The sequence below is a fragment of the Vicugna pacos genome, chromosome X, assembly GCF_048564905.1.
Source record: "Vicugna pacos chromosome X, VicPac4, whole genome shotgun sequence".
Classification (NCBI taxonomy): domain Eukaryota; kingdom Metazoa; phylum Chordata; class Mammalia; order Artiodactyla; family Camelidae; genus Vicugna; species Vicugna pacos.
The window spans coordinates 92132368-92276546 of record NC_133023.1 but is presented as its reverse complement, the minus strand read 5'-3'; the positions used below and the strand labels follow the sequence as shown (position 1 = coordinate 92276546).

Sequence of the window (144179 nt, the reverse complement as noted above, 5' to 3'; positions counted from 1 at the left end):
TATTTCTTGATTTCAAATGATATTATTACAAAGCTATAGTAATCAAAAGAGCGTGCAAAAACAGACAAATTGACCAATAGAACACAATCATGAACACAGAAATAACCCCTTGCCTATACAGTCAACTAATATTAGACAAGGGAGTCAAGAATACTCGATGGAGAAAGAATAGTATCTTCAATAAATGGTGTTGGAAAAATTGGGTAATCACATACAGAAGAATAAAATGAACCCCTATCTTACACTATTCACAAAAGTTAAGTCAAAATTGATTTAAAGAACTAAACATAAGACCTAAAGCTGTAAAACTTTTAGAGGAAAACATAGGGGAAAATCTCCTTGACAGTTGTCTTGGCAATGATTTTTGGGGATAAGACACCAAAAGCATAAGCAACCAAATCAAGAATAAATAAGTGGGACTACATCAAACTAAATATTTTCTGCACAGCAAAATAAATAACTAACAAAATGAAAAGGCAATATATGGAATGGAAGAAAATATTTACAAATCATATATCTGATAAGGGGTTAATATTCAAAATATATAAGGAACTCATATGACTCAATAGCAAAAAAAAAATCGTATTAAAAAAGGGGCAGAGGAACTGAGCAGACATATTTCTGAAGAACGGCCAACAGGCACGTGAATAGATGCCCAATATCACTAATTATCAGGGAAATGCAAATCAAAACCACAATGAGATATTACCTTACACCTGTTAGACTGGTGGTTACAAAAAAGACAAGAGATAAGTTCTGGCAGGGATGTGGACAAAGGGGAACACTGATGCACTATTGGTGGGAAAGTAAATTGGTGCAGCCACTATGGAAAACAGTGTGAAGAGTCCTCAAAAAATTAAAAATAGAACTATCATATGATCCAGCAATCCCAGTTCTGGGTATATATCCAAAACAAATGAAATCAGGATTTCAAACAGATACTGCACTCCCATGTTCATTGCAGCATTATTCACAATAACCAAGATATGGAAGCAATCTTAGCGTCAGTCTACAGATGTGACATATATACACAAGGCAATATTACTGAGCCATGAGAAAGAAGGAAATTCTGCCATTTGCAACAATATGGATGGACTTTGAGGGTATTATGCTCAGTGAAATCAGTCAGACTGAGACAGAAAAATACTGTATGATATTTATGTATAGCATCTATAAAAGCCAAACACAGATACAAAGTAGAATGTTGGTTCTAAGTGGCTAGAGGGGTGGGAGAACTGGGGAATTGTTGGTCAAAGGGTACAAACTTCCACTTATAAGATGAGTAAGTCCTGGGGAGCTGATGTACAGCGTGGTGATTATAGTCAACAATATTATGTTATATGCTTAAAAGTTGCTAAGAGACTAGATCTTAAAAGTTCTCATCACAAAAGAAGAAATAGCAATTACATGAGGTAATGGAGGTATTAACTAACCCTACTGAGTAAGTGTATCATGTAAGTGTATCAAATCATCACATTGTACACCTTAAACTTACACAATGTTATATGTCAATTATATCTCAATAAAGCTGGGAAACAATAAGGGACTTTTGACAAAGAACAGTCTTTAACCCCAAAGAAATAAGGTAGTCATGATGAAATGCCAGGAACTGGGGCCATGATTTTGGTCAGAATTCTTAACTCTTATCCCTCAAGTCAGGTCACTGATCACCCTTTGGATTCTGGAAAATAAACAGTTGTGTGGTGCTTTTTATTTTTATTTTTGGTTTAGGTTTATTTTTATTTACTTTTAAACGATAATGGTAAAAGCTACCTAGCCTACTCTTCTATTTCCATCCTAGCTCACAAACCCTGGAATCTCCTTTCGCTCCTGCTCTGGCCTCCTGCCCAGCTCGCCCTCCCCACCTCCCTCTCCGTGGAGGGACTAAGTGAAGACAGACCAGCCAGAGTAATTTTTCCATGGGTGAGCTCAACTTTGGATTTTTACTTTAAAGTAGAATATGAAAATTTCCTTTCGGACAGTTTCCTGTTTTGGATCACAGTCTATTCGTAACATTTTGCCAGTAATAACTGAAGGAAGAAAGTCTAGGTGGGAAACGGGAGAGGGAAAGAGAAGACTCATTCTTTATTTACCATCTTAAACTTCAGCAAAAAGTGACTTATTCATATTGATTTCCTTAATACTCACATATTCAGCAAACATTTATTTTGTGCCTACTGTGTGCCAGGCGCTGAAACACATGATTTCACATACCTAGATCTTTTATTTCTCATGACAACTCTATGAATTAGAATTGTCACATTTACTTTATAAATTAGGAAACTGAGGCACAGGGAGCTGAAGTGACCTGCCTCAGGTCACGTCGTTGGTAAGATTTAAAATAGATTCTTTGGTCACCAGACCTATTGCTTTTTCCACCAGCCTTGCAGCTGACTCTCCACTTGGAGTTGTTGTGGAGACTGTGCCGTGAGCTATCAAAATATTAGCAAAGGTATGCACTCTTGTCCATCAGATGATGGCATTTCATTGGTCTAATTTTACCAGCCTATTTATTTGGTGACATAGAATAAGTTGGTTCAATATAGACAAAGGGTGGTGTTTTGGGATTCTTGCCCAATCAGGTTTAAATGTACTTTTAAAAATGTCTCCTTCAAAAGTCAGATTTTTACTTAATGAGAAAACCCTGGAAGCCTTCCCACTAATGTCAGGAGAATGAAAAGGATGCCTACCATTGCCACTATTATTTAACATTTCATTGGAGGTATTAGCCAATCCAATAAACAAAAGAAAGAAACTAGCATTATAAGAATTGGAAAGGAATAGACAAAATTATCCCTATTCACAAATAATAAATAATATAATTGTTTTACACCTGAAAACCCAAGAATCAAAGGTACTACAAACATTTAAGAAAGTTCAGTTTGTTAGCAAGATAAAAAATTAATGTACAAAAATACCGTTCATATTTGCAAACAACTGCCAGTTAGAACATATAGTGGAGGAGAATATCCTCATTTTAAAAAGCAACCCAAAAGTTTAACTATCTAATGAATATATAAGAAATGCACAAAGCCTAAATGAGGACTACTTTCAAATCCTTTGATGTTCATTACTTAAACCCATTAATCAATCCTAGTATCACCAGACACAACCAAGCATATGCCTCCTGATGTGATGCAATGTAAGTACGTGGCATCACCTATGAAGTATCCTCACCAAGAAAGTTGAATGTGAACCTTAATAGGCATTTATAGCTACTGCCCATTTATAAGAAATATGAGGAGTGGAATAACCAATGAAGTGACAACACAATGAAGCAAACAGACAAATCCAGGACATGGAACGCTCCATACATAGGACAACTGACCAAGTGTCTTCAACAAATCTAAGGCATAAAAAGAAAGGAAGGCTACTGCTGTAGATTAAAAAGAATTAATAGATGTAACAACCAAAGGCAATGTGTGGAAGCTGTCTGGATCCTGATTCAAACCAACTAACAGTAAAAAAAAAAAAATTCGGAAAAATTGAGGAAATTTGAATATGGACTCGGTGTTATGTGATAACAAGACTGTGTTTTATCATTTTGTTAGTTGTGATAGTGGTCTCTGGATTGTATAACAAAATGTCCATATTCTTAAGTGGTAAATACTAAACATATTAAAGAAATAGAATGCCATGATATCTGGAGCTTGCTTTAGAATACTTCATGAAAGTTTGCACGAAACAAATGGCAAAATCTTAATACTATTTGTATTAATTTGCTAGGCTGCCATAACAAAGTACTACACACTAAGTGACATAAAAAACAACAATTTACTCCTCTCAGTTCTGGAAGCTAGAAATCCAGGATCGAGGGGTTGGGAGGTTTGGCTTTTTCTGAGGCCTCTCTCCTTGGCTTGCAGATGGCTACCCTCTCACCGTGTCTTCACCTAGCCTTTCCTTTGTGTGTCTGCATCCCCGGTCTCTCTCTTGTATGTACAAATTTCCTCTTCTTATAAGGACACCAGTCAGATTGGATTAGGGCCCATCCTAAGGGCCTTATTTGAATTTATTTATCTTTCAAGGCCCTATCTCCAAATACAGTCACATTCTGAGGTACTGGGAGTTAGGGCTTCAATATATGAATTTTGGGGGAACACAATTCATCTCATAACAGTATTTCATCTGAATGATGAGTGTATGGGAGTTTATTGTACTAAACTCTTTGGTTTTGTGTATGTTTGAAAATGTACATTAAATACACATTCTGGAAGAGAAGGACATAAAAGTGGGTCTGAACAAATTGACATATATGCTTCATGAATAAGAAGACTCACCATCAGAAAGATATCACTTTTTCATAAATAAATTTACAATTTTTTAACATTTTTTACTGATTTATAATCATTTTACAATGTTGTGTCAAATTCCAGTGTAGATCACAACTTTTCAATTATACATGAACATATATATATTCATTGTCACATTCCTTTCTCTGTGAGCTACCATAAGATCTTGTATATATTTCCCTGTGCTATACAGTATAATCTTGTTTATCTATTCTACAATTTTTAACACATCCCAATAAATATACCTAGATTTCCTTCTTGGAACTGAATAAGCCTATATAGAAAAATATGAAGAATAGTTGGGAAAACTGTAAATACAGAGCAATATGGTGCGGAGCAGCCTTAATGGATATTAAAACATAGTCTAGAGCCTCAAAAATTAAATAGTATGAAATTGGTACATGGAAGCAAATAAAAATCCTAAAGCAGACCCAAATGCATATGGCAATTTAATATATGAGAAAAGCATCTTCTCAAATCAATGGGGATAGAAATGAACTTTCTAGTCAATGACATCAGGACAACTGGGTAGCCAATTGGAAAAAAGATTAAATGTGATCCATACTTCACATCATGTATCAAGATGAAATCGAAATAGATTAAAGATTTAAATTTTTAAAAATGAAACCATAAAAGTACAAAACATAAACCTTGAGGTGAAGAAGGCCTTTTTAATTATGACGCATATCCAGAGGCCACTTAAGAAACAATTAACAAATATCACTTCACAAATATCACTTCACCCCTCCTATTCAACGTAGTCTTGAAAGTCCTAGCCACAGCAATCAGGCAAGAGAGAGAAATAAAAGGGATCCAAATTGGAAAAGAAGAGGTAAAAGTGTCACTATATGCCGATGACACGATACTACATATAGAAAACCCTAAAAGGTCCACACAAAAACTACTAGAGCCGACTGAAGAATTCAGCAAGGTAGCAGGTTACAAGATTAACGTTCAAAAATCATTTGCATTTCTTTACACTAAAGATGAATCAACAAAAAAAGAAAGTAAAGAAACAATCTCCTTTAAAAAATAGCACCCAAAGTAATAAAATACCTAGGAATAAATCTAACCAAGGAGGTGAAAGAATTATACACAGAAAACTATAAAACACTGATTAAGGAAATTGAAGAAGACTTGAAAAAAATGGAAAGATATCCCATGTTCCTGGATTGGAAGAATCAATATTGTTAAAATGGTCACACTGCCCAAGGCAATCTACAGATTTAATGCAATCCCTATCAAATTACCCAGGACATATTTCATAGAACTAGAACAAATCATAATACAATTTATATGGAACCACAAAAGACCTAGAATTGCCAAAAAATTACTGAAGAAAAAGAAAGAGGCTGGAGGAATAACTCTCCCAGACTTCAGACAATACTATAGAGCTACAGTCATCAAGACAGCATGATATTGGTACCAAAACAGACATATAGATCAATGGAACAGAATAGAGAGCCCAGAAGTGAACCCACAAACTTTTGGTTAACTCATCTTCAACAAAGGAGGCAAGAATATACAATGGAATAAAGACAGCCTCTTCAGCAAATGGTGTTGGGAAAACTGGACAGCAGCATGTAAAGCAATGAAGCTAGAACACTCCCTTACACCATACACAAAAATATACTCAAAATGGATCAAAGACTTAAACATAAGATAAGATACAATAAACCTCCTAGAAGAAAACATAGGCAAAACATTATCTGACATGCATCTCAAAAATGTTCTCCTAGAACAGTCTACCCAAGCAATAGAAATATAAGCAAGAATAAACAAATGGGACCTAATGAAACTTACAAGCTTCTGCACAGCAAAGGAAACCAGAAGTAAAACAAAACGACAACCTATGGAATGGGAGAAAATTTTTGCAAATGAAACCGACAAAGGCTGGATCTCCAGAATATATAAGCAGCTCATATGACTTAATAAGAAAAAAACAAACAACCCAATCCAAAAATGGGCAGAAGACCTAAACAAGCAATTCTCCAAGGAAGACATACAAATGATCAATAGGCACATGAAAAAAATGCTCAATATCACTAATTATCAGAGAAATGCAAATCAAAACTACAATGAGGTATCACAGTCAGAATGGCCATCATTCAAAAGTCCACAACTGACAAATGCTGGAGAGGCTGTGGAGAAAAAGGAACCCTCCTACACTGCTGGTGGGAATGCAGGTTGGTGCAGCCACTGTGGAAAACAGTGTGGAGATTCCTCAAAAGACTAGGAATAGACTTACCAGATGATCCAGGAATCCTGCTCCTGGGCTTATATCCAGAAGGAACCCTACTTCAAAAAGACACCTGCACCCCAATGTTTATAGCTGCACTATTTACAATAACCAACACATGGAAACAGCCTAAATGTCCATCAACAGATGACTGGATAAAGAAGTGGTGTATTTATACAATGGAATACTATTCAGCCATAAAAATGACAACACAACACCATTTACAGCAACATGGATGTTCCCGGAGAATGTCATTCTAAGTGAAGTAAGCCAGAAAGAGAAAGAAAAGTACCATATGAGATCGCTTATATGCAGAATCTTAAAAAAAATAAAAACATAAATACAAAACAGAAACAGACTCATAGTCATAGAATACAAACTTGTGGTTGCCAAGGGGGTGGGGATGGGGAGGGACAGACTGAGAATTCAAAATTGATAGATACTGACAGGCATATGCAGAACAGATAAATAAGATTATATTGTATAGCACAGGGAAATATGTACAAGATCTTGTGGTAGCTCACAGTGAAAAAAAATGTGACAATGAATATATGTATGTTCATGTATAACTGAAAAATTGTGCTGTACGCTGGAATTTGACGCAACATTGTAAAATGACTAGAACTCAATAAAAAATGTTAAAATAGGAGGGAGGAAATAGCTCAGTGGTAGAGTGCCTGCCTAGCATACACAATGTCCTGGGTTCAATCCCCAGTACATCCACTTAGAAAAATAAGTAAATAAATCTAGTAACCTCTTCCCCTAAAAAAAAATTTTTTTAATAAATAAATAAATAATTTCTCATGGCAAACAACACCACACACGTATACCGTGAGCCACGTCAAAAGACAAAGGATAAATGGGGGGAAATATTTGTATCTCATATCACAGACAATGGGCTAATTTTCCTCATTTTTAAAGAGTTCCTAGAGATTGAGGAAATGAGGCAATAACCAATATTTAAGAAAAAATGGGTGTGGAACCACATGAAGAGATACTTTATAAAAACAAAGAAAACCAAATGGCCCTTAAACATCTCAAAAGATGCTCCCATTCTCTCATAATATGCAAAATTCAAATTAAAGACTACATTGAGATTCTTTTTCTCACTTATCAATTTGGCAAAAATCAAAATGTTTGACAACACACTCTACTGGTGAGCTTGGAGAACACAGGAACTCTTATACATTGTTGGTGGGACTGCAAATTGGTACAACCTTTGTTTTAGTTTGTTTGGTCTGCCATAACAAAGAATCAGACACTGACTGGCTGATAAGAACAGAAATTTATTTGCTCACAATTCTGGAGGTTACAAGTCTGAGATCAAGGTGCTGGTGGTGTTGGTTCCTTCTGAGACCTCTCTCATTGGCTTGTAGGTGGCCATCTTCTCTTCCCTGTGTCTTCACATGGTCTTCCTTCTGTAGGTGTCTGTGTCCTAATCTCCTCTACTTACAAGGACACTTAGTCATATCGGATTAGATCCCACCCGAGTGACCTCATTTCAACTTAATTACCTCTTTATAGAGCCCATCTCCAAATACAGTCACATTCTGAGTAATTGGGGTCTTAGGACTTAAACACTTGAATTTTGGGGGCCACAAATCAAAACAACTTTTATGGAGGGAAATAGAAATAGCTATACAAATTAGCAGTACGTTACCTGTGACCAGCAATTCCCCTTCTGGAAATCTATCCTACAGCCATGCCTGCACACATATAAAATGACATACATACGAGGATATTTGTTTCAAACTTATTTATAATAGCAAAAGGTTGGGAACAACCCATGCCCACCAGTAGGGGACAATCTGAGTAAACTGTGTTTCTCCTACACAGTGCAAAATTATGCAGCTGTTAAAAAAAATTAGGAAGCACTCTATGCACAGCTAAAGAGAAATCAAAGAGAAATCAGTGATATTTGAAGTAAGAGAAGGAAGGCACAAAACAGTTTTGTAGTCTGCTACTTACATAGGAGAAGGACATTTGTATTTATTTGTACGGTATTTGCATAAAGAAATACTGAACCCTAAGTAACAGACAACTAATGAAATTGATTACTGATACGGGTGCTTTAAGGGCACAGAACAAAGGTGGCCTAATTGGAAGCGAGCTTTCCCACATATTTGTTCTTATATAGTTTTCATTTCTAAACCATGTAAATTCAAAACAATTAAAATTATTATAGGCAAAGCTTCATAGCTCAGCCATGAAAGTTCTAGTACAATATAAAATCCTTTTACTTTTGAGAATGGTTATTCTCAGTTTATCAAAGTATCATCTAGGGTTTTCAAATTGTGCTCTTGTGAAATAAAGAAAATCCCCAGGGGTTGCAAGCGCTTTCTTCCTTTCTTTTCATTTTCCTTTGAAGAAAGGAACCAAGTTTAAGAGAGCAGAGAGAGTCCAGCTGGATTTGATGTTGACCAAATAGGAGACTGCCCAGATGCTAGACATCCCTGGCACTCAGCAGCACACACGCCCTCGGGTGTGCATCACTTCAAGCAAACAGAAGTGTGCCCTGCAGAGGGTGGAGTGCCTGGGTGAGGGTGGGGGGACCCGAGCGCACTGCATCCAGCTGAGAGTGAAATTCCTTGAGAAATCCCCCTTCCTGTCACAGCACCCACAGCACTCTCAGCCTGCTGGCAGCCCATCGGCCTCTCCGAGAATGCTACATTTAAAAGTGCAGTTTTTGGATGATTCCCAGAAGATTTTTGTGGTTGATGTAAGTGGAGATCATGTTGCTATTATTCCTTTATTATTCATTCAATAATGGTCATTTGTGGACAGCCCATTAGCTGGCGATATTATGTCTTCTTTAGGACCGAATGAAGGAGGACTGTGGTTTTTAGCTCTGGAAAAAGAAATCTGAATTTAATATCACAATGTAGCTCATGCATTCCCATTAACCTTTCTTCTAGAACAGCTTCTCTTTTCTCCAGGGACAGCAAAAGCAAGTTTGAAAGCTATGCTAAATATTTGTTAAAACAAAAAAAAGCCAAAGCAGCAGTAAGTTAGTTATCCTACCCAAAAAGGTATTATCGCTCATTGAAATAATTTGTCTGTGAGTCTCACCCCATGAACAATTGTGGTGAGAAAACTGTGGTTCTAAAGAAAACCTATGAGGTTTTGGGGCGGGGGGTAGAATTATGCGATTGTAATGAGAACTTCAGGAAGTAATGACAAGCATAAAAGAGAAAAATAGGATAAGAGACTATTTAGTTTGATTTAGTACTTATAGTTCAGGGTTCTTCATATAATTCCTAGCTACAGGATGATTGCGTGCAATTATACCTCATCTGTTCGAGAAAGAACAAATGTATTAAGCACATCATTTGGTTTTCATCTTCCAGTATCTTAAGGTATGTACATTTTGATGTCAGGATTTATGTATGAGCATTTGGAAATGTTCTACAATTTTACTGAAATAAAAAAAGTGCTATTTGCTCTGATATTTACATTAGCTACTAACAAGGAACAAATAGTTCATGTTCTTTGAAATTCAGACAAAATGCTGGTTGTTTTCTTTTATACATCAACTGACAACTGCTGTTGGGTGTGTGGGTAACCCATTTTTTAAATAAGTCTCTCCTTTTTATTTGAATCGTGCGCTTTGTGGGTGATGGCTTCATGGCTTCAGCTGCTGTTTCGCTGTCTCTTCCTTTCACTTTTATTTGCAAAAGGCATTTCTAGGTCCACGGACCTGAATGATTTGTTTTTGTAGCAAATAGCTTCCATTAGAGGTATGAGGCATTTCCTATTCTTTCTTAGAACTAGATTTCAGGGGTGGAAAATGTCTTTTGAGTAGTTTATCCATTTGCAGGCTGGTGGTGTACGCTGACAGTGCTCCAGTACCTGAATTACTGAGCTGGGTATTCAAAAGACAATGCTTTAGGCTAAGTTTTCAATAGATATTTCAAGCGACTCAAAGAGAAATCTTTGACAAAAAGTGACAGAAGAGCTTTCTGAATGTGCAGTTCAGATGTAGATCCAATTAAATGGGGCGGGGGGAGGCACAGGACCATAGCTTCACCAAATTCACCTTCTGAGGAACTGATTCTAGCAACTTGAAAGCCAGCGTGATTTGGCTTCAAGTCAGATTGTCTCTTTCCAGCTGCAACACATTGTGTTCCTTGGGAAGATAATGGGAGAGATTTGATAACCAGCAATTCGGGTGTCACAGCATCAGATGCCTTTTGCTCTGTGGAGGTCTGCTCTGTAAGTAAAAATCGTGGTGTTACTGAGAGAGGCAGGAGCACCAAGTGAAATCCCAGGGGCAGCTTGGTCTTGAGCTGAAGTTAGCCTCCAGCCATCCAACAGTATCTTCTCTCCTTAACAATAGTAGACTGATAATGATGATGAGGATAACGATAATGAAAATGAGGATGATAGCAGTAGTAGTGAGTTGCCCTCAGATAACCCTTTAAAATTTAAAAAGCAATTTCACATCCATTCATTCATTTGATCTTCCATTCCACCCCGGCTGTGAAAGTAGGGGAAAGATGAATCTTTCCCAAGTTTGCGAATTAGGAGGTAGGGGCTCAGGGAGCTTACATGACTTGTGCAGGATTGCACAGCATATAAATGCAGAGCCGTGACTGCCAAGCCAGAACTCTTACCTCTACGGCTGTATCTGAAGGCTCATCTGTCGGTTGCTTTCTAATCCTATAATACTGCTGTTGCATGTTATTTTTGTATCCTCAAAGGGCATAGAATTTGGTATACAGTGAGCCTTTGATGACTGTCAGGGACCAATTCAGAGATCCTTCTTTCCTTGCCCATGGATGAGGAGCTACGTGAGAAAGGGGTTCCCAGAGCTCAGGGAGACCAGGGTGTGAAGTTTTAATTGATTCCAAAGCTTAAAAATCAACCTAAACATGTCATCTTTTATTAGTATCTTAAAGAGGATGAAGAAATACTTGGAACCATAATGAAGAGAACCATTAGCAGCTAAAGAAAGGCACTTGGAGGGGCTTTTGATACTAAAATTGACTGAAGTCTCAAGAGGCATGAATCAGTCCCAGGGAGAACTGTTCTTCAAGATAAGATTTAAGGAAATAATTGGCTGCGTGGGGAAAATAGTGGAGTCTTGGGCATTAGTGTTGCTTTGACAGAAAGTACACTGGTAGAAATAGGAAAAAGACACATGATCAGAAAAAATAAAGTCACCTGGACACAGCTCCTTGACATCCAGAACCCTTTATTCCACTCCTAGTAGCAGCATTATCTTAGTAAGTCTCCTGGTGTCTAGGATCTGGCTCAGGACCACAGACTCAGAGGGCTGATTTGTCAGCACTCCACCAGATCTGAAGTCAGAAACTGGTATTTTAAAATCAGCATGCCAGTGTTACAATTTGCAGTGAGATTGGGAACACTAGGGTCCTTTTGCCAGTTACATAAGATGCCAAAGGTCAGAAGAGTCAGATTCAAAGGAATTTAATTTATGATCCTAGTATTTGATGGCCTGGTAATACATCCTTCTCCACGAAGGCTTTGCAATTGAGACCTTTTAGTCACTTATTCATTTAGTCATTTCATTGCCCTGTTCAGGGCATAGTCAACTCTACCATATAGGTAGGTAAAGTTCTTGGGCAAGGGAACACTCTTGCCTGGGCAGTGCTGGCTGAGAGCTGCCAACATGGGCTTCAGTGATTCCTTTCCTCTCATTGCATGCTTGACAAACTCCCTCTGTGATTGACCTGTCTTTAATTTGTTGATGCCTTCAGTTAGATTACTGAGAAGAGCGACTGGCCTCAGAAATGTCCTCTTTTTAAGTTTCTTTGCATCCCTGTACTCTGAGGCACTGTGTATTGATTTTATAGATGAACTCTCCGAGAACATCAGTCAACCTTCTCCTTTCTGAATTTCCAAGAGTGTTTGGGGGATGCAGGATGGATATGGAACTTCAGAATTGCTAGAATGTGCCTACTAAAGTTTAATACAATGGAGAAAATGCATTTAGCAAAAACCACCTCTTAATTTTCAAGTCAATTTATTTAATAAAATTGATCATTGTCAAATATCAACATCATCCCTAGTGTACAACTATCATGGGCTGCATAGCCTTAGATAATCAAGGAGGACTCTCCAGAATGATGATGGGAGTAGGTGAGTAGAAGGAGAAATGGAATCAGATAATGATTTTTAAAATAATTACAGATTTTAGCATAAATTCGGTTTTGCCTCTCAACATGGGGACCAGGACTTTTCTGGATTAAAAAGGGGAGGATAAAACCAAAGCTGAGGCTTTTGAGCTCTCAGAAAGAGTAGAAAAGGCCAGGTTTTTAGCTTGACTATGAATCTTCCCAATACCCACACATACCCAGTGGGCGTAATGAGTGCCCTTGGAGGGCGACCTCCTTTTAAGCCTGAACTGTTTGCTGAACTGAGGTTTAGATGAAGAGTTTTCAAAACAATAAAACCATCACCATCCTCGACACAGTTCTGTCTGATATGCCCCCTGCCTGCTGCAGTTCTGTCTTTGTAGAAATGTAGTGAAGGGGAAGAACAGTGGTAGTTGGGTAAATTTCCAAAAGCTCATTTCATTTTGCTGGTTTCTGGAAGCCAAAGTCAAAATAAGAGGTTTGCAACATCTCAAGTCTTACATTTACGTGATTTCTAAGGGACTGTATTGGCCAGCACAGTGGGCACCTAGTGGCTTATCCAGTGAGTGAATATAGTGAGCCAGTTTACCTCATTCCCTTGGGAGCCCATCATAAAGGCCATCAGGCCTCATTTTCTAAAAGAGGCAGAGGGGAGGCACTGGCAGGACCAAGCACTAGTCAAGCTAAATAAGAAAGCAAAGAACTGCCTGGTGATTTTCGTATAGGTAGTGGTATTCACCCTTGGGCTATTTGTCCAGGAGCTGGTTTTTCAATTTATAATGATGAGAACTCTTTTGTAGTTCTGTCAAGAGTGAAATAGATATCCCTCTTCTTCATAAAGCAAAACTCTTCTAACACCAATGAGATGGAATTGCTCTGGTGTAGTGACATGTACTTGGATTTGGGGCTACAAAACCTGCACCATTTTAGGTGTGTGATCTTGGGCCACTTAACCCCTCATCTCCCTGAGTTGTTGTGAGGAGTAATATAAATGATATAATGTACATCTGGAGTCTGATAAAGCAGGATAAAAATGTGATTCTTCTACATACAAGCTGAGTGGCCTTGGGCAAGTCACTCAGCCTATCTCAGGCTTAGTTCTGTCAATACTAACAACTTGGACTTGGGGGTGTCAGGAAAAACTTGCCAAAGAATACACCATTTAAGTTGCTGAGTAGGAGCTAAGGAGGTTAAGAGTGTGAATGGGGTGAAGGCAGTTGTACGGTGGTTACACAAAGGAAAGATTGAACGCCAATCTGCAAAAGAGAACACAACCCTTTCATGGGGAAAAAGGTCCATGTGTGTGAAGAACAGAGTGTTGAAAGGAAGATGGGGAGGAGCTGGAAACCGAGGTGAAGCAGCGGTAGTCAGCAGCTAGATCATTCGGGCCACGTAGCCTATATATGAAGTTTGAGCTTTAGCCTGAAGGTGATAGAGAATCACAAAAGAGTTTCAGAAGCTCGGGGGTGGAAAGGGATAAATTTGGGAGTTTGAGATTTGCAAATGTTAACCACTATATATAAAAATGGATAGGAAACAAATTTCTTCTGTATAGCACAGTGTCTTGTGGTGACCTCTGGTGAAGGGGAAAATGAAAACAAATATGTGTATGTGTGTGCATGACTGGGACATTGTGCTGTACACCAGAAATTGACACATTGTAACTGACTACTTCAATAAAAAAGAGTTAAAAAGCTCAAAGTGGGGATACTAGCATCTGCTAACTAACTAATTTATACCTTCATTTGCTCATCCAATACTTAATGAAATATGTGTTCTAAGTGCTGGAGATGCCAGGTAGAGTCTGAATAATAGTTTCAAGTTCAGTGGCTCTAATTTTAGATAGCCAACCTATGTCCTAACACGTATGCCCACACATTGACATTCTAGCCTGATAGAAAATAGTGGAGAGAAACAGGAAGGATGGATACAAAAGATGTTAATGAGGCAGCATTTCTAGAAGTATTTGATGTCAGTCTGAATACAGGAGATGAGTTGAGGAGTCTAGATGACCTCCAAATTTCTGGTTTAGGTGATGGTTTGGGTGGTGGCCCTCATTCACCAAGACAGAGAACAGAATAAAAGGAGCAAGTCGAGGGTCAGCAATGAGTTCTGTTTTGGATTTGTTAATGGAAATGTGGAAAGAGAAATATATCTGAAGTTGGGCAGGACTGAGTTCTAGTCCTGGCTCTAACAATTTTAAGGTGTGAGGTATCAGATGAGTCACTTCACCTCTCCCAGGAAGTGCCCTTATCACTAAAATTGCAACAATCATAGCACCTACCTCATGAAGTCATCGTGAAGATAAATGAAATACCAGAGGTAAGATGCTCAAAACATGTTAATCCCCCTCTCCCTTGCTTACAGATCTCTTTATTTCTACACTTTGCAAATTAACAGAGAACAGTCTTTCACCCTCAACTGGAAGTTTCTTTTGGTAACACTTGATTATGCCTCCCACCTCCAAGCAAAACAGAGCTGTATTTCCCCTGGTCTGCTCTTCCTCTGGGGCTGCCCGGGGTTACTGCATCCTGCCTTTCTGAGCGGTTTGCTCTTTGCTTAGTCATCAGCCCCAGAGGATTTGCTCTTCCCCCTGGAGTCATTAATGCTGGGACGGTCCATAATAACTATCTAGAGTTACCTAAAATAATGGCGGGCTTCCTTTAAGGAAGCAGATGGGAATAGCCAAACCCTTTATCTTTAATGACATTTAATTACAAATTTTTTCAACTTGATACTTAACAAAAAATAAGGTACTTTTTTTTAAAAGAAATTGAAACGTAGTTGATTTACAATATTATATTACTTTCAGGTGTACAACATAAGGATTCAAAATTTTTAGAGATTATACTCCATTCATAGTTATTATAAAATATTGGCTATATTCTTCATGTTTTATAATATATCCTTGTAGCCTATTTATTTTATACATAGTAGTTTGTACCTCTTAATCCCCTACCTGTATCTTGCCCCTCTCCCCTTCCCTCTCCCCACTGGTAACCACTAGTTTGTTCTCTAAATCTGAGTCTGTTTCTGTTTTGTCATATTCACTATTTTGTTTTTCAGACTCTACATATAAGTTATGTCATATGGTATTTTTCTTTCTCTATCTGACTTATTTCACTAAGCGTAATACCCTTCAGGTCCATCCATGTTGTTGCAAATGGCAAATCTTCATTCTTTTCTATGGCTGAGTAGTATTCCATTGTATATCTATATCTATATGCCACATCTTCTTTATCCATTCATCTGTTGATGGACACTTAGGTTGCTTCCATATTCAAATTACTGTTTTTGTTTTCTTTGGCTATTTACCCAGGAGTAGAATTACTGGTTCATGTGGTACTTCTATTTCTAGCTTTTTGAAAAACCTCCATAGTGTTTTTCATAGTGGCTGCACCAATTTACATTCCCACCACCAGTGTTCAAGTGTTTCCTCTTCTCCATAACCTCTCCAACATTTGTCATTTGTAGTCTTTTTGATGATAGCCATTCTGACAGGTGTGCAGTGATAATCTCATTGTGGTGATATCAACATTTCTTTGATAATTAGTGATGTTGAGCACCTTTTCTTGTGCCTATTGGCCATCTCTATGTCTTCTTTGGAAAAATGTCTGTTTAGATCTGCTGCCCACTTTTTAATTGGGTTGTTTGTTTGATTGATATTGAGTTGTATGAGTTGTTTATATTTTGGATATTAACCCCTTATTGGTCATATGATTTTCTCCCATTCAGTAGGCTGTTTTTTTACTTTGTCCATGATTTCCTTTGCCATGCAAAAACTTGTAAGTTTAATTTGGTCCCACTTGTTTGTTTTTGCTTTTGTTTCCTTTCCCTTAGGAGACAGATCCAAAAAAAAAACATTTCTACAATTTATGTCAAAGAGTGTTCTGCCTAAGTTTTCTTCTAGGAGTTTTATGGTTTCTGGTCTTACACTTAGGTCTTTAATGCATTTTGAGTTTATTTTTGTATATGATGTTAGAGAATGTTCTAATTTCATTCTTTGACATTTATAGCTGTTCAGTTTCCCCAGCACCACTTATTAAAGAGACTGCCTTTTCTCCATTGTATATTCTTGCCTCCTTTGTTTCCTGACCTTGGAGAAGTGGCCTTTTAAGGAGACATCCTATGCATCTGAGCTGCGCACTCCCCTCTGTTCACCAGAGCTGTGCGTTCTAGGGGTGCCCCCATGTGTCTGTGTAGGTCCTTCTGCTGTGGCAGGTGACTATGGTGGGTGGCATGGAGGACATGGGTAGCCCTCAGTCTGGTTGGTTGCAAGGTCTTGCCTTGTGCAGAGGGCCGCTTGTTGGTAGGGCCGGGTCATGAGGTGGCTGGCTGCAGAATCCCCAGGGGTCCCAAGGCCAGTGCTGGCTCACTAATGGGTGGAGTCAGAGTCCAGGAGATTCCAGGGCTGATGCCTGCCCACTGCTGAGTAGAGCCGGGTCCTGGACTAGTGCCAGCCCACCAGTGTGCAGAGCTGAGCCCTGGGGTCTGTCAGCAAGACCCAGGGGGTCCCAGAGCTGGTGCCGGACTGCTGGTGAGTGGGCTGTGTCTGCAGGCAGCAGGGCTGTGGTTGTCCTGGGACTGGTGTCTGCCTGCTGGTGGGTGGAGTTGGGTCCTGGGGTCTCTGGCTGCAGGGCCCTAGGGGTCTTGAGGCTACTGCTTATGCACTGATGTGTGGAGCTGGGTCCTGGGTCCTGGGTCCTGGGTCCTCTGGTGGGTGGGGTCATGTCCTGGCACAGCTGCAGGCTCAGGGGGTCTTAAGTCAGCTGGCCTGCTGGTGGATGTGACTGTACCCCTGCCCAGCTAGTTGCTTGGCCTGAGTTGTCCCAGTACCGATGGTGACAGGCTGGTGTATGGGCCCAGGGTCTAGCCCTAATAAGCTAGAGGGAAGGTTCCAAAATGGCACTTGCTTGTGCCAGGGTCCATGTGGTGGAATGAGCTCTTAAGAATGGCTGCCACCAGTGTCTATGTCCCCAGGGTGAGCTCCAGCTGCCTCCTGCCTCTCCAGGAGGATCTCCAAGATCAGCAGGCGGGTCTGACCCAGGCTCCTTTCCAATGACTTCTTCTGCCCTGAGTCCCAGAGTGTGTGAGATTTTGTGTGTCCCTTTGAGAGTGAATCTCTATTTCCCACAGCCCTCTGAGTCTAACCAAAGTAAGCCTGCTGGCACAGGACCCCCAGGCTGGGAGCCCGATGTGGGGCTCAGACCCCTGGCTCCTTGGGGAGAAAGAACCTCTGCTGTTATTAGTCTCCTGTTTGTGGGTTGCCCACCTGGGGGTATGGGTCTTGACGATGCTGTGACTCCACCCCTCCGACCTGTTTTACTGTGGTTCCTTCTTTATATCTTTAGTTACAGAAGATCTTTTCTGGTAGGTTCCTTCTTTTTCATTGATAGTTGGTCTATAAATAGTTGTAATTTGGGTGTGCCCGTGGGAGGAGGTGAGCTCCCCGTCTTTCTACTCTGCCATCTTGGCCTAGAAGTGTTTAACGACATTTTAAATTGCTCTGTGGTAACTGCTCATAGTAACACTAACTGTTAATAATAATGACAACAGTGACACTACTGACTAATAATCATAGATAGTATTTATCAACAGCCTATGCTCTAGGTAGATTCTGCATGCACTGCCTCACGTGATGTTCACACAGATCAAATAAGCGAGCATCCCTGTCTAGGGCAGGCCCATAACCTCTGTGTGTCTTGAGTTTTCTCATCTGTAAAATGGCAACAATGTTAGTACCCACTCTATCAGATTGTTACAAAGGTTAAATGAATTAATATATGTAAAACAATTAGTGCCAGCATATTATTCTTATATTTATTTTACAAGCATGTAAACCATGTTATTTAAGGTCACATTACTATTTCAGTTAATGCGTGAGCTGAGATTCAAGCCCTAGTCTGTCTAGCTTCAAAACCCTGCCTGAACGGAAACAGACTCACAGACATAGAAAACAAACTAATGGTTACCAAAGGGGAAAGAGTGGAGGAGGGATAAACCAGGAGTTTGGGATTAAGGATGCACATTACTATATATAAAACAGATTAAAAAATGAGGACCTATTGTGTAGTGCAGGGAACACTACAATATCTTATAATAACCTATAATGGAAAAAAATCTGAAAAGGAATACACATATATATAAATCACTTTACTGTACACCAGAAACTATCACAACATTGCAAAGCAACTATACTTCAATTTTTTTAAAAAGCTAAAAAGAAGAATTGTTTGAAATTATGCATTTAAAAGCATTATATTTGTATTGTGAAATACAACAAATAATTACAAAACATACATTTATGGAGTAAATTCACACTTCAGAAAAAACAAGTGAACATACAAAATCCTGGCTGGTCATCGGTTTGGTCCGTGGCTTGTGAATCCAGTGGGATTGCTCTATGTGCTGTGATGCTTCCTGCTTTCCCAGGACATGATAACGTGTCCTCTAGTTGCAAGCAGCCTGCCCCCGTGAGCTGCTCAGTCACTGATGACAGACTGACCACATCAACTCATCCCCGTCCCTCTGCCTCTACAAAGTAGTCCAAGCAAAAGAGCTTCTAAGCCACATCAGGAAAGTCATCCTGGAATTAGAATGTCCCAGGCTAGCCAGTGAGGGCCATTTCTTTGCCAGGGACTTATTTGTCACTGCCGGGGGCCCCAGCTGCCTGATGAATGCCTTTGTTTAGACTCTCGAGTTTGCTTTGCCCCTCAGAGCCTAGGGTTTGTTGATTCAGAGAATAAATTGAACTGAAAAAGGAAGAAAGTGCTTGTGCTTTGTCTGGCCAGGGGCTAGGCTGAGCAGTGGCCCAAATGTGGTGTAGGTGCTACCTGCCCTCCCCCTCCAGAGGCCTCTTACCTTCTGCGGTCACCTGGCTGTCACACTGCCCTCGGGATGCTTGAGCTCAAAATAGAGGCCTGAACTCAAGCCTTCACACCCCCTCCCCCGCCTTGTCTCTTCCCAGCCCCATGGCTGACAGGAGCAGGGAGCCTAAAGCCAAGAACATTTGAGGTGTTGGGGGTGGGGGTTGGGGAACTGTCTTTGGAGTTGGGTGGGTGGCACTTGGGTATTGGTTCAAGTCTGCACTCGTGGGAATCTCTGGGAAGAGTTTCACTTAATTGGGGCCTTGCCTCCCCTTCAGCTTTCATCACAGTGCAGGGCCCCGCCTGCTGCCTGGGCACTGGGGAGGACCCGGGGGTGCTCCCTACCCTGTAGCTAGAACTTTCTGCAGAGCTTCTCTCTGAGTGAAACTTGCTAAAGGTCAAGATTCCTCTGAATTCTATAGGAGTTTCTCTCTTTCTATTAAATGCCATTCACCCAGTGTTTGCATCATTACTTGACCTGTCACAAATCCAAATACATTACACTAATGAGAGCTTAGCCTTAGCGTGTGCTTTAGGACAGTGAAGTTGTCAGTTGCAAATTAGAGACTGAGAAATTCTTCAAACTGACAGAGCTGAGTCGAATGTCTTAGGGTCAAAAGGATGTGGCTTGAGGGGCAGAACCACCTAGGAGGTGGCTGAACTGACCCAGCAATTTCCTAAAAGGACCTGGGGCCTGCGTCCCAGCAGCAGGGAGCAGTTCTGGCCTTTGTGATATGAGGTGCCATGCAGCGGTTGTGCACCAGACGGTTGGAACTGGAAAAACATTCGGTCAGACCAGTTCTACTGCTGAGAGATCCACCCTTAACAGATCATTGGCACCACGGGAGGTAGGGAGGAATTGGCCAATGAGGGGCCAGGACAAGACACCACAGGGAAGGTCTGCTGAAGGCCACAAAGGCTCAGGAAGAATGGAAAGTGACAGGCTCGGTGGGGGGGGCACTTCTCTGGGGGCCGTGGGAACTCTCTGATGTACAGCTTGTCTGTTCTAAACACAGCTGCTGTGCTAAAGCTACAATTACCCCCACAGAATCTTATTCTAGCCTTTTTTATTTCCTCTCTTTCTCCTTAGCTGCTTCCTCCTTCTCTTCTGGGTCCAAGGTGTGGGGCCAGAGAGGGGAGGTCTGTCTGGGTGAGCTGACCCCAGGCCCTGGAAGCACTTAAGCATGGCGCCTCACCACTAATCGTGGGCTTAGCTGTCTTAAACAAGAGGTCCTTTGTCCTCTGAGATTCCTTCTATGATGACGAAATTCACCTTTCAACAGACTTAAACAAAGACAAAGGTTCTCCAGAATTTCACACTTGGAACATTTGAAATGATTTCCCAAGATCTGTCGCAAAGTTACTGTCAATTGCCTTTAGATACCACGTTCTGACCTATGTGCCAGGAATTTCCACTTACATTATTTCATACAATCATTAGTTAATAAGTGTGTTAAATGGGTATGACTATACTGCTTCATTCATTCATCACTCACTTAACAAGTTCTTACAAGCCCTCACTGCTTCCATATCCTGTGTTGGCGAATGAGGATGCAGAGAAAAATAAGAAATAGCACCTGACCTCAAGGACCTCAGAGTCTAGTTTAGGAATCAGAATGTAAAAAGGTCTGTACGCTATAGTGCGATGTATACAAATGACAGTGGCAAAGAAAGTCTTTTTAATGTTGTAACAGAAGAGGGGCACCTAACGTAGACTGAAGTGTGTGTGTTGAGGGGATGGTCAGACAGGTTTTTCTGAGGCAGATGATGTCTGATCTGAGCCCTATGACCAGTGCTAATGATCTAAATGTGTGTTGGGGAGTTGGGGGAATAGGAGGGAGCAGAGTTGAAGGTCGGTCCAGACAAAGGGAGAATTGGAGGAAAATGCCTGTGGAGTAGCTCAGTCTGGACTCAGATTGGACCTTAATACGAGGGCAGAGAGTGTGATGAGCGTGGTAAGAGACTGAGATGAGAGATGGGAGAGACAAGCCTGGGCCAAGCTGTAAAGGGCATTCTTCATATGCAGAAATTAAGCTTCAGCCAGGTTACCGATGAACCCAAGGTCAAACAACTGCAAGCAAGTACTTGAGCCAAGAATTAAAGGTAGATGCACTGACCTCTTTCCCCTGTAGCCTGCTGCCCCCAGACTTCTGATACCCAGTAGGAAAATCCTTTCACTTCTTTACCAAGCAAGGCCAATCACCGTCATGAAATCTTTTCCAACATATTTTTTTGTACTTCAGTATTTAATTACAATTTTACACAAAAATTAGACATCTTAGTATTAACTCAAAGTCTCAAACAAAAATAAGACAAACTGGCAATACAACCTAAATAAGCTGAGGAATTCAGTTTCTGGCAAAACTTATCCTACGGAAATGATTAAGGTTACGGACAAAGATGGATGTACAACTTTGTGTGCTAAGATGTCTTAGTGTTGTTTGCAATTGTTAAAAAAAGCAATTTACATGTCCAATAAGGTAGTTTCCTATACAGTTACAGATGATAATAATAATATAATACTAACTTTTAAAAACATTGGTCACCAAAATGTATTATTACACATTGAGAATTATCTGGAAAGCTTTACCCTAAGGTCCTAATACTGTCTCTTGATGGATGGGACTACAAACACTTTCTTTCTTTTTCTCGCTTTTTTTGTTTCTTTTTTACCCTGATTTAAAAAAATTTTTTTTTCCACAATGGATTTCATTTTATTTATTTTATTTTTTGAATGGAAGCATAGTCAGTTTACAATGTTGTGTTAGTTTCTGGTGTACAGCATAGTGGTATCACTTATACGTGGAATCTAAAAAAAAGTGACACAAATGAACTTTTTTACCCTGATTTGTCAATGACAATATTTAGCTTTCTGAATGAAGAGGAAAGCTCAAAAACAAAACAATGAAAGAAACTTCACTTTAAAAACAGTTGCTGGATGGTGGGTGTAGCTCAGTGGTAGAGCATGTGCCTAGCATGCAGGAGGTCCTGGGTTCAATCCCCAGTACTTCCATTAAAAAAAATAAATAAACCTACTCTCTCCCCTACCCCCAGAAAAACCCCAACTTAAAAAAAAATGTCTTTAAAAAAGTGGTTGCTACATAAGCAGTCAAAACAGCGGCTTCTATCAAGGTGGCAGGGACAGACAGTCTAAGCTGCTCATGGCCACACCATAAGATATGTGGAGGTTCACAGGCACCTACCCATAAATATCAATCCCACTGCCCACTAGCCCACAATTACTATTCAATTCCTTTTCAACCTAAATTGCACTGATAATAGCTAATATATATTAAAAGAAAGTTTAGCATTTACTAGGCACTAGTATAAGTATTTTACATGTATGAGCTCTTTGAAATCTTCAGTGAAGTAGATGCTGTCAGTATCCCCAATTGACAGATGAGCAAACTGAGCAGAGCGGTGGAGTAACTTGCCCATAGTCACAAAATAGTAAGTGGTAGAAACAGGATTTGAACGGGGCACTCCGGGTTAAGAGACCATGTACTTGACCACTATAAGCTCTTTAAGTCTTGTTTTTCAAGAGCCACTGGGTTGGAGTTATCTTGGCATTTCACATCTTAAGCAAGTTAACTCATATGCTGTGTTGGGAGTGACGATACAGACAACAAGGTTGGCAGTTTCAGGGAAAATTGGACTTGAGATAAGGAGGACCTGCAAAAGCTGTTAAGGGGCTTTCATGGGACAGATGAATCAAAACAGTTCAGGGAAATGGACAGCATTAGAAAGATAAGTTACAGGGCATCTGGGAATTGCATGAGGCCAAAAAGGATAGGTCATTCTTTGGAGCTCAATGTGGGGTGGGTTGGGGCAGTTATGCACCAAAAGGACAGAGTAGGTTCTCTTAATTCAGCGACATCAGTGACAGTCTGTAGGATGGTCTGTCATAGGAGATGCTCAATAACTATCTGTTGAAGCAATGAAAGAATGAATTCCCTTCTTGTTCTCAGCGCCAGGCAGCTAATCCCTGCTCCAATGAGTTAGCTAATAAAATATCAGTTAGTTAATAAAACGTTCTAGGAAGCCAAGTCTTAAGTTGGCGGGGGATGTGGGACAAACAGTTCATGTATTACAGTAGCGAAATTCTCAGGATCAGCCTTAAACCCACATAAAACTGTGTGGTCACAGTAAACCCTCACAGACAGTTTGAGATGGGGTTGCCACAGATGAGAAGTGCCCTGAGCAGGCTCCCCCAAGGATCAGCAAAGGAGAGGTCGTCTCTTCCTCTAATGGTTTACAAAGGCTCTCCAGGTCTGTCTGTGGATGCTACCATGAACATGTTTGTTCCTTTCTGCGTTTGGAGCAATGTGGATTAGAGCCTCCTAAGCTGCGACAGGCAAATGTCAAATTGAACATTCAGAAGGGAGGAATATCTTTGGTTCTGATTTAGAAATAGCAGTGAGTCAGCTTAACCAGATCCTTCTGAACAAATAAATTCACCTAAGCAATGAAAGGAGAAAGGTATTGGAAAACTTGCACTGGGAATGTGCAACCCATTTTAAGACACAAAGTTTAGTATCTCTTGGGACCCTTTTCCCACTAAAGATGGCTAATAAGTAACAATGCCTGCCACTCCCCCTTTTCAGGGTCCCATAATTCTATATTTTGCAAAATAAACCATGCCTTCTCTTTCTTGTACATTCAAATCTTAGATGGGCAGTATTTTTTTTAAATATATGAATTAAAATTTTTCTGGGCTTGGTTGTCCTTGTCCCTGGGTACAGCTAGAGAATCCCTGACAACTGTTTTGATTTATGCTGCACACCCTAACAATAGATCCACCATATTGAAATAGCCCTGTGGAGGAAGGATGGCAGACTTCTGCAAACCCAGGATCAGCCCCAGACTAAGCCAGACGGAGAAGACTACGTAACCCCAGGCTTTGGGTTGTAGTGCTCAGGTCGCCCCAAGGCCCACGTGTCAGTTAGCACTCAGGACTTGCATGACTATATGCCAGGGTAGCTAGGAGAAAAGGGGTAGAAAGCTGCCAGCAGGCCCAGGAGTTAAAGTTATATTGCTAAACCACAGGTTCAGCAAATCTTCACTGAAGCACCTAACAGTGTGCACTACAGAGATAGAGATCGATCAAGGTTGGGAGCAGAGCTGAGTGGAGCCTAGCCAGCTGCCTTATAGGTCCAAGCCAGCACCAAACAGCAGGGACCCAAATAAAGAGACTAAGTGAACAAGCGTCAAGAGCTCAGGCAGATGTCTGCGTAGGGAGAGAGGAATGAAATCACAGGTCCTAAGTGACTCCTGCAAGAGTGGAGCTGGGCAAGAAGCCAAGTTCAGACTGAGGCAGGAGCCCCTTATAGGCTTCTTGGCTGCAGGGCAGAGCTGGTCTCTTAACCTAGTCCACAGGTGTCGACAAGCACGCACACCTGGCTAACGTCGGGTTGTTGAAAGGGAGGGGGAATGAGACACTTCATGACGGGGAGATTAGCCTGAGTGATGGCTTACATGACCACTCATTTTGATACTCAGAAGTCCTTCGGAGTTCATTATTTTTTTTTCCATTGTCAAATCCAGCTTTTATACATGATAGAACATAAATTCACTAGAATATTCTGGTAAGCAAAAAGAAAATAAAATGCAAGTATAATCCCATTATCCAGACTTCAACATTTTAGTGTATATTTTGTACATTAAAATGCTCCTTTCTTATGAATTCCTAAACTCCACGTGTCTCTTGATTCCGTTTAATTTGGGATAGTTTCTGAAATATATTTTTATACCTACTTTTTTAAAAAAATTGAAGTATAGTTGTTTTACAATGTGGTGTTAATTTCTGGCATACAGCATAGTGACTCATTTACATATATATTCCTTTTCATATTTGTTTTCATTATAGGCTATTACAAGGTATTGAATATAGTTCTCTGTGCTATACAGAACCTTGTTTTTTATCTATTTTATATATGGGAGCTAGTATCTACAAATCCCAAATTCCCAATTTATCCCTCCACCACCCTGAAATACATTTTTAAAAAAGATTTTCTATTCAGCCAACACAGATCTTCCACAGTAACCCTGATACATTGGGTTTCATGGCCTCTTATTAAGTAGACATTTTAAAAGGCATTATTCTTTAATGGCTTCTTTATAGAGTTTCTGTGAAATTCACAACCTGTCAGAACAGAATGGCCTCCAGCCTGCTCACAGCCCTGCTAGGCAACGTAGTGAACACTTTTATATATGGAGTAAAGCTGATTCTAGAAAGAAGAGGCAGGAATGTAGAACAATTAAGGAACAGGAGGCTAAAGGAGGAAAGAAATTGGAGTAATAAGCAGAAGAAGCGAAAAGTGAGCTAACAGTACAGTCAAAAGATGAGAAAAGATAATAAAAAAACAGTGAACAGAAAAGGAAAGAGTGAATCAAAGGAACAAGTTTTAGGTATTTCTTTCTTTCTTGCCCTTCATGCACCTAGATATTAGTTTTCCCTTTATATTTAAGGACAGCCTGGTGTAATGAAATGATCCCATTACTCGAGGCCAGGTGAGCTGGGTTCCAATCCCAGATCTGCTATTAATCTGCAGAAAGTCAATGGGCAAATCTCTTCCCTGCTCTGAATCTAAACACTTGTTAAATGAAGGGCCTGGATAACATGACATCGAATGATCTCTGCTGTGTCCCGAATGTCTCCTATTGCTAGACATGCACAGAAAGTTTTTATCAACCTGAAGTTTAAAAGAAAATCCCAGCTACCACTTGGAATCTGGTTGTGCACTATGCACAGCACATGGATTTGGTGCTAAAGCATTACGTGGAAACAAACAATTATAATTGTTTTAATTACCCAGAGTAGCTAGTAATTTCGACAGGACTTGGGAGCACTGTCTTGAGAATGCTATTATTACACTGTCACTTTTGAACAGCCTTTCCAATATAGGCACAGTAATTTCAATGTCCCAGGAGTGGAGGCAAGATTGCTATTAGGGTGGTAATCTTGTGGGTTTTTTCCTTTTTTGTTTCCTTTTCCGAGTATGAGGAGTAACTCTGAGCAATGAAGAGTCACTTAGACACCATCCAGCAAAGAGTATGAATCAGATGCCACCTGTCCAGGTCATGGTCAGGCCAACCTAAGGCCTCAGGCAGTGACACATCTTTCCCTTATAGCTTGAAAAAGGTGTCTGCTTGGAAGTATCATCCATCAGGTCCTAGATGAGCTCTGATTCCAGGGTTCCCTTCTGAACTTAATCAGTATCAACATGGCTGCCAGTGAAGAGGGCGGTGGCGCTCAGTTTGATCCTCCAGGATCCCCCCAGGACAGCCACGTGGGCCGGAAATCTTTCTGAGCAGTTAATCTCAAGCAACTTTAAGCTTTCCATCTATCACACAAGGCAGTACTTTGAACTGCTTTATGTTTTCAGAAATAAAATAAAAACCAGTTGCGATTTGGTGTGAGTTTCACACGTGCACAAGCAGCTACACGGGTTGTTCTCCCTGCTTTACTACCACCGGGAAATCTTAAGTACCAAATTTAAACTGTGCTTCCCTCCAGGGCTTATTGCTGAGTCCTAAGGGCTCTGGGGAAAGGGCCTCGGTTGACTTCCCACTTATTCTTTGTTCTTTGATGTGTCTAACTGCACCTTGCTCTCCACCAGATGCTGAAAGACTAGACTGCCTGCAGAGAGGGCTCCATTTTAGAATGAACTGCCGCTACCTGGTAATTAGCCTCTCACCACTCTCAGCAGCTCTCTTTTTACCACGAGTTCAACCCCCCAGGAGTTATAGCTTGGTCAGTAATTTCTTCTGCCCTCCCCTGAAGGAGCTCTGTTTCCTAGTTCCCCGGGTGGTTTATGCAGTGAAAACTTTGAAATTATGTTCAACTTCGTTTTTAGAAAACTGGTTGCCTCTTAATTTATTGGTAGATGTATAAGATATGTGTCTGATTTTTGTTGTTTTGTGATGTCAGGATATTTGCATTTTTAAGGAAAAATGAAACGGCTCTTTAAAAGGAACGGTCCCAGGGTTTAATCCCTAAGGGGTTCTGAGATTTCTGGGTGTAGCCTGCGGATGATAGGAAAGGAGAAAGACTTACCTTGGAGGGGTCCAAACTCTCTGTAAATGAGGTGCATGCCTATTGCTGCTTGTAAACAGAGAGTTGGATGGAGGTGAAAGAGTATAGATCAAGATGCAGAACAAGATTTCTCTCTATCGCTGAAATTAAACCAGGGTCACTGAAAACAAGTTTTGCCTGGGACTGCACCAAATGATACCAAAATGCAGAAATATCTCCAAATGTCCTGTTCTACTCAGCACAAGTCAGATCCTCTCACTGGAGGGCTCTGTTTGGTTCTGAGTTCCAAAAATGCTATTTAGGATTCAGGATATGAAGACTAAAAGAAGCAATGGAAATTAGCCGTCAGGCTGTATAGAAAGGACTAGTTCACAACCGTCTCCATGAAGATGCCGAGCGGCAATGCGCTTAGACTATCCTGGATGAACTGACTCTGGGCCATTGTCAGAGGGGGGATTGGGGTAAGTTGCCAAAAGATTAATACACAGAGAAGCTCTCAGATGTGCCATAAAAGACAGAAAGAAAATTCCAGGTAGGTGACTTTAAAAAGAATCAGTGACCATTTCAGTGTCATGCAGTGTCAAAAAGGCTTTATACGTTTTTTGTCAGCAGAAAGCTTTTGTTGTGACAAGCTGTGGTTTTCTTTCCAGACTGGCCCAAAGGGTAGGAAGTGTCCAAGGAGGGGCTCAAGCATGTCCTCATTGGTGAGGAATGTTCCCAGCATACCTCCTCTGAGAGAGGTGGGTAAGGGAAGAATTCAGTGACAAGGGTGGGGGATTGGAAGGGAGTGAGGCAAGCTGCTTGGGGAGCCCCTTGTTGTCCATATGCTTGATGGGCCAACTTGGTAAAGAAACAAATGTCAGGGATGTGCCAAGTGATGCAGAAAAGGCAGCAACACGAAGCCTAAGCTCAGCCATGGTGTCTGCAAACCCTGACTCTTGGCTGAAGGCAAAAGCGGAGTGAGCAGAAAGAATACCCAGATCCAATTGCACTTATTACCACGGACACGCGTCTCCCATCTCACCTCTTTCTCTTCTCACTACCGATGCCCTAGTCCAGGTGACCATTTTCTCTCACTGGAACTGCGGCAGTTGCCCCACCAGGTCGGCTGGGCACTGGTTTTGGCACCTCCTCCATCCACTCCTTCCTCCAAGTGTGTAGTCTGCAGCCCCGAAGCATCAGCATCGGTCTCCGCAGGGAGCCTGTGAGACATGTAGATGCTCAGCCCCAGCCCACACCTACTGAATCTGCTTAATCTGCATTTAAAGAAGATCTTCAGGTGATTCCTATGCACTTTCCAGCTCGGGAAGCTCTGCCCTAACTACTGCCAGGATGCTGTTTCTAAAACCCAACTCTGACCCTATCAATTCCCTGCTTAAAATCATTCAGCTACCCAACCTGAACCCTGCCTGCAGGGTTTGAGACAGTATCTGAATCAGTGTTTGCCAAGTGACTCCTAAGCGAGGCAGAATGAGAGCCCCGGGATCTCAGGAAGGCAGTGGGCAGAGTAATAGTTATCAGGGAAGGCTTATGGAGGAGGTGGCTTTTATGCTGGGCTTTAAAGGGATGCATAGGAATTGGATGTGTAATGATAAGCAGAGAAAACAGCAAAAAAAAAATGTGATGGTAACAGAAGGAGTCTATACCGAGGGTGCAGCTCAAGTACAGCCAAGCCTGGGGTCTGTTTAGGAGAGGTGGCAGAAAACTCAGCATCGTTTTGAAGGGCCTTGAATACCAGGGACACTACTTACATGCCCAGTCTTGTGCGTGGGGATGGGATGAGGGGATAGGGTCAGGCGGATGGAGAAAACAATATTGGAAGACTTATCCTTCTCCAGTAGCTGCCTGTTTAAGGCAGCAGTCAGGGGGGTGGGGCTCCCCAGACAGCCTCTGGTGGGGGAGCCCAACTTCATTCTAAATGGTTCAGCATTATGGATTTGGGCATTACCCTTCAGGATTTTTCTAGTCCTTGGACCTCACTTGCTCCTTTAGGAACGCCACACTGCTTATGGTTGCCTTGTTCACACCAGGTTTTCTAATCTCATCTGCCTCTGACACCTTTCTCTTGTCCTCCTCTTCACCTGGCTAACTCCAGCTCTTACCTCCTGTCTCAGATTAGGTGTCCCCTCTGTTAGAAGTCCATTGTGCTGCACCTCCACTCATCTTTCTGCGTTAGGTGCCCTTTGAGTGTGATCTCATATTACCTCCTGTATACATGCTGTTGGGCTGCACCTACAAGGCCTGTCCTTGCCCAGCTTCAAGACTGAAGACAGAGCCTGGAGTCAGTGACAGAGACATCAATGGAGTTGGGAGCTTACATGTCTGAAGCAAGTTCCTGGAGTGACACCCCACTGTGTGCGGTGAATGGCGGGAAGGACATGGCGGCAGGCTTCACTTCCGGGAAGCAGGGGGAGATTAGCAGTTACAGGGGGAATTGAAGTCAGGTTGGCTTATTTGTTATCAGGGAAACCAGCAGATGGGCACGCCCTTAACCACCCCTTGGAGAAGAGCAATCACCAGCTGGGTCCTGGAGCAAGTCTGTAGGAAGGTCAGTCAGGTGAGTTGGGTATAGGGGCAGCAGGCACTGGTAGAGCAGGGGATGTTCAGAGAGCAAGAGAACAGCCATCTTGAGTGGCCTGACCATATACCTGAATTGAAGGGGTGGTAGAAAGGGTCACAAAAAAGTCAAGGCATATACAGAAGCAAAAAAAGGCAAATGTGTCAAAAGTGAATCTGGAGTTTGGGCAGGGGAAAATTACAATGGGAAAACAAAAAGAATTGAAAAAAACAATAAAAAAACGGAGAAAAAACATGCTAAAGAGAGGCGAGGAATCGCTTTGTAAAGGGTCTATTAGGGAGAAGATTAACACTGGTGAAGCAGTTCTCTGTCCCTGGCTTTTTGTGTGGCTGTTAAGGTTGAGCCTTACCTAGAAAAATGTGGAATCAGGGTTCACGTGACTGAAAGGCACCTCATTCACTTGCTACTGGAGGAATGATCAACAGACACTGGTTTCTATGAGGGGACACTAATAGTCATGTCTGTGATTCTTAATATTCCAGATATTGAGTATTGAAATAAATGCTACCCTTGTCAAAACGGACCCCCTTGAGCGGTCCAAGTGCAAATAGCTAGGTGACCACACCTCAGAGTCTTTCTAGGGACAGTCCTGGTTTGCATCTGTTGTGACAATATAATAATTACTGGTGCTCCATCAGCCCTCAAAAGTGTCTCAATTTGGATGATACATTATGCAGTCACCCTATAAACAGTCAACATTTCTTGAGTTCTTCTTTTGGGCCAGATACTGTGTGAAGTACTTGACATGAATTAAATGCTCACTATGCTCCTTTTTTAAAATGGAGATGCAATCCACATGATGTTTACTACATTCACTGTGCTGTACAACCATCCCAACTGTCTAATTCCACAATATGTTCATGCTCCCAAGAAGAAACCTCATACTAATTAACAGTCACTCTTCATTCCCCTCTCCCCTTAGTCCCTGGCAACCACCAACCTGTTTTCTGTCTCTATGTATTTGCCTGTTCTGGACATTTCATATAAATAGAATCTTATAATATGTGGCCTTTTGTGTGTGGCTTCGGACAATCCTATTTTGCAGTTGAGGAAGGGGAGGCTTAGAGAGATTAAATAGCCTGCCCAAGATCACCCCTCTAGCAGGTAGAGGGGCCAGGCCTAGACCCAGGTGTGTCTGGCTTCAGATCCCACATCCTTAGCTACCATGATGTGCTGCCTCCTCCTATGTATTGCAGGGTGCTTGGCACATTTTTGGAACTCTTTTTTGGCCTCCTGTAACTGGGCACATTCTTTCCAAAATGACTCACAAATCTTCATTATTTGAGAGTGGATTTAATGTTTGGAAAGGGTCAAAAGTCAGAAAGAGCAATTACAGTAACTAAAGTGGGCTCCCAATTTGGGTCATTGCTATGGACTGAATTATGTCCCCCCTAAATTCATATGTTGAACTTCTAACTGCAGCAGCCCCCCTGCCCTGTGACTAATGTGACTATTTGGAGATAGAGCTTTTAGGAATTAAGGTTAAACGAGATCATAAGGGCAGGGCCCTAATTTGATAGGATTAGTGGCTTTATAAGATGAAGAAGAGACAGGTCTCTCTCACCCAGCCTTGTGAAGACACAGAGAGAAGGCAGATATCTGCAAGCCAGAAAGAGAGGTCTCACCAGAACTTGACCATGCTGGTACCCTGGTCTCAGAACTTCCAGCTCCTAGAACTGTGAGAAATAAATTCCTGTTGTCTAAGCTGCCCAGATTATGCTAGTTTGTTATGGCTGCCAGAGCTAAATAGTCATATTTTGGAATAAAAAAATGAGGCATAACCACAAAGTCAGGAGAATGAGTGATTATCATCTGTGACTCCAAGAGCAATTTCTTGAGGGGAGCCTGAGAAATATTTTGAATTTGGGAACCAGCAATGGAAACTGGAGAAGCATCTATAAGACTCGTTGTATGGCACTATGCTTTTAAATTTTATAACGTGTATTGTATTTCTCTTAAAAATATAACAAGTATAAGGAAAAATTAAAATTGCCTACTATGCTACAGTTAATAATATGCTCTATTTTGTTCCATTATCTAATGTGTCAAAGGTGTTTGTTGATCAGTTAATTGATAAAGTTTGCAGAAAGCCCTAATAAATATGCACATTTAAATGCAAACACCTCATACTTTTCATTTTGATCATAAAACATACATTTATATCCATATTCTAATCTTTTGATGCAGAGTCAAGGACTTTTTGCATAAGGACTTCTAATTGGTGTTTCTGTTTTTCTTCTCTAACTCACACCCATAATGTATCATCTATGATTTCCAGTATTTTCTCATTTTACATGGAAAACTTTGAGATTCCCCACCCCCAATATTTTCTGTCATATCCAAAACCAATCTGACAGCAGATTTGGGCGATTCTCACCTTACTGAGGTTTTGCAAAGTGATCAACTTAGTTTTCATAGAAACCACTCTTGGTTTTGGTGATGATAATTCTTTTGATATACATACAATTAAATTAAATTGTGTCATTACAGTAATAAGTAGAATTGTCAAAAATATGTTCAGGAAAATAATTACTATTAAGCATGAGACTCAGTCAATGGGTGTAGAAATGCAAAGTCATATTAGTGTAGCCTACTAGCCATGAGCTTTCATCATGGCACAGGCACCTGTCAGTGTTTTAAAGGGCGAATGGAAAGCATTCTCTGTGCGTTGTTGAGTTGAAGTTTGTTAGGATAGTTTCTACTGTCCCTGCTCATTAAAAAAAAATCCAGATATGTAGGGACTGAAAAGGTAACATTTCCTTTAATCTAATCCCCTCTCCAGGAATGATTCTTTTAGTAGTTTGGTATGTATTGTTCCAGACTCTTCTATGCGTTTATCTCTTATATGTACATTACTTAAGCTATGGGATGTGCCAGGCCCTGTACTAAGGCCTTGATGTGAATTATCTTGATTAACCCACACAACTCTATTATTATGTCCATTTTACAGATGAGTAAACCAAGGTTCCATAATTTGCCCTGGGTAACATAGTGATTAATCTGATCTTCCCTTGAGAAGACTGTCTTACTAATGCACATGGATCAAGTTGAATGTTTGGATCCATTCATCTATTTATTCAGTAAACATTTATTGAATGTCCACTCTTTGCCAGTCACTGTATATAATGCCAGGTACTCAGACACATGTTTTCTGTCTTCAAGTACCTGGAAAAGGGAGGTTAATCTGTGAGCTGAAAGATTTGCCCCAATTCATCCAGTTAGTAAGTAGGTAGAGCAGGATTACAATCCAGGCTTGTTTTAGCCAATTGTTATATGACAGCCCTATGTGCAGGGAAGCTTTTGTGGATTGTTTTTTAGAGGTGGCCAGCTTGAATATTTATTATTTCCATGAGAAGATGAATTTGGAGCTCCCCCCTCCAATCAATGCCCAATGGTTAAGACCGAGTTTGTAAACTGGAGATTATAAATACAAGTTCTGAAAAGTTTTAAATTATATAAGTGTATGTGTTTTTTTTTTAAGGCAAACACTGCTGTACTGTAATCCAAGATGAAGCTAAGACAGGGTTCAGGATTGGCTCCAATTCCTTGAGTGGGAGGACAGGTGATAAAGGATTTAGATCCACTAAGTAGTTTGATTAGAATGTTGAAAATTGTCAGCTTAAACAAGAACAAGCAATTGAAAAGAGAATCAGAAGTCCACAAAAGAGAAAATAGGACAGTTGTATGCAGAGATATTATGAGAATAATACTCACAACATAAAAATTGAGGAACGGGATCACAACTGTTGAAAAAACTGAAAGGTGGCATGTTAAGACAGAACCAAGACCTTACCTCTTGTGCAACACATTCCACAAGGCTGGCCAATTTCAACGTACACTATGGAGGATGGAAGGGAAATGCCTCTCTCAGAGATGTGGGTGGAGAGCTTGAGCCACGTGAGCTCATGACCTCCAAATGCACAAAATGCCAAAGGCTTTTTGAGCCAGTTGGCAAGAGGTACAGGGGTGGAAGAATTGGGGGATTATTCTTATGAACGTGGTGTGGGATCTTACTGAGGGGAGTGAAAAGGAAGTCTAGATTGGAAACCTTATGGGAATGGCTACATATTCTTCGTGACTGCAGAAACATTTAAATACACAATCACGTGGAATGTGGCAGCGTTGATGGGGAGGATTAAGCACCCCCATGGAAAAAGAGAATAAAAAATGAGGAAAGAGGAAAATCTTGAATTTCTTCAATCGTTTGCAGAGAAACTGGAGTCTCTGACGGAATTTAGTTCTCATGACTGAAATGTTTCTTTGGTGTTGGAAAAAGTATTGCTGTCATCTCTCTCTCTCTCTCTTTAGAAATTCTTTTTTTTTTTTCATAATGAAAATCCCGTGGCAGCTCCTTGTCTGGAGGACTTTAAAAATAGGAGCGATTTCATCTGTCTGGAATGGTCTGTGTCAGCACTTGCCCTAGGCAAGGTTGCCACATAGGCAAAACCTCCCCCTCCCTCCTCCCTCCCAGACACCCCTCCTCCACTGCCCCCCCAATGCCCTTCCAGCCCCCAACCCCCCGCTCTGTGGGCTGGCCCCCATTTCCTGGACAACCGCAGCTCCAATGTGACCTCCCCTATAAAATCCAACCGCCTTTCCCTCAGCTCTCTCTCCAGGTGCTAACAGTACAGCAGGTTTCACCCTTTGCTGCCTATTTGCATTTAAAAATAGGACCCTGGTTAACCCACATGAATCTCAAGTTGGTTGGACTTTGGACAATGTGACCAAGTGGAGAGAAGTCCAGGGGAGAGGGGAGTATTTGGGGGTTGTTGAAGGAAGGAGGTGGGGTAGGCTGCCCTCCTGGAAGCTATTAAATCCCAGATGTGGGTTCTGTTCAGTGTGGGACTGCCTTGAGGGAGAGGGTGGAGGGTGGGACAAGGGTGGCTGGACGCTCTGACCTCTCAAGGTTGGCATTAATTCTATGGGTCGGTGATTTCCAACTACATTTCCCCTGCGCCTGGTTTCCTTTGCAGCACTAGAGGCACCGCGTGACTCGGATTTAACTAGGGGTTTTCAGCTGCACGCCTTTGTGCCTAACAGCCAGGGCCCAATTTTCCCATCACAGTCCTCCCTGCAGCAGCAGCCCTTGGGTTCCGCGACGGTGGCTGAAGATCAGCTCCAGCCCCGCTCAGCTCACAGAGATTTTCACAGAGAGCTCTTCAAAGCTCCTGTTCTCAGAGAAGCATAAGAAAGGGACTGTTCTGTGCTCACAGTCTGTGTGGGCTTTAGGAAGAAAAAACAAGTGCGGCCTCAGGTGAAAGGAGGATGCTAGATGCAGCTTTGATGGGGAAAGCTGCAAAATTAAATCTACTCACAGAGGAGTAAGTTGGTCAATTTCACATCTGATCAATAAACATTCAGGAGCCTCTAGTATGTGCCAGGCTCTGGGTTAGACCTGGTAAGTAACAAGAAAAGTAAAAGGTCCCTGCTCTGAAGGAATTCAGTCTAATAGGGAAGATAGATATCCCACGTGAGAAGTGCCATGTTTGAGGTAAGCAAGTGTGTTTGGGAACCCGGAGGTATTATCTGTCCCTTGGCTTAACCTGCCGCTATCGGAATCAGAGAAAGCTCTCCCGGGAAGGTGGCATCTGAGCTGAGTAGGAGTGAACCAAAGCAAAGGAAGGTGGGAAGGGCGCACTGTGTGGAAGGAATGACGTGAGCAGAGGCAGGGAGGCATGAAACTCCTTGACGTGTGTGGGGAGCCACGAGCAGCCTGCGATTATTAGAAAGAAAAGTGGCAGAAAGGGGGAGGGGCAAGAGATGAGGCTGGAGGGGCACGCAGGTCCCCAAGAGGGAGAGAGGAGGGCTCGCCTCCCTGCTAAGGAGTAGAGACTTTATCCTGAGGGGAGCCACTGAGGGATTTTAAGCAGGTCAGATGTGCATCTTGATTAAACTATCTGTCAATTTGGGGGAAATCATTCAAACTGCCTGTGGGATGAATTGATTAAAGGATGCCATTGAAAGGATAGATTTGCAGATCTAGACATACCTAGTTAAGTGCAAGGCTCTTGTTTTCCAAGAGGGTTTGCCTTACTCTGAGGCTTTTGAAGAGGTACCCCTGAAACAATCTACAGATAGATGTGCGTATTTAGGTGGGAAACTCAAGCTCATTTGGGAGGAGACAGGGCCTGAAAACAGTGCTTAAAGGAAATTGAGAGACTCTTGTTGCTTCTACCCTCTGTATATCAGCAATATCAGCTGAGGAAAGCAAACTGTGCTATGATCTCTTTGTTTTGTTTAGCAAAAGTCATCCGGGAAGGCGCTGTTTAACCTGAGTTGCAGCCATCTAAATCTTGCTGAGAAGGAATATTTTGGATTAGAATTCTGTAGCCATTCTGGAAATAATGTAAGTTGGTTCCGTTATAGGGTTCTTTGTGCCTAGAATTGCTTCTAAATGCAGCTTGTAGTTAGGTATGTCGGGCTCAAACCCTTGATTTTAATATGAAAAACCATGGAAACCCTGGCACAGAGACTGGATTTCATAACTATTTCCCCCTCCTCGTCTATTAAGAGTCACCTCAGTTTGCAAACACAGACGGTTCTACCCCATGCTCCTCTTGGTCACTCTGTGAAGAGCTCTCTGTGCTTTATCTATTCTGACTTTCCAGGGGCTAGAACTCAACCTCCAGAATTAAGACTCCTCACCAATGAGTATCCAGGGGACTCTCCTTTCCCCTCTATTGCGTCCTAACATCCCCGATGTTCTTCCCGCTGTGTCCTGCCCTGGCTTCTCTGTTATCTGGCCCCTTCCCAGAAAGGCTCATTATGACTATTAAGCTGACATTTGGGGGCTGTAGGATTCAAACGTGGAGCCAGATGCCTTCATTAGTCTTTGTAGCAACTAATGAGCCTCGTGTGTGACACCTCTGTCATCCCACTGAGGCAGGGGAGCAGTGATTCAAATGTCAACAGCTAAGAGATTATAGATCAACAATGTGCACTGTCACTGGGAAAATACGAGGGGGCAGCTTGAGTGCCGTGGAGGTATAGCATCTCTCTGACACTGCTGTTCTAACTATCTTTAGAAGTCTAAAGAGTCTTGGTATTTGTTTCATGTTGACTTTAATCTGTTTTTTCTTAAAAAAAAAAAAGCTGCACTCAACGCCATATTCTGCCACTTGTTTCATTAATGTTACCACAGGTCTGGTTGGAACTTCTGAAGCCCATTACAAAGCAAGTAAAAAGTAAGTATGGAAAATCACTTAAGAAATTGAATCCCCAGTTACAACTTGAAAATATTTCAGCAGTACCATACTATTCCTCACCTTAATATAAGGAGAGAAAGGGGCTCTGATGTAGCATTTTAATCCTTCATACATCCAGAGAATTTAGCAACTCCAAAAGATCATTTTAATTTTGCCTGAGATGAAGAATATCAGGTTACTGGATCTTTGAGTAAATTTCAAGAACCCTGGTCATGACAGCACTCTGTGGATTGACTCTAAACCTCTCTCTCAGATCTATATCCCTGCAAATCTTTGAGCATCCTTGATGTCAATCGGCAGTGCCATTCACCTTCTTCCAGAAGATGTAGTTTTATCCTGTCACAGACATTGTCCATTCATTTCAGTTTATATTTGAGTGTCGACTATGTATGAAATAGTCCCTGCACCCCATAATTCACAATCTAGTGCAGTGGTTCTCAAATTTCAGTGTGTATTAGGATCTCTTGGGCAGGGGGAGTTCTTATTAAAATGTAGATTCCTGGGCCTCATCCCCGAGTTGGGGCCAGCAATCTGCATTTTTGACAGATACTATAGGTGTTTCTGGTGCAGGTGAATTGCAGTGCACACTTTGAGACAGGCTGTTTCAGTGTCGCGTCCTGCCTGCTCTTAATGTGCTGGTGCTTCCCACGGTTTTGTCTGTTCCCACCGCATAATGATAATCTGTCACATTATTCCAACAGCCTCCCAACTTATTCCCTCCAATCCATCATGTGCACTACTCCCAAAGGGAACTATTGAAAATGCAAAGCTGACCACACCACTCTCTTGCTTAAGATGCTTCCATGGCTCCCTGTCGCCCTTAGAATAAAGTCCAGACCCTTTAGAGTGATCTCCAAAGCACTGGACTCTGACTGCCCTCCTAGTCTTTACGTCTGCCACTGACCATTTCATCCTCCTACCTCTCCTGACTTCAACAAAACTAACCTCAGGTGTAGGTTTCTCAGTTAAAATAGAAGATACCCAACTAAATTCGAATTTGAGATAAACAGAGCCGAATTTCTTTGTGTAAGTATGTCCCATGCCATCACTGTTGATCTGAAATTCAAACTTAACTGACAGTCCTGTCTTTTTGTCTGCTAAATCTGACAGCCCTACTCGGGTGTCAGCAGCCTTCTTTAACCTCCTCCAAACTCTTTTCTCCCTCTTGTGCTTCTCCAGAGCTCAGTGGTTATAACGTTGTGTGATGCTGTCACTCTCCGCTAGATGTCTGCCTCTTCTCCTAGCCTCTGAGTGCTCAATTGTATTTTTATCCCCAGGATCTGCTAGTATAAGGCTTAGCATATAATAGGCACTCAACAAATATTTACTGAATGAAGATGTTAATGCGGCATAGATGTGTTTGCTTTTGATGCAAAAAGTTTCTTCTTTTCAAATGCAAGTAGGAGCGAAGGCAAGTAGATGTCTTTACTTAAGGCAGATTTGAAGATACTGAGAGGCCTCAGTCCAGGCTACTTCTAGTTCCCTTTATGAGATCCCTGAGCCAGGGGGTATTCACCTGCCTCTAAAGCCGGGCGCTCCTCTCAGCCAGGAACGCAGAATCCCACTTAGCAAGTCGTATATTTTTTCTAAATGGAAAACACTTCTTAAGAGAGGACATGGTAGGCTCCAAATGGGGCACATCTTTATGAAAAGAAACTCAAAGAGAGAGAGGGAGGGAGAGGGGCAGGAGAACTTTCCCAATTGCTATCCACAGAGAGGCACAATCCTGAAATAGCAGCATCTTGCAAATGTGAAAAATTGAAATTTAAATGAAAAGTCTGTGGGAGGGAATGATGGGAGAGGAGGGAAGGGTAGGGAGGTGGGGGGGGGAGTGGTGTGTGTGTGTGTGTGTGTGTGTGTGTGTAAAAGACCTGTAACTGTTGTGCTGGACATTTAAATAAAACTTATGGAAATATTGTGTTTTAAGATCCTAAGGAGATTGTTTTCAAATTTATGGTGAAATTTTTCCCAGTGGATCCTGGACATCTGCGAGAAGAGCTTACAAGGTATAGTACGCGTGTGTCTGCTGTATAATGTTACTTACTTATTATTCTCCATTTATCAGGGAATGGGCTTCCAGCTTTCTTTGGAAGGCTTGGCTCTCGGTCACTCTTTGGGAGATGGTGAGGAGGGCCTGGCTTGTCCCCAAAGGGTTAATCTTCCAAAGGGTGGGGACTTCAGGGGGAAAGGGATGGCTTTCTAAAAGTGGTAGCCAGCCTAGTGCCCATGTGGGGTTTATGCCATTAATTAACACAATAGTAAGAGTCCTTTCCTTCATCTCATCTGTGGTCCAATCAGAAGGCAGCTTGACAGCACAAGTAGGATGCTAGCTAAGTTCCATGGATATTGAAAATGGTTACATGTTGTGTATCTCACAGCTAGAAAGTGATGCTGACATATACTTATAAAACATTTTTTGAAGTAAAAAAGTAAAAAGTATACAAATAATTAAAAAATGATTTATACTGCATAATTATAAACTATTGACTCTTATAATTATTAATAATTATAAATGAATAATAATGTTATATAAGGCAAAATATTTTTATACTTCAAAAAATTTTAAAGGTAAAGAGGAAAAAGTACAAATCGTTTTTCAAGTATTTTTATATTTATGAAAATGCCCTTTAAATATTACAATGTAAACCGACTTCTTCAAAAATACCTTGTTGACATAACACTCCCACCAGCTTTACTCTGCTTTCTAGACTTTAGACTGAACTTTTACATGAAGAAGGGATATAAGAGGTAATCTAGTCCAGCCCTTTCAGTTAGTTGATGAAACATGTCCTGGGAGCTTGAGTGACTTGGCCAAGATCACAGGGTGTTGGCAGTTACTCTTCTCGAAGTCCTCCCTCCACGTGGTTCATGGCCAGTTTTTCTTCAGCCCTTTTGTACAGGGAGACTTCTTTTCTGAGGGATCTTTGTAGAAGTCACTTCACAAGTTAGTCTCTCTCTCCCAAGCCTCTGCACATTTGCGAGTCGTAGGCTGTTTTCCCAGATAACTTGATATCTGGGGATCTATATCAGTTTGCTTTTGCTAACCCATTTCAGTTGAGTCTCCAATTGTAACCAATTTTGATGGAGATAAACTTTCTCTGAAAAAAAAGGAATGAGAAAATCAATGTGATGATAAATGATTCATCAGCTGTTCAGAGCAAGGATTTGGTATTTGCAGCAGGCAGCTGCCTTCTTAGCAGCAAGGAATGTGTCAAGTGACAAGAAGTTTCCTTTCTTTTTTGTGAGGAACAAAATGAAACTCACTTCCCCTTTAGAAATTGAGGCTGGTTATTCTCATTTACGTCTATATATGAAAGCAGACAATAGCAAAGGTTAGACTTCCTTTATTTCTTCCCCATTGGTCCATCTGAGGACACTTAAGTGTAGTTGGCTTTTCAAGGATGCCTTGTTTGGGGCCAATACATGAGTGTCACAGAGTGGTGTGCAAATGTAATTTTTCTCATTGAATCATTTCTAATCCATTAGGGGAGCTCACAGTATGAAGGTTTATAATAATGAGTGCTTTTGAAAATTGAATAATCACCTACTAATTTACCTGCTTTTTTCTGATCTGGATTTTCATCTATCACCTGCAACTAATTTTGATTCACCACTTTGACATCAAGGCTTAATTTTTTTTTAAGTTCAGATAGAACGTTATTTAGAAAACTACACCTTACATAGGGAAATGCCCACAGTAGATACTCAATAAATGTTTTAATGTATAAAATAAAATATTGGAACCAACTGTGGACCAAGAAGGAACACAGTCATCAGTAGAATCTTAATTATACACATCTTTTCAAAAATTGATTGCCTTTGATAAGGGCTTAGAAGTGTGGGACAAATGCTACCTGTTTGGCAAAGCTCTGGATACTAACGTGCAACTTATGGGTCCCTGATTGTTTGTGGGGAAAAGGGAAGCTGGCTTCATTCCAGTCAGCACACAGTAATCCCATACCTGCTGGGCTCTGGTGACACAGAGAAGGTGGTCCAGGTGACAGGGCAGACTCATGGCTTCAAGTCCTTGATTTCTGAAACACAGTCTTTTGGCTACAAGGCAGCTTAAATTGAATGGCAGACCTGAGTTCTGGCCACAGTTGCATGTTCTTTGGGTGCTAGGACTCTGCCTGAATCACCTAACCTCTGTCTTTCCACCGCTGTAACATGGGGTGGTGGTGCCAACCTCCTAAGTTGTTACGATAGTGAGTACTTGGTAGCATTTTGTAAAGAGAGCTGTACTGGCCTCTGGAGCAGGCTTGTTCTTGCTGAATCTCCCCTTCTGTCTGGCTGGGGATGTGGCTTTGCTACGTGGCAGCAACCACCACAGGACGATTGGCCAACTCCCTCCAGTTGGCGGGAGGACTTGGCCGGGGTGATTCCTAATGGCTGTGAGGGCTGCCAAAGGGCTGGGTGAGCCGAGCTGTGGTCTAGTGCTGGTTAGGCGCTGAAGCAAAGCCTATGTGTTACTCATCATCTTAAAAAGGCATCTCCCTGACTGGGGGCGCCGTTTCTTTCTTTCTTGAAACATCTTGGATCTGGGAGAAGGGAAATGCTTCTTTCTTGTTCCTGTTTCTTTCTCAAGGGATTTTCCCCAACTTCTTGGCAGGTATCTTTTTACTCTTCAAATAAAGAAGGATTTGGCTCTAGGACGACTTCCATGCAGTGACAACTGTACAGCGTTGATGGTATCTCACATCTTACAATGTAAGTAGCAAATATTGGCTTTGGGGCCTATCAGCCAGGTAGACAATCAAGCAAAGGAGTAGAGCACCCCCACCATCCCCATCATTGCGTTAGGACTCCTCTGTAGAAGACAGAGCCTGGATGAGCCATATAGAAACAGCACGGTCCAGGAGAAAGAGGCTTCTTAGTGTAGCCATGGAGATTTGAATTCAAATCCTGTCTCCACTATGTTCTGACTGTTGGAGCCTTGGGTGAAGTTCCCTCACCTATCTTTGCCTGAATTCCCCAAGCTTTAAAACAGTGACAGGAATACCTTCTCCCAGAGTGGTTATGCAGATTAAAAGGAAATGCTGATTTTCTTCAATCTCTGGCTAACCTTCCCCTCCCACTGCCCTGGGCTTGCTGTCCAGGAGCTGGGCTGGGCTAATCCCAGCATGGACTTTGCTAGGCCGGCCCCCACTCCCTCTGCTTGCCCCAGGATACATTTCTGGTACGTGCTTTCTGCGGCACATTGTCACGTTTAATGTGATTTCCCTGTTGCTCTTTATCACGATTTCCAGAGAACAAAGCACAGAGGACAGCAGGTGGAGAGAGGCTAAAAGGGAAAAAGGCCCCAGGCATCTATTAGCGTTCCCCATATCCTAGCAGCCAAGTAGTTGGACTAGGGTGAGTAATGAAGGCAGGGAAAAGGAGGCCTGGGGAATAGTGGGGGCTTGCCAGGGAGGGGGTGAAGCCGGGCAGGCCAGGCTGCTCCTGCACCCCTGAGGGCAGGACTGAGGCAGCTGGAAATAGTATCTTTTCTTCTAGGGCTGGCTGGACTTTGCCTTCTACAGAGGCTGTCCAAGAATAGGCTATTCCTTACTATTCCTGCAAGATCGTAACTTCATTTTTTTTGTTTCATAAGTTCATTTTTGACCTCTATCCATTGCCTTCCTGACAGTCCAGAAATGGTAGCTTTTTTATTTCATCAGGAACTCCAGAATGAAGTGCCTGGATAGAGACAGTATCTGAATCAGTGTTTGCCAAGTGACTCCTAAGTGAGGCAGAATGAGAGCCCGGGATCTCAGGAAGGCAGTGGGCAGAGTAATAGTTATCAGGGAAGGCTTATGGAGGAGGTGGCTTTTATGCTGGGCTTTAAAGGGATGCATAGGAATTGGATGTGTAATGATAAGCAGAGAAAACAGCAAAAAAAAAAAAAGTGATGGTACCAGAAGGAGTACATACCGAGGGTGCAGCTCAAGTACAGCCAAGCCTGGGGTCTGTTTAGGAGAGGTGGCAGAAAACTCAGCATCGTTTTGAAGGGCCTTGAATACCAGGGACACTACTTACATGCCCAGTCTTGTGCGTGGGGATGGGATGAGGGGATAGGGTCAGGCGGATGGAGAAAACAATATTGGAAGACTTATCCTTCTCCAGTAGCTGCCTGTTTAAGGCAGCAGTCAGGGGGGTGGGGCTCCCCAGACAGCCTCTGGTGGGGGAACCCAACTTCATTCTAAATGGTTCAGCATTATGGATTTGGGCATTCCCTAGTGGCCATTTCAGGCATAGCACAGAACACTTTCACTTCTAGAGACTATTTTGTCTGTCTACAGAAACTCTTTCCATAGAAAAAAGCTAAAGTTTCAAGGAGTCAGCTCTTCACAATCCATCTGGGTCTGATTATTTCACTGGATGCTAACACAGTGTGCAGAGCACAACCAGGCTGCTTGTTCATTTGTACATTTATTTATTCATCTAATATTTATGTTCTAGGCGTTCAAGAATCTCCACATTTTGACCTTCTCCTCTGCTTAAATCTTTTTTACACACCCCTCTGGCTCTAGCCAGGCTCCTCCTCCCAAACACAGTTCGTACATTCCAAATGAAGCCTTCCTTTTAGGAATACCCTTTGTAACTCTCCTTTGTCATTTATTCAACAAAAATTGATCGAGTACCTACAGCATGCCAGGTACTATTACAGGGACTGGGAACATAGCAGTGAAATAAACAGACAAGAATCCTGGCTCTGAGGGAGCTTACATTTTGGCAGTGGGGGAGAATCGGATCAAAATAAGGAAATGTATAATGTATGTTCAAAGGTGATAAGTACAATGGAGAAAATAAACTATGAGAAGGAGAGAGGGAAATTCTGGGGGTGGGTACTGAAGTTTTAGATAAGGTGGTCAGGGCAGGCTTCACTGTGAACGTAACAATTGAACAAAGACTGGAAGGAGATGAAAGACCAAGCCATGTGGAAATCCGGTGGAAGGGCGTGCCAGGCAGAGCACATCCAGTGCAAAGGGCCTGGGGTGGGAGTATGCCTGGAATGTTTGAGAAACATTAAGCAGGCTTTGTGGCTGGCTGGAGCTGAGGGCTAGAGGGCAAGAGTAATCATGGAGGGTGTTAAAAGCATATTAAAGACCTAAAACATTACTCTGCATGCAATGGGAAGACATTGAAGCATTAGAAGCAGAGGAGTGAAGTGATATGAATTAGGTTTTAACTACATCATGTTGGCTGCTGTGGTGAAAACAGAAATCTGTAACGAGTAGTAAATAAGCCACAGTGATCAGATGTACAGTATAATGAATATAGACAATAACATTGTACTAGAATATACACATAATACACATTATGTAACCTAAGGATCACTACAACGGCAATCATACTGCAACCTATACGTGTATCAAAGTAATGCACTGTGCACCTTAAATTTGCACACGTTACATGTCAAATTTATTCAATTGAAAAAGAGAGAGAAAATCGACCTTATGAGGGATGGTGGAAGTGGGGAGACCAGATAACAGACTATGGCGGGAGGAAGAGATGGTGGTAGTTTGGACCAGCGTGGTAACAGTGCAGATGCTCATAACATGTGCTGCCTTCATCACTGATGATATTTGCTCATTTGTATGTCAAAGGTCTCTTCCTAGATTGTCGTAGTGCTGCATGGAGAGAAAAATAACCAGTTTTATGTGTTCCTATGTTTTCCTTAGGGTCAACATAGGATCTTATGTTTAGTAAACATAAAGATTGCTGTGTGTGTGTGTGTGTGTGTGTGTGTGATTTATTTTAAAGTATTTTTTTCCCTTGATGGAGGCACTGGGGATTGAACCTAGGACCCCGTGCACGCCGAGCGCATGCTCTACCAGTGAGCTATACCTCGCCTCTAATTTGTTGTCTAAAACAGCTCTATTATGTTATAACTTGCATACCATAAAATTCACTCGTTTTAAGTCTGTAACTCAATGATTTTTAGTAAATTTACAGAGTTGTGCAACCATTACCACAACCCAGTTTTAGAACATTTCCGTCATCCCAAAAGAGATCTCTATGCCCATTTGCAGTCACTCCCTGTATCCATGCTCAGCCCCAGAAACCACTAATTTACTTTCTGTTTCTATAGGTTTGCCTTTTCTGGATATTTCATGTAATAGTAATGCTAAAATATGTGGTCTTTTGCATCTGACTTTTTTCACTCAGCATAATATTTTTTGAAATTCACGCATGTTCTAACACGACTCATAGCAGCCTTTTCCTTTCTGTTGCTGAGTAGTATTCCAGTTTTATGACTATACACATTTTGTTTATCTATAGTCACCTGGTAATGGACTTTTGGATTGTTTCCAGCTTAGCTATTATGAATAATGTTATGAACATTCATATACAAGTCTTTGCATGGACACCTGTTTTCATTTCTCTTGAGTCGATTCCTAGGAATGTAATTGTTTCATCTTAAGGTAAATTTATGTTTAGCATTTTAAGAAATTGCCAAACTGTTCTCCAAATTGTTACGATAAAACCAGAAATGTATGAGGTTTTCAGTTTTTCCACATCTTTGCCAGCACTTGGTGTAACCCATCTTTTTGATTATGGTCATTCTAGTGCAATGAATCTCACTGCAGTTATAATTAGCATTTTTCTAATGACTAATGATGTTGAACACTTTCTCATCTGCATTAAGCATTTCTATGTTTTCTTTGGTAAAATGCCTATTCGAACCTTTTGCCCATTTTTAAATGGCTGTCTTAATTGAATTTAAGATATTTTTACATATTCTTGTTAAAACTCCTTTACGAGATACGTAATTTGCAAAATTGTCTTCCAATCTGTGGCTTGACTTTTCATTTTCTTAATGCTGTCTTTTGGAGTATGACAGTTTTTAAGTTTGATGGAATTCCACTTTCTCAATATGTTTTAGTCAAACATACTTTTGGTGATGATTCTAAGAACTTTTTGCCTAAGTAACCTAAGGTCAAAGGATTTTCTTCTAAGTTTTCTTCTAGAACATTTTTAGGTTTACCTCTTAGATTTAGGTCTATGATCCATTCTGAATTTTTTGTACATTTTTATATTGTATGGTTGCAAGGTAAGAATCCATCTTTTTGTGGGCAGGTGAATGTCTATTTTTCCTATTTTTTAATTGAAAAGACTTATTTCTCCATTGAATTGTCTTGGCACTTTTGTCAAAAACTAACTGACCATAAAAGTAAGGGCTCATTTCTAGATTCTCAATTCTGTTCCTTTTGACCTGTATGTGCTTATGCCATTACCACACTGTGCTGTTTACTGTAGCTTTGTATTCAGTTTTGAAATAGAGAAGTGTATATCCTCGAACTTTGTTCTTTTTCAGAATTGTTTTGGTTATTTTGTATCCTGGGCGTTTCCATATAAATTTTAAGATCATTTGTCAATTTCTACCCCCAAATTTGGTGGGGCTTGCATTGAACTTATAAATTAGTTTTGGCAGAATTACCATCTTTACAATAATGAGTTTTCTAATCCATGAATCTGAATTGTCTCTCCATTTATACAGATCTTTTAAAAATTTCAGCCACATTTTGTAATTCTCAGTATACAATTTTTACATATCTTTTGTTAAATGTATTGGTATTTTTTTATTCTATAGTTCTTTTTTTAACATTTTTATTGAGTTATAGTCATTTTACAATGTTGTGTCAAATTCCAGTGTAGAGCACAATTTTTCAGTTACACATGAACATACATATATTCATTGTCCACTTCTTTTTCACCGTGAGATACCACAAGATCTTATATATATTTCTCTGTGCTATGCAGTATAATCTTGTTTATCTAATCTATTCTGCATATGCCTGTCAGTATCTACAAATTTTGAATTCCCAATCTGTCTTTTCCCACCCCTCACCCGCTTGGCAAACACAAGTTTGTATTCTATGTCTATGAGTCTGTTTCTGTTTTGTATTTATGTTCTTTTTTTTAGATTCTACATATGAGCGATCTCATATGGTATTTTTCTTTCTCTTTCTGGCTTACTGCACTTAGAATGACATTCTCCAGGAGCATCCATGTGGCTGCAAATGGCGTTATGTTGTCGGGTTTTATGGCTGAGTAGTATTCCATTGTATAAATATACCACATCTTCTTTATCCAGTCATTTGTTGATGAACATTTAGGCTGTTTCCATGTCTTCACTATTGTATTTTATTATATGCTATTGTGAATGGAATTATTTTTCTAGTTTCCTTTTTGGATTGTGCATTGCTAGTGCACGCAAATCCAAAACTTTTTATATATTGATGTTCTATCTTGCTACCTTGTTGGACTCCGATATTACTTCCAGTAGCTTTTTGTGGATTCCTTAAGATTTCCTACACACAGCACCATGTTGACTACAAGTAAAGACAGTCTTACCTCTTCCTTTTCAGTGCAAATCTTTATATATCTTCTTGTTGCCTGATTGCACTGACTAGCATCACCAGTACAATTTTGGATGGAAGTGGTAAGAGCATCCCTGTCTTGTTCTTGCCACTCAGGTTTTCACCATTTAGCATGATTTTGATGTTAGCTGTAGGTTTTTCATAGATAATTTTATCAGGTTGAAGAAGTTCCCTTCTATTCTTTCTTTGTTGAATGATTTTTATTATGAATTGACATTGGATTTTGCCCAATGTTCTTTCTGTGTCCATTGAGATGCTAATGTACTTTTGATCCTTTATTAATATAGTGTATTACATTAATTAATCTTCACGTGTTGAACTGATCTTGCAGTGCTGGGATCCTATCCCACTTGGACGTGATATATAATTCTTTTTCTATGTTGCTGGATTCAGTTGACTAGTATTTTGTTGAGGGTTTTGACTATGTATTCATGACCAGTATTGATCTGTAGTTTTCTTGTGATATCTGTGTCTGGTTTGGGTATCAGAGTAATGCTAGCCTCATGAATGAGTTGGTAAGTGCTCCTTCCTCTATTTCCTGGAAAAGTTTGTGAAAAATTGGCATTTATAGCTTATTTGAATATTTGATAGAATTGACTAGTGATATCATATGGGCCTGATTAGATTTGAATGAGATTTGTATTCATTTTGGCACAAAATATAAATAAATAAGCCATTGATTTGGCCTTTTTAAGAAAAGCTTGTTATATAGAGATATTCATTCAAATGTGGTTTTTGACATATACGAATACTCCTCACCTGTTTAAAAATGAGCATGCCGTCTGTCTAAAATGCAATATAAAATGAAGACAAAAGAGAAAATAAGAACTTTCTAGCATTCAAAATCAGTGCTCACATGATCATGAATTTTACTCAATGGGAGAGCACCAACCATACAATTCCATGGAGAATCTGTTTACTCTTATAATTTGTAAAATACGAATAGGTTTGGATATCTGGATTCCCTTTTTTTCATGTTAAAATATGAATTTTAACTGTAAAAATTGTTTTGGTTTTCCATTTTATGGTAGATTAGAAGCCAGAATTTGAAACAAGTAGAGATGTCTTCAGGGGAAATCAATGACCAGGAAGTGATAGGGAGAAGGCATAAAAATTATGAAGAACACACAGCAATTCAAAAATCAAAACACTTTCAAGGCATTTACTATAAGGGTAGATAGTCCTATATACCTGAATTGCCTTTGTAGGCACAGTGCTATAATACATGTTTCTAACAACAAACTGGAGACATTTAGAAAAGAACAGATTGTGAACGGGGATGAACTGCCAGTGATTTGGAACAATCAGAATGATTTCCAGAATGATTCATCTACTGAGGATTCTGTATAGTGGGTTTTACTAGATTCCCAATGTACAGAGTGATGAGTGGCTGTGATTGGCTTGCACTGTAGTTGGCATTTATATTCTCCTTTCTTAATAATGTCTAATCAAGGTGGAGTGAGGTTAGGGGCCTGTTACTAGTTTGCTAGGACTGCCACAACAAAATATAACAGACTAGATGACTAAAATGACAGAAATTTAGTTTCTTACAGTTCTGGAGGCCAGACATCCAAGATTAAGGTGTCGGCAGGTTTGGTATCTTCCGAGGCCTCTCTCCTTGGCTTGCAGAGAGCTGCCTTTCTGATGCGTCCTCACCTGGTCTTTCCTCTGTGCACCTGATGCCTTGCTGTATGTCCAAATTTCTTCTTCGTACAAGGACACCAGTCAGATTGGATTAAGGCCCACTCTACCGCCTCATTTTAACCTCATCCCTCATTTATAGGCCCTGTCTCTAAACACAGTCACATTCTCAGGGACTGGGGGCTAGGACTTCAACATAGGAATTTGAGAGGGAGGATATAATTCAACTTATAACAGGGACTGATCAGAAGTAGAAGAGCTCATAAACAGAATGTGGGAGAAAAAAATATTCATCTGCGATCCTGGAGCCTTTAAGATCTCCACTGTCTGTGACTTACTATGCGGAGACTTCATAGCAACTCACTTCTTATTTGAAGAAGAACCAGTTAGTTCCCTCCCCCAACAACCAGCTATATCCTAAAACTTAAATATACATAAAGCATTTGGTGGGAGGTCTGGGGCTGCATTGACTGCAAAGAAAGGGCTATTTGGGGGGAGGTCAGAGGGTCTGCTGGGTGCTCTGCTGCTTAACTCCTCAATGGTGATGTGAAAAACGTCATTTGTCTGCCATGCAGCGGAACTGGGAGACTTTCATGAAGAAACAGATAGGAAACATCTGGCACAAACCCGCTACTTACCGAACCAAGATGATTTAGAGAGCAAGATTGTGCACTTCCATCAGAAGCACATGTAAGTACTTTCACTGGCACCTGCTTTCATCTGCTCTACCCACAGGAAACACTAAAGCTGGGGACAGACTCTTAAAAGCAGGCCCTTTTCGAACTCCCAATTTATCTTGTCCCACCCCCTTTCCCCCCTGGTAACCATAAGTTTGCTTGTTACCTCTAATGAAAAAGAATATGAAGAGGAATATATGTATGTATATGTATGGCTGAAACATTACGCTGTACACCAGAAATTGACACGTTGTAAACTGGCTATTCTTCAATTTTAAAAAAAGCAAGCCCTTAAGTCAGAGAAGCTTCAGGCTTGAGAAAACACAGAGCTCCTCTTGGAGCTCTCGGGGTGGAGGTGTCATTCTTGCCGCCTTTATTAGGTTCATAATAAATTCTTTCCCCTTGCAGCGGCAGGAGCCCAGCCGAATCTGACATTCTGCTACTGGACATAGCGAGGAAGCTGGATATGTATGGCATCAGGCCACACCCCGCCAGTGATGGCGAAGGGATGCAGATCCACCTGGCTGTTGCCCACATGGGAGTACTGGTATTACGGGTAATGGCTCTTGTCCTTTAAAGTCCTCACCTCTGGAGATTATCTTGGCTCAAAGTTGAGTGTCCATTCTCAAGGCAACCCCACCCTTCAGTCTTACCACTAGCTAGAAAGGGAGGTGATGCTTGGAAGAGTTTGAGGTAAGTCCCTTCCCCTCAATGTGCTTTGCTTCCGTTTCCAGTCTGTAACTGACTGTTATGATTCTCAGGAGCTCCCACACCAGATCAGAGCAGCACGGTGGAGAGATGAAGTCAAGGGACTCTTCGGGACTTTGAGACCCTAGATAAGAATACGGATTTCGGCATCTTAAAAGTTCAGGCTGTGATGTAAAGTGCATTCAGCCTGTCCAAAGCCACCAGAATTCAGACAGAATTAGGCCCAAAATGTGGTGTTCTCATTCAGTTACTGGTTTCATTGGCGATGCCCAATGCCAGCTGGTGGGAAATTAGCGCCCAACCCTGCAAGCAGTCATTGCTTTTACTGACTCATCCTTTCCACGGGACTCTGTTTTCCAGGTTAGAAACCAACTCAGGGCTCTCTGGTCCTGAATCATCATTAATCCTCACTGCAAGGAAGATGGCCAAAGGCTATTTTTCAACAGTTTTTCAGTCTTAGGACTTCTTATGTCTGTGAACATTCAGTGAATTTAGATCCAAATTAAGGTTCAAGAACACTTGTCTAACCATCAGAGTGATAGGCAGATGTATACCTAGACAGGTTTGGGAATGAATCACTTGTGAGAAAGAAAGGGATGACTTCAGACCCACTGACCCCTCAGGACTGAATTAGAGCACTGAAATAAGTCACAAAGCAGGCCAGGCACAGGCTTGACTGCAAGAATCTTGACCTTCTTATTTACTTGGTTGTAAATTTCACAGCAGGAGAGTCACACTGATGGACAAAAGACCCAGTAGAGTGAGGCATGCCTGTTCACCCAGGAGGGTATTTTCACTTGTTCACTCTAAGCCCTGATCCTTGCTATTTCCTACTGCATGAGAGAAAATGGGGAGCGTAGGGGAGCAAGCCCATCGTGTGGATTGTGATCTCTTGCAGTGTGAGTACTTCTGTGGACAGTTGGGAACAATATAGACGGTCTATTTTGTCCTGCTCCAAAGCCAGTCAAAGAACATTTTATGTTTTGAGTACGTTCTCTGTGTTCTTCATTGTATTAGTCTTTTTAAAGAAAGCTTTATTGAGATATAATTCACATAACAAAGTTCATCTGTTTTAACTGTACAATTCTGTGAGTTTAAGTGTATTTCCAGAGTTGGGCGGCAGTGATTCCTTCTGTCATTCATCCTTTTATCAGCGTGTTTATTGTGCATCTACTCTGCCTCAGGCACTAGAGCCACAGAGGTAAATAGGAATGATTCTGGCTTCACGGAACTTATATTCTTAAGGGGGAAAATAGACCACTAAACAAAAGTAATTGTAAACAAATGTGATGTGCTTTGTGCTAGAAAAAGTGAGGGATGCTAAGCTAACACATGTGCAAGGGGCTTAACATTTATGCTCTGACCTGAGAAAGTTATCCAGACCAAAAGGATAGGGTTGGTAGGTGAGGGAGGGTGTCCCAGAGAAAGGGCACACAGGCGAAGGTCCAGAGAAGGATAAAGGATGATATAATCAAGAAACTAACATTAAGCACGACACAGGGTTCCTGTCATTCAGATCATCACAATTTATTTTGAAAGACTAGAGACATAGTGATCAATATCAGACAATAAGTAATCAAAAGTTAATCTATCACATTAACTTTAGTTGCACAACAAGCAGTATACACAATGGATACATGTGGTCCTGGTAGAGAATGTTTACATGGGGACAGAGGTAGGAGTGACAGTGGTGGGAGTGACACTTCTCAAAATGTTTCTCTTTGTATCCCTTTGATTTTTGGGCCATGTGAAGAGACAACCAACCAACCAAAAGGGTTAAACTATCTGGGTAGTCCAGGAGAGCTAAAGGATTTCAGAGGATTAGAAATGGGTATAGGCTGCAGCAATTAGAATATCCTAGAGGACGTGCTGCCAGAGCTGGCAAGAAGGCTTGACTATGGGAAAGTCATTATGGGTGAGGACAATGAGAAGACCCATGGGAGGAAAGGTACAGAGTTGGATGAAAGGATGTTTTCTGGGAGCACTGGGATCAAAGTTATATTCAATATACTTGGGGCAAGAAAATCCAGCCATGTTGTTTATCTATGTTATACATACTAGTGTGTATCTGTTAATCCCAAACTCCTAATTTATCCCTCCCCAACCCTTTCCCCCTTTGGTAACCATCAACTATACTTCAATTTAAAAAAAATTTTAAAAAAAAGAAAAGAAAATCTAGCCAAACGAATTTAGAGTTGATGCAGGTGGTAAGGAGCTATTGAAGGTGTTTGAGTAAATGAGGTGGCAGGATAAATAGGACTTTTTTTAAGCAGTTGAATCTGGAAACGTGGGGAGGGGATGAGATTAGAGAAGCTATTGCAGTGCAGGTTTCCCCTGCTATTGAAAAGTATAGTATTCCTATGAAACCTTTCCTAGCAGAAGTGGCATAAAGCGAAGCAGCATTACCTGAGGACACATCTTGCTAGTGGATGCATCAAATAAATCAGGATAAGGTACTGATGTACAGTTCAAAGCTATGGAGGCTTACTGCTGAGATGCTGAGTGTAGTTCCTAGGGGAAGAGCTTAGAGGCGCCACTCTTGTGCCCGGCATGTGTGCTGCCTCTGTAATAGCTCAATGCAAAACAAATGCTGATCACTGGGTTTTTTGGGGGGGGTTGCCCTTTTTTTTTTTTGCTAAAAGCAAAAATCCTCTTTGGATTTCTTTCAGTTAGCAAAAACAGGTAATAATGTGGATCTTTTTGTAAAAGCAAAGTGATGTGATGTGAACTTTTGAAAAGTGGGGGATACCTGGGTATCTGCAAGCCTCTTCTACTGTGATCTCCCTATCTTGGTTAGAAACCTTCCCCAGGCATGCCCCTCTTCCTTGCATTTCAGAGCAGTCTGTGTCCCACCTGGAATGCCTTCTTTGGCCATAGCTTCTGCCTACTACAACAGGATCAATCTGTACAAGAGACAGAGCAAAGGTAGTCTCATTCACGAAGCACATTTTCCAACAGGTTTGCATTGTCTTACAAACCAGCTTGTGCTGACATTCATCCTGAAATCTGCCATGTGTTTCATTATAGGGAAATACAAAGATCAATACTTTCAACTGGGCTAAAATCCGCAAGTTGAGTTTTAAGAGAAAGCATTTTCTCATCAAATTGCATGCCAACATCTTGGTAAGTAACTTTTTAATAAATTCTACTTTCTGCTCACTTGGGATTTCTTGGTTGTTTCTGCAAACGGTTTGATTGTGAGTGGTGAAAGCTGGCTGGCCCTGACTAGAGATGTGCTCTCTCTTTTGCCTTAGAATTTTACTAAGGCAAAATACTAACAAATCCTATTGGCAGTTCAGAATGAATAAAGTAATAGGAAAATGTGGTGACTAGGATGAGAGACAAGTCTCCTTAGAAACCATTTTTCAGGGATTTGATAAGTCAAATGGAAGAGCCCAGATCTAAGACTATGGGCGTATTTATTCAATGTTATTTGCTCCCTGTTATAAAGTATTTCATTTTCTTTCCTTAAGCAGAAATAATTGAATACCTACTACATGCCAAATGATTGAACACCTACTCTTTCCCAAAGCAAGAGGAGGGGGGTGTGTATATGAAGTAAAAGAAGCAATTATTGGTCAAGGCTGCATTGTACAGGGTGAGACAAAGGGGATAGAAAGAATGATTTTTTTTGACTGTAAAGGAAATGAAAAATGTGTATCAACTACTTTTTTTGACCTACAGACGATTTAGTCATTTGAGCTTCATTCTCTGGATCTAAGCCTTACATAAAAGGGTTCCTCTGAGCAGTTCCAAGACTGCATCCAGTGTTAAGCCCATGGAGAGTCCCAGGGCTGCATCTAGGGACTTGGAAAGGAATGAGAGAAGGAGGGCAGCAAAGTGGGTGGGTGGGGCTGTTGGAAACAGGGCTGCACACGGGCCTGGGTAAATGGGGGTTTGTGGGGAGTCGGGGGATGGTGCAAACTTGAACTTTAGGTCTGGAAGGCCAAGCTCCACTACAACAGATTAGAATATGCTAAATGAGCAACACAGAGCATCACAGAACAAGACAGCATAGAGGAGGAGACATGTTTCTAGCTGATATGTTAAAAAGACTCATGTCTGTGTAATCATCCTATAAAGCCTGCCATCTGTAAGAAAAACCTCCTCCCTCCCCTTTCCTGTTGGTCACTTATAACTTCTTGTCACCTTGAAAGGATGCCCTTTGATGTTCATTTTAACCTAATTTACAACTTTATAAAAATGTTCCTGGCAGAGAAGTGGGGGTAAAAATGTGTGTGAGGTGACGGGGGTGTGCAAAACAAGATTTGCTTCTTAGAGAAGGCTCTGTTTTTGAGCAGTGGCCCTGTCTGTTCCTCGGAAGGTTGCCAATCGTTTGGTTTCAGTAGGTGTGAAGCTTAAGGTAGCCAAGTGGAAAATCAGAAGCTGTATGGGTCCCTGGACCAATAGTTTGGAAGGTGGTGGGATTTGAAGGTCTTTGACATTCTGGAAGGATGTTTTGCTTGATGGAAATTGGTTTATACAGGTGTTGTGCAAGGATACTTTGGAGTTCACCATGGCCAGCCGAGACGCCTGCAAGGCCTTCTGGAAGACTTGTGTGGAATACCATGCTTTCTTCAGACTTTCTGAAGAGCCCAAATCAAAACCCAAAACGCTACTCTGTAGCAAGGGTTCCAGTTTCCGCTACAGGTAATTAAATCTGGCACCTAGGCAAACTAAACACAGAACTTCTTTTCAATAACATGAAGGCATTAGGAGGAGCTTCAGTTCTAGAAACAGTCAAGAATCCATTTCAGTGGGGTAAGCTTAGGAGGGGGAGCATGTAGCTCTGGGGGTGGGGTATGTAGCTCAGTGGTGAAGTACATGCTTGGCATTTGTGAGGTACTGGGTTCAATCCTCAGTGCCTCCATTAGAAAAAAGCATTAAAAAAAGAATCCATTTCAATCACTTAAAGGATGATACCCTTTACTGCTCATTCTCTGTGTGACTCATTGAATCAATATCTCATAACTGGGAGGCAGCGGGAGGTGTGCACCCAATTTAAGGGGTTAGATCAGAATTTCTGCAAGGATACGGGGACATAGGTTGTTTGAGAGAATGTAGTCAATGAATCTATTGTTTTTCTTATATGCAACTTACATGCATGGGAAGAAAGTTCAACAACATCTTTTTGGTGGTGGTTAGGCAACACATAGGGTGAGGAAGCACTGGAGGGGCTAAGGAATTCAGGAGGTTGAGTAATATGGTAGTAGAGGCTCCTTACTACAGGTTAACTAGCACCTTGGAAGAATGCAAATGAGGTCTCAATAAGAACTTGTTTTTACTTGAACCCACCAGTGTAGGAATTCTTTGGAAGATGCTTTCAAAACTCTTGGCTAAGATAAAAAAATTCTAATCCAATGCTTCCCATAAAGGATTTTTTAAACAGTGGAAGCCTGCCCCAGTAAAAAATGAGATTTTAAAAAGACACATATTTTTATGGAATCATTCCAAATGTATTCTACAAACCCCTGCCTTCTTAAGCAGATGATACTGAGCATATTTTGCCCTTTTTAAAAAATGACCTGAGTTATTATAAACATTGCTTATTATCCTCTGCCGGCAGCTGTGGTGCAGTGATGGCCTCAGGGCGGGAGAGGCATGTCAGACCCTGTACCTCAGTGATAAATGGCCCAGACTTTGGGGGTTTTATTATTCCTGTGTGTTTCTCCTAGCAATCAGTTGGCTTTCTTTGCTAGTGTGTGTCTGTCTGGAACAACCTTCTTCTACTGTTTAGTTAGCTGTTTTTCTCCTGTCATGGATTGGGAAACTAGACAAATAGCCTCATTAGAAATCATGTGTAAATTTGGAGGAAGGGGAAAGGTCTTTAAAGGAAGGTATATTACTTTTCAAGGCCAGAATTTATAACTGTTAAATAGCCCTGTTCAGAGGCTCTTTAAAAATGTCTAGGTTCTGCGTCACTGGGGTTGCTCTATGCCTGATCCCTGAATAAGTGGGTATTATTAATGTGATGGTCAAAGATTCATGGCATATGTCATTCATCCAAACTCTTTTGATTTCAACAATAAATGAGGCTTTTGAGTTTCAGTAGCCTACTGGATAACAAAGAGCATTAATAAGATGTTTATCTCGTTTTTGTCACAGCGGAAGAACCCAAAGGCAACTTTTGGAATACGGAAAAAAAGGGAGGTTGAAGAGCTTGCCATTTGAAAGGTACATGGCTTGTTTCTTTCTGTCGTATTGATTTGAAGTTGAATTTAGAGATTTATAGCTATCCTGTATTCACATGAAGACCATTTCAATTCCTTCTCTGTTTGGGGATTTCAGGAAACATTACCCATCTCAGTACCATGAACGACAGTGCCGGTCCTCACCAGACCTCCTCTCTGATGTGTCAAAACAAGTAAGGTTTTTAAAATTCCTTCTTCTTTAGATAAGTGCAATGCATCCGCATTGCAAATGCTTCCAAGAATTGATTCTGTCAGAGTCTTCCAGTATGTAAAAAAGTTTACTCTGTTCAAGTAGGTTAGCCTCCTGGGGAGGTCTGGCAGCTCAGTATCTCCAACCAGTAGAAGACTCTTGGGTAAACTACTACTGGTGTGTACTTTATAGACTGGAAAGATCTGGCACATCTTTAAATTGCAACCTGTACCACTAACATCTTACAAAATGCAGATCCAGATGAATTTCTATGGCTTTGCATTTTAAAAACTGAAAGCTCTGCTTTTTCGCCTATGAAAATCTTAAGGCTTAGAGGAAGCTATAAGGTCTTGGGTTAGGTTTTAAAGTACTTTTGCCATGAAATTTTATAAACTTAAGAACAAAGTGCTCAAAAAGATACATGCACCCCAATGTTCATAGCAGAACTATTCACAACAGCCAAGACATGCAAACACCCTAAATGCTCATTGATAGATGAATAGATAAAGAAGATGTGGTGTTTCTATGTATATATGTGTATATGTATACACACACACACACACACAACTGTGTGCGCATGCATGCACACACACACAATGGAGTACTACTCAGCCATAAAAAATAATAAAATAATGCCCTTTGGAGCAACATGGATGGACCTGGAGATTGTCTTACTAAGTGAAGTAAGCCAGAAAGAGAAAAATTCTGTATAATAGCACTTATATGTGGAGTCTAAAAAAATGATACAAATTAACTTATTTACAAAATAGAAATAGACTCACAGGCATAGAAAACAAACTTACGGTTACCGGGGCAGGGGGTTGGAGGGATAAATTGGGAGTTCAGGATTTGCAGATACTAACTACTATATATAAAATAAACAAGGTCTTATTGTATAACACAAGAAACTATATTCAATATTTTGTGGGAACCTATAATGAAAAAGAATATGAAAAAGAATATATATATATGTATGTATATATATATGTATGTGTGTGTATGTGTACATATATACATATATATAAAAAACTGAATCACTATGGCTATACACCAGAAATTAACACAACATTGTAAACCAACTATACTTCAATTAAAAAAAAACAAATTCCTATTCTTCTGGAACTGTGAGATGATGGCTTCATTTGAGTTTTATAGTATGAACCATTGTATAGTTAATTATTTTTCTTTTGTTTCCCTAAAAGAAATTAATTATAGATCTCATAAACTCTTGTCTTCATTCAAGTCACAGGCAGTTTTATCTGAAAGGCATCACAGAGGTATAATGCTGGAAGGTACCATCTCATGTTGACCCTCTCATGCCATTCACAGCCCTCCTCCCCACCATTTTATGGAAAGTAGGGAGGAGGCTGGAACAGGGAGGTTAGGAGACTTGCCTAAGGTCACACAGCAAGTAAAGGCAGAGCCAGGACCAAAAGGCAGAACTCTTGGCTCACAGATATAACTGTTAACCATACTGCTTGAAGTACAATGCTGGCTGAAGTGTGTAGAGAAGGCGGAGGCTGGGAGTGTGATGGCACTGAGAAAAGATCAGGTCATGTCTATTTTTCAGCACAGAAATTGGGGTGTGGTACAAATTATTACCTTTTATGTATCTATTTATCAACCCTGGAATAGAACATGGATTGAAATGATTTTGTGAAAAACTACCTTTGCAAAATTCAAGGCTAATTTAGATCCCTGCCCCCACCCCAACGAAATGGCCTTTTCCTTCTTTCACCAACATGTCTTTTCTGTCAAGGTGGAAGACTTGAGACTAGCGTATGGCAGTGGGTACTACCGAAATGTGAACGGAGTGCACGCATCTGAGCCCGTGCTGGACAGCAGGAGGAGGAACTCTGCAGTAGAGGTGACATTCGCAGCCGAGCTGGAGCGGTCTAAACCAGAGGCGGATCCCACTTCGTTACATCAGTCCCAGAGCAGTTCCTCGTTCCCTTTTTTTTATACAGACCCTGTCTTTAACACTGACCCGGATCCTACCACTGATCCCAGAGACTACTTTGAGGAAAGGAGTCCTCTAAGCTCCTTCCAAACGAGCTGTAAGTTTGCTAACAATCACATGGGCACAGCTTCTGGCCTTCCAAGCAAAGTGAGTCCAGCGAGGCAGTTAACTTACACAGACGTGCCCTATATTCCTTGTACTGGTCAGCAGGTTGACATAATGCCTCCTCAAGTCTTTTTTTATGTGGACAGACCACCCCAGGTGCCCAGACGGTCTCCCATCATGGCAGAGGAAAGGGAAAGGCCAGACAGCTGTCTAGAGCCCACTGCAATGAAGCCAGCCAAAAGAAGCCCAAGGAACATCAGAGTGAAGAGCTTTCAGCAAGACTTTCCAGAGCGGCCGGAAGCTACGGCCAGGACTGCTGGTAGGAGCAACGTCAATGTAGATCTAGAAGAGGAAGATGCCAATTTAGAAGATGCATTTGCATGTAACATTCACAAGCAAACCCCTAAACGGTCCCAGAGCCAATCAGACATGAAAACTATCCGTTTTCCTTTTGGGTCAGAATTTAGACCTTTAGGGCCCTGTCCTGCTCTGAGTCGTAAAGCTGACCTGTTTACATATATGTTTGCAGAGCAGGAGTTTCCAACAGTTCTAACGGATCAGGGAGCAGCAGAAAGGTATGTAGCTAGTGAATCCAGTGATTCTGAATCAGAGATTCTTAAACCAGACTACTACTCTTTGTATGGCAAAGGAATAAGGTCCCCCGTGGCCAGAATCCGCTTGTCTTCTGGTAGTCTACAGCTAGATGAAGAAGATGAAGTTTCTTTCAATACACCAACTGCTGAAGACAGGACTTTGCTAAAACCATGTAATTACTTTTTAGCTTAAAAGTGTGAACTCTATGAACTCAGGTAAAACATAAGGAACCTTCTGCATCAACCATTTTCTTTGTCCCTATTCATTGGTATTAAGGGAATCTTCTAGGCTTGGGCACCTAGCTTATGAAAGATCCAGCTCTTCTGTTCCCTCTGAATCATTCTGGAAAGTGTCCTTTCCTCACCAGCACTGTGGCCACGTGAGGTGGGTATCTTGTCATTTCCATGATACATTTCCCCACAGAGACACTGTAAATGAAGCTCAGGGTGCTCAGCACTGAACAGTGACAGTACAGGTTGGCACATAGACTTGGCTTCTGATGTCATTTAGTGATTTAGTAGATTGTGACTGTATTGGTCATTTTGTTCTTAGTACTATGACTAAAGGTTTCAGGCCTCATTATTCAGGTGGGGCCCAGTAAAAATGGTCCTGTTTTATGTTAAAGACTTCGATTTCCATAACATATTCTAGGGGGAGCATGGCCCTCCTATACTTCAGGAATAAGACAGGGCATAATCCTTTCAACAGAACATGAGTTTATAATTAATCTAGGACTTGGCAGAATTCTAAACCTCAGAAATTCATGAATTGATCAACTTCTAAAGCCAGATATCTGCCTGATGGGGATAATATGATGTTTGACTTATTGCTTCTCTGTTCTTAACTATCTAGTGTATGTAGTGAAAGATAAAAACTTACATGTTGGTTTGCTTATCTAATCTCTCCTGCAAGAATTTATTATTTTTTTTTGCCATACCCTGTTGCATGCATGTAGGCAAGGAAATGAACAACATTTTAATAAAGAGTGATGGAAATCCATTTATTTAAAGAGTAAGTTGTAAGTATGCTCTTCCTTTTGTTTTAATCAATTTCAGAAGTGATTGGCTCTAGCCTATTACTAAGAGAAGGAACAGTTAACAAGGGAAAGGAGGGAGGCAGTTACAAATGTATAGTCAGGAATGGAGAAGGGGTAGAATTGGGGTAGCTGAAAAGAAAAAGGATAGTTCTAAATCCAGACTGAGTTAATGAACCAAATTCTATTATTGACCCCTTGGAATTTCTCTATTATTCCCCCTGGAAAGTATAGCGTTCTATTTCAGAACTTTCTTTTGCTTATTGATTTTAATATTAAGTACAACATATTTATAGATTATGTTAGGTAATGACGTCAAAGAAATGATGCAATTATATAAGCAAGCTGTTTTTATATATGATTGAATGGAGAAAAGATGGGTGGAATAGTTTTCTTAGTCTCCTTGTCCTTACATCAGAAAAATCCCTTTTAAAATACCTCACTCTACCCCTTTGCAACGTTCTAGTACTTTCCTTCCTGCTCCTGGAATCATATCCAGTAACTCACAAGTCTAGAACAGCTGATTAATAATAAGACTATTTTGACGCCCAATCACCTATATTAATCCTATAGATCCTCAAAGCTATACTAAGTTTACCTTTGACTTTTTCTCTAGGAAAAACTCCCAATTCCTCTAAGATCATATGCTATTTTTCATCTCAAGTTCTAAAAATCTTTGTGAAATTTGTTTTCCCAAGAGAAGTACAGGGTTGAAATCTGTAAAAGTTTTCCAAATAAAGCTTTCATTAGGATGACCATATAATTTACTGTCCAACCTAGGGAGGACATTTTTGAGTGAAAGAGGACTCTATTAATAATTTTGTCAGGACAGGAGGCAGAAAACAGGAAGATGTTCAATGCTTATTAGGATGTGAAGAGTATCTCCTGGTTTCCAATGGAAACATCTGTGTTAAAGTTCCAACAAATGCATTAAAGGGTAAAAGAGAAATAATTTAAAACAATTAAAATAACATACCATAGCCCCCTCAAGAAAACAAACATTGAGGACCATGACATTTAAATATTTATTTTTAACCCCCCCAAAACACTGAAGTATGCTTCACCGAGAAACAGTTTACAGGACTAATACCTATAATGAATAAGCAATACCACTGTCTATTCATGATGCAGTTGTGCTGTAAAGTTTCAAATAATCAATTTAAAAACTTGTTGCTTTTACTTTTAGAAAAATACTCATTTCATCCATGATATGAGGTGCAAAGTTATTACCAGACCTCTACAACTTACAAACTGTAATTGAGTTTCAGTTACATAGCAGGTGAAAATTTTAACTGAACTATTACTTCAAAATACAATGTGTTAAAAATAACTGTTACAGTATAGGCACCAATGAAAAAATTTTCTTGGCAGGTGACACAACAACTTATTCAAGTGTCTGTATTATTAAAATAAAAAAGAAGAGGTAATGGCCTCTTCGACTAAAAACTATTCTTGAACATCTTTCTTTTAACATTTGGCAATTATTCAGATTTATTAAAATGACGTGCAAAAACCAAACTGTGCAGATCAGAACAATCAAACATTAACTGTCAAAACTAATTAATATCACTAATTCTACAACTACTAAAATATAGCCCCACTTTAGGATTTAGGCAGGCATAATATATATACTGGGCTTAAATGGAAAAGATATTACCACCATAACAGTACCATAAATATAACTGAAAATTAACTGTACAGTCTAACTTACCTTTGTAGGGACAGAAATCATCCTGTACTATGTTTATTTTCATATGAATCAGAAAATACTTATTTAAATATCTTTTCAAAAATGAATAAATGATGCTTATGTATTGGAGTTATGAAGAAAAAAATGTATAAATAGTTTAGAGGACATTTTACTACCATGACAAAACTATGCTGGTGTGAGTTATATTCATACCTGTTGATCAGGTATTTAAAATCACAAGATGATCAGCTTCTTTCAAGGTCCCCAAATTTAAGCATATAATATGTGATTTGAGTTGATTTCAAAAATGAATCCTAACCAATTCCTCCAGTATCACCAAAAACCCACCCTTGGCCAAGTTGGTATTGCTTTAAATTTCCAACCATGTTAAATAAGGGTCAATTGCCTCTTCTAAAAGAGAAGGTAAATAGTGCACACCTAGAGGTACCTCTGTTGCTACATGTTGCCTATAAATGCTTCGAACACAGGGCTCTCAAATGTGATCATCACTGAACTGCCTGGAACATCAATACCAACTTGGTAGAAGAGTCCGTAGTTTTCCAGGTTTCACTTTTAAGAGACTAAAAACTTGTTTTAAGAATGTATGACTTGTTTCCACCTCCCCACCAATAGTCATTTTTAGAATATGACTGTGTTTGTTTTTTAAAAAGTGCGTTTTGAGGCTTGATGATTTACAAAAGTTGAATATTTAGGATGACTTTGAAAGACCTGTATGTTTCATGAGTGTACAGTTAACTAAAGATCAAAACATGGAAGGCATTCATCGTAGTAACTTAAGTAATTGACACCTAAAAGCAAAACTGTATCTCAACATTGACTAGAATACAGGTGAAACTATAGTATTAAAAGTTATTCCTTACAAAATAATCTCTTTAAAATATAAAGTGATAAACACCATCACAAAATAGTAATAGCTTCTTCCAAATCTTCAATGTTGCAAAGATCCAAAAGGCACGTGGAGCTCATGAGTTAAGCATTGTTAAGCTTGAAGTAGCTTTGGTGGGTTTCTCTAGGTCCATATGAAATAGAAGCCAATAACAGCACGTTTCTTAGGGGGATTCATCTGCTGAACACCTATAAAATTAAGGAAAACTGAAATAGATATACACCTATGCATGTACATATTTTTCATCTGTATGAACGCTGTATGGAACTGATTCAGCCAACCGAATTCTCTCTGTTGAGTCTCATGCAGATGTTCAAATATAAAGAAGTTCAAAAATCCCCTGTGCGTCTGATTTTACAACTTCCAATTGTTTGCAAATTGGAAAAGAGAAGGGGATGTTTCCATTAAAAACGAAGGGATTTTAAGAGGGGCTTTAGCTTATGAGTATAAATAGGCTTTATCAGCTAGAAGGATCTATGAGAGGATGCGTTTTACAGGCGGTACAGTTTGTTTCAACTTGATCCTAGAGGCATCACAAATACAAACAAATATAAAGATGCATGAAAAGTGATACAATGGGATTAAAGCTAAGGTCAGTATTGCTTTATAACTTGCTTGAGCTAAGGAGTTGTCTCTGTATAGGCATGCAGAAGTCTTGTTTAAGAAGAGAATTGAAATATTAAATATAAGAACTTAATTGAATGTAAACAAAGTTAAACCCACAGTTCACGAGACAGTATAGAAATTGAAGTCAAACATAAGAACCTTTTATAGTCTTCTTTGAGTTTATCTAAAATCTTTTCCTTAACTTTTCTTACGGGGGTTAAACTTCATGAACTTTAGCACTGAAACTATGTGAATAGCAGTGTGATAAGAGTAGTGGAAAGAATGAAAGCATTCTTAAATGGTATTTACAAGGGTCCAAATAAGAATATGCTCCATGACCTTTTGACTAGACTCCTACTAGCAGGAAAAGGGGGGGCGGAAAACCCAGGCCATTTCATTTAGTGGAAAACTACCTTGCAATGCCCGAAGATGGTAATTCCAAAAGCTAATCTTAAAGATGGATCACAAACAAGTTTTCAAGTATACAATTATTAAGAATTGACTTTGTAGGGGAGGGTATATCTCAGGGGTAGAGCGCATGCTTAGCATGCACGAGATCATGGGTTTGATCTCCAGTACCTCCATTAAATATAAAAAATAATAAATACATTAAATAAATAAATAAACCTAACTACCCCCCCAAAAAAAACAAAAACAAAATGAATTGACTTTGTTAGGAAAAGTTAAAATGACTGAATCAAGTAGGTAATTATATTATTGCATCATAAATCCACATCCAGCAGAAAATGTCAAAACAGGTTTATAAAAATCACATTTCAAGCTTACTTTTGAAATTTTTCAATTAACTTCTTCACCATTTTATCTGTGATGCCAGGACAGGCAGCTTCAGCCACGGCAATACTTTTCTCCAGTTCTTCAATTGCCTGATTCCTGCTAGCATTATTCTCATCCTGCTGTTTAAGCTGAGAAAGATCAATAGTTATAACATTTAAAGTGACTAACTTCTTAAAATAGATATCCAAAGCGAATGAATCTGTACTTACTTCAGCAAACGCAGGTGCGATTATCATAGACAAACAGCTCAGGGTTTGCACAAGATCTTGCTCCTTTGAACAAATATTATAGCTTATATACATGAAATTAAAGTCATCGTTTATGTGCATTAATTTGAATCCTTCCCCCGAAAGACCCAATACAAGGCAAGTTTCCATGCTTTCTTCCCATCACTAATTCCCATCCATCATCCAGGAGGCCTCTAACTTCTAGAATTACAACTGATATACATGATTCCACTGGGTTTAGATATCTCTAGGTAAAATGCATTTTAAAACATACCAATGGCCACTTAAATGAATTCTATGACCTTTTCTTAATTAGCCCAAAACTAGTGGCAAATGAAACATACTATGGACACAGTGAGGTAGACAGGCAGTTAGGGGTATTAACTTCTAACAATTTGGGGCCATAATAATCTCACTACATAGTTCAAAAAAGTCTATCAAGGGGAAGTGATCATCTCCATATACGTACTGCCCCATTCTGTAGTTTCTTTGGATCAGGCTTCTTTCGCACGGTGGTAAAACTCCACTCAGGATGAGTGTTGTTTTCCCTGCTGGTGGATTCCCTAAGGAGATTGCCAAAGAGACTTCTATAAGTTCCTAAATGATTCAGCTCGCTGAAAACACGAAATCAATGCACCAGACTCTGAAGAGAGAATTGTCCCAATGTATTAAAAAATCACTTGATCTCAGTTTCAGGTAGACACTACTTTCTACTGAAGAGTAGCAGTGTTTCTCAACTCTAAACGTGTACCAGAATCACGTGAGACCACCTCTTACTATCTTTAAAGCCCTGCCCCAACCCCTTCCCACTGACTAGATCAGGACCTCCTGCAGTGTGGCTTGTGAATTTTTTAAGGCTCCATGCTACTTTTAACCCCATTCAAAAGTTGGGCAATTTCTCATAAATGTAGGACTCAGAGAGTGTTATCTAAAGAAATTTGGTATTGCCTTTGGGTTGATTCAGCCAGTGGAATAGTAAATTCTGGTGTAGCCTACAGACTTTCTAGTCTAAATTAAGACATGGACTTAGAGGCTAAAATGTTAACATAAATGCTGCAGTTAAAAAACAGCACAACTGTTTAGGGGATACAAATCAGATACAGGTGAATATTTAAATGTACCTGTTTGGTACATGGCCAAGAGGTGGGAAAGGTTAGTTCTCCAGAGAGATTTTTTTTTCAGGTTGCCACCAAAGTATGAGAAGACATAGCTCCTGATCACTTTGGGCAAACTAATAGAACACTTTTAATTGAGTCTTGTTCCAAAATTTTGTAGTGTACTCAAGTATCCACTAGGGGTTAGACCGAGACCATTTAAAACTAGAGCAATTCACTTCTAAGAAAAACATGTTTCCAAATTCATTCTACTCGGATCGTGATTTTAAAAGATTCTCAGTCTAAAGTAAAACTTTAGAATACACTTTATATTTTATGCTAGAGAAAGCATATTGGATTGTAGTTAAAAGATACGCAACATTAAAATGGGCTAGCTACGTAAAAATTAAATAATTTGTACATACGAATCAGAACCCTCAGAATCAGATTCATCGTCACTGTGTCCCTCTGCCTTCCATCTCTTAAATCGATCGATCAGCTCAGTCAGATAAGAAGTCTTCTTTGAATTTTTCACAATGAATTTATGCTTCAGAAGTTCTTTAGCTGTAGGACGCTAAGGAACGAAATAGGCAGGATGCGTGAATATTTTTCTAGGCTCTTTGTGATTGCAAGGGGTGATAAGAAATCATTTCAAATATTAAGCTGAAAGGTGTAAAAGTATGTCTGTAGACCTGAGGACAACAAAAATGCTGTAGGACAATGGCTAATTCTATTTTTGAAGTGGTTTGAGGCAACCAAATTAAATTCACTACCTTGATACCAATTTGTTAAAGCCCAATAGGTAAAAGATGGCAGCAGAGAAACACACGGCAGGATTTTGATAATTAAGTAAAATTTTAAAAGCATTTCAGAATAATGCTTTAAATACTTTTATTATATTTACTGTAAATTGAAAAAAGGATGAAAACTGGCAAGGCTGTATCATTTTTATTATCTGCACACATATGACCCCCAGATTAATCCCTTCTCCATCACATATTAATTCATATTGCATCTAAATACAAATACCAGGTTCTGTGGGGGCTATTTTCCCCTATAGTATTTTATTAATATCAGAATATTCATTAGCAGCTTAAATGTAGTTAATCACACTTAGACAGTTCTTGTATATTTCTAGTTTCTAGAAGTCATCCGACAGCTTTATTTTAAAAACAGTAAAACAACCATAATCAAATTTTCCAGGTAGATGAATGGAGCTCATTATGCTTCAGGAAAAGTATACAATGTCAATGTTGGAATTTCTAAATGTTAAATTTAAAATAGTGAAATGTAAACATCTTTTCATGAAAAATGAAAACACAGCTGAATAAAAATCAACTGTGAACAGTTACACACATATCTTAATAATGACATTCTAGTAAATGAACTTTACTTCCTAAATTTCTTTCCCTCTGAAACAGGAAATGATCAACAAAATAAGGAAGAAGCTAGGGGCCACAAGAAAAAGATGCAGAGGAAGGAGAGAAGGAACTACAGATCTTGTGAACTGAACAGAATTAGCAACAGAGAGGGAAGAATCAGGTTCCTGGGATGGATCTTAAGACAGTTTTCACACGCAGTCTTCCTCACTGTTGAACAAAACCACGTTGGCTCTATGTAGATCTAATAATAGAAAACAGTAGAAATAGCATATATACTCACAAATGATGGATCTTTGTTCAGGCATGCATCAATAAACTCCTTAAAGGATTTACTAAAATCTCCGACAAGAGTTGGAGGATTATTTTTTGGAATAAGAAACAGAACTCTCATTGGATGCATATCGGAGTTCGGGGGTTCTCCCTTGGCGAGTTCAATAGCAGTAATTCCCAGTGACCAAATGTCAGCCTAAGGTAAGGAAGAAAAAAAATTACCTTGAAATTCCATTCCAACATATTGCCACAAAATAGCCTGTGGAACCGAATGGTCATACAATATTAAAATGTCTCAAGAAATGTGATGTTAATACATTTTTATTAATAGAATTCATTTAGTTAAAAAATTATCAAATTTCCCACTTCGTGCCAAGTACTGCATTCTAGGCACTGGGGATTCAGGTGGTGACTAAGACAAAAATCCCTGCTCTCAAGAGGCTTATGTTTTAGTAGGAGAGACAGATAAATAAATAATATGATGTCAGATGGTGCTAAGTTTTGTGAAGGAAATAATAAATCAGGATAAGAGAATATTGAATGATGGGTGAAGCGGCTGCAAGTTTACACAGCATGGCTAGGGAAGACTACTCTGTGTAGGTAATGTTTAAGCAGAGACCTGATTGGGAGGAAGGTTATTCCAGAGAGAGGGAAAGGCAAGTCCAAAGGTCCTGAGGCCAGAGGGTACTTGCTATGATTATGGGACAGCAATGAGGCCACTGTGGCTGAAGCAGATAGAAAACAGAGAAGAGTGATAAGAGATGAGGCTGGAGAGGCAGACAAGGGCCAGACTGTGGAAAGGCACATATGTAATTGTAAGAACTTTGGATTTTATTTCAAGTAGGAAGGGAAGCCATTGAAGGGAATAGGGTCCAAATATTACCAGCATCAAGGGAACTTATTTTTTAGCAGCAACCTCTAACATGACTCTAGCTTTAGAAATACTTTAAATGGAAGGAGAATTAAGGCAGTTTATTAAATCAGATAGTATGCTAATTAAACTTATTAAAAACAAAACAGTTTGTACAGGTAACACTTTACTTTTGAGTCATAAGCTGACTGTTGAATAACTTCAGGAGCCATCCAAAATGGTGTTCCCACAAAGGTGTTTCTTTTAATTTGTGTATCTGTCAGCTGGCCAGCAACTCCGAAGTCAGCAAGTTTAACATCTCCTTGTTCTGAGAGCAGGACATTGGCAGCTAGGAGGATAAAAGAAACGAAAAAAAAAAAAAAACCCTCAGCATCCTCAGAATGCATCTGTTTTTCTCAGGTTCATGTTAGACTTCTGTATACCTTTTATGTCTCGGTGAATTTTCTTTTCTGAATGCAGGTAGTCCAGACCTTTCAAAATTTCCTTTAGCATGGTAGCTATCTGGACCTCATCAAATGGACCAGCTCGCAGCTGAGGGGCAAAACACACACACACATACATGTAAAACTTTGGAACAATAAAGTTCAAACTTGATATTATCTTTGAAATAAGGGAATCACTTAGATATGTGAAGCAGTTCTGTTTTATTAAGCCAATCTTTAAACAAATGAGAAAAATTCAAAAGGTGAGGAAAGAGAGTTAAAAAGTTAAGTCAAGGGGTTGAAAGGGTTTTTAAATGATTAGAGTCAATATTGAAAGATAATACAAGCAGTGTTACCTATATGCCAGCTCCAAATCCTGAGGTTCTTAAATATTTATGTCAAAGATCTAAGAAATATGCTTAAATAATAAGAGAACTAGCTTTCTTTTTTTTCAGATAGGAAAAAAAGAAATCAGCTACTTAAATTTTGGCATTTGCTGTTTAAAGCTTATTAAATATTTACACTGAACTCATTTTTAGATCAGACACTCCATGAGATTTCTGCAGCAACTCAATTTGATCATATAGGTCAGCTGTAGCACAGTTCTTAGCACTTATGTATTAAAGCATAGAGCCTTTTTTGAGACTCTGATTTAAATTTTAACTAGGAATATAATAACTAAACTATTCAGACTTTCATTGTAAAAAAAAATTATCAAATCATGGAGGGATACGGGTTTTCAAATAAATGCAACACATTTCCCTTTCTTTCCCCATCCCTGTACTAAAGCCAGTAGTTCCAACTGAAATACAAGGAAAGCAATGATTAGGTTTCGGGAGAACTTGTAATGGAATATCTGAAAATCTCTCTTTAAAATAAATGGTTATTTTAAAATTCTGGTACCTCATAAAGCACAAACAGTGGACTGTACAATATTATTACAGGAAAGGGTGGGAATCTAAAGTCAGAGCTGAGGTAGAGTTCTGTTTGCTGGAAGGAGGGAAGAGGTGGTGAAAATCAAATATTGCCCACTCTGCCTCACACTGGGAGGGATTCACAACTCTTTGGCACCTTGTGTATTTCATCTTTCATGAATGCCATATTTATTCTGAATAAAGGGCACTTTCATGTTGAAATTTAACAGCTTAAAATAGAACCCATACTTCAGTCTCACCATTTAATATTAACTATGGTCTGGATATACAGTATACTCCAGGGATGTTCGTAGTTCAATAGGTGCCTTTCCTAGGTAACATTACCTATTTGCTTTCAAATATATCAACTTCTGCCCCCAAAGTTGCTATTCAAACAGCAATGATTAAAGTCATCTAAAAGGTGAAAATGGCTTATTTTTATTGATTGCTGGCAATGAAATTCTGAGGTATGATCAGATAATTTACAGACAAACATCATACTACTTGAGATTAGTACTTAGTATCACTGATCATAAAATGTTGACAGGGCTAGAGGAGGTATACCCTCAGTTACTTAGAAAATTGGGCAAGATACATATAAGGGTACTAGCTATCATTCTGAAGGATTTCTAAAGGTGGCCTGGATAATACAGAATTTTAATGCAGAATTTAAAAATATATATTTAGGTAAAAACAAACAAAAAGGGGTCCTAAAGACCCATTAATTTATCTGGTATACTTAGGTCTAATTTATAATTCAGTAAAAGTAAAATCTCACTTAAGTGGGCACTGGAGGAGGATGGGAGGGGAATCTCTGTAGCAGGGAAATGGGGATAGAACGGTGGTAGAGTTGGGTTTTTCTTGTTTATTATCAGAGAGAAGACGATCCCAAACCTTGTGGTTAAAATGTTTCCTTAGTCATGATGATAATAATCAGAAAAGGACAAATAAGGGAGTTGGAAAGTGAAGGAAGGTAAAGTAGATGGAACAGAGATTGTTCTTTTTAAAAATTTCCAATGCAACCTTGGGAGAAATGATGCCCAGATCTTGGTCCACTGTACCTGGAATGCACAACTGAACTTCTCTCCAAAGACTGAAGACCATACCATGTCTCTAATAGCTAATACTCCTGCCTCCAGGGCTGTGTGCTGGCCTTGCGTAATTTCCCTCTGTTGTCAACTGAGCATATGCAAGAGAGTGACGTTTTCTCTTTCAAAGACTGTATGTACAGTTGTGGGCCTGGGGCCGTTTCCCTCAACTCCTTTGACTTCCAACTGGCCCTAATACAGCATGTTATGTTACACTGTCTCTTACGGTTACCATGTTGTTTTCCCACTTTTTCCCTTGGTGCTCATGTTTTATTCTATTAGCTTTATTACCTGTGTTTTTGTTGTAAGCCACTGTAATTCTTATTGGAAAGAAGTAAGGTATAGTAAATTCAATAAAATAACATACAATACGCTCAAAGTCTGTTCACATACAACTAAATTTTGGGTAAGAATGGGAGGGAATCTTGAGGTACACACTACATAATGTTGACATAAATTACTAGTCATAATCATATTCCATTAGTCAGGCACCAGTTTAAAGGGATGAACACTCTCTACCCAGCATCTCTCTTGTTTTCTCCTGTCCCTGGTAACAGTGCCCTCCTCTAAGCCTAATCCTTTCTTTGGTCCCCCAAATGATAGCATTCATTTGTACAGGACTATATATGAGGAACAAATAGCACATTTTCTCATCATTTGCTCTCCCTACAAAGTCCAGTTAAATGAGGGTTATAATTAATCACAATATCATTAAATGTTAGAGCTAGAAAAGCAAAGCTAGAGAGATTACTAATTTCTTCGTTTAATATTTGAGGAAATTAAGGCACAAGTTCAATGGCAGAACTGGGATTAGGATCTCGGTCTCTTGATTTGTAGCCACTACAGGGCTAAAAACATTTTTATGTTCATTGACTTTATGCTAATTGCTATGTGTTCTATTTAGGAAGAGATCAGAATGGCAGGATGAGATTAAGATCTCACAATCATTTCATTCAGAAATTTCATAAAACTGACCAAACTACTACTGGGGATATAGATTGTATTAGTTAGGGCTGGGCCAGTGTCCAATGCTTAAACTTGCTATCTGTGATCCTGACGAAAGCCGTGCACTAGCTTTGCCAATGCCTACAAATCAGGGAAGTGACATGGCGAGCACCTTAGGGGACTGGATAAGGTAACTGTGATAAATTTGGAAAGGGCTCGTAATATTTAAAAAGTGGAATGAGGATCATGGAGCAATTGTGAGGCTTCTTGTGGAGCTAATGAAAAAACGATTGCGTAATAAAACTATGTGACAGGACAAATAGAGATGAGATCATTTAACTGCCGGGGGAGAATGAGCTCTGACTCTGAACGCATGAAGGATTATTACACAAAGAAACACCAGTTATGTTCTCTCACTAGAGAGGAGAAAGAAAAAAATGAACTTGAGCTTTAGGATATAACAATTACGTTAGACGCAAGGAAGGATTACCTAACTTAGCAACTGATTAAACTGAAATGAATTCCTAGTAGATGAGTCTCTCCATCAAGTTTAATTACCATTTCTTTAGAATGGTTTAAGTATGGTTCTGTCTAAAGGGAAGAAAATCGCTTTTGGTCATTTCTGTTCATAGGATTATTTGAGATTTTGGAGTCATTGGCAGTCAGGATGAAAGGCTTTTAAAAATATTTGATTACTTTCAGTCAGACAAACTCATCTCCACTTTAAAAATGAAGAATTAAAATATTACTTGGTGATCTTAATCATCTAACACTTTATTTTTAGAAACAGCATATAATTTCAAAGCAGAAGTATATTATATAAAAGCATATGATATTAAAGATAAAACAGAACTTAGTACGGCTTCTTTGTTTTATAGGATATCCAAGTCTAAGGAATTTATGTGTCTTGTTCACAGTCATAGATTTAGTTAAAAATAGAGCCAGCACTGTAACCTCAAACTTCTAGTGGTCCTTCTACTACACAAAGGTGTCTCTAGTCATTCCTATTGAATTTTAAATACGATGTCGTATTAATAAAGATTTTAAAGTGGGAGAGAACAACACTGATAGAATCACACTTGGGGGAAACAATCAGTGTTTCTCAGAAACATTTTGTGCGTGAACACATTTTCACGGGGTGGAAGTTTTCCCACACACTACAGGATTTTAGCAGCCTGGTCCCTGCCCACTGGAATGGCTATGGCACTTCTAAGTCACTGTGACAAAAATGCCATCACATTTCCAAGTGACCTATAGAGGGGCAGAGAGAACTCTGCAGAGAGCTGGCTCTGTAGGCCTACTTGGTCAGAACCCAAGAGCCATTTCTAGTGACAGTTACCTGAATGATGTATTTTTAAAAATGTAAGAATACTCAATCTTCTCTGGGATAAGCATGTAAAGCAAAACTCTAAACTGACAGCAACTGTCGCACACTCATTCCTAATTTCATGGCGGGGGGAGCTTTATTTTATTAAGCTATTTGTATTTCTTATATACTCTTAGAATGCCAGCAACATGCTCCATCCTGTACTACAGTTCAGTCTACACAGGAGTAGTGGTCCTGAAGAGAGACTGAACATATTAACTAAAGCAACCACATAGCTTGCCTCCAAAGCCATTGCTTACTCCAATTTAAAAAGGTGGAAGTATGGATGTGAATGTGTGTATGTAATTATTTTAAAATACTTACAAGATCCAGTGCTGAACCGCCACCCAGGTATTCCATTATTATCCATAATTTTGAACCCTGTAAAAGCCACAAAACGACTTAATAATTATAAACCTAAGCCAAATAATTATATTAACATAAATGTTAAATCTGACATACTAATGTACTGGTTCTAAAATACAGGTTTAAAATTAGTTGTTTGGAAGTCAGAGTATATTTTCCCATAGAACATTACAAATGAAAGTAAAGTTCTCAGTCTTGACTCTCCCTGAAACCTATTTAGTATATGAGATAGCTTAAAAAATTAACAAATTATTGTTTCTTCCTGTCAAACTATTAGCAATTTTTATAAAACCCAGAAAAAATAAATAATAGATTTAAATTATTATTTTGAATGATGACATTGAAAGGAAAAGATAGTTATATTAAAGAATAAGGGAGGAAATGAAGACTGTAGAAATTGTGAATGGGGTTTCTGGGTGCTTCTCATGTGATTTCAGAGTTTGAGGACACTGGAGACTGTGACTTATTTTAGTTTTTGGCTTTTGTTTTAATGTATTTTACAGCTTTTATCAGCCATGATTAATGGGGCATTTTTTGTTCATATACTCCTAGAAAGAATGCTGTCCCCTTCTTGTCTCTCAAGGTAAATGGATAAGAGAAAGGGAGTGCGTAGCTTTAAAAGCATTATGAATACTCCAGGTAGAGTTAACTTCACTGTATGTTGTACAAGAGCAAATGGAACTCATAGGGGGAACACGTGTAATTAACTTACAAAACAGGTGTATACATATACACATCATGCAGCAATATCCGATAAAAATTGGAATAAATCATTAAACATTTTTTTCAGCTATAGTTTGAAATACTGGAGACATCTCTCCATGCCATTTCATAAGTGGTATTCTCTGAATCTTTGTTGGACCACAGAATTGACTGGAAGTGGAATAGTTGGTTTTACTATACTGGCAAATAGCCAAGTTGTGAATAGACTGTGTTCCAAAAGTCCACTTTTAAGTAAGATGTTAGGAATTTGGAAAGCAAGCATTTTCCCATAAAAATAATGCCTAGGTTCCTGGAGCAGCCCCCTCCAAAAGACAACTTACCACAAAGGTATCAATAGCATGGCATAAAGAATACCAGAGGAAATGCTATTTATACCATAACAATGTTTCTAGAGGGGAAATATATTCAGTATTGTGCTTCAACTTGGGATGACAGCAACACATGTCTCACCTGTACAGTCCCAGCTATGGGATGAAGATTCTCAAGCTATTGCTGGTAGTCCTCAAACTCTAAAATCCCTGGGAAGTACTCAGGAGTTAAGTTCCATTCAAAATTTCCATGTGTCTCCATGAGGCTGGGGCTTTATTATTGGAAGAGAATAGACTCCAGTAACATGATGATGAGTATTTAAGTGACACTGTAGTGGGGGGAATAGGATGTGGCTTAGGGGTAGGGACCAGGGAGGGAGGGCTCAGTTCAATTAAGATGAAAGATCCTCCTTTCTTTCCTGACACTGACACTGCGTAGGATGTACAAGAGGAAGAGAGGAACAGTGCTCCTCCCCAATCTTGACATCCTCTCCCTCCTGTCACAGCAGGCCAGCTTGAATTTGGAGAGAAAGAGCAGCGTCCACAGTAGGAAGGAGAGGAACTAAATCCCCATAACAGTGGGAGGGGAGAAGACTCCCAGGAGTGGCATGTAACTTGTTTTCACGGATAGAAATTAGGCACCCAGAACACGAGAACTGTGAACCTGATGTGTCTTCATACTTTTTTCAACAGAGGAAAACAAGTGCTTCTCACCATGCCTTACAGCCTGAGAATTTTTTTCTTTTGCCACAGTTTGTTTCTAATGAGTAGTATATTCTACCCTATGAATTCAGAATGCTTCCCATTCACCTGACATTTAAAAGAAAAATAAAAAGCTCTTATAAAACATGTTTATCTGTTTTGCAGTTCTGCATGAATGAAAGCACCTGTTTTCCAAGTGAAAAACAATGTGTCTTTTTTTTTTTTGGTACTGATTCAAAACAGTAACTTACCAACCGTCTGCTCTTTACTAAAAAGTATTCATAGAAAGCTTAAAATGTCATTAAAGTTATGACTAAGCAACTTCCAGATCTGAAAAGAAGGCTTCCTCTTTGCAAGTGAAGTGAGCTATTCGGTAGAGCTAGGAATCTTCTGAAACAGGCAGGGAACCAAGGCTGCCTGATAGCTTTTCTGGCTGTTTCCTTCTGATTGTCACTTCTGCAGACAAGCCTCCCTGGAGGACGGTCACAGGTCCGGACATTGAGAAGACTGAGAGGGAGGCATGGGGACTGAAGGCAGGCCCGAGTGGGCACGGGCAGGAACAGTGAGCTGGGGGAGCTCCTCCCGACTCAAGGAGGCTTAAACCACACACACTCTTGTTTGTCCCTTGTTCACAGCAGGTCTTAATGAAAACACTAATCACAAACCAAACCCACCAGCAAAAAATCCAGACCCTGTGTTTGTATTCTTTTGGGGAGGCTACAGCTTCTACCTTTGATTTCTGGTAAAAGATGTTTGTGTTGGAGAATGCAAATATGTATGTTTGGTTTGTTTTTAAGTAATTTAAAAGGCTAAGATGATATTTACACACTGCTTTACAAATCCAAGAGCCAAATGACTCTAAACCGTAACCATACATCCGGCATATTTAAATATAGGAAGTTCCTGGAGGAAAAACTCCACTTCTCCACTTATAAAATGATGCACACATTTTAACAAAGAGTTGGAGGAGTAAGTTTAAAGTCCTGCATCAACATGGGTGGTCAGTTAGACGTTAGGAAATGGCTCTCTGTTCCAAAATCAGAATGCCTAAAAAGTATGTACTTCAGACTTACACTGTTTACTGGGGAGAAGTGGGGGCCTAGTGTGAACAAATCACTGGTGTCTGGAGTATTAACTCCATCACACCTGAACCAAGTTGTCTGCCACTAAAGCAGACAATTGGCCAAAGTAGGGGAGAAATGCTACTGTGGAACTTGAAATTCATTTGTTTATAGAAAAAACATTTTGAAAAAGAAACAAAGATATTAAAAATATTCATTATATGTTTTTGCAAGATTATTATTGTACCTAGATCAAGTACATGTTGAATTAAGTAGGCTGGTCTATGAATCAAATAGCCGATCATATCATTGACCACATAAACCAGCATTTATAAGTAAAATAAGCCAATCACTAAAGGGCAAATGTTGTATAATACCACTTGTGTGAGGTGCGTGGAGTGGGGAAATTCATAGACAGAAAGTAGGATGGTGGTGCCAAGGACCGTGGTGAGGAGAGAATGGGGAGTTACAGTTTAATGTGTACAGAATTTCAGTTGAGGGAGGTGAAAAAGTTCTGGAGACGAACGGCAGTGATGGTCACACAACAACTTAAGTGTACTAAGTGCCACAGAACTATATACTCAAAGTGGTTCAAATGATAACTCTGCTGGTGTATATTATTTTACCACAATAGAAAAGAAACAGAATGTAAAATTTTGCAGAACAGCAAGGGGCAGAAGAGATCATCTTGCCAGACACTTTACCACCTCGGGATCATTTTCTTCTAGTCTAGAATGTCTCATCTGTATCCTACCCTCACATCCCAACCCCTATCAAAATCATGTCAAGATCCAGTTCAAGGGGGGGAGGGGGTAGCTCAGTGGTAGAGTGCACGCCTGGCATGCATGACGTCCTGGGTTCAATGCCCAATATCTTCATTAAATAAACAAACAAACAAATAAATCTAATTACCCCCTCCCCTGCCAAGAACAAAATAAAACAAACAAAAAAACCCCAAACAATAAAAATTGCAAAACTAAGGAAAAAAAATATACAGTTCAGATGCTATTCCCTAGTTTTTGGGTTATTGTGCTTGCTGTGAAACGGGTAATATGAGACAGGTTAAGATACACTTACCTGGGGCTAAGGAGAGAGACATGAATTTAGAAGCTGTAAGGATACAGTAGGTGAGACTGACCAGGGCAAATATGCAGAATGAGAGGAATACACATGGTAGGTATGCAGTAAAGAAATATCTGCTGAATTGAATCTATATGGAGCTTCTTAGAGGTTTATCACAGGAAGTTTAAAGCTATTCTTATTTTGAGAAAAAAAAGCACTGTGAGAGGAGGAAATATTTTCCTTTTCAACTTCTTTCAAGTTTTATAAGAAAATGATAATTTAAAAAAAATTAGAGAATATTTTAGAAATATTCCAGAAACATTCACCATGCGTTGGAAATAAGCACACACACACGTACGTCTTCAGAGAAATAATGAGAAGGCCACAAAATTGTGCAGACTCTATTCTAGAATATTTTACTTCAGTCATTCAATTCTTTTTTTCAAAATAAATATCAGTAGCTGTGGTATGTGCAGAGAGGCATATTTCCTTAACATAAACAGAAATCTAAAGGCAATTTGCAGCAGCAAATAAAGACACAATTCAAATTCTATTCAATGCCTGAGTGAGCTTCATTTTAAGATTTATATCAAACTAGAAAAATATTTAAAGATTATAAAAGATTCTTCCAATATTATGAGATCAGAAGGGAAGGGTTTGCTTATTTGAGCACTCTTCATAAAGACTAACTTTGTCTGTCAGGAAAATCTGCAGTGAGCTAAAATTAAAGGAAAATACTGTGGTCATACTGATGTGTTTGTCTGGTTTTTACTCTTGTTTTTAAAAATGAAGTTATACAGTGAGCTCAGTCAAAATGAATACCTAGTACATTTCTGCATGTCTCAAGGAAAGCAGTACAACTACATACAGTTTCAGAGAACATATAATTTTCTCTCAAGTGCAATAACTTTCCCTCCAGCTTACAGTGAGGTCTTGGTTATGTCCTGTGTTAGGACAACCTGAGAAGAACCCATATCGTACTTTACTTAATTAACTTGACTCACAAAATCCCCCATGTCATCTGAAATGGAAGGATGGGCCACAGTAAGAACATAAGTCGATTGATGACACAGCTCTTTGGTGGTACTTAAAGGATGTGGCCTTGAATTACACTGACTGCATTAAACAGAACCCTGTTATATTTGATGTGATTTTCAGTTAAAAAAAATTGCAAGCCTGCGAAGTCACACTGTGTTTTAATATAAATGGAAAATAAAGAAATGGTCAATTTAAGAAAGTAACTTGAAGAAAAGGTATTAGAAGGTTATAATACCATAAGATATTTCTTTTTCTCTGTGTATATATATGTATATCCCTAAAGAGAGAATGTGTGTGTATGAATGGTATGTACACACTACATTTATTTACTTTAATGTAAATCGGTTCTGGATGTAAATAATCAATAGCAACCATCTATGAGTTTCTACAATTTTATCATGAAGTGACATGTTCTTTGAAGTAGTCTTTCTCATCATGAATTTTAATTAGTGATGGGTAAAGGAGATAAAAATAATACACTTTAATTCTCTAAGTACACATCTTGGATAATGGTTTGTATCACTAACTGGTCTGAAAACATTCTATAATCAAGACTTGGACACAACAAACTATCAGTTTTATTTATTGAAAGATTAAGCATTTATTGGGTGATATATACTATGAGGGAAATTTTTTAAAATGTGAATCTTAGGAATAAATAATACAGAGCTACAATTCACTTTCTATGACTGTATTGAATATGAATAAACAAAGACTGTAAGCAACCAATAAAAGTCAATGCCACTTCAGTACCCATTTTCAATATAATATAGACTAGCACGTTTTAAAAAGGGCTTATTAAATGTTTGAAGTCAGTTACCAAAAATAGCTTATCTGTTACAGATGCCTAAAAACAGCAAACATTCAGGTTTGCTCTAGAGTGGGTCTGGAATTACAAGGATTCAATCCAGAAGGAGTAAACCACAATGAGCAACACACACACACACACACACACACACCCCGGGTTGCTTATAACTAAGCCTGCTATGGAATTAGAAGGGAGACCTAAAACTACTGTGACTGAGTGACCACTTGTAGGATTCCTAAGAAAAAATCTGACCCTAAATAAGCTTTTTAGGAAAGAATATGAAAGCAAAATATGCCACAAAGAGTCAAGCAATTAGGTATATAATAGACTAATGGCTAACACTTAGAAGTATGTTGGATAAGGGTTACCAGCAGTATCACCTCCTCCTTGAAGCTGTTCCTTTACGCCACCACGGGAAAAAAAAATGGTAGGGGTGACTACTTGCTTATTTATGCCCCATCTGTAACTTACACACATTCAGTCACAAAATTTGCACCATTTTAGTGCAATTAGGCACTGTGAGCTTAATGGCAGGAGTAAGTTGTTCATTTTTACATCTCCAGAACCTAGTACAGTATCTGACACATAGTGACTGGCTACTATGCACTCATTCCACATTCACCTAAATCATGTAATATTAGAATAAATCAAGCTCTATAAAAAGCTAGTGAAATCAATGATGAATTTCTATATTAGTATTAACTAATATAGATCGATTGTCCTAAGGCAATTTGATTAGCAGAATGTAAAACGACAGAATTAATTTTTTGTGCAGGTCAACAGGTTGGTGGGTTATAAACACACCCTTTCGGCCTGGAGATAGATGAACAAACAAACAAACAAATAAACCCTCCCCCTTTGTAAGCCCTGAAAAACAAAGATCTAACTAATACTGCCTTCCTTTGAAAAATATCAATACAGGAATAAGTTCTTAAATTTGTAAAATAATTTAGACTCTAATTTAAGCTAGATTGTTCTAACTACTTATTGTTCACATTTCAATAGACACAAATCCAGACTTCTAACTCTGGAACCCAAGAACTCTTGGGTTTTCGTAACCAAAGAGTTTTCTGTTATGCAGTAATATCTCCATCTGCTGGAATTTTAGGTGTCTGCCAATTCCATAATCCTGGAAACTAAAAATTCAACTTTTTTTTTGGAGGGGGACAGATATTATTCTATTTAATTCCATTTCAACAAATATTTATCATGTGCTTAAGATGTGCCATATCCTGTGTCAAGTGATGTAAAAACCAAGAAAGGGTGAATTTAACTCCCTGCTGTCAAGAAGCTCATAACCTGGAGAGAAAGATGTGAAAATTACCAGCATAACCCAATGGAATAAGTGACATACTTACATATTCTATCAATTCAGAGGTTGAGACAGACTGGACCATTGAGAATAACGTGCGAAAGCCCACGGAGAAAGCTCTTTCCTGACAAAGGATATGTCTCAAGGCCCAGCTGCATTTCTGCTCATCCATCAACCCCAAAGTTCAGGTGTGGAAAAACAGTACAGCTGAGTACTGGGATGCATTTAGGATACATTCAGGATACAGCTGTGAAATCTAAAAACAGCCTATTTTGGCACTATAAATGAAGCTGAATTCTGCCTGGGGGCCAAAGACTGCCAAATCCTGATTTAAGACATTGCCTTTCAAAAAACAGAATTAAAAAAAAAAGAAATACTTATAATGAAAATACCTTATGACTTAAATAATAAGTGCACACGTTACCTTTAAATATGATCCATAGTATTTTGTTACATATGAGCTGTCACACTGACTCAAAACAGTTATTTCTTGCTGGATGTCTTCAATTTCATCTTCGGCTTCCTCAAGGTCTATGATTTTAATAGCAACCACTTGCTGGGTACGGTTATCAATTCCTTTGAAAACTTCTCCAAAGGACCCCTTTCCAATGCGTTCTAATTTTGTGAACAGTTCTTCTGGATCGGCTATATTATTCTAAGGGGGCAAGGAGAGAAAGAAAGGGAAGTACACAAATGTTTGGCATCAAATTTTTAAATGAAGGAAAATAAATCACGTAAGACAATAGTATCTTTTTTAAAAAGCATACAAACTCCCTTGATTCTCCACATGTGCTGTTAGAACAACTGTATCCCAAATGGTCAGCTAGTCCATATTCTGTTGGATCACCCCTGCTAACTGGGCTTAGCTGATCCTGCTACCACAATCTCATACAGCAAATGTTGTCTCTGGTGCATGCCAAAAGGCTAGACAGCTTTTAGAATAAAGCAGCTGACTATACACAATTTGCACATTAATGCAATGGTAGTGATACTGAGAGAATACCTAACCTAAGCTATAGGTAGGCGATTTGTTAAAATTATAACATTTTACCAGCAAAATATTACCTTTTAACTCTCTTTCTCTCTCTCTCCAACTTGACATCCTAATCGCTGCACATAAATTTCTAAACCACCACATAAACAACACAGAACACAAAAGACCCAAGAATCTACAAGTCTTTTTTCTTCTTCTTCTTTACTTGGGATCCTATCTGTATGTAATATTTTCATCAATGGCTGAAATAAGATTCTATGCTTGTATCATAATTGCTAGTACTCATGAGGAAATGGTAATATGTTGAACTTTCACAGCACATCTCACAGTGGGAATCCAAAATAAGTCAAAATTTTGCTACAATAAAATCTGAGTCAAGCGTAAGTTTTTAGGTTAACGAATGTATAGGAACAACTTAGATTTATAAATTCATGGTCCTTTCCTGATTCAGAAATATCTTTTATGTAATAGTGTGCAATTTTGAATTCAAAATTTACTCCCACAAGATAACCTTTATATCCTTACTTAAACTCATATTGCTGAATATATACTACTGATCAAGTAGAAAAAAAGATTTCTAAACCTCATAAAAGGGCATGTTATTAATTTACACTCAAATACTTAGTCTACATCTAAAACTTTACTTTGAGTTCCTTCAAAATATAGAAGGATGATATATAATTCTGATGAGCTGTCTATATTTAATTTGTCAATTGGAACTAGATTATCTGCACATTTACTACAATTTAACCTAGTCATCAATTTCGGGAGACAATTACAGAGTTAGCATATTCCCTTTTATCTTCTTTTATTAAACAAACAGATCATTAAAGTTTATTATTTTTCTCTCATCGAGTTAGTTGCACCATCATCACCAAATAGACCCACTGCTATTCCAATAAACTGCCTGCTTTTGAGTACCTTAAAAACTTATGACTTCTTTTCAATAATTTCACCAATTTTTCTTTTTGCAACCTGCCTAAAAGACAGTTTGCACAAGACCTGCTTGATTTACAAGCTTCCTCATTCTCCTTGATTGGATTCTTCCCATTGCTAAAACACACACTTCCCACGCAGTCTCTTTTTTTTTTTAACATTTTTTATTGATTTATAATCATTTTACAATGTTGTGTCAAATGCCAGTGTAGAGCACAATTTTTCAATTATACATGAACATATATATATTCGTTGTCACATTCCTTTCTTTGTGAGCTACCATAAGATCTTATATATATTTCCCTGAGCTATGCAGTATAATCTTGTTTATCTATTCTACAATTTTGAAATCTCATGCAGTCTCTTAAATATTGCAAGCTATTGGGGATTCCCACTCACCTCCCATACCCACATAGGACAAACACATCTTGAGCTGCCCACAGAGGCTTTTAAAAATAATTTAGATTTCCGTAGGTTGCAAATGTCTCTTTAATACTAACATTTTGTTATAATACCTTCTCTAAAACTTGAGTACCATTATTATTGATTGATTATTGATTATTATTATGCTTTCTTTCTTACCAAGACACTGTGATTACTATCACATAGTAGCTAACCCACAAGTTACCTCCTCTTACTTTTGGTGATGGTTCTTGTGTTTCTAGTAACTTGTGGCAAAAATACTTAACACATAGCTTGGCTCACCTCCCTATAACTTCCTAAATTCAGTGAATTTGGAAAAATCAAACAGCAAATCTTTCCATTTTTCTAATGTAACTAACTACAAAACAAATCAAAAAGTTGTAAATATACCATTGTTTAAAAAGTAGATAGTATGTAATTTCTGGTAATACACTCTGGACTAGGAAGTATATTAACTGCCTAGCAAGATTTTTTTGTTGTAAGAAACAAAAATTAAATCCTAATCTTCCTAATTCATGTTTTAAAAGGATTTGACTGAAACAGTCAACCCCAGGGAGAACACAGCTGTTCTTGCTTTCTATAATAAATGGGTTCCTAAAAGCATGTAAATCAAAGATTTAAAAATCAACTCACATTTTGCATTTTAAAGAAGCTCTGAAGTGAATCCTAACTCATGAATATAATTTAAGATTTTAAATCAAGGAATATCAAGTTGGAGAAAGAAAAAGAGAAAGATCCATCATCTTTAAAACATATTGGTATTTCCCACTCTTACATTTTAGGACTAAAACTTCTCACGCAAAACCCCAACTTCCAGAGCGGAAGGAATTATGAAAACAAGTTTTCACTAGTATAACTTCACCTCCCTGACTTCCTGCATCTGGGGTAGATAATACCTAAGTTCTAACTCCCCATTCACCATGTCACCAGCTTCTTAAACCAAAGTATCCAAAGTCTTTATCAAGATATATTCCCTTTCCATTTTTCATGCAAGGGCAAAAGTCAAGTAAATAAATGGTAAACATCCCAAGCAATGCAACTTAAAATCACCTTTATAAAGAAGCTGGCTTGCCCAATCAGTCACATCACTCTTCTTTAGAACCTCTAAGAAAATCAAGTCAGCTCCTTCTCCACCCAAAACAAATATTCTTTTAGGAATGTTAAAATTTCTAAATCTTTATATATCTATTGCCAAATTAGTTTACTACTATATCTGTGCTTGCATTGCCTTCTCAAAGCCATAGCCCAGGAAGGAGCTCCAAGTTCTACAGCAACAAAAAGGATGAGCGGCTAAATTAACGTCATACTGACTTAACAACTAATGGAAGATGATTTATACGTTCCCCACAAAAGTGGATCTGTGAAGATGAAAACCTCAGAGACCCACTTCAGGACATTCTCATTATTCCTCAACCTTCATTACCTGTTCTTTGCTTGGATTTGGACTTTTCAGCTATTGTTACAAATTTGTCTTAGTTAGAAGGTATCATCATCACTAGAACAACAATGATAACAACCACCTCTCAGTATGGGGATACCCTTAGGAAGTCCAAAAGGGAAAAACGCAAGATGACCATCTTGCTTGTCTCCTGTGGAAAGTCAGGGGCAGGTGGGAGGAAGATCAAGATGGCAGAATAAGAGAGGACGCTGAGCTTACCTCCCCCAATGAATACATCAAAAATACATATACAAGCAGAGCAACTCTTGCTGAAAACAACCCGGAGACTGACATAAAGGCTCTTCTACAACCAAGGCTGTAAACAAAGATCTACACTGAGTGGGGCAGGAAGGAAGGAAAAGAGATTCAGTTGGAACTCGTATCCCTAGCAGGGGACACACAAGAGGAGTGGGATATGATGGGCTCAGGGATCCTCTCTGGGGAATGACAGGTTCAAGGCACATATTGGGCCTGACTCCAGGAAGACAAGTCCCCTTAGCTGTTTTGAAAATGAATGGGACTCACTGGAGGGCTGTAAAAAACCACGTCTCTGCTCATGAAGAGCACACACACATGCTTGCTTACTTACTCTCAGGGAATAAGGTGGAGGAAACAGATTGAAAACTACCTGGGGCTCTGGCTGGCTTCCCGCAACTGTCACAGCATGCACCCCAGCCTGCACTGGATGCCCACTCCAGTCCATCTTGCTGCTGTTACCAAGGGAAGTATGCAAACTTAAAGAGAACGAAGATGCCTTGGATCCAATCCTGCCTCTGAACAGGGTGAAAGCAGTCATTACCAGCATGCACTCAAGGAAGCAGCAGATTGAAAACTGCCTGGGGCTCTACTGATTTGCTGAGGCTGTCCCAGCATGCCCCGGCCCACTCTGCAGGTCCTCTCCAGTTCCCCTTGTTCCAGTGCTGCGCTCCACTAAGGCAGAGGCACCACTGCCAGCGGGGAGTGTGCACACACAGAGGGAATGGAACCAGCTCAGCCCTGGCCCTCAGGGCTTCTGCTTTTGTACCTTGAGCACCAATTCCACTCCCAATGGGGTGGTGGTGGCCACTGAGCATAGGAGAAAACCGGGCAAACACCTGACTCTGGCTCTAGCCAGAATCACTTAGCCTTACACCCGAAACATTGTAAACCAACTTTACTTCAATTAAAAAAAATCTATGGAATGCAGCGAAAGTAGTTCTAAGAGGAAAGTTTATAGTGATACAGACCTTCCTCAAGAAACAAGTAAAATCTCAAATAAACTGCCTAACCTACTACCTAAAGGAATAGAAAACCCTCCTACACTGCTGGTGGGAATGCAGTTTGGTGCAGCCACTGTGGAAAACAGTATGGAGATTCCTCAAAAGACTAGGAAGAGACTTACCATATGACCCAGGAATCCCACTCCTGGGCATATATCCAGAAGGAACCCTACTTCAGGATGACACCTGCACCCCAATGTTCATAGCAGCACTATTTACAATAGCCAAGACATGGAGACAGCCTAAATGTCCATCAACAGATGACTGGATAAAGAGGTGGTATATTTATACAATGGAATACTACTCAGCCATAAAAACCAGCAGCATAATGCCATTTGCAGCAACATGGATGCTCCTGGAGAATGTCATTCTAAGTGAAGTAAGCCAGAAAGAGAAAGAAAAATACCATATGAGATTGCTCATATGTGGAATCTAAACAAACAAACAAAGCATAAAAAGAAAACAGAAACAGACTCATAGACATAGAATACAAACTTGTGGTTGCCAAGGGGGCAGAGGGTGGGAAGAGATAGACTGGGATTTCAAAATTGTAAAGTAGATAAACAAGATTATACTGTGTAGCACAGGAAGATATACACAAGATCTTATGGTAGCTCACAGAGAAAAAAATGTGACAATTAATATATATATGTTCATGTATAACTGAAAAATTGTGCTCTACACTGGAATTTGGCACAACATTGTAAAATGTCTATAACTCAATAAAAAATGTTAAAAAAAGAAACACACAAACAAAGCCTAACGTCAGCAGAAGGAAGGAAATAATAAAGATCAGAGAGGAACTAAACAAAATAGAGACCAAAAACATTAGAAAAGATCAATGAAACCATGAGCTGATTTTTTGAAAAGATAAACAAAACTCATAAATCTCAAGCTAGGCTCACCAAGAAGAAAAGAGAGGACCCAAATAAATAAAATTAGAAATGAACAAGGAGATATTACAAGTGACACCACAGAGACACAAAAAAATCGTAAGAGAATACTATGAACAGTTTTATACCAACAAATTGGACAACCTAGAAGAAATGGAGAAATTTCTAGAAACAGACACTGCCAAGACTTAACTGAGAAGAAATAGACAATTTACACACTGACCACTAGTAGTAAAATCGAATTTGTAATAGTAATTAAAAAAAAACTCCCAGAAAACAAAAATCCAGGACTGGACAGCTTCACAGGGGAGTTCTACCAAACATATGAAGAAGAGCTAATATCTATATTTTTCAAACTATTCTAAAAAACTGAAGAGGGTAGAACATTCCCAAATTTATTCTGTGAGGCTAACATTACCATAATATCAAAACCAGACAAAGACACCACAAGAAAAGAAAATTAAAGGCCAGTAACTTTGATTGATAAAGATGTAAAAATCCTCAATAAAATATTAGCAAATTGAATCCAACAATATATAAAAAGAATCACACCTCATAATTAAGTGAGATTTATTCCGGGGATGCAAGATTGGTCCAGTACTCACACATCAATCAATGTGATATATATACCACATTAACAAAAGGAAGGATAAAAACTCACATGACCATCTCAGTAGATGCAGAAGAAGGATTTAGCAAAATTCACCATTCATTTATGATAAAAACTCTCATCAAAGTTGGTACAGAAAGAATATATCTCAAAACATTAAAGGCTGTTTATAACAAACCCACAGCTAAAACCATACTTAAAGGAGAAAAGCTGAAAATATATCCTCTAAAATCAGAAACAAGACTAGGATGCCTACTCTTGCCACTTCTATTTAACACAGTATTGGAAGTCCTAGCCACAGCATTCAGACAAGAAAAAGAAATAAAGGCATCCAAACTGGAAGGGAAGAACTGAAACTGTCACTATTTGCAGATGACATGATACTTTACAAAGAAAACTGTAAAGTCTGTATCCAAAAACTATTAGAACTAATAATTTAGTACAGTTACAGGATATAAGATTAATATACAGAAATCTGTCATTTTCTATACACTAATAATGAAGTATCAGAAGAAATTTTTAAAAATACCATTTTAAATCACATCAAAAAGAATGTAATACCCAAGAATAAACTTAATCAAGGAGGTGAAACTCATATTCTGAAAAATCAAGGAAATTGAAGATACAAAGAAATGGAAAGATATCCCAAAGAACAGGAAAACCCAAAGAACAAAGGCAAAAGAACTGAACTCTGAATACTGTAAGACATTTATGAAAGATATTGATGATGACACAATATGATGGAAAGACATACTGTGTTCTTGGATTGGAAGAATCAATATTGTTAAAATGGCCATACTATCGAAGACAATTTATAGTTTCAATGTAATCTTGATCAAATTACCAATAGCATTTTTCACATAATTGGAACAAAAATTTTTAAACTTGTATGGAAACACAAATGACCCAAAACAGCCAAAACAATTGTGAGAAAGAAGAACAGAGCTGGAAGTATCACGTTTCCTGACTTCAGACCATACTACAAAGCTACAGTAATCAAAACAGTATGGTACTGGCACAAAAACAGACACATATCAATGGAACAGGATAGAAAGCCCAGAAATAAATCCACACACTTATGGTCCATTAATCTATGACAAAGGCAGCAAGAATATGCAATGGAGAAAAGACAGTCTCTTCAATAAGTGGTGCTGGGAGAACTGGACAGATACATATAAAAGAATAAAATTAGAACACTTTTCTCAAACTATATACCAAAATATACCAAAACTTAAAATAGATTAAATACCTAAATGTAAGACTGGAAACTATGAAACTCCCAAAGGAAAACATAGGTGTATCACTCTTTGACATAATTCCTAGTAATATTTTTTTTTAGATCTGTCTGCTAAAGAAAAGGCAATAAAAGCAAAAATAAACAAGTGGGACCTAATTCAATTTAAAACCTTTTACACAGCAAAGGAAACCATTGATAAAATGAAAAGAAAAGCTACTGAATGGAAGAAAATATTTGTTAATGATATGGCCTATAAGGGGTTAATATCCAAAATATATAAACAACTCATCAACTTAATATAAAAAAAATCTGATTTAAAAGTGAGAAGACCTGAATAGACATTTTTTCAAAGAAATCATGCAGATGGCCAACAGGCACATGAAAAGATGCTCCACTTCACTAATCATCAGGGAAATGCAAATCAAAACCATAATGAGATTATCTCATACCTGTCAGAATGACTATTATCAAAAAGACAAATAACAAATATTACAGTGGATGTGGAATAAAAAGGAACTCGTACACTTTTGTTGGAGTAAACAAAGACAAGATGAACTTAAACTAAGACAGATGAACAGAAGAAAAGAATACAAATTTATTTAATAAAAATTTTACATGACACTGGAACCTCCATAAGGAAATGAAGACTGGAAGAAATTGATAAACCTGTGTGTTTTTATGCTAGGTCTGGTGAAAATGGAACATTGTAGAGTGACCGAGCAAAGCGTATGAGCTACGTACAGTGAACTGTGGGAATCTTAGCAACGTCTGTTGAGATTCTTTTTGGCATCTCCTTATGTTTGGAGATAAGGATGCTCCTTTTCTCTGGGTATAGGGAGAGCACCTCTCAAATGAGGGTCTTATGACCTGCTTCAAGGGAGCAGGGGTAGGGGAAGTCTTTCTCAGACTCCTTCAGTTTAAAATATTCAATAGGCCAGGGTGCTACATTTTGGGGCTAGTGTGCCCTGAACTTCATCATGGGCCATTAGGAATAGGTGATTAGAAGAAACAAGAAAATTGTAGTAGACAAAATTAGAATTAGTCTTGGGTTTTACTTCTGGTTTCCTTTGCTGTGCAGAAGCTTGTAAGTTTCATTAGGTCCCATTTGTTTATTCTTGCTTATATTTCTTCTAGGAGAAAATTTTTGAAATGTATGTCAGATAATGTTTTGCCTATGTTTTCCTCTAGGAGGTTTATTGTATCTTGTCTTATGTTTAAGTCTTTAATCCATTTTGAGTTGATTTTTGTATATGGTGTAAGGGAGTGTTCTAGCTTCATTGGTTTACATGCTGCTGTCCAGTTTTCCCAACACCATTTGCTGAAGAGACTGTCTTTATTCCATTGTATATTCTTGCCTCCTTTGTCGAAGATGAGTTGACCAAAAGTTTGTGGGTTCATTTCTGGGCTCTCTATTCTGTTCCATTGGTCTATATGTCTGTTTTGGTACCAATACCATGCTGTCTTGATGACTGTAGCTCTATAGTATTGTCTGAAGTCTGGGAGAGTTATCCCTCCAGCCTCTTTCTTTCTCTTCAGTAATGCTTTGGCAATTCTAGGTCTTTGATGGTTCCATATAAATTTTATTATGATTTGTTCTAGTTCTGTGAAATATGTCCTGGGCTCCTAGAGAATGTCATTCTAAGTGAAGTAAGCCAGAAAGAGAAAGAAAAATACCATATGAGATCGCTCATATGTGGAATCTAAAAAACAAAAACAAACAAACAAACAAAAACAAAGCATAAATACAGGACAGAAATAGACTCATGGACAGAGAATACAGACTTGTGGTTACCAGAGGGGTAGAGGGTGGGAAGGGATAGACTGGGATTTCAAAATTGTAGAATAGATAAACAAGATTACACTGTATAGCACAGGGAAATATACACAAAATGTTATGATAAATCACAGAGAAAAAAATGTGACAATGAGTGTGTATATGTCCATGAATGACTGAAAAATTGTGCTGAACACTGGAATTTGACACAACATTGTAAAATGATTATAAATCAATAAAAAATGTTAAAAAAAAAAGAATTAGTCTTGGGGTTCTAGCAGTATGGAGACGTGGAAAACCAAAGGTGGGAAAGAAGCAAAGATAAAGAATCTGGTTTCTTTGAATCTGAGGTAGCTATGTAAGCCCTCTCTTCTAGAACTGAAAGTGAAAACACTATAAATTCAGGAAGAAGAAGACAGATTTCTCAGAGGTTTTGACCAGGAAGGGTTGAGTTCAGGTGAAAGAATCTTCAAGAACCAAGAATGAAAGTAAGTAAGGCTGACCTCAAACTAGATTTTGCACTTGCCTCCCAACTTTAGTAAAGTCCATACTATGAGTGCTCTTGGCTATAAGATACTTTTTACAAAAGTATATACAAAGACTTATCTGTGTATAGGCCTATCAGTGACTCACTAATGATGAAGGAAAGTATGAGCAAAAAATGTGCTAATGATATAAAGGCCTAGAAAGGAATACCTCTTACTCCCTTTAAACTCTCAGTGGTAACACTAAAAGGGATCTGCACTGAATTCAGGATACCCTGACGATCAAAGAGCAACGAAAAACATTAGCCTAATAATGTCCTAAAAACTAGAGATATACCAGTTAGCTACCTCTTCAAATTGCTCAAATTAGTTCTCCAAAGGTAAAGAGAAAATGTTTTTCTAGATTACTTCCACGTCTATACTATTCCATGTCATTTAACAATACAGAATGTGTAGAAATGTCATTCTCCGGTGCTTCCATAAGCCTCAAATTCAATTAGTTCTATTATGATTGACTATGTTAAGATTCTTCAATTGCCCTGTGAACACTGCCTCAAAAGTTTGTTGCTTACTTCTTAATCAAGATCCTAAAAAAAAAGGGAAAGATTAAAAATCAGCAACCATGTATTACTCTGAGCACTACTGGAGTTCAATACCATAGGATATCATCTTCTTTTTAAAGTGCTATAATGTATCTAAGCACAATTGACTTCTCTGGATAGACCCGTAATAGTCATAGGCTTTTAGAGCTGGAAGAAAACATATATATAGGTCATTTAATGCAAGTCCTTATCACCACTATCAGCAGCCAGCATTTACTGTATGCCTGCTGTGTACCAGGCTGATATCAACAAGTGGAGGTTATGAAACTTAGGGCATTTATGTCAAAATGATGGTAGATGTAGGGAGAGGTTAAAAAGGGAAATAGAAATCCTGGAATTAAAATAATTACAGAATCTTTAAGATGAACATGAGTTTTGCAAGGAATGAATTTAACAGGATGAAAGAAATTTAAATTGATCCAAAATCTATTTTTACAGGGAGAACAATGATATAAAACAGTTAACTAGTGGCAAAGCTCAAATTTGAACCCAAATCTCCTGACTTTTAAGTCTAAGGCTCTTTCCCTACAGCTTGGATTAATTTGTAACCTAAACTATATTCTTTTGCTATAAAAAACCAAAATTATTTTTCATCAGGAACAGATCACACAACTGTCTAATATCTCCACAGTAATATCCCTATGTTTAAAGAATTGAAAAAATTTAAACTTAAAAGAATTTGAAAAACTTAAAATAGGGCTTTCCTATTCTTTGAATATTACGATTTCTTATAATTTTTTAACCACTCTGCAATTGACTGATCCCTGTATATACACACAACTACCAAACAGTTCATATTACACTCTTACAGAGAAGTGACCTGTCTGTAATCTTGGCTTTCTGGCAAGGTTACTATATTCAGCCCATTTTTTCCCATGTCAATAACTAGATTGGAATGGGCTAGCCTCTAAAGTGTGGGAGGCAAGGCCATGGTGCTATTCCATACCATGATTCCCACAGAATCCAATGTCCGGAAGCCAACGATTCCAATTCCAGCTTTATCAGTGATTTATTATAGACTTCAGTAACCCTTAACACTAAGGCTTTCAATTCTGCTCAAGAAAGACTCTCAAATTGATGAAATTACCCAAGAATAAAGATAATATTTTTGTGTTAGGTTTTATATAGGCATAGAATTGTTCAAATGACCATGTGAATACTCAGATTACTTTAATAATGAGAAGGATAAAACAAACTCCTCATAAATTTTTCGAAAATTTTGAAGGATGTCATGTTAGCAGAGTATTTCTCTATCTTACCTCAGGTTCATATTACAAGTATCTGATAAAATTTTATGGAATACTTAAGAGGCCTCTGTGCTATATTTTCGAAGTAAAATATCTAGCTTCACTATGTTTTGCATACGATAGAATAAGAACTAAAAAAAATTAAGCATGTCTGTATGTGTTTCAAACTAAACATGAAGAATTGGGCTTGAAGTTAAATCTCTTTAGGTGGTCAGTCATTTGAGTTTGTATTTCCATGTTTATGAACGCTCAAAATATTTAAGTGCATAAAGAAAATGTGCTTAGTTAACTCATTTTTATGGAATGCTCACATCTGTCAAAGATAATTATAACTTGCTTTTGCAACATAAAGTAGAAGTCAAATTGTTGAATTTTACGTACGTACAATGACATAAATGAAATGTAGTCAGAGATATAGTTAAAACAATCCTGGGCTTCCTTTCGGTCATCAGATAGCATTTTATCAACTCACAGTTGAGCGCCTGTCTTTACTCACCCACTTAAAAAGCAATTTTGAGATAGATGAGGCAGTAGCAAGGCAGCCCTGATCTTAATAGCAAAGCATAAAGTCAGAGGTCTCACACAGTATTACTTTGTACTCTTAAGGCAACAATTTAAACTTTCAGCAATACTGTGCATAGCAGCAAGAAAAATGTGTTCATAAGGCAGAAATAAAATTAAATTTATAAGTACTTTGTCATCTTCCCTTTATTTTATTATTCCTATTTTTAAATGCACCTCATTAGCAAAAATACTTAGAATGCAAATATTTTAGTAAAGGATAACTTTGTTAAAATTATTACAAAAGGTTTTGACATAGCTGTATGAGTAACACAGCAGTGTGAGGAGTTTCTCTTGATTAATAATTTGGAGTCTACTTCATCTTTAAGAACAGAAGAATAATTGATAATATTCCTTCATCTTAATTCCTCCTACTCAAGAGAGGATAAGAGAAGAGCTTCCTCTTCCTCTTCCTCCTAACTTGCATTCTTCTCTTTACCCAAGCTCAGATCAGAGGAAAAGAACAATGAAGCAGGCTGGACACATTCTGGGATGTGCAGAATGAAGTTCTTCACATACGTTTGTAAGACAGTTCGATTTGCAATAGCGTAAAGCAGAATGAAACATTTCTTTGGTTCTATTGTCACTTTACCACATACCACATTTTTCTAAAGAAAACTGAAATACAGAAAGAATGAGGAGAAATTTAATTATAACTTCCCCCATCTTAGAAATCCTCAAGCAAGAAACAAAGTCATAACAGGCAGCAATTTTATTAGCTCCATTTCCCAGATTGATCTTTTAATTCTTATGATTTTAATTGAGAGTAGGAATGTCAGATTATTTTGTTCAGCCAGGTAAATCATCTTTGGCTCTAAGACCTCTTAAATGAAAGGAAATAACTAATTTTGTCTTTTTGACTAACTCTCTGGGATCTGAAGTTCCCTTAAACCTTTAATTATGTCCCTGGATAAAGGGAAGGAAACATCCTGCAAACAATCACATTCTTCTCTCAATAACCCAAAGTCAAGGCTATCATCACAATAAATGCTGGATGCAGATTCCATTGCATCATTTAGCTCGTTTCTCTCTGACCTCACAGCAATTCCAAAGGAAAGAGGAGTTCTGGTTTCTTATAAGTATTACAGAGGTAAAGAGAGCAGAGAGGTCAGGCAAAATTGCCTTAATTTTGCTTATCCTGGAAATTACAAGAAATCGGCCATTAAATGTTGGCCTCACCATCTGCATAACGAGGGAGAGGCGTGGGCTCAGTGATCTATAAATCTCTTACAATTTTGACACTGTGAATTAGTGAAGTATTAGAAGTCAAATCCCTTTGTTCCCCTCGTTCCATCACTAGCAGTTGCCAACTCTAGTTCTGAAGCAATCATTAAGGTAAGGGTTGAATTGGCATTGGGCACAGGGCCAATTCTATAGTGGCATGCAGTGGCTCAAATGAAAAGTATACACGATCCCATTGTTCCAGTAAGAAATTCAGAATCACTAGTAGGCTGCATTCAAGTTCCAACTCTCTGATACTACAATAAAGCAGGCTCAGAAGTCTAGGATGGATGAATAAAGAGGAACAGAGTGAGCTACTCTGCAGACTGACCTCTCACCCCTGACACTGGCCATGCTCCATTATATACGAGTGACTACTCCAAGGAAGTCAAGGGGAGCCAGGAGTTCAGCTTGTCCAGGACCCAAGGTTATATTAGTCTTCCTCTCCTTTAACTGTAAATTCATTCAGAAAGTAAAGTAGCATGCAGAAAGTAATGTAGTTATATTTGCCCCTATTCAGAACTAGAACATCCAACAAAATTAAATGGCTAAAGGGAAAACTTCAGGGATATCTTACCATATCTCAAACCCAGTGCGTCAGTGAGTAGTAGCTTAGACATACACACTTAAATGGGATGATGCTCCACTGGGGACCAATCCTACTTCCTTACCTTTGAGCCATGCCATTTTCTCAGTCGACAATACCCTACCTCTCCTCTGCAATCTGCATCTCTAATTAAAACAAACAAACAAAAACCATTTCCCCAAACTCCCCAGGGGAAAACGATCACCCAAACAGATCACCCTCTCTCCTCCCACAGCCCTTTGCTTGAGCCTCCATCACATCACACATTTCATTATCTTTGCATTCTCTTTCATTGCCACCACGTTTCTGTTTTCTAATGAGTAAACTCATTAAGGATGGGGCTCTGTCTCACAAAGCCCCGGTTGCCCTCATGGCATCCAGTACAGTACTCTGTATATTGTGGCGCTTGAATGTTTGCAGGGTGCTTACTTGGGGGCCTTCCTAAGATGAAATCTTTGGCATGAGGTTGTCCTTTCATTTGCAATTTGATTTCTGGCTCCTGGTACAAGGAAGATTACATTCAATAAACTGCAGGATGTTAAAATAGGTATGAAATTCTAAGTCAATCCCTATTCTCACATGTGATTGACATAATAACTTTCCAAAGTGACAACTTTGAGCTCTTCCCTTTCTACCGGAGAGCTCTTTAGGTGCAAAACAGCAGTTCTTGAAATAATACAGAGCTATACCCAATGGAGACTTGGTAGGAACCATACACACAAGGCTGCACATCAGTGGCATATGCAAATCTGATTCTGGAAGCACAATTCTAATCATTAATAACCAGATCCACGTGACTACTGTATGTCCTGGACAGTCTAGGATGATTTCATACACTAATGCAAAGATTAGAGGCCTCAAAGAGCCACAGTCTGTGTATCATTCTGCTGAATATTTCTTTTCTTTTAACGTTGTAGGGCTAAACACATAGGAATGCACAGTCCAATCAAGGATCAGGTTTAACCATAAGCATTAGGTTAAAATTAAAGGGATGATTACTGACAAGACAGGATGTTATATAAATATGGTCTGGGATTGATAACAAGCTCTAACTATAAAATATTTATTTGGAAAAGGGGGGACCAGGCCGTACAATATTAAAGGAAGACAAAGATTCTTCTAATATCTAAATGATAAAACAGGTACCCTAAGTTATTCAGGCCATTGTTTAATCAAATCCACACAGGGCACTTTAACATGATTGACACTTGAGAGCCTCATTTTTTGCTATCCATACTGGAGGTAAAATTAAAGGATGTCATTCTGGTACTTTCAGAAATAAACAGCTTGGGATAGAATCCAAGGCAGAGGCCCCTTATAGCAAATATCGAACTATTGTGGATAATGTTAAGGTGAATCTTCGACACACTTATTAAAATGCATTGGATTAAAACAAAATTGATTTGCTGTCTATCTTCCTTCTAGATGTGGAACTTCAATTAAAATCAATAGGTTTGAAGCTTGTAAGCACAGCACTAAATTATTAACACCATGAGATCTTTTAGAAAATTAACACTGATTGAAAAAGTGGAATTTTACATAGACTTACCTTTTCACTCTTAATGAGAAAGTGGCTGCAGTATAATTTCCCTCCAACATTTTTCCTCTTTAATCAAATCTATACTTTGAATGAATTTAATCAAATAGTATTTGCAAGGAGCTACCCAATGGAATCTTAGGACTACGGAAATTTATCTCTTGGGTCCTGCTGGCTTTAACGTTCTTTGATCCCAAGAAAATGATACTGATGGCATGATGGTGTCAATAGCAAACAATTTTAATCTTGGCAAACCCTAAGGATGGAGCAGAGATGAGATTATAGAATGCTCTAAAAGAAGGGTCTCTAATTTTTCAACAACCCATTTCCCACTTTTAATTTCCCCAAAGTGAAAAATACCACAGCGTGTGTTTTCGTGTGTGAACAGGTGCAGAGCTAAAAGAATAATGTTTATTATTTTTTATGCCCTACCTACTTTTTAAAAAGAATTGGAGCAGTACATTAATAAATAGGAATACACTTAGGAACCAAATAAAATGGGATGGGTGTGTATAGTAATTGTACCTGAAAACCTAAGCTAAAAAGAACTGCTACAAATGACCATAAAAATTAGTGCTACACTCAGCACCGCGATGCACTCAACACATAAGAGAAATTAGTTCACATTAACAAATTTGTTACATTAACAAAATGGGCTGGATCTCAACATCCTCGCTGATGACGATTTTTATTATCATTATTCCCTTTCCTTTGCACAGAGAGTACCAGTTCATTTGAAAAAAAAAAGTCCTAAATGTTGTCATATTTCCATTTTCCCAAAGAATTCCAGCTTAGAGAACTCTTCTTTTGGTTATAAGTCAATCTCCTCTCAAAGTTCATCAGTTTTTCCCGAACTGAAGTTTCTCAAACCAGTCTCCATCCTACCCACACCCCATTGTCAATAGCATTGGTGACTATTCTAATACCTATGCCTAAAGATACAAATACACCACTCTTTAATCCCCATTGATCTCTGCTGACATTGATGAAATCTATTCATGTTACCAAAGCACAAAATTTGAAAAATTAAATGTTCAAAGGGGGAAATGCTACTGAAATGACAAGCTTACTTAATATGAGTTGAAACTTTTAATTTTTTAGAAATACCACTATAAACATAAGGCTCTTTACAGGTTCTCCATATAACTATGGCTAGGATAATATATTTTATTACTTGAAACAGATAGTCCTGTTCATTTAGCAATCAACTAAACAAAATTGTCATTCTCCAATAAGGAAAATCAACATCCAGTACCAAATCTGAATACATATACAAAATCTGATTTATTTCCTCCAAAAATATGCTATGTAATCTGTGTAGGAGCTTTAAAGGACCCTAGGATTTTAGAACTGGAAGTGACCCTTATAAAATAGTTGGCTTTTTTCATTTTATAATGAGTGATTACTAGCTGGGGATGGGGTGAGGAGGGCAATGATAAACAAGTAACCTCAGGATGGAGACAAATGGCAAAGTTCCTTAATTAGTTTTTGAACTCCCATAGCCAAAATAAGCCTGATGAGCAATTCAAAGTAATTAAAATCCTTTGAACAGTGTGCTACCCGAAAAGATCTGTGATCTACAACTTGAGCTGACTTGTACCCTATCATTTTACAGCTCTAACCAGAGATAAAGTACCATTTACAAAACAAATCTTCAGTGCCCATCCCAAAAGGACCCATAAAAGATTTTGAAAAACACAACCTTAAAACTCCCTTTGTCCTTCCTTGTCTTGACTAATTTCATTTGCTTCCGCTCTTACCCTTCTTCCTACCCAGTCTTAAAGCCAGCTCAGCCAGCCAGCGATGCCTTTCCTGACCACCTCAGCACCCTTGCTTGAGTCATCCGTCCTAGGGATTTCTGATCAGGTTAGTAGGGAGCCACTGAAAGCTTTCAGCAAATGAGTGAAAAAATGAAGTCTGTGTTTCGGGTGGTTTCATAATGTCTGCACATTCCCTCAAGTGTACTTAGTGACAACGGCCAGAATGACATGATAAAAGAAGGGATGATGGCTGACACTTCCCAAGAAAAAAACACCCTAGAACTTCATGATTAACTGAATGTGGAGATAAAGGAAATCAGCAGCAAATTACAAATAATGTCCGCTGGTCTTTTTCTCCAGTGATAATTTTGTGATTTACCAATATACATTTTATGGCTGATGGCACCTCCCCCACTAAATCAAGTAGTTAAGTGGCATTTCATAGAGTCTGATTATTTCATATGCTATGATCTAATAATTTTAATGCATTTTTGATTAAGTACTATTCTCCTTACTGCTGACAAGGTACCGGAGATGTTAATTGTAGGGTGAAGACACTTATTCAGTACAACGAGGAAACAAATGTGATTATATCTGACACTCAACACTCTCTTTTTACTTTCCTTCTCTAATAGATATAGCCCCTTAATTTAAAATAGTGATAAAAAGCAATCAATTCCCCTCCTTATAGTCCTCTAAAATTCACTCACTTTATTTTCTTGCTCTTGAAACCAAGAAAAACATTAAAATATATTTGTATATACATACACATAATTTAGCATTCATTATTGTTACCAATACCACTTTCCATATAATTTAACAATTAGTTTTTTTGTCTAGAAAACAAACAAAAATGTCTCCCTATTTACTGTCATCTGGAAGTCTTTCCTTGAATTAAGTATTATAATCATGGGACCAACAGAGTCAGTTATCTCAATAAAGAGAAACTTTCCTGTTATCTGACTGTATCCCCAATCTCAGAGAAAACAGTATAGAATGTTTCCTTTTCTTTTCTTTTTTTTTTTTTAAGATCAGCAACTCTCAGTGAGGTTCCATGCCCTAAGACAGACTTTGGCAAACTTTTTCTGTCAAGGGCTACACGGAAATGCCTCAAGGTTTGTGCGCCAGGTACAGTCTGCGGTCTCTGACACATATTCTTTTTTAACAGCTCTTTAAAAATGTAAAAAAAAATTTCAGCTTGCAGGCTACACACAAACAGACTGCTGGCAGGATTTGGCCCTTGGTATCGTTTGCCAACTGCTGCTCTAAGGAATCTACTGTATGTAATAAACAAACTGGTTTCTAGTGCATCTAGAATGGTTTTAGGTATGTCCCTCTTCGGAGGATTGATAAAACATTAAGTCACATCATTTTCTCTGTTTTAAGGTTCAGATGACAACCCCGATTGAGAAAGGCTGCATTAGATTAACAAAGCTCCAAAAACACTACTGGAATATCATTATTATTTTTTCATTTTTTGTTTTGCAAAGTATTTAAAAAAATTTATTTCTATTTATCTATTTTTTATTGAAGGTTACCAAAGGGGAAAGGGAGGAAGAGGGATAAACTAGGAGTTTTGGATTAGCAGATACAAGCTACTAAATATAAAATAGATAAACATTATTTTTTTAAATACAGGCATTTAAAAATATTTACTAAGAGAAAAGCTAAAATCCAAAATTTCAAGGAACTTTCCTTTTGTACAAAGCCTAAGTCAAACATTATAGACTCACTACCTCTTAGTAGAAAATTAATTACACATAGTAGAAAAGTAATTACATATTAATTGCCTCAGTAGAAAATTAATTACATTCAATTCAAAATTTGCTTGGAATGAAGACTTGATCTCTATGTACACAAGTAGTTGTGTGTGCTTTATCCTTTATAAATAATAACCTAGTCCAGACTCCTGAGTAGAATCCCCAAAGCTCACAGTTTTAGAGCTTAAGTGTTACCTCTTCAGTCTCCTTACTTTATATTTGAGGATATGTGTGCAGGCATTATTTCACAGTAGAAAGGAACAGAATATACTACATTCTTCATTCTAGTAGTTGGGGGAAACAATTTAGTGTCCCACCAGGAAAAAATAATTACATTCTCGAGCTCTGGAACCACTTGGCCATATTAAGTAAGAATATTCTTTCACAATATACAGATCATATTTTGAGTTAAAGGGGTTTTAAAAAGTCATCTAACACTGTGCTTGATCTTTCACTCAGGATCATACTTAAGACTATAACTGCACAACACACTGTCATCAAAAAGTATACACAAGAGTAATCAAATTTAAATGCTTCTAGTTATACAGAATGACTCTCCCCCAAAACCCAGGCATGTAGATGGACAACGGGAGAAAGCTGTCTCCAGCCTGGAATGCAGGGAGGGGGCTGCAAGCCCTGGGCAGAATACAACGTGCTTTTTTCCAAGTATGAAGACATTTATACCTTTTAAACTATTGTAAAGTGAAAAGCCAACAATAGAATAATACAGTATTTAGTATCCATAAGTGTTCCTAGAAAAAAAAGGAATTGGACTACAGACTTCTCTCAGCCAAGACATAAATCAAGTGGTGCTAAAAAGTCATTAAGCAAACTTATTTTAAAGTAAATCTGAGACGCTACTCAGCCTTGAAATTTTCCAAAAAACTGTTTTAATCATTCCCTGAGGGAGAATTTTAAGGCCAGAACCTACTGGAAAAGTAACAATAATATTAATTCCAGTCACTTGAAAGAAAGATTCCTCCTCTTCAGCCTCCCCTCCCCTCTCCAATAACAGTTCCAATTAACCAAATATAATCCAGTGATAATCTTTTCCTTGTTAATGAAAAGTATTCATTTTGTCTACAGAGGGGAAAAAAAAGGCCACCCAAAATGACTCCAAATGTCTAGAAACACTTTATTGGCCCAGTACACACACCATCAAAATTGCACATCTTAAACAGAAAAGCAGCTGAAATCACCATCCCTATGATGTCAGCTCTGCCCCTGATCTTTCACAAGCTTTCTCTCAACCAAAAACACTCTGCATTTTCTTGCCATAACAAATCAATTATGTTAATATAACTTTGTATCACAGAAGTCATAAGCAACAAGAAAGAAATGAATTACTATTACCTCCCCAATTTCCTTTTCTGTTAGCTTTTTCTCCTCTCTGCAGAAAGTAGAGAAATTTCCCATTCTAAAAAAATAGAGAATTCTCAATCTTTAAAGCAAAAGACTACTTTTCCCCTTCCTTGGAAATACTGTCTTTCTCTTCTTCCAGAGTCCAACACCTTTTCCCTCACCTACATTTTCTGTTTGCTCAGGAGGCAGCAGTAATCCTCTGGTATTATGAAATTCTACCTTCCCTAAGCAGGGTTTACACTGCAGCCTCCAAAACGATGCCTGAACCTCAGCAGATAGAAGATCCATAGCAACAGCGGTAATAGTTTTTTTCACTTGCTATTACCAGAAATCACAGTCCAAAAAGACGATGATGGAGGTGTCACCTATGCTAAAACCTCGAAATTGATTCATTATTTAACTAGTCAAGTCCCACATTTTCATTTTATGTGCCCTTTGGGAAGCCTGTGACAGAGTAAAAAAAGATCTTTCAGTGACAGTCACCATTTTTCACAAAGAGATAAATAGTTAAAAAAAAAAAGCAGCTCTCCCATACAAGATTTTGTTTGTCACTGGAACAGAATCCAATGCCCCACTCCCTCCATTCCCTCTCACCTAAGACTCTACAGTGTAAAGTATCTTAATAATTTTAGCTTCAAAAATAAGAGCTTCGGCAATGATCACAAGTTTCTGTTAACTAGAAGTCATCTGTATACTGCTCAATGCCTCTGATTTTACTAATAGGTAAACGGATTTTATTATTTATCAAAAGCAGCTCCTCTGATGCAATGATTCTCTGTAAGACTATTCTATGTGAGAAATTAAGCAGAGAATTGAGAATCTTGAGAAATATAATCCTACATAATGTTCAATTCAGTTCTAATTCACTAAAACAGCTTAACACTTGTATTGAATTTCATTAAAAGTCATTTTCCATGATCTGTTTCTTGTGTGGAATAGACTGCTGTGAGTCCAATCTTTTTTCAAATAATAATAGTTTAAATATTAAAGACAGGAAAAAAAGACTAGCCATGATAAAATGCAACCTGCATAAAATCCTGATAACCCTGCTATGTATTTAGACGTAGGTACATATATGCAAAGATTTACCTTAGAGGAAATCTTTTTAAATGTGGTAAATAACTCTATATATTCTATATAATACAAATATTTAGCAAAGTCATGGATAGCACAATTTTTACCGAAAGCATAATTTTAACATAAATTTTACTGAATTCCTTTTATATGCAGATCTTAAATGACAGTGCCAAATCATAATTTTCTGCTTCTTGAACTTCGTGATCATCCTATCTTTTATCCATTTTCATTTTGACAATGCACTTTTCTACTTTTTAAAAATAGTTATGTCTAAAACTGGGACAGTTGACTAAAACCTCTACTGGCCAATGTTGAGCCTTATCTTCCTGAATTAAAAGTATTTTCGAACACAAAATATACTTCATGCATAATATACATTGCATGTGCATATACACACCACCCCCATCGATTTTCCCCAAGAAAAACTTAATTTACCATCCAAAATAATGAGAAACGGGTCACAAAAGTAATAAGTATTCTGGCAAGGAGACAGCTACCATGTAAGAGGTGTCAGGTATTTTACACCCAAACAAAAATTGTATTCCCTAAAGGGGGAGCAAGTCACCTAGGGAGTCAAGGATCTTATTTTAATGATAATTAAACATCACTTAAAATGTGTTTAGAGGTACATTTCTACACATGTTTTTGAAAACCCTGACTGATGGCAAATCTTTGATTCTGAAGGATAATTCTGGTTCTGTTGGCTATATGTTCGTTTTAGAAATTGTAAAGTGACTTAGATCCAAGGCTGGTGAATGAGGTAGGTAATTGTGTGTTCACATTGTTTGGTGTTGGCAAATTCATTAAATAGGTCCTATTAGCTTCTCTTATTTTCTGTTCTAATCTTTTGTTTAAACTGAGCTCTGAGCTTTCCTACATGGTACTTGTTGGCAAATGGTAATAAATTAATTTGTCAGGTATACAGAATATTTCAGAGAGCAGAAGCTGGAGTCAGAAAGGCCATTTAGGAAGTGGTTTGATATTTCCTTAATGATTCAGAAGTAACTTCCTCTCCCCTCTGAGAATTTCCATATGTAAACACAAGTTGGCTCTGGAATGTCATGACTTTTAATGGGTATTATTGACATAATAGCAGCTCAGAGTTATTACAACCAGGGTTTTTTTTGGGGGGGTGCATCATCCTGAGTAAGGGAAAGGGATCCTGTACAAAAAAAACATTGATGAGATGTATCAAAATTGGAGAAAGTTTTAAAAATGTCTATCTTTGAGGAAAATAGTGCCACATACTGACATTTAGGATATTGGCATTTTATTTCACTTCAGCAAAATTGCATTTTCACAATTATAAGCATAAATAGATTTCACGTTCTTAATAAAAGTGTTTGCATTTGAAGATAAGAGCATTTACTGAGCTGTCAAAACTACCTGGATCAAGGCACACAGACGTGATGGGTGACAGTAAGATTTTGGAAGCTATAAAACGTAACACAAAATTGAGTTCAGCTTCTTAGAAGGATGATTGAAAACCATGGTATTATCATTTTCACAATTTCTTCTCCTATCTCTCTCCAAGCAGGACCCCCCATCTCCATCTTCACTCCTGAATAAACCTGTTATTAATTAATTGCTTCTGCTTGGCTGTGTAGCCAGCCAGTGCTTCAAATTCAGCACTTCTAAGAATGAGCCCATTTTTTCCCAAACTCAGTCATATCTTTGAGTCTGTGCTCCCACGTCATGTTTCTTTCCTTCCCCTATGCAGTCAGTCATCAAGGTCTGTTAGTCTTCCTTGAGTGATGCTCAGATTGGTCCCCAGACCAGCAGAGCAGCTAGGAACTTAGATGTGCAAATTCACAGACTGCACTACAGACCTACTTGAACCACAAACTCTGGAGATGGGGCCTGGCAACCTGTGTTTTGACAAACCCTCCAGGTGGTTCTGATACACGTTCAAGCTTGACTATCACTGCCCTAGACCAAACCCTTAACAACTAAAGCCTGGGCTGTTTCAATATCCACCTACTATATCTAACCTTCCCCTCTCCAACCTGGCCTGTTGGGTTGGAAGCCTAATGCAATCTTCCAAAAACAAACCAACCATTGCTTTGATCAGTTCACTTTCTTGATTAGAAAAATAACTCCTCATTGTAGATTGAGTTAAAAATAACTGTCTCAGTATGGCATTCAAGGCCTTTAATCATTTGGCCCTAAGATAGTTCATGGCAACAAGCACCTACCTCAAACCTCTGTTATATAAGTTGTGTGTGGCCCTTTATTCCTTTCCTCCTGCCGGTCTCCCACTCTCCTTTCAGGGTCTGTTTTAGGGCTGCCATGCCTAGAAGCAATGAAGTGCAGTGGCCAAAGCACAACTGCCTAGCATAAAGACCTTCTGTAAATGACAGTTTCCTTCCTTGGTCGGATCTTCCTTGGAGTGCTACTATGTCAGTTTCTGTCTCATTTGGGATTCGTCACTATTGCTCAGCATAGTTCGATTTCTAAATGTGTAGATGTCTAATTTCTCCAGTTACAGTATAAACTTCTTGAGGTCAGGGACTCGCTTATACTTCTTGTATCTCAAAGATAGGCATCAAGCACTATGTCCTACACAATGTAGGCCTTCCAAGCTTTGCTGCTAATAATTTTCTAGCTTAAATCACACCTAGTTCTTTCATGAAGACTAAAGAGTGTAGAAACATTAAACCTGGATAACCAGTGTCCAACTTGGGAAAGTCTAATATATTACCATTGACTGACAGGCACATACGAAGGCTCAGAGCAAAGTTCAAACAAAGGATTTGAAATAAAACTAGAGAAGCAAACAAGAGCCTAATTAATGAGTTTGCTAACTGTTCTTTCCATGGGGTCAGTAGCACTTTAAAAGCATACATTTGAAATATGCTTCTTTCCCTGGGGCTGCTAGTCACACTGACTGTAGTCTCCTTAACCACAAGGGGTCAAAGTTCTATTTTCTAGCCCCATACTTAGTAGCGTGTGTGCATGCTTAGCTGATTGGTTTTTTTACGCTTCTGCTTAAAGTTAGTGCAGGCAGCAGGAAATTGAGACTAGGGAGGCTAGAAACTTATCCAGTTCTAGTGGGCAATAATAATGATGAGTACAGGCTCTGGGAAGAAATTATGACTTTATGGTTTCTACTGGCTCAGCGACCCCACTTTTTCCTGCATTAGTAATAACTTACGCCCCACCTGATTATCTCTGCTGCTCATCCCTTCCCCATCACCCCCTGCTGTGTTATTTATACTATACTGCAGCAAGCAGTTAAATCCTAGCTTAATATAACATACTGTAAAGTGATATGTCCCAAAGCCAATGGTTTAATGGAAAGCTGGGGGAGGGGGATAAAAAAGGCACTAACAGAGCAACTCAAAAATGCATTTTCAAAGAGAAATCTGGATGGGTCTAGATGTCCTTGAAGTATTTCCTCCACCTGCCAAAAATTCACTCTGCGGATTGTGTTACCGGGCACTATTGAAATCTGGTAGAGTAATTCACCCGTATGCTTAGAAATCCCTTAACATATCTAGTGTGGTATGGATTTCAAATCCAGTAAGACTTTATTAAGTTGATACTGGGAGGCTGTTTCTATAATTCAAAGCAACTGTTATTCTTCAGCTAGACACTATTGTTCTGTAATAAACAAATTGAAAAATCCAATGATGGTTGATTTGAACCCTACTTTTTTCAGTTCTTGTTATTTTAAATTGATAGAGTTTTTACAAATTTTTTCCTCTTTTTTTTTAAACAGGTGCAGAGGGGAAAGGGAAAAAAATACCACTAAAACCACATAATCTTTGTTATAAGGATCTTAAAAAAAGGTTGAAAAGTTTTTTTTTTCTGTAAACATTTTTCACGAGAAAAAGACAAAAACACAACGCCTTAGATCTCCTCAGCTGCACATTTTTGAAGTTTTTGGATCAAAAAGTAGGAGAGTGGACATTTTAAAAAAGATAATTAGAATATTTTAACTCTTTCACCTAAGCTGTCTACATTTTTGTTTACTCTAGTTCCCAGAAAGCATGAATCACAGTTTTGTTCTTATTTTGCTAGAATATCCAAAGCTATATCATAACAATGGCTAATCTGAAACTTTAGGACATGGATCATTGTAATCCATGATTGTATGATAAATGAAGGAAGAGAAAGGCCAGCGGGCTGCTGCCAGGGGTAAGGTGGAACAATTCTAGAAAAGGCTGAGGGGCAGTATAGCTCTATCCCCAGTAAGGTAAATGCTGGTAAGAGGTGATGGGGAGAGATGAGCAGGAATAGAGGAGAAGGATGGGATCTGCTCTGCACTAGGTTTCCTGGTTTCTCTGAATGTGCACATCAGGAAATCTGCTTGAATTATATGGGTTTGGGGGAAGGACAACAAAGAGGATGATGGGTAGAGTTGGCCAGCAATGTGCTGTTTCGTTTTTAAATACAAATTTGAAGGCATTTTCCTACTGGATAACTCTCCCTATTTCATAGGATTCTTGAGAGGAATTAGTTAATGTCTTTTGTAAATGTGTGATTTCTACAAGCATTAATTCAAAGATGTGGTCCCTACCATACAACACCTTAGTCTAAAATGGTAGGTAAACAAGTGAGAAATGTACATAAGAGGGAGCCAAAATTTTACTGTGCGTATTTTGTTGATTTTTGTTCTTTAAAAGTGAGACACCTCATGGCCTTCCTCCAGAGACATTGTTTTATATATACCTGTGGTAGAAATTCTTTGGGTCTTAATTATCTACAAGAAATGAGGAGTTTGTTGCATCACACCTAATAATAGTGTTAATTTTTGTTCTCCTAACTCTGTTTTCTAGCAACAAATGAGCAAAACCACCACTCTTTCAGAAGATACAATTTAGTCAAAAACTATCATCAAGCTGTTTGAAATTCTACGATTATATTTCTTTTTTAAAGTGCATTATTCCCTGTAAAATGTGAACATCCATGGGAGAGGTCACACACCGAGTCATTAATCAAAAACACCTTAATATCAATGAAATTTATCAGATTCTTTCTAATGTGATGGCTGGGACGTAAGAGAAGTAAAGAAGTTTCTTTTACTTATTTGTTTGTATTTTCTGGGGGAGGGGAAAACAAAGTGAAGCAACAAGGTGTTATTTCTCTTAAAGGCACAAATTTGTGTGAAATCAGCCCTAGTTACTAGGAAAGCAATGAAGGCTCCTTTTTCTCTCAAAGGCCTTGAAGACAAGAGAATAAGAGCTTCAGTTTGTGGACAGCTGATCAGTTACAAGTATATTTTGTTAGACTTATTACATATAATGCATTAAAGTCGTTTTAGTAAATATAAAATGTCTACATGGTGCATACATAAATTAACCTTCATGATCTACAAGACTTCAGGCATTATGCAATATATTTACAGAAAAAGAATGGAAAAAAGGCAGAAAGTCTATACTACATTCACTAGCCAACACTTTTACCTATAATTCATACCTAATGATATAAAGAAAAGTAAAATACATGGTCCCTGCCTTCATGAAATTTACAACCTAGTTTGGGAGACAAGTGTAACATACATAATTAGGGAAAATCTAAAGCAGTATAAAAATCAAGGACTGGACTGTCTGCTGCTGACAAGAGATATAATAGGTGCTTGGAAGTGGGAGAGGTTTTTGTAACCTAGAACATTCAGAGAACATTCATGGAGAAAGTAAGACGGAGACCTTGAAAATCAGGTAGGATTTTCCACCATAATCTGGACCCAATCAAGCTTTCCAATCTTACATCCTATTATTACTCTACAGGAATTCTTCATTATAGTCCAAGTCATCTTATGCTACACTTAAAGATTGTGGGTGCACACACACTTGCTCAGGGTATTTCCCTGCTTGGAAATGCCCTCCCCAGTATGGGTCCTAACAATCATTTGGAGGCAGTTTACCTTCTGTAAGCCTTCAACGCTTCCAGTCAGAAGCTTCATAATAGAAGAGTGAAAAGGTCAGTCAGTGATTACTGAATTGCAACTGGCATGGAAGAGCAAAAGGGATTTCTTCTTGGGAAGCAGTGATAACTAAGTTTAGATCTGTGGAGAGGAGCCAGATAAAAGAAAGTTTGGAAAGCTGAGCAGAAGACCGTGGGTCTGGCAATGGGGGTATGTCTGTAGGTGTGTTGTGGGTGGGGGTGGCTAGATTTCAAAAGAAAAACATGGGTTATCAAGCAGGAGTGAGAGGCAATAATGACAGTGTTTTCATGTGATTAGCCTAGTATTGTTTTGCAGGATGAACTGCCCATATACATCCTAACACCTTTTATAGCGGAGTTCAAATTATACTCCACAGATGACAGTTAATTCATCCTAATAACATCTGATTCACACAAAGGGAATGCAGCTTTTATTATTCCCCATTTTGTAGATGATTTGCTCAAGGTCGCTGAATAAATGAAAGGCCGGATTAAAAAAACACAGTATCACAATGTTCAATGGTTCCTAAGTACCAGCTAAATTATATTTTCTCATTTTCTATGACTCAAGCAAGGGAGGTACATGATGGACCTTTGTCCTCAGGTGCCATTTTTAGACCCTCATTAGTGTTCAAGGCACATGTGCACATGTCCTACCATCCCCAATTCCTGTTTTCTCTCCCTTCAGCCCCCCTAGCCTCCTTACCCCATACCTTCCAGCTACCTCCAACTCTCCCAGCCAACAGCTGTCTTTGATTATTCTGTTCCAGCTGGTTTTCTGCCATCATTATTAGCATGGTCGACATCTCTGTATCTACCAGTCACCAATGAGGACAATGGTTTGGGTTTATTTATCAGTGCGAGCACTGCTTTCTACCTCTTTCCACATCAAATTGCAAAGTTGATTAGTCCCTTCAGAAGGTGGAAGGGAGGTAAGAACCCTACACACTAGATTCTGGCACCAAACTGAACTCCTCCAATTTTGGTTTCATGATGAGAATTAAATACTTAAAGGATTCCTCCCACCCCAAAGTTAACTCCCTCCCTCCTGACACATTTTCTCATCCTCCCATGCATCTTAAAGTCATGCTTCCTTTTCTTACAAGCTAACCCCCCACGTATGCTTCCTGTCTCATGAGGGCCCCACTTCCACATATTTTCTCTGGCATTATGCACCTCTCCCTCCTTGATGGCTCCCATTCTTCAGGTTCAAGTAAAGAGACCAGCATATAGTAAATGTTCAATAAATGTCTGATTGATGACTAAAGTTCCAGATCTATATCTTCAAGTATTCCCTGAACAATTTTTGAAAACAGCTTTCCTGACGCATACTGATAAACAAAAACTTGTACATATTTAATGTATATAATTTGATGAGTTTGGACATATGCATACGCTTTTGAAAGCATCACCACAATCAAGGTAACTGACACTTTGTGCTACAGTTTTATTTTGTCATCTCACTGCTACTTTGAACTTCACAAGTCTGGAACAGGAATCATTAACATCTACCAGATCTGGCTCTTCCCCCAGATTTTCAAGTTTCTTTTGGATGTACCATAATCATCCCAGTTCCCTGTATTCAACACCATAAAGGCTTTGACCCTTCCTTCTGTAACTAGCTAATTATTAAGTCTGTTAACTATACTTTCTTCCTCACAGTTCAAGACATATGGAAGGCAGTCAATCAAGATCCATTGCACCTGTACAGATATGATTGCCCCATTGAAATAGCCTCGGTAGATCCAACTGCCTCAAGTCTCTCAATCATCCAGTTCATCCACTCATTCAATCTTAAGATTTGTCTTCCTATATATAACTTTGTTCATTGAGCCTCCCTTACTCAGAAATATTTAGTGGCTAGACCAAAGGCCAAAACCCTTCCCTAGCATTGAAGAACCACCATAATCTGGACCCAATCAAGCTTTCCAATCTTACCCCCTATTAGTACTCTCAGGATTTCTTCATTATAGTCCAAGTCACTTTATCCCACGCTCAAAGATTGTGGGTGCATACACACTTGCTCAGGGTATTTCCCTGCTTGGAAAGGCCCTCCCCAGTATGGGTCCTAACAATCATTTGGAGGCAGTTTACCTTCTGTAAGCCTTCAATGCTTCCAGTCAGAAGCTTCTATTACGGAGTAAGTATTACAGATTTTCCATTATTTGGTATTTCATGTGCTAGATTTAAGTCCCCAAGAATATATTAAGATCTTTAAGGGCAGAGATGATGTAGTACATTTCTGTATCCTTCCCAGAACCCAGGAACAGGGTTCACCAATGTAAAGCAATGTTTTCCATCTCTTAGATAAAAGTCTTCAATAAAATGTTCATTAATCCAGAGGTTTCATTTCCACCTTACATCTCACATAACAATCATTGAAAACTTGTACAACCTAGATCATCTTTAAATATACATGAAGGCTAATTTTAAAATTCTTTAGCAGGAAGTTTACAAAAATTCTTTCACAGGAGGCATAGCACAAAGCATAACATAATAACACTTAGGACTCTAATTCAACATTTAACTTTATTTTCCCATCTACACTTTATGAAAGATTTAACACCCAATTTAGAATACTTGTCTTCATAAATACTAATGTGGGCCTAAGGGGAAATATCTTGAACTTAAATGTGATTTATAAGTGAAAACTTCAAGATAAAAAACATGTTCTAAATCATTAAAGAGTAAATATTTGAGTGGAAAGAAACAGGTTTATTGGTTTCTCTTTAAGTTGCCCTTTAAATATTTTCCAAAAGCTTAGCTCCTGGTATGGAAAGTTTCTTGAGTTATACATTAAAGGAGTAAGCACAAATTGAGTACCAAAAAATTTTCGTGCCCTCAACATTTCGGGTAATATGGCAAAAAATGTTCATTACCATAATATTAAGAAATAACGCGTTTGAATAACTAATTCATAAGGAAGAGTTTGAACTGGACTAAATCCTGGGTTTCCTTTCATCACTCCAAATTTCTTTTCTATTTTAAACGAGTAGCAACAGAAATTTCTTTGTTTGAAAGTCAGGAATGCTGGGAGTCTTAAGTGATAGAACAGGTAGCTCGACTTCTGCTTCACATCTTTCCTCAGGGGGAGAAAAACATCGTGGATAAAGTAATTTTGCTTTTATTTCTGGAAAAATCATTTTTTCCATCAATCTTCATAATTCTCTAAAATAAACTTAAAAAGTTATAGGCCAGTCGACCACTTCACCCCAATTTGTGGAAATACTATACATTAATTTCAGGAACACATGCCTGACTCAAGTTTTCTTACTACCCTCAAGGTCTAAACGTTGCTCCTGACTCTTCAGCAAAACTCGAGGAGAATTTTACAAGCTCGTGATGTATTTCTGTATCTCATCGGCAATCTTTCTAAACAAAAGAATAGTCAAAATAGTCTAGGCTCAAGAATCACACTGCATACCATCATTTATTTTTAGGGGACCCCACAATTTTAACTGGAAAACTTCTGTGCTGCACTGAATGCTTAAGAACCACATATACGAAGAAAATGGAAATAAAGAAGCTAAGAATTTACCATTTCATTAAGACAGAGAAAGGGACAAATAAATGCTCCTCTCTTCTAATGTTGAGATGACTGCCCTCCTCAAATCAGGGTGGACGAAGTAATCATCGCTTTGGGCAGGCATAAGGTGAAAGGTAGAATTTATCATTTAAAATATGTGATTCACATTCTAAACCACCTTCATTAAGATTTAATAATTGAAGAGATAGGGAACTCAGATAATGAAACAAAGCTGGGAGCCCTAAGGAATACTGAACAGCAAGCAGTTCCTAAACCATATAAATCAAATAAAGACAAATCAAATAAGGACCAGAAACCATAGAAATCAAATAAAGTCAAGACAAATGAAATAAAGACCAGAAACCATTTTCTCCTCAGCCCACAGAGTTCTCTAGAATCACAAAGTTGATCAACAGGAGGCACTCACTCCGCTGACACACGCAAGCAGGCAGCGCGTGCACACAATGCAGACAGAAGCACGGAAATCCTCAGAGACAAACTTTCCATCCCTAACAGAATGTGCTCTGCTCCTCACAGAATGGAGAGGAGAGCACAGTGGGCTAAATTTCCCACTTTCTTCCACATCAGACTGAGCAAAACTGTAGCTAGCCTTGCAAACTGCTAATTCTCTTGATACAATCAAAGGCAGAACAGAATGATTGGGAGTGAGAGGCAGTGGCTGGGCGAGAGAGGGAGGGGGGTGTCCTGAGAAGAAGGAAGTTTGAGACATTCTGTAAAGCTTCAAAGGATTAATCTTTAAAAAGGCCCTAATATTTCTCATTTCCCTTTTTCTCCCTCTCTTTTTTAAATTAAATACACACCAACTTCCTGGGACTCAACCCAGACTTGCCCTATATTCAGATAAAAGGCCTGGTGCTTAGGACACACCGGAGTCCTAGATTAGATGCATGTCTGACATAAATGGTCTCATTTGGGGAAAGTATTTTAAAAGTCCCTTTTTGTGTGGCCATGCATAAAATGTGACCAATTACCTTAAAAAAATGAATTCCATGCATCAATTAGTAAATTGAGGCCCTAATCCACAGCAATTTGACCTCTACCAGAAACATAAGCTATTTACTATTTACATTTGTTGTGAATTTGGAAAAAGTTTGCTTTCACATTTTTAAAAGATAATGAGGCTTTGGTGTTTCTAGTCTCTGACCTCTTCGTAAATGAGTTGTTTAGGCTATCTAGCAAAGGAAAAAAAAATAAAACTTGAATGCTTAAAAGTTAGTTAAACTTGGATAATACATAGTAGATAACTTGATATGCACCGATTTAAAAACATAACAGTATAAAAAGTATACGGACATAGCTTATTTCTTCTTTAATAAAATGAAAATATAATGAGGGAGGGCTGGGTAGATCTCGAGTAAAATGTTGGGTCCCATGCAGTAGTCCCTGGTCCAGGACAAAAAGTTTCCTTTAACCACATGCAGCAGTCTTCCTGGGGGAAAGGCAGGGGGAGGGGGCCGCGGAGTCACCACTCTGCTACTCTAACGTAGGGCCCTGCATTTCTCACGCCACAGTTAGGGCTGGGCCAGGTAGAGGGAGTGAGATACAACTTCGCCCTTAAGCAGCAGCACCAAAAGGGAAAAAGAAGTCACCTCGCTCTCCGCTCTCTGCACACAGGAAGAGCCCAATTCAAAGCCTCCACCGCCGACACCCCCTTGTCTTGCTCCGCCCCAACTTGTGTCGTGTGTGTGTGTGTGTGTGTGTGTGTGTAGCACGACTTGAGTTTTACCCCACAAATTCCGAGACACCTCCATCTCTCCCAAGTTAAGTCCTCCCACCTCCAGTCCCCAACGGTACCATGCTCAGCCAGCGCAGGTGTCTCACTCTGGCCTCTTTTTATAGCCAGCACCCCCCCCCCAACCCCGCATCCCCACCTCGCTGCGCGCCCCTGTCCCTCGGCGCCTGCCCAGCGCAGTGCACCACCTAGCTTAAACGCCGGGAATCACTCGGAGCCCTATTCCCAGGGCACCTGGCCGGAGCGCCCGGCCGGGCTTCAGGGGAGCCCTGGGCCGCTTCCCGTCGCCGGTGCCCCGCCTGGAGCGCGCACCGGGCTCCCGGGCGGTCACGTGGACGGCGGGGGAGGCCCGGGCGTCCTCACCTGCATCCCGGGAACTTGGACCGCCACCGGTGAGTGGGCCATGAAGGCGAAAGCTGCTCCGCGCGGCTTCGGCGGCAGTGGCGCCTGGGGCTCCGAATGGCTCCTCCTCCGGGGGTAGGTCGGCGGCCCTCCCAGGCTTTCCGACCGGGGCCTGGAAGGACACACACCAGTGGGGTTACGAGGCGGGCGGCGCGCGCGGCTCGGGGCTGGGAGGTGGGCGGTCCGTGGCGCGGCTTCCCGGGACTCAGTCTACCTTTCTGGCGCCCGCCCGCCGCTGTGGCCGCCGCCTCCGCCGCTGCTCCTCCTTCTGAACGCGGGGCGCCGGGTGTGGCGGTGGCCGGGACCTGGGCTCGAGTGATGCCGCTCGTCTGCGCCTCGCCGCTTTAGGAAGAGGAGGTGGAGGCGCCCCAGCCACCCGCCCGCTCGCCGGGCCCGGGAGGCGGTTGGGGGCGGTTCCGCCGCTGGCCCGGCCCCCGCCCCGCAGCCGGGCGGTGTCAGGAGAGCTAAGGCTCCGCGCAGGGAAGGGGCTCGGCTGGGGTTGCTGGAGCCCGAGAAGAGGGAGACTCTCCCGGCCCACGGAGGGGAGAGCCCGGGGACCGTGGGACCTGGAACACGGCTCAGCCTGGAGAGAGAAGGGAAGAGTTCGAGTGACCCTCGGGGTCCGAGGGCGTCCCGGACGCGGCCACGTTGCAGGCAGGCGGGCGAGGGCTGGGGCGCACGCAGCCTCCGAGAAGTCTCGAGTCGAAACTTGGCGAGTGTTGAAAGTCCTTCTTGACTTCCCGATCTGGTCGAGGGCGCGGGCGCAGAGAGCGGCCGAGCCGGTGGACCCCCGCTCTTGCCCCAGCTTGCAGTCTGGTGGCCCCACCTTGGGGCCGCGCCACTGGGCGGGCCCGTGGCCACTCTCCCGCTTTACGGATTCCCCGCCCCCAGACCGGCTTCAGGTGACTTAGGACAGGCTACCCCTCCCCACTTTTGGGCTATCGGTTGGGTGGGTGGGTTTTGTTTGTGGTGGTGGGGGGGCAGACTGGGGCTTCTCTTCACCACAAGTTCTGCACGTTTAAGAGAGAGGGAAATTGGAAAACAGATGGTACATCGGCCAAAAAATTAATGAGGAATTAGTAGAGGCATGAAAAATGAGATTGGGTCATTAGCAGTATTAGTGAACTCAGCATACACAGCAGTGGTTTTGGCAACTCCCAGCCTCCACCCCATTTGAAGATCCATTCCGGTAGGGAGACAGGCTCTTTTGAGATTACCCTAAAAATAACATAACAGTAATAATAATAGCAGTTACAGCAATGTTATGAAAGCACCTTTGGGAACCCACAAGGGGTTGTAATATGTAATATCCACGTGCCTGTCGAAAATGAGGATGAAGTTCCCTAACTTGCAGGTTGTTACAGGTCTGTACCCAACACACTATTGGGAGTCTGGCAGACAATAAACGTTTCTCTTGTTCCTTTTGAATCTTTCTTAAAAGATAGCATATTGTTGTTATCAATATAGTTTTGTTAATGGGTGCCATTTTCTTTGGGCCAGGGACTGCTAAGTGCTATATATATATATATATATATTATTGTATTGAATCTTTACAAGGGCCCTCTGGGGTCATATTGCTTTTCTCCCATTTTACAGAAATGCAGAAAAAGGCTCGGTGAGGTTAATAATTTGACCCAAATATCACACAATTGGGAATTCAAATCCAGGTCCTTCTAACTTTTAAGATCTGCTCTCTTAGTAACTGTCAAATATACAAAACAATAGTGTTAACTATCATCACTGTGCTGTACCTCACATCCCTAGAACTTAAAAAAATTTTAACTGGAAGTTTGAAACCTTTGCTTACCTTCACCTACTTCCCCCATCATCCCTGGCAACCACCTGTCTACTCTTTGTTCCTATTAGTTCTGTATTTTTTTTAGAATCCTCATATAAGTGAGATCATACAGTGTTCGTCTTTCTCTGCCTTCTGTCACTGAGCATAATGCCCTCAAGGTCCATCCATGTTGTCACAAATGGCAGGATTTCCTCCTTTTGTGGCTGAATAATATTCCATCGCATGTATATACACATCTTCTTTATCCATTCAGATGATAAAGGATAGTTGCCTTTTCCTTACTCCTTGTTCCTCAAATCCAGGCTCTCACTTCTTCTAACCTGATAATAGGCTTCAATCTAGTCTCTGCTTCCCACCAGACCAGTTCACGCTTAACATTGCCAACCTGACCAGAAACCTGCAATGCCACCTAAACTTTAATGTCCATAGAAATTCCCTGGGATTCTTTTTAAAGTGCAGATTTTGATTTAGCAAGTCTGGAGTGGGCCCAAAGTTCTGCAGTGCTAACAATTTCCCAGGTGGTGGCTGATTCTTAGACCACGCTTTGAGTAGCAAGGGTCTGAATTAAGCTCCATCACTTAAGGCTCATCTCAAGTCCCACCCCCACTGACACTTCCTCATTGCTCCAAGCCCTTCTTCGAACTCCTCCTATTGCATGTTGGTGGAAGCAGCACTCACGCTGTAGTTCTTTCTTCTTATTTCACACATTTCATTTGTTTAGTCTGACCAACAAGATTACTAGGTCCTTGAGGCCAGAGGCCCAGCTTCTCTTACATTAAAATTATTCAGGTAGAATGTCAGCTTTCTGAGGGCAAGATTTTTGTTGGTTTTATTCATTGCTGTATCCTCAGAGCCTAGATCAGTGTATGGCACATAGTAAACCCTCAATAGATATTTGTTGAATGAATTAATGGATTTCCTTTTACTTCTTCACTGAGGTTGGTATAGTGCTAGTTGGTATACTGTTTTATTGATGCCTGGTTCAACTCCTGGGCATTGCTCTTGCTGAATCGTTTAATTGTTCACTTTACCATATGTTATACCTTTCTTTTTTTTTGTCTCCTAAATTCTTTTCAGTTACTTCAGTTTCATAACGACCTAAGAGCAAGTTGTGTAATTTTAATAAGTAAGTTAAGCATATCTGAGAAGTGACTTTCCCTGACATGACTCTGGGCCAGAGTTATGTAAGAATGTGGAAGACTGAATACTGGATTTTGAGACCTGAACTATTGAGATATTTCCTTTAAAATACTGCTTTTGAGATCTTAGTGAACTTTTTGACCTTTACTTAGGTCTCCTGCGATTAAATAAATGATCTGTTGTTATTATTGATAGAGATCACTTGAGTTTTTACATGGAATTCCTTGCAGTTTGCTTATGCTTTTTCTTTATTTAAACAAAATGACAAGAAATTTAAGTATGCTTTTGTTCCTCCCGCAAAAAAGGACATGGATATTTTCACTCCAAAATGTCAGCCCAGAATCTAATAATATATTACAGTGTATTCCCAAAGCTTGTGGGGAGACACCACATCTTATGCTCTGAGTGGCCCCATAGATTATGCCTGAGTACCTCAGATTACATTTGGTACTTGCTTGATTGATGTGACTGGAGTGGCTGTGAATACTTAATAACCATATAAATAAAGTAAAATTATATACAGATTAAGCAAAGTCAGTGAATTTCAAGTTAGACAGTGTTCTTGAGCCCAACAAAACTTAATAATTGAAATTTACAACCTATGGTTTCAATCTTATGACATTCCTCATCCCCTCAATAGTAAATATTTAACTTTTCCCATGTTTATAAATAGTTACTGAATGGACTGGTTCATAGCTAGATAGACAAAATGGCCAAACGTTCATGAACGTAGGCAATGATGAGGTGATGCATTAAGGACATGGTTCTCAACCAGGGGCAACTTTACTTCCTGGAGACATTTTTGGTTGTCACAAATGGTGAGGGAAGGGTGCTACTGGTAGTGGGTAGGGGCCAGGGATGCTGCTAACCTTACTCCAAGGCACAGGGCTGCCCTCACAACAAAGGATTACCCAGCCCAAAATGTCAGTGGTGCTAAGGTTTGAATATCGTGTTCTACACACTTTGCATTAGGTGGTTACTAACCAAGGAACATACTTAAGAATCCCTGTTCCCTGAAGATTTCACTTCAGTGTGGTGGCTGGGGCTAGAACAAACAAACATGCAAGCCAATTGGAAAAAGATATTGGGCCACATCAAGGGGGTACCTGAAACAAAGCAGTACTTTTATGTCAGCTTTGTAGAAACCATAGATCACCTGCCCCCAGAGAGTGAATGCTACTTAATGAAAAATCTATTGAATAGAAAATAGCTTTAAGAAAAAAAATTAATGATTTGTATTAAAAAATTTAATCTTGGAGCATGTTCTAATGTACCAGGCATTACCTGGGAGCCTTCAAATATGCTACTGAAGTGAGATATATTTGACTTCTTATTCTACTTTACAAAATTTAAAGGTAGGGTTTCACATTTTGGACTGTCATATTTGGAGACTAATCACTACATTGAAATATATGAAGTACATAAATGCATGAAGTGTAGGGGAAGTTGATACAATTATCTGAATTCCTTTCAATTATCTGAATATTTGAAGCTAAAGGAATTACCTGGGGTAATTACCTGGGAAATCCTAGAATCCAGCGCCAGGAATATTTTGCTTTAAGCTCCTAGACTCTGTTATATTCAGAAATGTAACATTCAAGGGTTATTCTCTCCCTCTCTCTCTCTCTCTCTCTCTCTCTCTCTCTTAGTAGAAGCAAATGTGATACCTTAAATCTCCTCTTTACTCTCTGTGGGTATCAGATTGGAAACCATGAAAAAAGAGTTCTTGCAGATGTTGTAACTTCGCTATTGTTCCAGCAAAGCCTCCCAAAGAAAAATGTACTGAATCAATTCTTGGTCAAGGAGCATTAAACTTGTGTAATTGCTTAATTCTTCTGAATAACCCCACACCTTCTGGGGCTTGCACAGGACTCTGCCGCAGCATTATTTATGACAAAGACCTGGTATCTAAGACCCAGCACAGCTGCCTTTTCTTGCTAGCTTTACTTCCTGACGCTACTGAGAGGAGCAGAGCAACAGAGGAGGCGGGTGGAAGCAGGGGCTATTTAAGCGGTTTCCTGCTTGTAACATTTCTTTACATATATGCTTACTCACTTTGAACTATTTGCATTTATGTAGGAAAAGAACTGAGCTCACAACTTCTTGCCATCCCCAGTTGGTTACAGAACCGAAAGAGGTAAATGTGGTCCAGACAGCTTCATTCACTTTTAGAGGTAGGAGTCAAAAGATAGAATGCGAAGAGAGATCTTCCTGGTTCCAGTTTTGCCGCCTGCCCAAACTCTTACCCTTTGAGATCTTTGATGCCTTGGACCCGGGGCGCTCCGAAGTCTGCCTGCGCTCACTCACCGTCTCTTCAGTGCTGACAGGACATTGCCTGCTGTACCATTCATCCTATAATTGTAGTTTTGTGTGGCCACAGGGGCACATGAAGATTAGGGAGTTTCTTAGGAGAGATTCTTTGGGAGACTAGGCTCTTTATAATGAAGTCAGGTAACGTCCTTGTACTCTCCAGAGGGCAGCTTTTACTCACAGGAGAACCCTTCATATGTTACCATGAAATGATGCTGGACAACCAGTTTGGGTGGAACTTTTCCCCTCTGAATTAACTTTTTAAAATATATTGAATAGACCACTTGTTCTTTAATTTGTAGGCTACTCAAGAAAACAGTTCTAGTCAAAGGTGGCAGTTAAAAACAGGAAAAAAAAACCTGGCAGTTGAGACCAAATAGGAAGTGACTATGCCATCAGCTCACCCTGAGGAAAAGGAAGTTGTTGCCAGGACCTCTAAGAAAGGCAGTTGTGTAAAATTACCCTTCAACTTGCTTGCTGAGGTTCTGTCAGCCTGTGGTGAAAGCTTCCATAGTTTTGTTACTTCTGTACTCAAGAAAACATGAACAGAACAGGAGACTAACAGGCACCCCTTGCAGGACTGTTATCAGGGACTACCAGAAGTTTCTGGGGCAGAAACTCAACATTGTAGACAAGCAAAGCTCCCCCTCTACTCATTTTTTTTTCTGTGCCACATAGATATTTTAAGATTAGTTAAAATTCACTATGTTATACTATGAGGCCCACCACAAGGGTCCAACTATAGAGAAATCAGAGATAATTATTTTTTTTAATACTTTCACTTGGGCCCCAGAGCCAGCCCAGGCCACACCACCTTTCCCTTTTTCCTTTCATTTCTCTTCCCTCCTTTGATTTCTCACATCTTTCTTGAGCACAGTGCCAGGAACTGTGCTAGGTGCTGGGAATACAAAGAAATGTGAGGAGTTTGCTATCTTGCAAGGAAATACCATAAAAAACAAAGAGTACTCAAAGTGACACCTAATGATAGTAGCAATACATTAAAAAATTGTACTTTTACACAATTAGGCACCAGAGAGCAGTTCATTTTACCTGTGTAGATCTTGGAAGGCTTCTCAAAGAAGGTGATATTTGAGCTAAGCCTTAAAAAATGGGTTGGACGTAGCCAGGTAGAGGATTGGGGGAAAGGAGTGGAGAAGAAAGGGCATTTCAGAGAGAAGGGACTGCAGGAGCAAATGCTGAAGCAAGCCATGTTTATTCCCCTCACCTGACGACCTGGTTAAAACACAGATTCTGTGCTCCATGTGTACAGATTCTGATTTTGTAGGTCTGAGATGAAGAAAGGGCATCTGCATTTTGCTTAAAAAAGAAAAACACACTCCCCAGGTGATGATGATGTGTCCTCTTGGTTATGAACCACTAGCTTAGAGGAATAACAAGCTTTGTTTGAGGACTAGCTGGTAGTTCAGTTTAATAGGCAGAGGCTTGTTACATGAGGCATTCCAGTAATAAAGTTGGAAGGAGAAGTTGGGGGCAGACCGTGAGCCTTGTATGCCATGCTAAAGACTTTGGACTTGATCCGTAGGCTCCTAGAAGTACTGGGTGGTTTTAAGGAAGAGAGGAATTTGCTCCAGATTTATATTTTCAAAAAAAAAACACCTCTCTAGTTAGTACATAAAGCATACATTGGATATGGGAGAGACTGGAAGCTGAGAGACTTATTAAGAGGCTATCAAGATGCTGTTGTGAAAGTACAGGAGAGGGATTGAACTAAATTAATGGCTGTGAGAATGAAGAGAACGGGATAGATTCCAGAAACAATTTGGAGGTGAATTCAACAGCATTCGGTTGATTGGATGTGGACAGGACCAGAGGGAGAGGATTAAAATGCCAGAGACATCTAGCTTAGGGAAATAGATAAATGTTGATGCCTGGAACTCACCCAGGACATACAGAAGGAGGACCAGGTTTGGAGGAAGATAAGGAGTTTAGTTTGGGTACACTGAGTGTGAGGTGCCTGTATGACATCTAAGTGGAGATGTCGAGAAAGCAGTTGAAAATAACAAGAGGTCAGATTGCAAACGCACATCTGAGAATTGCAACGGGAAATGCATTGTAACTTCATGGCAAGGTGTCAATAAAAAGCATAAAAAATAGAAATCAAGTTGGAACTATTCGCTTCCTATTTAGAAATCACTTCTTGAATGATTGTCCTATGTTGTGGTCCAATCAAATGATGCCCTTGCATCATTTGTACATATCTATCTGCACAAAGTATACTGTTTTCTTCAAAGTAATGGTGGTTCATATCATGTCTAAAAGATGGTATTATTAACTATTTCTGCTGTGTTCCTACATACATAGACTGCCCTTTGAATGCATGATAATGACAGTAAAGAAAGGAATGGAGCAAAGGACAGAAATGATGTGACAAGATCTGCATGCTACATTGCCGGGTTTTCTGAAAGAAAATGAGGTGGGAGATGACATGCATGCCTGGTTTCATGAAGCCAAGTTAATGTCTTCCACAATGGAAAGAAAAACAGGAACAATTTATTGTAATCTAAAGCACAGATTACTGGCAAAGTCTTGATATTTGCCTGCTGTGAAAGTGCACAGCAACTTTAGTTAGTGTTTTTTCAGTTTTTCAGAATCATTCATACCATTCTGGTTCTTACATTCTTTCTGTGCTATTGATCTTTTATGAAACTTCCCACATCCCTACAGTTTACCATATGTGAAGGTAAGCATTCAAATGGCTAAATGCCAACTTGAAATTAACATAGATAAATCATGTTTTTCATACAAATTGTGAAAATAGTGGGAGACATTTACAATCTGAGATCATGAAAGCAGATACAAATAGATTATATTTTAAATGTTTTTTTGCACAGTGCATTTTATTATGTGTTTGGTTTTTTCTCAGGTGTTACAAGAAACTGAAATATACCAGCTCTTAAATTTTAATGTTACTTTCACATCTGACAATCTACAGATTCCTGCTATGCAAATGTAAAAAAAATGAATGCTTACTACTTTGTAAAGGATGGATTTAGTTCATGAAATATATACTAAAAAGAGATATTTTCTTCTTTTTTTTGCCAGACTCTCAAGGCATAAAAGGGTTATTGCTGTATGGAAAGGTCATTTATATGAACAATAACAGAAGAAACTGTGTCTGGGTTGTAAAATGCTGGGTTATTGAATATATTTCCTAGTTTAAAAAAAGTAAGGTATTCAATGTGGGTATGCATAACAATACACTTCAGTATCACTCTTCTACTTTGGTTCTGCACATAATAAGTTAGGTATGAAGTAATTCTTTCATTGTCCTTTTAAAAGCAAGAAGCTCAAGCCAAACTTGTATTAATGTAAATAGAGGAATTAGGTAATTATAAAAGCTATTGTTTATATAGTGCTTACTCTGTGTCAGGCATGGTTGCAATCTACATATATGTCCATGTAATCCTCACCACAACTCTGTGAGCCAGGTACTACTATCATAACATCATTCCCATTTTACAGTTGATGAAAATGAGGCACACAGAGATTAAGTAACTCATCCAAGGTAGGATGCCAGATAAAGTACAGGATGACAGTTCAATTTAAATTTTAAGAAGTGATGAAGAATTCTACATGAGACATATACTTAAAAAGTGTGATTTTCTGAAGTTCAAATTCGACTCGCTGTCCTGTATTTTTATTTGCTAAATCTGACAATCCTACAAGCCAAGGTCATATAGTTATTAAGGAGTGGAGCCAGAATTTGATCCCAGGGAGTGTGACATCAGAATTCATACTTTTAACCACTATACTTCTACTGATTTTAGGGAATGAAGGGTAGAGTGCTTTATTATCTGTATGTAGAATATTGAAAAATATCATTATTCGCAAATACCTCAGGGGCAGGATCATAGGTCTATAAGTTTGAATTTATTTTAATTTATATCTAATTGTTAATATTATTTGGTCACAGTATTTATAGTGAGAATTTTTTTTCTTAAAGTCATATGATCTATAACATTTTTGAACTAATTTTTCCTTCAGTGCTCTCCAAAGAGAGAAACTAAAGAAAAAAGTGTGATTCAGCATGACGAGTGGAATTAACTGATCAGTAATGTTGTCCAAAACACCTTTCTCTTCCTTCAGAAAGCAGCTTTGTGTTGTTTATAAAGAATAAGAGCTTTCTTTTAGTAAGAGCTTTTTAAAAGAAAAATATGTTTACTCACACCATTTTCTTCTCTCTTCCTTTGATATTTTTACTCTAGAACAAAGGGGCATCTACTTTTTGAAAGGTAGTGCAATTTAACAGAAAAAAACATGGGCTTTGGAGCCAGCCAAGACCTTATTAGCTGTGTGAACTTGATGTCTCAGCCTCATTTTCCTCATCTTTTAAATGGGGAATATTAGTGCCTGTTTCAAATGGTGATGGTGAAGATTCAATGAGATAATGAACAGAAACTGCTCTAATGTGACATCTGGCACAGAATTGATGCTTCACAAATTGTGGTGGTTCCTTTCCGCTATACCTTTGCCTCTTCCCCTGAGCGTCCACTACTCTCAGCAACTCTTTGGATCTTTGAAAATCTTGTGCTTAGTTATGAAAGCATTTCGACTTGCCTAGAGGTAACATAACAATCGGGGGCAAAGTCATTTGGAATCCAGAGTGCCTAAAATGTTTTTCTTTTTTTTAGTGATTTTTTTGAATCCCTGAAATGTTTAGCTTAGAACAGAAGACTACAGTATGATTTCTACTCTTAGAGATTAGCTGTGAGGATTTTGGGGGTGCTTTTTCCCTAAATTGAGAATGTTCTTAGAGTTTCAGTTTGGGGTTTATATACTTCCGTTTCGTGGCAAAACTTACCATGGGCATCTCTGAGGGACACAGAGCGGCATGAAAAGAAATAGCAATGGCAGGCAAATTATGTCATTAAAGCATTTTCCTTGTATATGTGTGTGCATGTGCATGTACTTGGAAGCAAGGAGTGGTGATCTACCATGAGGGAAGATACAAAAGTAAATGCAGTTAAAGTCAAATACAAAGTCATTATAATATTAGAAAGCAAATATCCTTGCTGTTGAAAAAATCAGTTCAGAAAGGTGTTCTATAGTGTGCTAAGAACATGGGCTGTGGAGCCAGATAACTTAGGTTCAGATCCCAGTCTTGTTTATGTACTAGCTCTGTGATCTTCAACAAGATATTTAGTTCTCTGTACCTCAGTTTCCTCATCTGTCAAATGCAGGTAATCAAGATGACTGAAAGCCTTAAATGTGTGTTATTTTTTCTTTAAACTTTTACTGAATTATGCCACACATACAGAAAGTTGCACTGATTGTTAAGTGTCAAAGAGATCAATGAAATATCACAAAGTTAACATACTCATGTATCTGTCACTCAGATCAAGGAATAGAACTCTATCTGCCCTCCAGAAGTCATCTTGATGCCCTCATCCAGTCACTCCCTCCTCCAGCCCAAATGTATCCACTTCCTTGTCCTCAAACATTGTGGATTTACATTGCCTACCGTTGAACTTTAAATGAGGAGCTGTGTAATGTGCTTGGAACAGTGCCTGGCACATAGTAAACACAATATAAGCTCTCCAAAGTGATTTTAACAATAACAGGAAAGAAAGTATGTTTTGGGGGTAGAATTCTTAATAGGAATAACAAAATCAAAAGCAAACTTGTGAGCTAAAGCATGTGACAATAAAGTTAAATATAACAAGCCTATTTAAAAAATATTACAGTTCTTGAAAACATTTCACTTCTATAGATTATATCTATTGTATCTTCCATGGTAAGAAAAATACATTCCATTTGAGACATCACAGAAAACATATGTCCAAACATTTTAGCACAATCCAGAATAAGAATTTTACTCAAATTGTGATAAGACTAATACATGAAAAATGAGTTTGGCAGAAGCCTTTTTAGGCCTCTGTTTCCTCATTGGAAAATGAAGAGAACTGGCCCATCTCTAAGGTTCTTTCCAGCACTGACATTGAATGATTATATTAAAAAATTTCTTGAAAAGCAAAATCTGGAAATCGCTGAACCATTGTTTTACAGCCAAATAATAAATCTAGAGTCACAGTCAAACATGACCTTTCAGAAGGAAGGCAGCAGGATTTCTGTGAGAGAAAATCATGTCTGACTAATCTATTAGCGCTCCTCAAGAGAGTAAATAACATATGGACAAGGAGGAACCAGGGGATAGAATTTACATAGACTTTTTAAAAAGCTTTTGACAAGCTTCCATTCCATTGACATTTTTATTGTTGTTAAATGAGTTCCTATGGGATTTAGGGAAACATTTTGTCATGGAAGGTGAGCTAATTTACAGAATGAAATGGAGGAAAGAAAAAAGTGGATGCTTCTCCGGATGGAGAAGTGTCAGCATGAAGACTCTCGTGGTCCCAGGCTTATTTAAGTGTTATAAGTCGTGTAAAATAAGGTATAAACTGTGGTATTTCTGTGTTTGTAGGTGGCATTAAGCTCTTCTCAGTAGTGAAACACTAAGGTGACATAGGATAAACTGCAAGAAAATCTCTCAAAATTGGGGGAGTGGGAAAAATAGGAACAATGGATTACCTCAGCAAGGTAGAGCATTTATAAGAAAAAAAATCCCTAACTATACAATGTCAATAAGAAGATCTCTTGTTACTCATGGCTCTGGGAAGAGACCTAGGAGTTGTAGATATTTCCAGAACAATTTCAGCTCACTGGGCCATTTTGGCCGGAAAGGTCAACAAAATGCTGTGCATCAACAGAAAACAGACTAGAAACAGAATAACACATTATCTTATTTTTGAAAAAAATTTAAACCCAGTGCCACCATATCTAGAACATAATATTTAATTCTGAGGACTTTAATTCAAGAAAGGCAAAATGGAGCTCAAAGTGGTAAAGAGATGGGCAGCAAGGATGAAGGAGTGAGAAGGAGCTGTACTGAGACAGAGTCAAAGTGTTAGGATTCTGTAACTCAAACAGATGTAGATAGAGGCAGTGGCCAAAGTTCACTAATGATCAACGCTTACTTTGTACTCATTCTGTGCTTGGCACAGGTCTAAGTGCTTGACATATAATGAATCATTCAATGCCTATTAACCCTATAAGGTAGGTCCCGCTATTATTCTCGCGATAAAAGCATCATAAAGGGTATATACAGAGTCAATAGTGATCAAAGCTATTTACTAGCTAGAGCTCAGCAGAGACCTGAAAACCCCAAAGAGTCAAATCCAAGACAAACAAAAGGAAGTGAGACTTTATACAGTGGGCAGTAAAACCTAGGGAACTCACCACCTAAAGCAACAGTACAAGTTGAGCTGAAAAGAAATTCTAAGAAGGATTTAGACTATATTTGTAGAAAAGAAAACCAACATAGCTTACTAAGAGAATCTTGTGAAATGCCTTTAACCTCTGAGGCTGTCATTCATGAGGAGAACCACACCCTCTCCACTCCTGCTGCCAACAGGCCTCTCAGTCCCCCTGTACAGATTCTGAGCTGGATGGACCAAAAATTTGGCCAAGTGTGGCTTTTCCTTTTAATTATGACATAAGTAGGGGAATGGTACATGAATTCCTTGTGGGTATTTCAAGATGGTTATAATTTATACTATACTTGAATGTTTTCTTTGATAGCTTAAACTACACAGAATCCTATCTTAAGCAAAGCTTTGCCCTATGGAAATGGAATCTTTTTTTTAAAAAAAATTACTTTCAGAAAAATGAAAAAAAAAAGAAAAATGAATTGCCACACAGAGAGCAGGTAGAGGGTTTTCACTTTAACATCCATCCTCTAGTCAGTATTTATTTTGGGTTATTTCATCCTGGCATTTCTTTAAGAAATTACATTTCAGAAAACATACATTTTACAAGGAAAAACAAAATATAGCTTAAAAGAACCCTCCCATGAAAACTTACATAGTGCAATCTCTGTGGCATCAGTCCTCATGGAACCCAAGCACGGACTCATCCAGGGCTGTTCAGGATTTCTCTGGTCTTGTTGGTATAACAGTGCTAGATTCTACAAAATGCGCCAACATCCTCGCTTGAGTTGGTGACCTCTACTTTATTGAAACACTGTATGTGGTCTGGGCACATCATGAAAAAGAAACAGAGGAGAAAGTCTAGGAGTGAATCTCTAGTTCACAGAGAACTAATCTTATCTGTAGGAAGGAAGTATGAAAAGAAAAATGAAAAAAAATGGAAAGCTAAGAAACAGAGGAAGGGGAAAAGGACAAATGAAGAGATAAGATTGTTATGAAGTATATTATACAACAATTAAAAATTGCTTAAGAGGAGAGATGGGACTGCGTGTGGACCTAAATGGTAATGTGGGTAATCAGGCCATAAGCAAAATGGTGAAGCTGCCCAGTCCTTTGAACTGTCCTACTTTTCAACAGAGCCTCCGTGCTCTCCTCACTCCCCTCGCCCTGACCCTGTATCCTCGGGCTGCCCGGAGGTCGTTTCGACAGTTCATGGCTAAACCAGCACTTCCCCAGGCAGTGCCCTGGTTCTAGGCCATTCTCATCTTTCTTGATCAAAATGTATCTGTGTTCTGCCTATTTTGTTACCCTGACCGGAGAACATTTTCATCTTAATAGCAAATACTTATTAAATACTGCTCTCTCTCTACTTCTAGTTGCAAGGAGAGAGATTTTGGGAGCAGAGGCTTCCTCACACCCTCAAACATCTGATGGAAAGCCAACAGTCTTGTTTAAGTCAGGTAACCATGCTGACCTTACATTTCCTCATCTGTAGAATGGAGCTAATAATGCCTTTCATTTCTGTTACAATTGACAACGCTTTCACCCACATTTACCTATTTGATCCTCAAAGCCACCCTCTGAGGTAAGGATTATTTCTCCATTTTACAGAGAAGGGAACTGAAGCTCAGTGAGGTTGAGTGACTGGTCCTGGGAGAATATGCGAAAGCACTGGTGCGGGAGGAGAGGAGTCAGCTAGCCAGGAGAGCGAGTTGATACGCCGTGACAGAAGCTGCCCAGATGCTGGCACCTGGCCCCAGACCCGTAGCGGTCCATGTGGAGGCAATATGGAACCAAGGTTATGCATAATGGCTTTGGTGTCACAGACACCTAAGTACGAATCCTGTCCCTGTCCCTTTTTACCTGGCACCCTTTGGGCAAGTCACCTTCTCTGAGTCTCTGTTTCCTTTTGGAAGATGCAGATGACAATCCCTCCCTTATGGAGCTGTTGTGAGGATTAGTGAAACACCGAGGATAATATACTTAGTACAGTGCAGAGCACATGAGAAACAGGCAAAAAATCTGGAAGCGCTTCAAATGATTAGTAGTAGTAATACCTAGTGTACATGCTAAGCCCAGAGTATGGAGGCTACTGGCCCAAGGGTAGAGTTAGCCACTAGTAAGCAGGCCGTAGGCAATCAGAACCAGACGTGGTTGACAGAAGGAGAGAAGAGGAGGCTGTGTGCTCTGCGGGTGAGGCCGGTCAAGTCTACCCAGGACTAGGTTGCAGTCTCCTGAGAACAGTGGTTCTCAAACTGGAGCCTGTTCTAGAATCACCTGAAAGGCTTGTTAAATGACAGATGGCTGGGCCTCACTCCCAGCATTTCTGATTCAGAAGTTGGGGATGGAGCCTGGAACTTGCTTTTCTGATAAGCTCTCTGGTGTTGCCGATACCACTGATCTTGGGAGCCCACTTTGAGAATCACTGTCTTAGAATGAAGAATCCTGTCCAGTTTCTAGGCATCAGAGTTTCCTTGCTTTTGTCTCCTCTTTCTGTCTTAGTGAAAATCCACTGGAAAAATGCCAACCCTGTTCTGGTAGAACAAAGGGAATTGTCCATAACGAGTCCAGGGGAGCTTAGGCAATCAGAGGACTGCTGGGAATCAGGGATGGTGGTGGCAATGACGGTGCCAGCTAGACGATGGGGAGAAGTCTTAGAGCAGAGCAAAGGTCTAAACTCAGACGAGGAAGAATCAGAGACAGCTGTGATAGCTGAGCCATTCTCAGCTTGAATTTTCCTTCACAAGTTTTTCTTGCCTAAGCTGTTTATCCCTTTTATAGCTACTACTCTCAGTGGGGAAATGGGGGATGATTCACTGTATTTTCTTTCTGCACTCTTCCTACTCCCTTGTTTTATTCTTTGTCAACCACAAGGCCAACGTGAACTTCTTGGAGAGCCTACAGCAGCAGGCACAGATTATGGCAGCCTGAACAGAAAGCTTAACAAAATTAGACTTCTCCCTTGAAGTAGAATATGTGCTCTGTGCTCTGTATCATGTTACAGCAAATTTGAAAACCAGGGGCTGTGTTCCAAGTCACTGCCTGGCAGTTGTCAGTAACTAAGGCTCTGCTACCTGTTAAACACAGTTAATGAAGCCGGCTGTATTTATAAATTAGAGGATTTGCCTTTGAAAATAGTAACCCAATAGAATGGGAAATATAGATAGACTTGGATTTAGACTTCTGGATTAGAAATCATCTGTCCCATGAATTTCAAGGAGGTGAGAGAACGTGTGGTCTTACACGTTGAGGATATATATTTCTATGCAAATCTTAGAAAAATGTAACACAAATTGGAAACTGCTATAATTCTAAGAAGATATGTTTCTTCGGCTCTTGATGCAGAGATACTTTGGACTAGGGGTTCTGTATACGGTGTCTGGGCCTGTTCAGTGCCTTATGCTGTCAGGTATTTGCCTGTACCAACCTACCCACATTACACGAAAACAGGCCTCCCTCATTCTTTCAGAATTCATGGCTTTCGTTCTTGAACCATTCACCCCAGCTTATCTCATACTCATTCCTAACTCTTCCTCAGTCTGTTCTAACGTCTAACCTCATGACTCATGTTTCTTCTTACCGCCTTGCCTCACCCTAGGACCTGGCACTTAGTATTACTTTTCCAACTTGAACCTTTTGCAGTCCCCTTTGGCCAATAATCAGATTCCTCACTTGACTAGACGGCTGTCGGCATCGATGAATGAGTGCCGCACTGGGTGCAACCCATCCCCTGGGACTTTCATCCAAGCCCCCGTGGAAGGTACCTCTGCCTGTACACCGAATCCTGGGAGCAGAACTCAGATCTAAGATTTGTAACTCCTTGATACTGCTCTCAGAAGGAACAGAAAACAAATGGAAAGGAAAGAATTTGATTGCCCAATCACTAGACACAGAGGAGCCAGCTAAATTTCTCTATTATCCAAGTGCATGAGGAAGAAAAGTGATGGTTCATAGGATACGCTATTTAGTAGTTCTGACTTAGATGTGAAGAATTCCTCTTTTTCATTCTTCTTCATCTTCACCTCCCCTCTAAGAGCCCACCCATTGACTGATTGCCAAAACTTATTAATTCTACTCTCCATAATGTCTCTTGAATCCATCATCTCTTGCCTGAGCTATTTGCAATAGTATCCTAATAACTGATTTCCCTGTGGCCAGTGTCTCTTTCTCCCCTGGTCCCACTCTCCCATGCCCCTCATCTACTGTCAATCCATTCTCCACACTTACACCAAAGCGATCTTTCTAAAACACAGATCTGATCGTGTTGCTCCTTTTCTTAATACTTTTCATTCCCATATATGTATCTGATTGTTATTATACATATGAGTCTGGTTTTCTGGAAGATAGACTCTTCTAATTATGACAATAATATTGATCTACTGTCTGTATTGCACTTCAGAGTGTTTTAACAACTGTTACAGAATTTCTAAACAATAATCCTACGACTTAGATATTATTTCATTTCTATATTTGAGGAGACGGTATAACTTTTATGTATAGTGAATAGTACATAGTATGCAGTAGATACATTAAAAATTAAATATGTATTAGAGCTATTTGGCTAAGTGAAGAGATTAGGTACTCTGAAAGAAAAGTCAAACTTTCAGTTCCGGAAAATGAATTTGTTAAATCTTATTCGGATGCTGGCAAATCTCAGTCATTTAGAGCATGCAATTACTGAGGTCAAAGTTGGTGGTTCAATTCCCATTTGTTTAAGTTAGCCTCATTCAGTTTCATGGACATAGTCTGTAACCCTAACCTCAGCCAGCTATTTCACAATTGCAGGTCCCAGTGGAACATGGGTAACCACGTATGGATAAATCTACACCATGACTCCATCCCTGTTTCTTGAAAACTCAAATATGATGATAACTCCTCAGTGTGGTATAGATATTGTATACAGAGTCATACAAAGAAGTTTTAGTAAATCATTATCTAGATAAAGAGACTATGATTTTTCTAAATGGTACTCTGAGTACCCTAAAGGATGCGCCATAAATATCTCATTTCAATAGTAGTTTCCTAATTATACAATTCCTGTCTAAATGCTAATTCCATCTCTACTGATGACTTGGGTAACAATTAATGTAGCTTCCAATAAATCCTGTAATAACTCCACTTACTAATTTCTATATTCTCTCTTGAATGAATAACAAACTATTGTAGATATCATATTAGCTTTCTCATTCACAGAGATGTGATGAGCTTCAGGCTCAACTTTATGTACCATGGCATTAGAAAGATGAAGTCTAATCAATGTGTAGTGTTGCCAACTGAATTAGTACCACGAGAACACAGAGCAGTGGAGAAGGTCAGCAGATGAAATAAAGCTGAAAGCAGAAACCAATATTACCTATTTACCTAGCAACTGGGTAAGATATCTGGTCTACCTGTAAAAAACAAAAAGTAGTTTCCCTCACAAAAACAATTTAGAGGAAGAGAATGAAGGTGTAACTCCTTTCCGAGATAGGAATTTGAGGGCAAGACATCACTGATGACCAGTTCAAAGGTCATGTTTATTATTATTTATTTGGACTTTTAATTGATACTTCAGAGAAAATAACATTTGTGTTTGTGTCCTCCTTGGGCCCAAAGACATTTTTCTTGTTCAGAACCTGGTGATTAGCTGGTATAAACAAATCTCAAGTCACCAAGTTACAACTGTTGCTTTTTTTAGGACATGAACAATAAGTCCTTACCTATGTGACTAAAAGCAGGCCAAAGCACTAGGTTTGATGGAATGTTAAAAGTATGGCTGTTAACTGTCACCTGCACAATAACCCCTGACAGCCATTTCCTGCTTGGCAGCATAGGGGAGGGGGCTGGAGAGTGTGGGTGATTGACTTGTCATCTTGACTCGTCATTATGACTTGAATAATCCCTTCTGCCTACCTGTCCTGAACAAGCAACAGTTTCTTTAATTATGAGAGACATATTGTCAGTAACTGGTTCTAAGGAAAAAGGTCATGATTTAGTTTTGCTGGATTCAAGAAATGTGAGTTTTCAAGTCAATGAAATAACAACATTTTTATATGGGACCTTCCAGCATATAAAGTACTTTTTCATACATGACTTTATTTAATTCCTACAACAGATATGTAAGTCATAGCTATTTTTGCTTCTACTATAAAGAACTCACCTTGTGAGTTTGTAGGGTGAAAAGACTTGCCCCAAACTTTGCAGCTGATAAGTGATAAACATTCCAGCATTGATTCCAAATCTAGCCTCTTGACATCACACATAATCTTGGTTAACCATCTACCAGGGTTCCCAGTCTATAATCCTTGTGTCTGATCTGTCCTTTAAATCCTTTCTTCTATTAGTTGTGAGATGCTATTCCTTTTACCTCCATAGTCCTTCTCAAATCTACTCACTATTGAACTTCCTATCCCCACTTCCATGGCCCTAGCCCAAGCCACCATTGTTTTATATCTGGATTATTGCAGTAGTCTCAAAATTGGTCTGTTCATGATCTTCTGATCTGTCCTACTTGTTGCCGCTAAAATGGGCTATTTAAAAGTGTAAATCTGAACATGACACTCACATGCTTAAAACCCATCAATGGCTCCTCAGCACCTTAAGAATAAAATCCTAATTCCTTAGCTTGACACCGCCTCATTCCTCTCCCCCTCTCCTTTTCATACAGCCTATGCTCTGACTAGCACTAGCTCTCTTCGCTTCCTTGAACCTCTCATGACTTTTCTGGTTTCTATGTTTTTCACTCTATTGGAAAAATTTCTTCCTCCTGTTGTCTACCTTATTGTGTAGGAACAGCCTCTAACAAATATCTTCACTGCGATACTCTAACCCTGATGTAGTCCTCCCGTTTGTCTTCATATAAACTCCTGATATGGGATTTAACAAATTTAGTTGTAGTTGCTGATTTTACATGTTCATCTGACCCACTACACTCTGAGATAAGGGCCAAAGGCTTGTCCTATAAAACATATATCCAGCCTTTTTGCCCTCCACAGTACTTGGAACATAGTAGGGAGTGAAAATGTTTATTATATGAAACACATAAGCAATGATTATCTACCGTATGCCCAACTCTGTGACATGTGGGAAGGTAGTACATCCAATCCTTACTGAATAGAGGAGAATTACACAATTCATTTTGCAGAGAAGCAACATAAGACATTTTATAATTGAGATATGGTGTGGCACCGACTAAAAAGTCTATAGCAATTTAGAGGAAGATTTGAAACTAGGGAGGCACCTCTTTCCTTTAGAAATGATGATTGCTTATGAAGGGTCGAGAGCAATTGAATATTTGCACATCTGGCAACTGTCACAGTACTCATTGTAAATCAGATTTAATAAACCCAAGTCCTTTTAAAGGTGAAGGTGTTTTGTGTTATTTAGGGAGAAATACCATCCCCCAGGAGACTAACTCAAGGAAAGTACTTAGAAGCTGAAACTAAATTCCTCCAAGTGTTAGGCAGGCAAAATTCTACCTGGGATGTGACATGCTTGGAATACCTTCTTTAAGGGAATTCGTATCCATTATTTTCATTGAGGAGTAGAAAGCACACTTACTTTTCATTTAATCAGTCAACGTTTGAATAAATCAGGATGGACACTTAGTGCTACCCATTGGGTACCCTTTTCTAGCTTAGCATTGCCAAGCCTCCACTTAACACTCAAACAGTATGTGATGCCACAGGTTTTCCTGTTTATGGCTTGCACCCTCTGTAATGCCATGGTACAACCTGTAGAAGTGTTCCCCTCCACCATCAGCTAGCTAACTAGGAAGCTCCATGCCTTCCCTCGAAAGTGATTTTGAACAGCCCCCAACCACCACTACATAGAGCTGGAAATAGTTGTTTTCATTGATAAATGTGGGGCCTTAGGTACTTTCCCATTAAAGCTGAAGTAAATCAGAATTGTCTTTAAAACACAGATGTGCATTGGGGAGCTCTAAATGAGAGATGTTATTCAAGAAAACCAACTCCACAAATCTTTATTGAGTAAAGTCCTGTGCTTGTTGCTGTGTGGGAAATATGGAAACGTAGACCGTGGTCCTTGCTTTTAAATTGTTGGGTGGTAGACAGATCCCTTAGCTAGATCAGGGATGGGAGGAAGATGTAAAGTTTACCCTTAGTTGATATGTTATGAACTTGTTAATTGAGGCATTTAAAGAAAACTAACACATCAGGCAAGCTATGATAGGAGAATGTAGGCCGAGGGACAGAGATTGGCTGAAGAAGTAAGAAAGGAAAAAAGATGATTCAAAGCCGAGGCTCCTAGTGGGAAGGGTATAGCTCAAGTGTTAGAGAGGATGCTTAGCATGCACAAGGTCCTGCGTTCAATCCCCAGAACCTCCATTGAATAAGTAAACAAATAAACCTAATTAACTTCCCCCCAAAATAAAAAAAGGACTAAAAAAACAGAACAAAACAAAGCCGAGGATCCTAGATGCATGGTGGTGGGTAATGCCAGGCAGAGCCTCCTAAGACAGAAAAGTAGATAGGAAAGTTCACAGAGACAGCAAGGCCTGTGGCATGGGCTTGAGCAGGAGGTAAAAAGAAGCCAAATTCATGGCGCAGAGTGGTCAGAATGTGCCAGTTGTGTCGGTGATGAAGCTGTAGACTGCACACAAGAAATGGCTTCTACGAGAAGCAAATGGGTTCCATGCAGGGGTCAAACAAAACAGAACCTTATGCCTCCAGAAACCAGAATGAGAACCAAAGATAATAGCTCCACCCTGGACTGGAGTGTGGAAGTAAAGTGAACCAGCTCAAATCCCATCACTCCAAGAAAAGGCCAGTGGATGAAAAAGGAATGCCAGGGATGGATCCTGAATAGAATCCACCAATGGCTTATATCTGTGTAAAGTGAACCATGTGACCTGTACCTGGGAGAAACTTGTATATAGTACAGAGCATGGACTGTCTTTATATTGGAGAGAGAGTTATAAATTATTGGTTGTGCTGGTCTTCGGTAAACAAGGTGGAGGGAGAGGAATGCTACTGGAAAACCTGGACAGTCTGGTGAAAATGGAGAACTTATAACCCCAAGTAAAGAAATCTCCAGCCCCATCACACGTGGCATCTTAAGAACCTGAGATATGTCAAAGTGGGGCAACCGTGCCTCAGGGTCTGACACTCCCACAATTAGATTCTATCTTTCATGACCTTGAAGAAACATTTTAAGTGAACTAAAATATTGTTACTTGGGAGGGATAAGCCTTTATCTAATTTATTACTTTTGTCTCCATTCCTTCAACAAACAGTGAGGGCCTGATACAATGCTAGGGGGCACACATGTATAAAACCTAATCCCTGCCTTCAAGAGGCTCAAGGGGTTCACGCCTTATGTGAGGATGGCCTAGGAAAATTCATCTTATGCGGAGGTTGGGTTGGATGAGATTACATGGCTGAGAGAGAGAGAGAGAGAGAATTTTCAGGCTGCTAGGAAAAGTTCAGAGCCTTCTCTGTGGGGGATGATAACCTAAGCATCTGGGGAGGAATGAAGACGATCATAATGAAAGAAAGGTTAGCATCATAATGAAACAAATTCTGTGGACTGGAAGGCAGCGAACAAAGCCTATAAGGAAGAGAAAGGATGAAGTCAAAACTAGAACTGGAGGAAACTAAGTTTTCTAAGTTTCTGATAGATAGAATGTCTGTTGTTTCAATATAATGCCTCGTGTGTGTGTGTGTGTGTGTGAGAGAGAGAGAGAGAGAGAGAGAGAGAGAGAGAGAGAGAGAGAGACATAGTCAGATAGGCAAAGAGAGACAGAGAGACAAAGGAAGACAGACAGAAAACTTGAGATTCTGTCAACACTTTAACCATTGGTTACAGGGTGGAGACTGTAACCACTAAAACAAAAGCAACTAGATGGGTGAGCCTAAATTGAACTTTAAAAAAGAGGAAGTGAGGAAAGTTTGTTTGTGAGCTCTGGTGGCAGGAAATCCTGTGACTAACCTTATTTCACACATCTCAGATTATTCAAAGGGATCTGAACTTTCTTAAGACCAGTAACTTAAATGGAAGGAGTTGTCTTGGAGGCACTGATGTCTGAGAGGAGTTGACCCCCTGGCTAAATAAACTAATCCAATTTGGTTTGCCCTTTACTGTGTGAAGAGATGCTTTAAGGAAACTGCCCACCGCCCCCCGCCAGTATTTCCAATCAATAGAGTAATGCAGCATTAACAAATGGAATTCAACTCTATTGGAAAAAAAATGCCAATACATTGGAAACGAAATCAACAGGTTACCTTCTTTTTGCTTGTAGAAATATGTGCAGGGCTGAAATCAACCCCTGTGTGTGTGCTATAATGATTTGAAATAGCACTGGTGGAAGTCCGGGCTGTGATGAGGACTGCAGGGGGCTGAAGAGTTGGTGAGGATGACGGTCAGGGTTAGGCAATTACGAAACAACAAGCATCCAGGCAAGTGATGACATGTTCTTCTGCAAGGGCACACTAATAGGCAGGAGCCCCTATGCTGGGCTGGGCCGGCCCATTAGCAGGGAGAGTTAGGGTTCCAACCACCTGCAGCATTCATTTCCAGCTGAAGGTGCAAGTGTAGCAAGAAGGGGGTCTCAGACTTATCCCTCATCAAGCACGAGAGAAAATGCACCTCAGGCAAACACAGAAGCATTGGCTTTTTTATATTCCAGGACTGTATGTAAAGCATGCTCAGTTTTCTGAAGACAATAGAAGAAGAAAATGTGAAACTTGTTTGCAGTATATGCTGAGGGCTGCCATGGCACAGGCCGATGGGCTGCATTTTCTAAATAGCCAGTGGGACCCTCATTACAGTACATCAGATCACTGCTCTCCTTGATGGAGTGCGCAGGAATCTCACCAAGACTCTGGTCTCCCTTTCAAATAGAATTGTGTATCTAGAGGTGTACAACCATGTCAATACTCATCTTCCCACGTCCTGTCCGGGCCCTGTGTCTCTGCGGGGGCGTGCTGTGGAGCTGCATGTCTCTACAGGCAGCTGAGCCTTCGAAAAGGTCAGAATCCTATTTACAGGCCTGACTTGCCATTTCACTCATGGACTGATGAAGGCAAGGTTCTTTCTGCGCTGTCTGAAATCGTTTGGGGGAACCTGCTGTGTTCAAAGAACTCAAACAAAAGGCAGGATGAGTAAATACGTTAGATATTTGCAGGCACATGCTGGAAACCAGGCCTCCAGCTGACACAGACATACTGGTGGCAACCTCCTGGGGCTCTCTGCCTCCTTATTAGGCTCGCACTGGCCAGCCAGCAGATCTAAGGGTCCAGGTCAAGGCTGGAGACCCCAGTAGGCTGAAGTAAGTACTCCCAGCTGGTCTGGAGAGCAGGGATTGGAGACTGAGGCTGGAATTACATCTGCACCTGGTTCGGGCAAGGTTCAGGAATCTGAGACCAGAGCCAGGAAGAAGCCAAGATGTGGGGGAGGGGGATATCCCAGACCAAGGGAGTACTGTGAACAGAGGCAAAGAGGCAGGAAGGCACGGAGCACTTCTGAGGAATAGGGAAGGGCTTTCGTCAGCGCCCAGGAACACAGAAACCTTAGGATCTAGGAATCAAGCTTCTAGACCTGGGAGAACACCTTGAAAATTGTCTAGGACTAGGAAGGTCAGGTGGGGGGCGGTCAAAGAAAGAGCTTCTCATCACTGATTTCAGAGGGGAGAAAGCAATGGCCTCAAATCCTGGCGATTGGGTTGATTACAATTTCAAGCTTAAGCGAGGACCTTGGGCCTGGAAATCAGTCAAAAGGAAACTTGGGACTCACGTCAATTGATTCATTGAAAGTCTACTATGTGCAAGGTTCTCAGCTAGGTTCTGAGTCAGGCATGTGACAACTTGGAGCTCAATAGCCACATCGGGAGTGTAAACCATGCCAGATTTGATTGTGTTAAAAAGCCAAGTGTATGGAATGTACAGACCAGAATGGGCATATAATGTGCTTTTGACTCATTATGAACATGACAGCTATAATTTATGAATCCCAGATCAGACACATGATCTAAGGATTTTTCCTTATGACTGGATTTATTTGCATGAAGTCATTATAAATTATTATAAGGTTTAAACATTAAATCACATTTAGTTCTATATTTCACTATTGATCTTTATCTAAAGTAATAAACACACATGAAGAGAAATACAATAGACAGCAATAAAAATGTACATGAAAAGCAAAGAGGTAAATTAGAAATGCAAACACTTTGGAATAGAAAATCATGATTTCAAATCCTATCTGTACTTTACTAGCTGTGTGACCCTGGAAGAGTTACTCAACCTTTCTGTGCCTTATTTTCCTTATGTGTAAAATGGGGATAAAAAAATAATAACTTTAAGAGTTGTTGTGAGGGTCAGAAAGGCTATCATTAAAAAGTCCAGAAACAATAAATATTGGAGAGAGTGTGGAGAAAAATGAACTCTCCTACTCTTTTTGGTAGGAATATAATTTGGTGCAGCCACTATGGAAAACAGTATGGAGGTTGCTTAAAAAACTAAAGATAGACTTACCATATAATCCAGTAACCCCACTCCTGGGCATAAATCCAGAGAAAATTCTAATTTGAAAAGATACCTGCACCCTAATGTTCATAGCAGCACTATTTACAATAGCTAAGACATGGAAGCAACCTAAATGTCCATTGACAGATAAATGGATGTAATGGAATACTATTCTGCCATAAAAAAGGAATGAAGTAATGCCATTTGCAGCAAACATGGATGAACCTAGAGATTATCATACTAAGTGAAATCAGTCAGATAGAGAAAGACAAATATCATATGATTATCACTTATATATGGAATCTAAAAAAATGATAGAAATGAACTTATGTACAGAACAGAAACAGACTCAAAAACATAGAGAACAAATTTATAGTTACCAAAGGGGAAAGGGGGGAGGGATAAATTAGGAGTTTGTGATTAGCAGGTACAATCTACTAGCAGATAACATAGATAAACAACAGGATCCTACTGTATAGCACAGGGAACTACTTTCAACATCATGTAATAACCTATAATGAAAAAGAATATGAAAAGGAATATATATATGTATAACTGAATCACTATGCTGTACAACAAACTAACACAACATTGTAAATCAACTATACTTCAATTTAAAAAAGAGAGTTACTGTGAGGATTAAATGAAATAATGTACATAAAACATTTAGCAAACCTATAGTTAAGTGCTCAAAATGACAGTTTTTATTTTTATTGTTGATTTTATCATTCATCTATTGTTGAAGCTGATAGCATATTGTTCCATTTATTTCTTTATTTTAAATATATTCAGCTTGTTTCAGAAATCGTTATCCTTAATTTTTTCAAAAAATATTTTCAAACAAATCTTGGAAAGCATTAGTGTATTCATTTGGATTATTCAGAAAAAAGTACATTTTTTAGTGATCAGGAGCAGCTTTTTCTAATCCCCTTAATTAGCCAATTTGTGAAAATGACCCTTGATCCCAACATTTCTATTTCATAGTAAAATGATGATTTTCCACATCTCTTACATTTAGAAGATTGATATTCTCAAGAGGAAATTATTTAAGTACAGTATACTACATCAGATCTGTAGTTACTTTTTCTATACCCCATTTGGCTGGTAAGTACTCATTAGGATGTGGCTTAAGATCCAAAGTTTCATTATACAAATTACTGTAGGACAAAATAACAAAAACACCTTGGAAAAGATTCTGTCTCATTCAGAGTTCTCTATCAACTGGCCCAAGAATAATCATGGAATCTTAGCTTAGGTTGTCCAGAAATCAGACAAGGATTTGAATGAAAATGGTTTGTTTGGGAATTGCAGGTAACAGTTACCTATAAGGGAATGAGATGGTTGAAAAGGAAATGAAGGCAGTCAGTAAAGAGTGTGCTGTTGAGCCAGCTACTACAGTGGTGGACCTACAAATCATATAGGGAACCTCTGGAAAATGGTGCAACACACACACACACACCCCTCAGAATTATCCCACCCAAGACGCAAGGGAGCTGAAGTATTTGTACACCAGCTTATGAGCCATATCCTACCACTCCACTCCTGCAGTATGTTAACTCAGTGGCATTTTTTTAGATTGCTGCACATATAGACAGCGCAGAGATCTACAGTTCTGGGAAAACAGCCCTCAAGCAGTCATGCAGATACTGGCAGTTGGAGCTCAGCCTGAGCACATGGAGAGAGCCAAGGGAGCTCTAACAACACCTATTATAGCAAAAGAAGATCAAATGGGCTGCAGGGTGGCTGGGCTAAGTTCTGGTCTAAGCTCTCACTTGATTCGGGCTCTTTTACTCTGTTGCCTTAATCTTTTAATCTACTTCCCACTGACTGGCATATATTTTCTTGTTACCAGGGTAGGATGATCTTACGAGCAAAAATGGAAAGAGAGATTCAGGGAATCAGAGTAAGGGCATTTCCTTCCCTCTATACCTAGAACCACTAGCCCTGGTCTTTCTGCACAACTGCTTCTTATCTCCTTACCTCATGAAAGGAATCACGCTGAGGGAGAGAGAGAGAAAGAAAACAGAGCTCATACCTTTCTAACCTCATGGAAGCAAGAGACTGCCTAGAGAGGAGGTCCCAGGAGAGAGGCGGACTCTCAAACTCCTAAGACGATGGGCCAGTACAGTGTCCTGGAATGTGAGGACTCAATTACTCTGCTGCTCTTCTTCAGTGTGGGAGGGGGATGCTGGGAGAAGGGAAAAGTTGGTCAATATTTACTAAGATTTGCTTTCCTAAGGTCAGGTTGGTAGCTTTCACACCGCACTCCCAGCTATCATAGACATTGGCCATAGTTTGGCTATCCAGCACTGACTTCCTTCTTCTTAATAGTTCTCCAGTCTCCTTTTGAAGGATTTCCCATTGCATGTGGTCTTAGTGGGAGGCAGTGCTTACCTTTCAGTACAGTATCCCAAGGGCCAGAACCTCGCATACCACAACTCTTTGGAGCCATGGGGCAGGCATGGAACTGTCAGAAAAATCCTAGAGTTATTTTGTACAACTATGGAAGACTTGGGGCATATGATAGCAACTGAAATGAAACCAGAGGTTGAAAGAAAAAAAGCTTCTTTACCTCCATGCATTTTACAAGTGGAATGATTCAGAATTAAACAGTAAGGGTCATCTGGACAGTTTCATCATGCTGGGAGAAGGATTGATGATGGTGATGATGATGATGCTGGTGGTGGTGGTGGCAGTGATGGCTAATATTTACTAAATGTCCACTCTGGGCCAGACACTTCACATGGGTGGTATCATTTATCTTTAAAACAATCCTGTGATCTAAGTGCTATTATAAGCTCCATTTTCCAGAAAATGGAGACTGAGGCTTGGAGAAATGATGCAACTTGCCAAAGATCATACAGCTAGCAAGTGGGCTGTAAATCCAGTTCTGACTCCGGAGCCTGAACTCTTTAACTGACATACTGGGCTGCCACTTCCTAAAGCCAGAAAGTCAAATACGTCATTGGAATGAACTTACTTGAAAGACGAACAGAAGGTGGAGAGGGCCCCATTCAATTAGCTGACCACAGAGTGTGACCTGGGAAGGGAGACAGCTGTGACCAAATCATGTGGTCATGACTGAAATGAAATGGGAGGTACTGAGTGATGAGATGTTGCTGGGAGGATGAAGAACCAGCTTGGTGACTACAGGGAGTGATGGAGACAGTATGGAAGATGGGTGCAATTAGAGACGGAGAATGCTGTCAGTAGTGGCATGTGCTGTGGCTTATGTGGATTTAAAAGAGCCCACTTCTCTATCTGCTGCCATTATCTTCTTCAAAATTTCTTTGATTTCCTGATTTTATAAAACCCAATAGAATCTTGACATCATGGTTTTGTTCTCCTCTTGGTCACTCAGTTCCAAGTTACATTAAGTTTAAATCTCTCTTAACATCCTCGCCAGCAGATATGAATTCCATTGGGACAAAATTCAAAATTCTGATAACAACTCAGGGTGTGTGTGTGTGTGTGTGTGTGTGTGTGTGTGTGTGTACACGTGTCCATACATGCTTGCAAAGTATGTCCCCACTTATTTCTCTTTGGTCTCATGTATCTCTATTGATAGGGAAATTATATTCAAGAATGCTCAGTTCAAATATACGTGATATTGCAGGCTTGAGGGGTTCTAATAATGATGATTTGCATATTTCAAACAAAAAAAGTGAGCTCCAGATTCTTTTCTTCTTCTGCCTAAGAGTTCCTAATGGTTTAGAGAAGCTGTTTTTGGGTATGCAATAAGAAGATGAGAATTATGGCTTTCTACTGAGTTGTGCAAGTGTGTGTGCACTTGTGTGTGCACGTGCGTGCTCGTGCGTGAGTACACGTGTGCATGCTTCTCCCCATCCCTGTGCTTTGCTGGGATTGCAACATCTCGGAGCAGCCCCCAGCAGGAAGCTGGCACATACCCTGAGGGCTACTAGTAGTGTGATAGTCTCAGAGTTGTGAAAAGGAAACTTGAGAAATCATGCTGAAAAAAAATTTTTTAATCTCCTTGGGCCTTAGGGGGTATAATAATATAGACGGATATAAAATTCACACCGGTATCTAACCTCAGCATAAACTGGAAAGGATGAGACACAGTACTCCTCCCCCACGCATACTCCTTACAAACACTTCCCAGGACCTCTTGTTTACATTAGTTGTTGGGGAAATGTGTTTTCACATGAGGGGCAGAAGGGGTTGGAGGGGAACGAGTGTGTGTTCAGGTGTCTTAACAGCTGCGTGAGGGACACACTTGTTTGTGGAAGTCAGTTGTTTGCCAAGGTGCAAGGCCCTTGCTTGTATCTAACTGAACCCCCGGCCCCCGCCACAGACTGATGACAGTGAGCCTGGCAGGCTTGCGAGCTGGCTCGGCCCCAAATCAGAGGTTCATTATTGTTGAAAGGAACCACAGGGTTTATCCAAATTACTGAGACAAGGGTCACAAGGGGAACCAAATCCAATTTTCTATTTTGGGAACTTTGTGATAAGAAGGGTAAGCTAGGAGGAGTCTTATTTGTGTTAGGACACATTGGCCTCCTGGGATAAATGGTGAAGGCTCTCAGCTCAGCAGCATTAAAAATATGAACAAAGAAGGGGAGAGAAAGACTGTCCCAACATCGGGAGTTGACAGGAACTTATTTGAAAGTAGGAAAGAAGTGAGGTCCCTAGTCTCCCCCCTGTGACACTACTTTGGAAACCCTGAGAAGTGCACTAATGAGACTCTGGAGGGTGACCCTCATACACCCCCGGGCCTGATCCTTTGGACCTTATTGCACAGCAGAGGAAGGAACAAAACCCCAGGTAGTCAGGATACCTTTCCTACCACAAGAGCGTCTGCATCTGAGAACAGAGCACATTAGGCTGGTTGAGAGACCTTTACTGAAAGGAAGATATGCTCCCCATTAGGGACCCCCGTAGCAGTTGTGGTGGCAGCAACAGTGGCAATGGAGTGCTGACAACTGCATTAACAGAGCGCTGGAAGCAGTTAGTGGTGTGCCACAAACGTTCATAGCAATCACACCACTTCTTGGGGCTTATTGTACACCAGGCCTCTTCATTACATCGTACTAATGCTGTGCAGTAGGTATGAGCCTATCTCCAGTTTACACCTGCGAAAACAGAGGAGTCAGAGAGGGTAAGGATCTGGCGCAGGGTCACATAACTGCTGAGTGGCAGCCCAGATACCAAGATGTTG

The 144179-nt window shown here is 39.5% G+C and overlaps 2 protein-coding genes across 2 annotated transcripts; one reads left to right on the top strand and one right to left on the bottom strand.

Annotated features, from left to right (window-relative positions):
- The first annotated feature begins 26715 nt into the window (after window positions 1-26715).
- On the top strand, window positions 26716-61595 carry FRMD7 (FERM domain containing 7). The gene is made up of 12 exons (XM_031671322.2): window positions 26716-26781; window positions 36347-36451; window positions 37247-37289; window positions 39238-39316; window positions 41920-42017; window positions 49891-50005; window positions 50401-50548; window positions 53728-53823; window positions 55187-55350; window positions 56806-56874; window positions 56989-57064; window positions 58841-61595. Exons 1-12 carry the CDS (start codon window positions 26716-26718, stop codon window positions 59930-59932), a joined length of 2151 nt encoding a protein of 716 aa, XP_031527182.2. The 3' UTR covers window positions 59933-61595.
- A 184-nt stretch (window positions 61596-61779) lies between these two features.
- Window positions 61780-127230, bottom strand: STK26 (serine/threonine kinase 26). Its single transcript, XM_031671323.2, has 13 exons — window positions 127192-127230; window positions 114277-114645; window positions 114024-114174; window positions 81155-81385; window positions 73675-73731; window positions 69038-69146; window positions 68786-68943; window positions 67755-67940; window positions 66518-66666; window positions 65468-65561; window positions 64981-65043; window positions 64763-64899; window positions 61780-63558 (listed from the first exon to the last, which is right to left on the bottom strand). Coding segments are annotated over exons 1-13 (1731 nt in total). The 5' UTR covers window positions 127194-127230; the 3' UTR covers window positions 61780-63533.
- Window positions 127231-144179: the final 16949 nt, after the last annotated feature.

Bases quoted from the DNA above. Each gene is read 5' to 3' on its own strand.
- FRMD7 (XM_031671322.2), top strand. From the start codon at position 26,716: ATGGCTGCCAGTGAAGAGGGCGGTGGCGCTCAGTTTGATCCTCCAGGA. The intron at 42,018-49,890 runs GTAAGTAGCAAA...TCTGCCATGCAG, and splicing joins GGTATCTCACATCTTACAAT to CGGAACTGGGAGACTTTCAT. The intron at 56,875-56,988 runs GTACATGGCTTG...TGGGGATTTCAG, and splicing joins AAGAGCTTGCCATTTGAAAG to GAAACATTACCCATCTCAGT.
- STK26 (XM_031671323.2), bottom strand. The intron at 81,386-114,023 runs GTGAGGACGCCC...TTGCCCCCTTAG, and splicing joins TCCAAGTTCCCGGGATGCAG to AATAATATAGCCGATCCAGA. The intron at 68,944-69,037 runs GTATACAGAAGT...TTATCCTCCTAG, and splicing joins AATTCACCGAGACATAAAAG to CTGCCAATGTCCTGCTCTCA.